Source organism: Adiantum capillus-veneris, chromosome 22 (assembly GCF_014529385.1).
Source record: "Adiantum capillus-veneris isolate H3 chromosome 22, ASM1452938v2, whole genome shotgun sequence".
Classification (NCBI taxonomy): Eukaryota; Viridiplantae; Streptophyta; class Polypodiopsida; order Polypodiales; family Pteridaceae; genus Adiantum; species Adiantum capillus-veneris.
In genome coordinates, this window is record NC_140952.1 from 71716848 (window position 1) to 71861026 (window position 144179).

Below are 144179 nucleotides of genomic sequence, written 5' to 3' on the forward strand. Positions count from 1 at the left end.
TTTGATTTTGCTCATGAGCAAGCTACTAATGATGCTTCAATGCTTGTTAACTATCTTGTTACTAGGCTTCAACAAGCCATGGGCAATCCATCTCTCCAAAGTGAAGTGCAACGGCAGCTCCGTGCTCACGGGATTCTCCAAGCGCATCACCATGACGAGAGAACACCTAGGAAGCCTCCTTGTGAGACTCCCAAAAGAGGTCTCTCTCCGATTTGGGAAGAAGAAGAGAATCCTTATGAAGGGCTCAAGAATTTACTTCTTGATGATGCATCTCCTTCCCAAAGGAGAACTCAAGAGCCTCCACCGAAGGAACGAGAAAGAAGCGAGTCTCCCGTCACCTCGGCGGAGATGGCTCCACGAAGATGGCGGGCTAAACGCTCTCCATCACCACCAAAGCGGAGAAGACCATCGTATTCTTCTCCTCACCACAATTCGAAGAGGGATGATAAAAAGCAAGAGAAGAAAAAGGCGAGAAAGAGGACACCCTCTTCTCCATCTTCTTCATCCTCTTCCTCTTATGAAAGCTATGGTGAAGACGACAAAGATCAGGACAAGAAAAAGGCGAGAAAGAGGTCACCCTCTTCTCCACCTTCTTCAAATTCTTCACCTTCTGAAGAAAGTGATGGTGCAAATTTTGAACCATCAAAAAGAAGAGGCCATAGGAAATCCTATACCGCATGGAAGAGGTCGTCCAAGCTGAAGAAATTCAAAGAGGGAGGGAAGAGCATCTCTTTCCTTACCTATGATGGTACCTTTGGTGCCACGGACAAAGTCTTGGCCTTTATCCAGCAATTCGATGCGACGTTTGGAGATGAGGGCTTCACGGAGTCCTCTAAGCTACGCCATGTAGCTATGCACTTTCAAAAGTCCGCTAGACAATGGTGGTCTAGCCTATGAGCCAATGGTGAAGCTCCACGAACATGGAAAGCTTTAAGAGCTTCCATTATGAAGCAGTTTTTGGCCAACGATGCCAAAGACAAAGTACTCACCGAATGGCGAAGCTTAAAGCTCTCTCCCAATGAATCTATCCACAAATATGTATACAAGTTTTGGGACCTACAACTCAAAGCCACTGTCTTCAAAAAGTTGGATTTTGGAGAGCAAAAGCAACAATTTTGTGCGGGCTTAACCGAAGAAATGGCGGAGTATGTCAACTCCCAAAGACCACGTACCATATCGGCGGTAATACACCACACTATGGTGGCCTCTCGAATCAATTTCCAAACGGGGGCAAAAAGAAATAATAAGCCCCCGGAAAACAAGGGTTCCAATGAGCCTAAGGGGAAGGACAATGTCCAAAAGTCTCCTAAGGGCAACTCCAACAAAGCTAAAGAGAAGGGAGTTTACAAAGGTAAGAATAAACTCTCTCCTGAAGAGCTTGAGCGTTATCGTAAGGATAACCGATGTTTCAAGTGCGGCGAACAAGGGCATGCGTACCGCGCTTGTCCCCAAAAGAACAACCGCCAAGATCCTCCTAGAGCTTCCTTGGTTAAAATCCAAGAGGAGGAAATTCACCAAACTCATCACAAAGGATCTCCTCTGTGCCATGCTTGGGGAAAGGTAAGAGAACACGATGCTTTTATTCTCTTTGACCCTGGTTCTACTCACAGTTTTATATCTATGGAGTTAGCCACCAAGCTAGGCATACAATCCTACGAGATGGGAGATGTCCTACCCGCAGACAGTGCCTTCAAGGGGCAAGAAGCTTCAGTCACTCCCTTAATCGGGAAATTGAGGCTTCATGTCCAAGGCTATGTGGACAAAGAGGACTTCTTTATCTCTCCTCTCAAGCATGAGGATGTAATCCTAGGGGCACCATGGTTTGACCGCCTGGCTGCCGATGTTAAATTTCCTGAAAGGAGAATCTCCTTTAAGTTCAGGGAAAAATACATGTATATAAATGCTAAGGAAATGGGTAGCACCATCCCCATTGTACATACACCAGCTTTCAACAAGTCAATAAAGAGCTCTATTTCCGTGTACATGATTTTTGTTAAAGATTCTCAAAATGAACCTAATGCTTTAACAAAAGAAAATAAAAGCAACCAAAAGGAATTAGAGTTATCCAATTTTCTCAAGGGTTTTCAAGATGTTTTTATTGACGACATCCCTTGTGAGCTACCTCCTAAACGAGGTAATGATGACCATGCAATTGAACTTCTTCCAGGAAGTTCACCGCCTAATAAACCTCCTTATAGAGTTTCTCAAGCTCAACAAGAGGAGATTATGCGGCAAGTGCATGAGTTAGTTGAGAAGGGTATGGTTAGGCCAAGCTCATCTCCATTTTGCTCACCTGTGCTATTAGTGCAAAAGAAAGACGGCACATATCGTATGTGTGTCGACTATAGAGCACTAAATAGGATCACTATCAAGAATAGGTTTCCCGTTCCACGGGTAGAAGACCTATTTGATAAGCTACAAGGATCGACCTACTTCAATAGGATTGACCTAAAAAGTGGCTATCATCAAATAAGGATAGTTGATCAAGACATTGTAAAGACCACATTTTGTACTACATTTGGTCTTTACGAATACATTGTCATGCCTTTTGGCTTGACCAATGCACCAGCCACATTCAACCGCTTGATGGAGAAGCTGTTCAGGCCTCATCGAACCTTCACTGGAGTGTTCTTTGATGATATTATCATCTATTCTAATTCATTGGAGGAACACAAGCAACACCTCCAGGTAATATTTCAAGTTTTAAGAGAGAATAGACTTTATGTTAATCGAAAGAAAAGTGAATTTTTCTTGCAAGAGATTCAGTATTTAGGTCACATTATCTCTCAAGATGGCATCCAAATGGATCCATCCAAGTTAGAGGTAATAAAAGGATGGCCTAAACCAAGGAATCTTCATGAACTAAGAAGCTTTATACGTATGTGTGCATACTATAGACGCTTCATAGAAAAGTTCTCACAAATTGCGGGACCATTACATGACCTAACAAAGAAAAGCGTTAGGTATACATGGTCTGCTAAGGAGAACAATGCTTTCGAAAAGCTTAAAGAAAAGCTTATCTCTCAACCTATGCTTATACTACTGGATCTCTCAAAACCGTTTGAGGTCCAATGTGATGCTTGTGGTGATTGCCTTGGAGCTGTTTTGCTCCAAGAAGGGCACGCCATAGGCTATGAGTGTCGAAGGCTCGACCCTGTTGAGCAAGCTCTAGGCATATACGAAAAGGAACTCCTTGCATTTCTACATGCCTTAGACTCATGGAAGCATTATTTATTGGGGACTCCTTTCATTTTGCGAACGGATCACCAAAGTCTTAAGTACTTCATGACGCAGACCAAGCTCTCCGACAAACAAATGAGGTGGGAAAATTTCCTTTCGCAATTTCATTTTCATATTGCTCACATTGCTGGCAAGCATAATCAAGTAGCTGATGCACTCTCAAGACGGCCGAGAGTGAATGCGGTTTCCATAGCAACTCACAATGATCTATCTTCAATGATAGATGAGTATGCTATTGATCCCGATTTTAGAGATATGATTTCAGCCCTTGCATTAGGGAAGAAAGAAGAACCATTTACTTTACAAGATGGTTATCTTCTCTATGGTAATAGACTATGCGTCACTAATTCACTATGTGAGAAACTAATGTATGAATCTCATGCTCCACCTTATGCGGGGCATAGAGGGATTCAGTCTACCTTAAAGGGAATTAAAACATATTTCTATTGGCCTACCATGAAAGTAAACATACAAGAGTATGTTTCCAAATGTGTGGTATGACAAAAGACAAAATTTGATAGAGGGAAGCAACTTGGATTGCTTCAACCCTTGCCAATCCCTAATTCACCATGGGAGAGCATATCCATGGATTTTATCTTTGGATTGCCTAAGTCTATCCATGGGAATACGGGAATATGGACGATAGTAGACAGGTTTAGTAAACAAGCTCATTTTATACCTGTCAAAAAGACTATCAAAGCCCATTAAATGGCAACCCTCTTTATTTCAAAAATTTTCAAGTATCATGGCTTGCCCATGTCCATAGTGTCGGATAGAGATCCTAGAATGACCAGTAATTTCTGGAAGGGTCTCTTTGAGAATTTAGGAACAAGGCTAAACTTCTCTTCGGCCTATCATCCACAAACTGATGGCCAAAGTGAAATAGATAACCTAACCATTCTCGATCTACTAAAAGCCTATGTAACGGAAGTAGATCAAAGATCCCAATGGGAGAAGTACTTACCCTTAGTGGAGTATGCTTACAATAACACTGTACGTACTTCCACGGGAAAAGCACCTTTCGAGGTAATTGAGGGAAGATCAAAAAGTCCCTTGCTACTTAAGGTACATGGGAAGATCTTCGCTGCAGATGAGTATAGCCGAGACCTACAAGAATCTTTTCAAAAGATTAAGGATGCTATCTCTATCTCACAGCAAAGGCAAAAAGTTGCTACTGACAAGCACAGAAGAGCCCAAGCCTTTAAAGAAAATGATTGGGTCTTGTTAAAGTTTCTCAAGGCTCGATTAAGGCACACAACGTGCAAGAATCCTACGGGTCACCAAAAGTACTATGCTAAACTAGCAAAAAGATACTATGGTCCCTTTCAGATTCTTAGGCCAATCAATGAGATGGCCTATCAACTCAAGTTGCCCAATCATTGGCTCATACACAATGCTTTTCATGTGAGACTATTAAAGCCTTACAAAGGAGAGCCACCTCAAGAACCAACTATTGAAGACCCACCGGAGATCGAGGACCAAGAAGAGGTGCTGCAGCCCGAGTCCATTCTCCGACATGAAGACAAGATACTAAGAGGCGGTAAGACTATCCGACGATATCTTATTAAGTTTAAGAATTATCCTTTTGAAGATGCTAGATGGATGCAAGGCATACAATTAAAGGATAAACTAAACCTTGTCAATGTTTACAATGCTTCCAAGAGTAAGCAAATGTACAAAATGTTAAAAATGAACAAAGTTTTTGTCTTATAAGACTCTCTTTTTCTTTATTTGTGCACAAAAATGAAGTAGTATGCATGCTTAGATCAAGTTTGCGGAGACGACGTGTCCCAAACACCAAGTAGAGCTTGTCACTCTACTATGGAAGACTGATAGGACTAATGTGTAGACATGCTTGCGGCAGCCTCAGGCTCTCAAGCGCCAAATGGATTAGTCATCCATTGTGGAATGATGTCGTAGGGTAACATAGGGATCCTCTACCCGCTAAGAAAAGGACTCATGAATATACTTTATCTTCTCTACACCATAGTCGAGGACGACTATGATTTCAAGAGAGAGGTAATGTCATAATAATCAATATCTAATTCTCCTAAATGATTTTCTCATATTAAACTGATCATTTAATGTGGGGAAGGCCAGGGGAGAAAAAGCTAGAATATTGGTTAAGCTAGCAGACCGGCCACAGTAGGGATCCAAAGGAGGGAAAATAGGGATCCAAAGGGGGGGGCCATCTGCAAAAGATCCATGTGTACAATGGGCTAAAAAGACCCTAAGGTTCAGCCCATTAAGACTTCCAAAATGCTAAGGTTCCAAAATTCAAAGGTTGTGTCCAAAGGTCAACCCTAGGGAAAATTGGATGCTTTGTGTGTGCCCTAAAAGTCTTTGCACATCCCTACATGGGAGGGGGCGAGCCCTAAAGGTAGGGGATGAGAGAGAAATCCACACACACACACACAGGCTCCCTTTACACAAAGGGAATGAGGGACACATGTCAGCTCCCTAGGCTAGATGCCCACAAGGTGTGCCCAATTTCTATTGGATGACCCTTGAAGTGGACCAATGAGAATTAAGCTAGAGTAAATCTAGTTTAATTAATTTAAAAACATTTAATAAAAGAAACCAATGAGAATTAAGTCTCCTAGAAGACTATTGGGCAGTCTCCCAAGGGGTCCAATGAGCATTCAGGAGCCCCATGGCTTGCCTGATTCCTATTGGCCAGGAGGCAAAGGGGTCCAATGAGAGTTTAGTTTAATTATTTAATTACCTAAAGCTCTCACAAAAGGGGAAAGGGGGACACATGTCAGAAGGCTATCACTTATGCTGCTTAATTGTAATTGGCTTGACTTGGGGAGGGCCAATGAGGCTTCAACAACAAGAATTAGCAAGAGGGCTCGCCCTAGAGAGAGAGGGGGCTCATTTTTGCAAGGCATTATCACACACACACTCACACAAGCTCATGTGTGAAGAAAGAGAAGATTAAATCTTCCCAAGCTTTAATGGAGAATTCATCACCTACTCCAAGCTTGTGAGATAAAAGCCTACATCAACACTCTCTTGGCATGTGGATGCAAATCCAACCAAGAGCCAAGCTTCAATGCATGCTCATCTCCTATACCAAGCTAATTACTAAGCTAAGCTATGCTACATATGAGTGATTATGTGAGGAGATGTACATCTTTCTCGTAAGATACTCCTTCTTCCTCTCAATCTACTCTCATACCCTGCTAGCTCTCACCATCTTCGAAGGTGTGTGAGGTCTTGGGTCTGAGAACGGGGATAATTCAAGTTGTGTTTGTTAAGTGTTTTGCTTAGTGCATGAAGTTTCCATCTTCATTGCACTAGCTAGTCTTAAAGGAACCCAAAGAATTGTATTGTACCATGTCTCTCTTGATGGGAGAAACCATAATACAAAGCCTTTTGGAGGGGGGACCGGCTCCATGCAAATCCGGTCCTCAAATGTTGTCAATAGCTTAATTTCTCTCTCTTTTGAAAGTATTGTCGATGCTATCTAACTAGGTGTTATGCTTTTTGTTGCTCTCTCCACCCAAGCACTCTTGTAATTCTCATTAGGAATCTATTCTAATGAAATGCCCACTATGTTCATGCTAATTTCCGCTACACATAAGTTATTAGGCCATTAAATGTTACAAGATATCATTTTAAAGTTCTCCTAAAACAAAGCAAGGGTCAACCATCTGGGACCTGGCTCCTTGCTTTGTCTCTCTTGATTAGGGCCCTAACCTAATCAGATTATCCTAAACTAATGCAGCCTGCACCTATAAAAGAACACTGAGAGGTCACTATTATGACAACACTTGGGGAGTCAGCACTTGAGAAGGAAGCCATGCACACACACTGACTCTAAGGGTCACCACACACAAGAGTAGGATCTCCGTGCATATGAAATTTTTCCTAGAGAATGCACTATAGTCTCTCTCTCTCTCTCTCTCTCTCTATCACCACGGTCTTCATCTCAATGAAACTATGTCTTTTATAGATACCATTTGAATCAATTTTGCCCTGACATCTCGAGGGGTTTTCATCATCTACGTCTACGTCTCTGTCTCTCTCTCTCTCTACGGTGTGCTATATTAGTGTTATTTTAAATATTGTTGTCTGCATCCTAGCCGCTCAGAGCTAGGTGGTGTCCCATGTCTACTCCTTGTGATGAGTTAGCATTCGAGGTCCTGGCGTAGAGGCCGCTGGGGTTCGTTTTGCCTTTGCGCCTATCATTTGGTGCCCCCACTGAGGAGGGCTTCTCAAAAACCTTTAGTTTACAACGCCAAAAATGATGCGCGTCGTCGACCATGGATGAATGGCTACGGGAATACTCTAATTGGAGAACGGAGGAGGAAGAAATTGAAGAAGCACTAACCGCCTTCATCGAAGTACTACTGCTAGGTTGTAGTGTCGTTGATATCTAAGAGGTAAGCTCCCCATCTCGCATTGCTCGTGCTGATTGCAAATCAAGAGCATCAAGAGGGAGGGCTAGAAATGTCATTACACTGTTGTCAACCAAAGCATTCTGTCAATGAGTGCCAATAGAGGAGATGAAGGCTTATGGTTTTGGGACTTTCCAATTGTTAAGAGGGGGGGATACCTTAATCGGAAGGAAATTCCCACTTCTAAGGAAAACTCCTTTGATTAAGATAAGGCTACCCTTCAAAACTTAACTCTCCTTGAGAGAATTAGTATTAACTTTATTGGTATCACTAAATTAATCTTACACACATGCTCTTTTTCTCTTTGAAAGAAGAAAAATCCTATTTCTTAAATTTGAAGAAAAACTTGTGAATATTTCATAAGAGCATTCTTTTTAGAGTAAATTATAATGCCATTTTGAATAGAATGGTTAATTCCAAAAAATTTAAATACTTATTTGCTTGTAATTATGTGGAAATTATCTCATGCATCTTAAAAATAGAAAATTATTTTTGGTGGAGTTTAAGGATACGTATAGATATTAATTATCATCCAACATGCATGCTATTTTTGTATGATCTTTAGTCAACTATGGTTAAAGAGAGTACTTTCTACTCTCTCCATTCCATATTAGTCTGGTAATCTAGAGAGTGGAACTTGAAATATAAGTCTGATCTCCAGTCACCTATGGTTAAAGAGAGTGCTTTCTACTCTCTCTAGGCCATATTAGTCTGGTAATCTAGAGAACTTGAAATAACATCGGGTTAGTTGTTAGCAACATGGTTAGTTAAGATTAGTAATGAATCATAATTAGAGGGAAACAACAAGATTAAGTAGTTATTTCTTCTTCCCAAGTAGAAGGCTTACTTATGGAAAAATGAGAGCTTAAGCATAAATTTATGTAAGCATGAAAGTAAATCACTTTCAAGCAAGTGCAAGAGCATAAAAAGAACAAGAAAACGTTACCTTAGTGTGTGTGTGTGTGTGTGTGTGTGTGTGTGTGTGTGTGGTCTAGTCTTCTCCTTGCTTTGGATGTAGTCGGCTCTTCACTTTGCTTGAAGACCCCCAATTTGTCTACTTGGAATGAGAGATTGGTAAGAGGCACAGGGGATTCAAGCTATGGAAATCTTGAGAATTAGGATAGGGGAGAGGGAGAGGGTAGTGTGAAGAAGAAGATCAAGTTTTTGACAAACTTGATTAGGATTTTGGCCATAGCTTCTCTTGGGGATGTGTGTGTGTGTGTGTGGAAGGTGTGTATGTGAAAGAGGTTTGGCTATGGCTTTCTCAAGCCTCCTCTCAAGTTTGCACCTTGAGAAAATGAAGGAGAGAAGTGAAAAATGAGAAGAGAAGCCCTCTTTTTATGCACTTCTATTATAAGTGTTTTCACTTATTTTGATAGCTTATCTTCCTTATCTTGATAACTTATCTTTCTTTGATAACTTATCTTACTTATCAAAACTTTCTCAACAAGTTACTAACCTTATCCTTATCTTCTCTTTCCTTCTTTATCTTTTTCTTTTTCCTTTTTCCTTATCTTATCTTTTCCTTTATGCTAATTTTCTCAAAATGAAAAGCTAATTGTCTTTGCATTGGTTATGTCCATGTTCCCATGGCATAAGCCGGAAGTGTCTCGTGAGTATACTTTAGTGCTTAAATTGAGCCCAAATTTTTCTCAAACATTTTTTTTCTTTCTGTTGTTTTCTTTTTCTTTTTCATATTTTAAGTCGGTGGCTTAGATGTGTTGGCCTTGCGTAAGGGCTAGGAGAAGGCCCTTACATCATGTAGCCAAGAAGGAGAAAAAGTTTATCTACAACAAATCTTTATGTTATGCATGGAAAGCAAGAGTGCTAGATTTTAAAGTGGAAGTTGGTAAGAAACTGTAAAAGAGATTTTAGTTCAACATGTTTTCACTCACTCTGATGTGATTGCTCAAGGTAGTAACAGGGTAGAATGTCTCAAAGGTACAACATCCACACAATGCAATTGTAAGTGTATTCTATTGCAATGGCTTCTTTCATATATAGCTCTTACATTTACAAATGTCTATCCCTCGATTGTTCTCTTAAATTTAGCTCCTATATTTAAAGATGTTTATCTGTTTTGTACAAGGAATGGGAGTCCATGGAGTGCATTATAGGCCGTTTCTTTGTAACCCATACTCACATTGGTTTCTTACCATATGCTACAAACTTGGGGGGTGCACCTTTAAGAAACTATTCATATAACGTGTGTTCAAAGGGTATTAAAAAACCCCTTTATTTACATGCTTAAGATAATAAAATGACCCCTTTTTCTTTAAAAACTTATGAGTTTATTTTATAAAATCAATTCAAAAACCCCATCTGTTAATATAATCCTGTTAAAATTTTTTTTTGGAATTAAAAAAACCCATTCATTTGAACTCACGTAGTAAGTTACATATCTAAGAGGTGAACACTTGCGGCAACAAAGAACTAACAAAAATACTTGTAGATGAAGCCATATTCTTCTACAACCATTTCTATCAGCTCAACCAAAGGAATTAAAAAGTAACATTGATAAAGATTTCTCTATCAATCAAATGGAGCTCCATGGAATAGTTAGTTCCTAAGACAACATTGAGTGAGGCCTTGTAGAGTAAGCTCTATAGAGATGTACAAAGGTCTCTCCAAAACTTTGTTCCCATTAGATTGGTCAAGCTTGCAAATTTTTATCCTATTGGTATATGTAAGCTCGTAGGTTGCCAAGTTTCACTCTATCTTATTGTAGAGATAGCAAGAACCACGTACATGGAGTTAATACGACTAGTGCATGGAGGCTACAAGAGGTTTTCAATATGTTGGAAAACACAGTTAATCCCTATCTACTCAATGCAACACTTAATTATATGTCAAATTGTAAAAGCCAATTGTCACATTGGCAAGAAGATTCACCAAGTTATTGAACTCCAAACGTCCCCAAACTTATAGATTAGGTAGATAGAGTCTAAACACCGAAGCCTAGGGTATCAAATCCACTTTTTGATCACTTGAAAAAAAAACTATTTTCTACAAGGCAGATTTGATGTAGTTCATTTTTGTTCAAGGTGCACTCAATAGAGTAGCAACATTGTCCTTATACATATCTTAAAATGTAGTTTTGATGCTCAAATCTTAAGTTATGAACCAATTGGGAAGAGGGTTAGCAACAAAAAAATCATGGAATCATTGCAAGAAATCACAATGTCACATAGAGCTTTTACCGATGAGCACATTGAAGCAGACGACACTCTAAATAGACAATCCACGAGGGAGATATGAGAATGGAGAAGGAAGAGATAGAGTACACACCACTAAGGGACAAACCAGATGATTAATTATCAAAACCTTCATAAGGGTTTTTACAAAAATTGGATTTCATACCTTAGCCAAGGTTTTTAACATCTCAAACTGGCTCAAATGTGTGGTAGACAGGAACTAGAGATCTCATTTGGGTAATGTTTAATTACAATATGGGAGACCATAGCCCTGACTGTCAACTTTACAATTTTGTAAAAATAACTAAAAGAACAAACTTTGGACATGAAGGTTTTATATAAAAAATGAATGGAGTTGCAATTTACGAGCTCAAACTAAAGTCTCTTTGTTAGGCTGCTGCTAACATTCCCCCTCCTAATCTGGGTCGTCCATGACACAACTATTGTATAGTGAGGTAGTGCTTTGACTTTTGTGCTTTATGCTGCTTTTGAAGTGCTTTGAGAGCTTCATATTACTTGATTTGTAGCTTCTTGTCTCCTTCAGACTATGAGACCGGTAACTAGCAGGTTGATAGTGATAGCTACCGGTCTACTAGGAATTCCATGGAAAATTGGTAGCAACCACTGTCAAACTAGTAGCTACCTTCACCAAGGACACCATGGAAGTTATCAATGTTTGACAATGGTAATTATAAGGATCATAGTGGTAGCTACCAAACTAGTACCAATCCCTAAGAGAGGGAGCATATAGAGTTAGCTACATATCTGATAGTGGTAGTTACCAGGTTTGAAGCAGTGTGCAGTAATAAGCTGGCTGTTATTTAGCTACCAGATTCAACTAAAGGACAATCAAAGTGGTGCCATAACAATGAAAATAATATTTTTTATTGCCCCAAAAGTCAAAACTAACCTAATTTTGCTCAAAAAGATGAACTAGGTGTTTCTCCAATACTTTTGCATGCAATTTGATTTCGATAGACATCCTTTTTATTGGATGATACATGTGTTTGGTGAGTCCAAAAGATCACCACTATGGCCTTCATTTCCTCTATAATTACAGTATCTATGTATGGTTGTCGCTCACAAAAATGCAATGGAAGTTGTGATTATGTTTCAATCTAGATCTAGTTGCAATTGACGTTTCTTTGATGGATACCAAGAAGCCTCGATACAACTGCTATATTTGGTTTCATGCTTGTGGAAATCATAAGCATCATGATACTTGACCATTTAATAAAAAAACTCTTTCAAATTTTTTGGTCTCCTCGTTGCCTTGAGAGTGTTGTGCATTCCACTTACCAAAACCTTCTGCTCATCATAGTGGTATCTACCTTTCCCAAGATGTCGTCAGGCAGATACACTGCTCACAGTTGCTAGCAAGGTGAGAGCTAGGCCAACAAACAAGATGTCAACCAAGGACGGAGCTTGACCCGTGAGCTCATGGAAACAAATAGATGGGTGTCAATCATCTACTCAACCTTCTAGAGACAATCACTATCAAGGGCAATCAACTCAAACCAGACTATGTATGCACAACCGTTACCTTACCTACAATGGCTACGCTCTCCGAAACATAACCTAATGTTTTTGAATTGTCGCAAAACTCAAGGAGTACCCTCTACACACCTAGAGGACACTACCCTAAAGTCTCTAACCCCTTGGTGCAAAAAACACGTCCGAAGATAGACCTAAAATTACAAGTCACCGATTCTCACGTGTTTAGGCCTAATGTGTAGTTCAACTTGCCGTGAACGCAATGACATATAGAAATCATAAAACGGATACACAATTAGAGAGAAAACTCACTTTGAAGCTCGTGGGACAGCTCTTTGCAAAGAGACCGGAATTGTGTAAGCTTGGTGTTGAAGCATAGTTCTTACCGTTGCTAACATGATGGTATAGTTGCCTTCACATTGTAGCTTCCATAGTGTGCATAGAGAGTAGAAGAAGACCTCACTCACTCTCTCATACAAAACACACAGTCACAACACGCTTAGTTGAGCTCAAAAGATGATTATTTCAAAACTTCTTCTTAGGGTTATAAAAATTGGCTTTTATACCTCAGTCTTGGAGGTTCTAACTTATCAAAATTACCTCCTACTGTCTACTGTGGGTTTGGCTGATCTGCATCTTTACTAAGTTACAATCTAGAAACTTGATTGAGTCTCAAAAAATAATTACATTGAGTTTGGCAAATTAAATGATACAAAAAACGGGCTTTCTCATGTTTTGATGTCAACAACTCCCCCCCTCCGTGTCCATGTCGGCCCTGACATGATGGGTCTTTGTCTTTGTTGTGCCTTCATGTAGATCCCTTGCTCAATGGAAGCCTGGTGGCTTCAATAGCTTTAGATATGACTCATATATTATGTTGTCAATGCTCACCGTTGGGCCAAACATCCTGCTATCATAAGTGAAGAATCCAGTGTAAAATGCTTCTTCAAAAGCATGCATGTGGTAGCTTGGCAAGAACATCAGTCTTTGATTGAATAGATGTAACACCTCCTGGGATGGCTGCTTTGACAGATCATAAGTCATTTTGGTGACCGTGTCGCCCGTTGAGAGTAGACTTGAGCTTGTGGCTTTGGACGGTGCAAACACTTTGAGGCAAGTTAGGAGGGTTTTGCATATTTTTTTATCATCACACACGTCAGGTCAAGAGAGCCAATGAAAATCATAATGGTGCCCTTTAGGGTTTTCACCATATAAGAGACACTTATTTTCTCTCCCTCCTTAGGTGGTGGCATTGATAGGTTATTTAGCCAGGTGGGATGCCGCTTCAAAAGCCTGGCGTGGTTTGCCCATGAGCGTACTCGAGGTACTTGACAAAACATGAAAGTGGCATCCCTTATGTTTTTGGGGGCTTCCACCAGGTATTTCAGAACTTTGGAGTACTTGAGGAGCCACCCTTTTCTCCACATTGGCTGGGAGTCCACAATCTTCTTTGTAGCTTCTGGCTCTTTGACATCCCCTTCGTACACTAGCTACATTCCTTCATCTTCAATTCTTTTCTTTATTGTAAAGACTTCATACTTTAAGACAGGGTAGGAGAGTGATGATTGCATCCACTCTTCCCTAAGTACACCTGTGGCCAGCCCTTGGACTCCGACTGAGTGGATCATCCGCTTTTCCCACTCCAAGGCTGCTTTACAGTCTTCTGTTGTGGGCTGTTCAATCAAAGTTTGGAGGCGTGCCTCCTCCTCCATCGTTAAGGTTTGTTCCTTCTCTTCTTGCGTGTGTACATGTTCCTCCACGTGTTGTGGATCTTCTGCACCTTCATGGATTTCCATGGGCTCATTTTGTGCGTTGATGCCCAAGTCACTATGCCCTATTTCTTGTCGGAGCTTCAATAGTTGTTGTTGTACTAGCTCATCTCTTCTTGTAGCCTCTTCTACTTCATTGACTAGTAGCTCTTGCATCATCTCTAGTTGCTTCTTTAGCTTGTCATTCTCATTATGGAGCTCTTGCTATTGTTTTATTAATCTTTCTTTTGCTGGCAAAGATCCCTCTACCATGTGCACTCTTTGTCATTGATCTAATTTTAGCTCTTTTTGAAGTGCTATAATTTGGTCTTCCAAGGCCTGCACAGCCTGGCTATCCGCTTGAGCATTTGCTCTTGCAGCCCTTGGGGTTTCTTTGAGGCTTTGGATGGTGAGTTCTTAGAGCGCTAATTTTCCCTTTAGCTCCACTACCTCATCCTTGGCCACTTCTAGCTTGTCTTCTATCTTGTCTCTCTCATCATATCGGCTCTTTATCTTGCTTGAGACCTCTGCCACCTGCAGTGTAAGGGTGTCTCTTTCACTCTCAGCATCCCTTAGTGTTTTAGTGAGAGCCTCAAGCTCTTACTCCGCCACCTTAGCTCTTTGACTTGTTACCTGGAGAGTTCTTGTGAGAGATTGTGCTCTGATTGTGTCCAATATCTGATGAGCATCTCTCACATCCTCTTCACTATCAGCCATTATGTTTCTTGTTGATGGTATGGGGAGTGGTCCTGATAGTGGAATGTGATGCCCTAGACTTAGCAACACACCTAATAGAGGAGGTCTCCAAGGGCTGGCCAAAGGTCTCCGTTGTGGTACAAGTGGAATCTGTACCAACCTTGGTAGTCCAAGTTGTGGTGACTGCATTTTTGGTGGTTTTCTTTGTGTATCTTGGTCCCTAAGCTTTCCTTCAGCCTTCCCTTTGTCCTTTGTAGCCCATGATGAGATAGAGGTGACATCTATAGCCTCAAACGCATCACCAAATGAATATCCACGAGCTTTGAGGAGGTCTTAATAGGTGTATCTTTTTGCCTTTTATTTCTCTTATGGCGTCAATTCAGCCTTGGATGTCTTCTTAGGTAAATCCTTTTGTTGAGATGCCAGGGGTTTAGGGCTTGGAAATTGAGAGATAGACCCCGAGGAAGGTTCAAGTGGTGGGGTATTTCTATAAGATCCCCAATTTTTGGATCTCTTCTAAAAATAAGAAAAATAGCTTTCAATATTTTTTCTTGTCAAATTTTGACTTAAGATGCTTGATTGATAGTATTGGAAGGTTCTGAAGTAAAAACCAAGGTCGTTTCCATGTTTGTAAGTTAGATGGACGTTTGGTTCAATTTTGGAAAAATCCGTTATTTTTAGTTTTTTCATGTTTTTTTATGCTTTTAGGTGCTTTTTTGCAAAAAGCAAAGTCGGATCCTTAATCTACGTGTTCCGGGAAGCTATGGTTCAATTTTATAAAAATTTGCCTTTTGAGTGCTTTTAATGCTATTTATAGCTTTTTATGATTTTTAGTGCTTTTTAGTGAAAAGTGAATCCGCTTTCTTATTCAGTGGATTAGGAGAACCCGTGGTTCAATTTTTTTAAAAATTGATTTTTTTTTGCTTTTCGTGCTTTTCGGCATTTTTTAAAAGCAATGTACTTTTTATGATGACATAAACATAAAAATATTAATTTTAGTCTCTATCGGATTTAAAAATGATCACTCGAAGCAAAAACGGGACTAGACGGGATTTTTATGGGAAATAGTTTTATAAAAAGCAGTACCGTAAATACACCGGGGCAGTACGGGAAAGTCATAATTATGTCGGGACATTACGGTGTGGCAAAATCTAGCTACGATTTCCATTAGTTGGCCAGATACTGCTCTTTGGTCAATTTTGCTGTAAAAATTGAACGGTAAGTGGGAGAGTTGACCACCAAAAGCAAAGGCTTGTTTTTAGGAAAAACTGAAGCTTTTTTCCAAAAGCTAGAGGCTATTCCAGGCTGAAAACTAGCGCTACCTATCTGCTTAGGACATACTCCAGCCTGCTACACTTGCCTATAACTTGCCGGTTAGTGTTCAGTTTTCAGTGCCGTTTGTTGCGTCTACTACCGCAAGGCTATACATATCTATTGTACGGAGCGGTGCAAGCTCTTCATCAACATCTCCATAAGCTCTTCTCTCTCTCGAGAAGAAGAAGAAGAATAAGGACACACACTCTCTCTCTCTCTCTCTCTCTCTCTACTTGCTTATTATCTTCTCTCTCGTTTCACGATGTACGCGCACTCTAGAAGCTCTCGTGGCGTATACTTCTACCTAGCTCTCATCACCGCTCTCTTGCGGAAAGCAAGAAGCCTTTCGACAGTCCTTAATCGATTCTAAAGCACGGTGAGAAGCTCTAAACTCCATAGCCATCATCTCTCTCTCTCTCTCTCTCTCTCTCTCTCTCTCTCTCTCTCTCTCTCTCTTTGTGTCGTTTTTCTGAGTAGTCACCCTCTCGGTGATTGTTTTTTTGCATACAAGTGCATGTATGGATCAACCGAGTACATACGAAGTTACCCCATTATTATTTCATCATGTTTAACGCGTTGATTTATACACATGATGCATTTATGGTCACGTGCATGCATAAAAAACGCTTTTTGTTTCACGTCATAGAGACGATAGGAACACTTTTTTGGTCATAAATCACAAACCGTTATGAATCAGTCCAAACCCTACATACCAGAGATAAAACACATCATTTAGAACATTTTCTCTCTTTGGTGTTATGTGAAAAACACGCACGAGATAAGAGATATGGCCAAAAAACAGCTTGCTGCCCACTGCACAAATCAAAACTTGACTCCAGGCTCCTTAGAGAACCACTACATAGATTCATCGAATGGGCAAACCCACTTAACCAATTGAAAAACTTGATGATAAATGAATTTAGGTCTCCGTTATCACTTCGGGAATGCGAGTTATTAATCGCTCTATAACCGGTTTTACCTACACGCGTAGGGGTGCTACCAAGGGGGGGATACCATATGACGTCGTGAGTCAACCGAGCTGTTTTTAAATGTTCTATGGTTTGTTTTGGTGAGTTGATTTTAATTATTAGATGGCCATAAACTTATGTAGGAGTATATGATTAAACATCTCAAACCGCATAGTAAAAAATGAATTAATTGGCTTTCTGTTGGGGTTACCGTTTGTCGCGTGAGTACTATATAGGTGAAGTGATATGATAGAGTGATAGTATATATTATGGAGCTGAGCTTGATGCATTGGTTTGAGGCCAAATTCTTTCAACTGCATGTTTTTCATACTCCCAAAAATGCCAAAATTTTGTTTTTTGCATATGTGTGAAATTATGGTTTATGGTTGACCTAGAGATCGGAGCTATTTTGCATCATGTTTATGGTGATGGAATGTTATCATATGATGTATGGGAACTCATGGATTGATGTGGATGCCTCATATGCATGGTTGTGATTGCTTTCCACCTTCATAGGTTAAAACTAGCTCTATGTGATAGGGAGGTGAAGTGCAGATGTGAAGTGCTAGGGAGGTGAAGTGCAGATGTGATGCATCAACTTTGCATGATTGGATGTGATCAAAATTGGATTTTTATATTATGATTAGTTGCTGGTCAGACTCTTTTTATGCATGAAAGAATCACTTCTTAAGGGTAACATGTGTGTAGACTCCGAATGATTGTAGGGGATGTGTCAAACTCCAAGTTTTGGAGTTGGTTCAGTGTGATTATGATTCATGGTCAAGGGCTGAGATTCCCTTATGGATTGTGGTTGATATTCTATGGTGTAAGCCGGTGTGACTCATGGTTTTTTCTGAATTTGGTTATGCTGCCAAAACTTTTGCTGCCATGTTATGTTCTAAAGTGATTATGTAGAATTGGTCGTACCTCACCCAAGCTGGGTGGAGTGCTCGCCCGTGTCATGTGATTGGATTATGGGTTATGGTTTTGGAATTGGATCATCAAGTGATTTGGATGGTTTATGGAAAATGTGTAAGGGTAGAGACCCTGTACATTCTAACTGCTTGGAAAAGATTGTTTGTGCATCTGGGAAGTGTTATTGTGATTGGACTCATGTGTTATGTTTCTCATGGAAGCGTCGCTACAAGACTAGGATCACCTACATCAATTAGCCTTAGACTAAAGGGTCGCTGACCTGGGGCTTTGCTGGATCGGGGGTGTTGCATAGTTCTTCTTCTTTTTGTTAGGCTCATCTACACGGTTAGTGCGTCGAGGGTTGAATGACCTACAAGGCTAACGTGTCGGGGATTTTTCCTTGGCTTTGCCTAAACACCCAGTGCTGGGCATCGAAGAGGCATGGTGCCTAAACTAGTATGGTTGGTGTTGATACCCTATCACCTACTGGTACTTGGGATCCTTTCAGAGCTTGGGTTCATGGAGGGAGGTGAAGCAGCCTCAGCCTATGTCTGGCTCGGGTAGGTTGGAGGTGTTCTGGCTCGCTCCTGGCAAAGTGAAATTCTATCTATCTATAGTAGAGAAAAAGTGGATGGGTGGACCGATCGATCCCTACACAGGGTCCGGTGTTCTACTAGTTGTTTTGTCATAAACTTTTTGATGTTATGGTATACCCAGATTTTATCATTGCATTAATACATGGTTGTCTGTTCCATTTAGATGTGCATTTAAAGATTCTCTGTTGTCATCTTCTCATGTCTTTTTGCACTCTATTTCACCCTCCACTATATTCTCTCTCTCTCTCTCTCTCTCTCTCTCTCTCTCTCTCTCTCTCTCTCTCTCTCTCTCTCTCTTTTCCCGCAACGCGGTGTACACATATATTCACCTTCCACAGTGTTATATTTTTCTTGAGTACGCTTTCATTCATAACACCCATTCAGGGGTAGCACTAGTCGCTAGGTACCTCTGGATGCAGCCCGGATCATGGCCTAAACTCCATGCTTGGTCGGGTGCTGAGAACTCCTCCCCTATGCAAATGCGTCCGCAACTCTGATGTATATTGAAAATTGTATAAAAGTGTAAATTGTGTATTTTGTGCATAGACCCCAGGGAGGGGTATCTCTCACCTAGTATCAACGCCAATGCTTAAGGTTATGGGGATAGCCTAAATCCTGATACTAGTATGGTTAGTTATGCATCATGCACGAATTCATGCATACTATTTGAGAAAAGATATTATATTCATAATGCATCTATAAGTGACATTGGTTGGTGGTACTTGTTTGACGCGTCTTCTTGAGTGAAAGTGTTTGGTTTGAGTAATGGTTGAAGTGTTCAAACAACATCTTTGTAAAATCTTTGAATGTTTGTTTTTGTAGTAATAAATGGCTCCCAGAGTGACGTCTGAATGCTTTAGCCAGTGGAATGAGGTTTTGGCCATAATGTTCAACAATATGGCGACACGATTAAGGATGAACGTGAACTCTTTTACTTAGAAATTGGAACCAAAGTCTTTGGCATATGAGGAAGCACAACTTGTTGGAAGAGTGTTGACCGTAGTTACCTTACCCATCACCAAGAACCTTTCCGTCAATTCTTCATCTACATTGACAACAGTTCAAGAGATTGGTTTGCCAACCTCGGACTACTTCAACTCAGAATATGGCTAGGCCTAGAAGACATGTTCTACTACTTGGCGATGCTTTCCAAATGTTAGGAATTGCTGAAGTTGCTAAGAAGTTTGAAGCTCTTGCAGCAGCTATCATAGGAAAAGAAAAGTTGGAAGATAACTACAGACCATGTTGTCGCGTGGGAGGTCTGAGAGAATACCTTGTTATGAGAGTTAAAAGAATATCTAGAGAATTAGCTCCAAGACACCCATAATATTGTAATGAAACCATAAAAACCAAATTTTGATGAATAAAGGAAGTGTAGACTCAGCTTTGGTTCACATGTGTACTAAGTTTTCTCTCTCTCATTATCTTGTTTTAGATGGATCTTCTTAATTGTCTAGATGAACTCCTGAGTGACTTTGCACAAAGAGTCTTTTTCAATTATGCGGTTGGATTCAGTCTCCATTGGGGATTTGAAGTGATTCGAGTTTCAAAGGGGACTAGAGACTACCTTGTACCCAACACTTACATAGCATGTGAGCTCTATGTTGAAGCTCAACCTGAGCATCGAACACAAGTGCCTGATAGGTTTATGACCAACCCACAACTTGGGTGAAGGAAAAGATCCAAGAATGCGATATTAAAGTGCAAGGATATGTTCTTTACCTTAACTTATGCTCTCTTTTGGAAATACCAAATCGTGAACTTTTACTTAGTAAGAAGGCCCTTATGTTAAACCAAAGATACAATTTTTGTGAGAAGGTCATAATCAGAGTGTGGAAGAAGTCAAATGGCAGCAACCAATTCTATTATGTACCCCAAGATTGGTTCAATAGAATCTATGGACCTATCCTCAAATACAACCCTCACAATGTTACCATTACCCTTGATGACTACGAGAAACCAAGGTGCATTGGTGACTTTGCCCGAGCACAACCAATAGCAGTAAACTCGAGTAGGTACGTCTACAGAAATGATGTAAACAAACGACATGCTCATGTAAACTGCTTTACTGGATTATCACCTAAGGATGTATCACGGGGGGAAGAATGGTACAAAAAGAAAGACGTGACTTTTAGTGCACAAGTTGAAGTGCTAAACTTTGACACCCAAGATGTGAACAAATATAGGGATAGAACCTCAGTTGTAGGAACCAAAAATTGTTTCATTGGACCTTTCGTATTTATGTGTCTCCCTAGAAACACTATGTATCGTTTTGGTCTTCTGTGATTATAAAAATTTGATTTTGATATAATACATATTGTTTTGAAGATATAATAATTGAATTTGAATCTTGATTTTATCATTCTAACTAACTTGAGTGATGGGGTGTGTGTGTAGATGATTGACATCTTACCTCGAGGGATATGGGCGGATATACTCTCGCCTTATGGTGGAGGAGCAAATTTGTGGAAATAAATATGACAGTTGTGGACAAAGATTCACCGAAATACAAAATTAACCAGTTGAACCAAAGTAAATTTTGTAGACAAGCATCTAAGAATGTTGCTTTGGTAGTGTGCTCCTTTTGGTAGAATACATTTTTGTTTTCAAAATGAGGAATGTTGCAGTCAGTTACTTGTGTATTTCTCATCCTTCATCGTTATCCAACCTCATAGACATCTTAACTTTAAAGATCAAGGATAGTTTCTTAGCAAGGGATCATAAAACAAACATTCGTTTTCAAGAATGGCTTCACTCATTGCATATAACATAATGCTGCACCTCCCACCATAACCACATTAATGTAGCATGACTAGCAATAGTAATCTTGATGTCACTACATATTGTATAAATTTAAGATAACCATTGGCAACTTGTGCTATTCGACAACATGTGCTATTCATTTGTTGCAAGATTCTTTCGAATCTTATGTTAGGTCTTTGGAACTGAGTTCCACTCTCATGAGGCTGTTGTAAACCACAAGCCCATGCGCACTCATATGGTGCAACGCTTGCACATTAACTTTATGAAAAAATAAATTCACCTCTCCCTTTGCCGCCTACGACTTCTATAGCCCCTGAAACCGCCACCACACCTTTGGCGCCCCTCTTTCGCCTCCCATTTGCGCGATCCCCCTCCCCCTCCCCCTCCCTCCCCTTCTCCCCTCGGATCCTTTGCACGTCTCATATCAAATATGCCCTCCTAAATTTTTTTTGTGAATTTCCCTCAGCTGGTACCCCCTACTCTTTGGTTATCAACATCTTCCATATTATGGATCTCAAGTGTGCAACTTTTCTTTAGAGATGCTTTTCCATTACAAGATCACCAAATACTTTTGACACATTACTTATAGATCACTCAAGAACTTCCACGATTGAAACTTTGTACTCTAAAATCATATTTTAGGCACTTACAACTTGAATCATTATATAATACTCCTATCTACTTATGATAAAGATGTTAGCCCTAAATACCTACCACTGTCTACAGTCCATTCTTCACACAAAAATCCCAAAATGCAGGATGTGTAACTCATGGACCACATCCTGTTAACATCTTTAACATGAACTAATTACACTTTCATGCATGATTATTTCACATAATAGTTTTTAATTAAAGGGCATCTATAAATATTAGTAAACCTGAATTGGGTGCTAGACCATTTCTACTCTTAATGGCATGAAAAAAACGCCGTCGTACTCATATAACATGAGCAGAAGAAGGAAAGCATTTTAATTTTTGACAATCTGCGACATGGAGGAGCTCAGTCTTCATGAGTTGTACGACATTGAAGAAACCGCCTTATATATCTTGCGCAACAGTTACACCCGTGTTGCTTTGCAGGTTTTTCCTCTTTCTCCATCGAGAGTCAGAGTATGTGCGTAATTGCGTACGCTCTGAATATTTTTTCTCTGTTGATTTTGTCACACCAAGAATTTGGATTACTGTAGTTTGAAAGCTAAGTTAGTCGCAAACTTGGGCAAAATTTGTCTTTCTAGTCCTAATTATGTTGCTTACGCACTCGCATAACCAGGTCCTCGCCACTTCAAATCACCTAACAATTTTTCTATTTACTTACACAGTTCCCAGACCAGCTTTTGGAGGCGTCTGTTGTTGTGTCGTCAGCTTTGAGGAATGAATTGAGAAAGAAAATCCAGTCAAATGAGTTGGTACAACTGTATGTGCTAGCTGATACCACATATGGGAGTTGTTGTGCGGATGAAATAGCAGCTGCTCATGTGCAAGCCGAGTGCATCATTCACTATGGGCATACTTGCTTTAGTCCGTGAGTACATTCAAACTAAAAGTGTGTATGGATGCATTGGCTCTCATCTCTTTTTAGTCCGTGAGTACATTCAAACTAAAAGTGTGTATGCATGCATTGGCTCTCATCTCTTTCGTAAGTGGGGTAAATATGTAATTTACTTCTGTCTCTGTCATATGAATAGATAGATGACATATATATATGTGTGTGTGTGTGTTTGTTTGTTTGAGAGAGAGAGAGAGAGAGAGAGAGAGAGAGAGAGAGTTTCGCTTCCGGATGCACTGCCCCCAAAGATTGGCGCCCTTTTCAATATTTCTTTCTTTATTGACGATTCACAAAGTACAATAGATGGGAAGCACCTCCTCTACAATCTGTGTGCTGTAGACTACCAGTGAGGGTCCCAAGGCTCATATTTAAAGGCCCAAGGCCAAAAAGCATCAGGTATGAAAAGCTGGCTCCCACAAGGCAAATTCCTAAAAATATGGGATTCCCTAAAAAGCTGCCGTGAATCCCCATACGTTTGTACAACATGCTACATTATCAATTTTTATGAGAAAATTGGTTTTGATATATTTTGGCCACTTTTGGGCGCTTAAACAGCTCCTTCTAAGTTGAAATGCCTTATCATCATATTTGTGATGTACCCCCCTCTTGAAAGAAAAGTAATCGCCCTCGATTACACCCACAAATAGTCAAAAGAATAGAAGCTAGCTTTGTAGAGACACCGACTCTATGCGCACACATGCATCGGACTGCACACATCTAGCACTTGCACAAAGTCACTAGTCATTGAACAATCACATCACATTCACATCATTATCTCCATTGAGATTTCAGATACGAATCTTGATCATTGTAACTTATTTAGCAATCACATCCAGATCTTGTTGATTTTTTCACGAATGTCTTGAGCTACTAAATCTTGTTACTATCATATTCACATTATGCCAATAACCATCCCCACAAGACAGTACATTTCAAAGCATGCATCCACGCAAATCCCAATCCTCAAAGGATTTCGGATCAACATTCACATAGTTTACATGGAACACTCAGACGCAAACAGTTAACACTCAATCTAATCATCTCCTCTAATCCAGAGCTGTTGATGCACATAGGTGACTATCCAGCCATCTCATCCTTGGAACTTTTGATGCACTAAGGTCAGTATTCAATTATCTCATCAAGATAGAACTCTTGATGCACTAGGATCACATTCATGAATTATTTAGCCATCACATCCAAATCTCATCAATCTCTAGCCAATGTCTAGATGCACTGAATTCATTATATCAATCGTCAGACAAAATGTTGCATACATTTCATCTTTTCGACACATACTCACACATAAAAGAGCAGATGTAACAAGTGACTTCATTCCATCTAAGCAATCTGTGACAAAGGAGTGCAGTGGCTCCCCTCTCGTATAGCACCATGCACCCCCAGATTCAACCCACTAATTCTATGTGCACTTTAGGAATAGAATGTGCTAAACCAAAAGCCTCAAGGTAGAGCTCTAGTAACCAAAAATAATCTGCTAGGTTCTCCTCCTCTATCCACTTTGCATCAAGAGTTGGATAGTTCTTTTTTTTTTCCGAGAAAAGGATTCTTCTATTAGTTAATGAAACTGTCCATAGGGCTACAACCACCTCTACTAGAGAGGGCTACAACAATCATAAGGGGAGACTGTTAGGTGCAGCGGAATGAATGTTGTATTTTCTCAAGATTAGTGATCTTTATCACTCAAGGTTCCTTTTAGTTCTTAGGGAAGGAGAGAGCCTTCCGTCTTGTAGAGTGCTATGATCACAACACAAAGTGAGTGGACACTGTGCGTGCAAGTGAATGAGACTGAGAGAAGGAGAGAGAAGAGATACGACACCCGAGAGGTTGTAAAACCCTCCTCCGAAGGCCCCACTCTCGTCGGCGAGAGTGGTCTATTCTTTGATTGCACAAAGGTGTACAATGCGTATGCAATGGACTATGCAACTTGGTCTATGCCGATGACGACGGTGACGACGACGACGACGATGGCTGAAATCTGAGATGATCTAATCGCTGAATTTCGGGACTGTTTCGGTGGCTGAAAATGATAGTTTTGGTTGCGTTTTCTTGGCTGAAAAATGAGGTTTCTTAGGGCTGAAAACTGATGGTCTTTACGGGCTGAATCTGCTACACTTTAGGTGAATAATGCCGGTCTTAATTTGCTGCTGAAATCCAAAAACGCCAGGGGCTGAAATTGGTCCTTCTGTCGCCGGGGTTTTGCAAATGCAAAAACGCTAGGCTGATCTGCTGTGTCGTGATGACGCCGGGGCTGATCTGCTGTGCACAAATCGCCAAGGCTGATCTGATGCAAAAACGCTAGGTCTTCTGTGGAGAAAACGCCAGAGTAGTCGCGGGGGTTGGTCTTGTTGAGAAGTTGCCTGTTGAGCAAGGTGCTCCTGTTGCCTCTTCTGCCAGAAAGTGCTAACTTGGGTTTGCTTATATATCAACTTAGCAAAATTTCCCTACCTACTTTTGTTGGAAAGTCGCTTAAAAATAATAAGTGAAAATCCCAATAGATAGGAAAATAGGCTAAATGCACTGGAAAATTCCCCTAACTGATGCTAATGGATTCTGATGGGAATTCCGATGATCATGCTGTGTGCAACCGGAGGATATGCATCTATGCTAAGTGATTGGGCATGCACGGTCTACGAATAGACTCACAAAAGTGTCAGATCACTGCTAATCTAGACTTGACTGAACTGACTGAACCCTGTTGTGGTATAGCTTGTCCACGGACACATAGGGTTGGGATGTGTCCATTGTCATCTAAATCATTATGCAAATCATTGGCATCCAAATCATCATGCTTATCATTGTGCTTCAAATCATCATGCAAGTCATTGTCAATCAAATCATCATCATGCTTTGCACAATCATGCCAATCTTGTGTGTCATGCTTTGGAGAAGAAGAGACTGAGAGAGTCTCCTTTCCCCAAATCTCTTGCATCTGTGCCTGAACTTGAGAATAGAGTCGCCAAAACTCTTTGTTTTGTCGGTCGCTTTGTTCTTGTATTGCTTTTCTTTCTGCTTTGTCTTTTGCGTGCCTGCGATCCATTTCTGCTTTTCTTTCTGCGTGTCTGCGTTCCATTTCTGCTTTTCTTTCTTTGCATTCACGATCAAATTTTGCCATTCTTTCTGCATCTCTTGCTTCGCGTTCTAACTTCCTTTCCAGAAACAACTGCTTCAACTCCTCCATAGGAGTTGGTGCAATCTTTGTCGTAGATGCTCCTGGTGGGGAAAATTCTTCTTCGCCTCTCTCATGCTCATCGCCTCCAAGCGAAGTATCCATTCCGCTTCGAGTGATGACCATTCTGAAGTCGTGGGTTCTTGTGGGTTCTTGTGGTCTGGGTTCTTAAGTTCTCGAGGAACTTGGGTTCTTGGGGGGTCTTGGGTTCTTAAGTTCACGAGGAACTTGGGTTCTTCAGGTTCTTGAGGTCCTTGATTTGTGAGAATCTAGAGTTCTTGAGGTTCTTGAGTTCTTGGGGTCCTTGATTCGTGAGAATCTAGGGTTCTTCGGGTTCTTGAGTTCTTGGGGGTCTTACCCCTTGGCGGCCTTGCGCTCACACCAAGGTTGCTTTTTCCCACCTCACGTCGATTGGCCGGCCGCTAAGTGCACGGTCCGCTCTAAATGAGTGAAAAGAGACACAAGGGGAGGCTGGACAAGCCCTTCTTTCTTGGGATTCCTGTCACTCTTCAACAAAACACGATTAGGAATCGCCAAGCCCAAGTAAACTTGGGTTCGTGCGATCGCAACAAGCAAAAAAAAAATTCTTGTGGTTCTTTCCTTAAGTAATGCAGAACACTTTCAAAGCTCTGATACCAATGTTAGGTGCAGCGGAATGAATGTTGTATTTTCTCAAGATTAGTGATCTTTATCGCTCAAGGTTCCTTTTAGTTCTTAGGGAAGGAGAGAGCCTTCCGTCTTGTAGAGTGCTATGATCACAACACAAAGTGAGTGGACACTGTGCGTGCAAGTGAATGAGACTGAGAGAAGGAGAGAGAAGAGATACGACACCCGAGAGGTTGTAAAACCCTCCTCCGAAGGCCCCACTCTCGTCAGCGAGAGTGGTCTATTCTTTGATTGCACAAAGGTGTACAATGCGTATGCAATGGACTATGCAACTTGGTCTATGCCGATGATGACGACGGTGACGGCGACGACGACGACGACGATGGCTGAAATCTGAGATGATCTAATCGCTGAATTTCGGGACTGTTTCGGTGGCTGAAAATGACTGTTTTGGCTGCGTTTTCTTGGCTGAAAAATGAGGTTTCTTAGGGCTGAAAACTGATGGTCTTTACGGGCTGAATCTGCTACACTTTTGGTGAATAATGCCGGTCTTAATTTGCTGCTGAAATCCAAAAACGCCAGGGGCTGAAATTGGTCCTTCTGTCGCCGGGGTTTTGCAAATGCAAAAACGCTAGGCTGATCTGCTGTGTCGTGATGACGCCGGGGCTGATCTGCTGTGCACAAATCGCCAAGGCTGATCTGATGCAAAAACGCTAGGTCTTCTGTGGAGAAAACGCCAGAGTAGTCGCAGGGGTTGGTCTTGCTGAGAAGTTACCTGTTGAGCAAGGTGCTCCTGCTGCCTGTTCTGCCAGAAAGTGCTAACTTGGGTTTGCTTATATATTAACTTAGCAAAATTGCCCTACCTACTTTTGTTGGAAAGTCGCTTAAAAATAATAAGTGAAAATCCCAATAAATAGGAAAATAGGCTAAATGCACTGAAAAATTCCCCTAACTGATGCTAATGGATTCTGATGGGAATTCCGATGATCATGCTGTGTGCAACCGGAGGATATGCATCTATGCTAAGTGACTGGGCATGCACGGTCTACGAATAGACTCACAAAAGTGTCAGATCACTGCTAATCTAGACTTGACTGAACTGATTGAACCCTGCTGTGGTATAGCTTGTCCACGGACACATAGGGTTGGGATGTGTCACGTGACAGAGACTCTCCCAATGAAAAAACAACATATGTACAATGAGGCTAAATCAGGAGATGGGAGGAGGGAAAAGCCACGTAGGTGGATGGTAGTGCCATCTGAGCACACAGTGGACCATGGTAAAGAAAGGCCCAGGGCGCCAAAGTCGAAGGAAAGCCTCTCTACGCTCCTGCATGCGGTAGGAGCTGCCCTGGAGTCTCTCAAACTGTCCCCTGAGAGTATGGATCAACTCTAGCCAAAAATCTCGAACTGTCTTTGCTGGTGGTACAGGGCGAGCCTCAATGATGCTGAAGCAGCAGGCCCGCCAGATGAACCAGAGTGTCAGCAGGCCGCATACGAGCTCCCAGCACCTCTCTCTCACTGCATGTTAGGTGCAGTGGAATGAATGTTTGAACTTTGCTCAAGATGAGTGCTCCGAACTGTGCTCAAGGTTCCTTTTACTTGCGGAAGGGAGAGCCTTCCGTTCCTTTAGTGAGAGAGTGCAATGGACACAAACAAAGTGAATGGACACAGTGAATGGAAGTGCATGAGACTGAGAGATAGAGAGAGAAGAGAAATACGAAACTAGAGACGTAAAAACCTTCTCCAAAGGCCCCACTCTCGTCGGCGAGAGTGGTCTACTATTGATTGCACAAACTGGTACAATGATGATACATGTGACTGATGCAAGTCTAGGCTATGTCGGTGACGACGACGGAGATGACGAGGCCGACACTAGGGCTGAAAACTGAAGGTCTTTATCTGCTGTCCAAAAACGCTCAAGGCTGAAATCTGTTGTTGCTTCATTGCTGAAAAACGCTAGGCATGGGGATCTGTTGGCGATGGCAACTGTTGCAAAAACGCTAGGCTGTGGGAGCTCCTGGCGATGAGGACCTTGTTGCTGAAAATGCTAGGGACTGCAAATCTGTTGGCGATGATGCTTGATGGAAAACGCTAGGGGAGAGAGGGTCTTTGCTTGGAGGAAGGGTCTTGCTGAGAAGTTGCCTGTTGAGCTTGGGCTCCTGCTGCGTCTTCTGCCGTTTAGTGCTAGTTTAGGTTTGCTTATATACAAACTTACTCAATTTGCCCTATCTACTTTCCAACAAATGTCACTTAAAAATAATAAGTGAAAAATGTCAAAAATAGGTAAAATAGGCTAAATGCATTGGAAAATTCCCCTGAAGGATTCTAATGGATTTTGATGGGAATGCTTATGATCTTGCTGTGTGCAACAAGAGGATATGCATCTAATATAAGTGTCTGAACATACACGGTCTGCGAACAGACTCACAAAAGTGCTAGATCACTTCCTATTCTAGACTGACTTGACTGAACTGAACCCTGATCATGCTGTAGCTTGTCCACGCACACATAGGGTTGGATGTGTCACGTGACATCCCCTCCTTTTCAAAGTGAGGTACTGGTACCGAACTGTATGGCTGTGAGGGAGATCGCCAATAGCATCCGGATTCCTGGAAGGGACCCTTCGCCGGCCCACTCTGATGTGTGGGTTGTGCTGTACTTGAACTTCATAAAGGTCTGCAACGCTTGCTTCTTTGGGCCGCGCCGAAAGCGACACAAAGTCTTCTGTGGCTCCTTCGATGCTTCAACTTCGTCTAGAGTCATGCTTCTTTCTTCTTCAAGAATCTCCATGGCTGAAAATTCCTGAAACCACTTCCAACACAAAAACATGAACATACCTATTCCATGTAGAGTGAGTGGAAAAAATCTTGTCTTCCTCAAAGACTGTGCATGCATGTAGATGAACAAAGAAAAGAAGTGCCAAACCGTTCACCACACACACGCAAACAATGAGATCGAATCTTTCTCTTATGATCTAGAGCAATCAACTGTGGCAATTCACAACGGAAATGCCCATGCTTGGTGCTCATACTTTCATGTGCTCTTTCTACAACTGTGTCATGCCAAGGAAGAGACATGAAATGGGACTTCCTTGAATGCATACTTTTCAGCTTTTCATGAACAATCCGCATACATCCGTGCTCATTCATGAATGAAATGTGGTCAACGTACAATATGTCATGCCTAGGAAAAGGGATCACATAAAGATGCCGAGTAAAATACAGGAAATGATCATGAATGAAACACTCGTACAATGCGTGCGTATGAATCATGCGAACACATAATACTTCCTGTGAGGGTTCTTTGGACCTAGGCTCGAGAGCCAAGATCGGTTCTTCCTGAGGGGGTTCTTTGGATCTAGGCTCGAGAGCCAAGATCGATCCTTCGTGATTGATCGAATCTGCAACGACGTTAGCTTCGCTAGAAAAAGCATCAACTAACTCATCAACCTTGTGAACAATCACATCATCTTCATGCAAATCATCATGCTTGTGAGAAATCACATCTTGATCATGCAAATCATCATGCTTGTCATTGTCATCCAAATCATCATGCAAATCATTGGCATTCAAATCATCATGCTTATCATTGTCATTCTAATCCTGTGTGTCATGCTTTGGAGAAGAAGAGACTGAGAGAGTCTCCTTTCCCCAAATCTCTTGCATCTGTGCCTGAACTTGAGAAAAGAGTCGCCAGAACTCTGTGTCGGTCGCTCTGTTCTTGTCTTGCTTTGGCTGCCTTTCTTTCTGCGTCTCTTTCTGCTTTTCTTTCTGCGTGTCTGCGTTCCATTTCTGCCATTCTTTCTACATTTCTTTCTGCGTGTCTGCGTTCCATTTCTGCCATTCTTTCTACATTTCTTGCTTCGCGTTCTAACTTCCTTTTCATAAACATCTGGTCCAAGGCCTCCATAGGAGTTAGTGCAATCCTTGACGTAGATGTGGAAGGGGGAGGGTCGGAAAAACCCTCCTGGTGGGGAAAATTCTTCTTCGCCTCTCTCATGCTGATCACCTCCAAGGGAAGTATCCATTCCGCTTTGAGTGAGACCATTCTGAAGTCGTGGATTCTTGTGGGTTCTTGTGGTCTTGGGTTCTGAAGTTCACGAGGAACTTGGGGGTTCTTGGGGTCTTGGTTCTTGGGGTTCTTGAGTTCTTGAGGTTTTCTTTCGCTTGCAATCTGTGTTTGAGAAGGATCTTCTCTTCACCCGTGTTTTTGTAACTGACGTGTCAAAGCCTAAAGAATGGAAACCCTAATTTCTACCAGAAACCCTAACTGCTGAAACCCTAATTCTGAAAACCCTAACCCTAAAACCTGCAAACCCTAATTCTGAAAACCCTAACCCTAAAAACTGCAGAAACCCTAAACCTAACCCTAAGGGCAACGTGACAGTTTTCCGAAAATTGCGTTGGCATGATGACGTGGCAGGCTGTACGGATTTTCGTGATTTGCGCTGACAGCTTTTTGGCTTTGCTTTTGGACCAGAAGCTTTTAAGTTTGAAGGCTTTTTACTGTAAACTGCTTTTTAGGCCAAGGGCCTTTAAATATGAGGTTAGGGCTCATTCTCTGGCATGCTTCAGTACGGAGGTGCAGAGTCTCGAGTACCGGCTTGTACTATGTTGTTGCAATATAAAGAAATACCGAAAGGGGCGCCAAGGTTTGGGGCCAATACTCTCTGGGGTGGAATTCTGCCACTCCGTGTCGCGTGTGGTCTCTCTCTCTCTCTCTCTCTCTCTCTCTCAGTTCAGTTGTTATTGAAGCGCTAAAAGTTTGTTCAGTCTGTTCTTTTCTATTGGCACGTGGTGCCCGTCTTGTGACAGTGGTATCAGAGCATCAGGCGTGTGCTTTTCTGAAAGCATACCGGTCCTACAAAAGAGCAGACTCAGCTATTGGAATTTTATTTGAGGTATCTTCGCCCTCCAACCTGGACTTATTAGCCACTCCCACCCTTACTTCATCGCGCATCAGGCGCGCTCTCGTCTTCACCGTAGTGTCTTACAGGGCATATGCCAATTAAGAACCCAATACTTGGAATTCATGGATTTAGCAGAATATTTGCAGTTTCTGCTCAACGAGCTTCACGACATTCTTTCGCGGCATCCTCAGGAGAATCTTTCGATGCTGCAAAGTTTTCAATAATTTTTGAACTATATGTTACCCCCTCTGATGCCCCAGGTGGTACCTCCTCCTCTGGCACCAAAAAGTACGAGAGCGTCCAATCGGCAACCTTCTCAGCCGTTTGTTCTGATCGGGGGAGTCTTCAGGAATATGGTGCAACCATCTGACCCTGATCCAGTGCAACCACCTTTGCCACCACCATTGCCCCCACTTCCACCACCACCGCCACTAGGCTACAATGTTTGGAGCCCATATGGATACCCTTATTATCCATACCCGGGACATGCGCCTAACCAACCCAAAGATTTCAAAGATGGTGGGACGACAATCAAATTCTTCACTTTTTCCGGGGTGAAAGATCTCAAGAAAGCATTGCAGTTCCTACAGCAATTCGACAACATCTATGCTTTGGGGAACTATACAGAAGAATCCAAGATTTCTCGAGCAGCGGGATTTCTTAAAGATAATGCTATGCAATGGTGGAGTTCAATCGCGACACAACAGCATGCTCCAAGGACCTGGCAAGCTTTCAAGACAGTTTTTGCACGTAGTTACACGACTTCAATGTTTGAAGTCCGGATTTTGGCAGAGTCGGGCAACTTGAAAATGCTTGCCACCGAAACCATGGACGACTATAACCAAAGGTTTCTCGACGTGTCCCTTCCGGTGTCCTTAAAGTTCATTCCCTTGGAGGACCAGTGCGAGCGCTACACCATTGGACTACCATCACCCTTGCAGGAATATTGTCTCTCCAAGCAAGTCTCTACCATGCAAGAGCTTATGGACCATGCCGCGGTCGGCTACAAGCTCATGAAAGGAAAGTTGGAGTTTACCACAGAAGAATCTTCGGCCACTAACCAGAACTCCCGGCAACAACGAACAAATTCTCGAGAATCCCGTGAAAACCAACCTCAACGGCCTCGTTTGACACAACTTCAACGAGACGCCTTGTTACAAGAAGGCCGATGCTTCGAATGTTTCTAAACAGGGCATACGTTCAATACATGTTCTGAGCGAGCCTCGACGTCCTCAGTGCAACCTTATGCTCCCACGACAGACAGATCCCCGCGGCCACCTCCGGCCAAGAAGCCTAGACCTGCTATTAGACTAGTACCCGATATTTATGGTATACACCTCGAGAGTTTTAATGAATTATGCAGAGCTTATGGAAAAGTCAACTGCTTGAAAGCCCTTATTTTCTTTGACCCCGGAGCTATGGAGAACTTCATCCATCCAGAATTCTTGAAGCAGATGCACTTTGATTATGATGCAGAGGGTGGAGAAATTGAAGCTGAGCTAGCCACGGGGCAAACTCAGAAAGTGGTACCGCTCATTGGTGCACTTCCAGTGACTATACAAGATTATCATGGAAAAGCCGATTTCCACATTATGAAGTTGGGCAATTGCGACGCTCTCTTGGGCATGCCCTGGCACGACAAAAATGATGCAACTCTCCAGGTCCGGAACCGAACCATCACCGTGATGCAGAAGGGCAAGCCCGTTGTCCTCAAAGTTCGATTGTCCGAACAAAACCCCGAATGACCTCTCTAGTTGTTTTCTACTTGGATACTTTTGAACATTGTTTGAGAAAGTATTGTTTGAACTTTATTTGAAATGGATGCTATCTGTTTCAAACCTGTCTTGGTGCCGATTTGAAATGTTTGACTCTGGTTTCAATACTGGTTTCATTGATTGGTGATTTTTACTCCCGAGTGGAGAAGTGAGAAATATTGTCTTGATATTGTTTGAACCTCCGAACGACGTAGGCCGATGCCTGGGGAGTGTTTCGTTGTATGCTAGAAAACCTCCGAACGACGCAGGCCGATGCCTGGGGAGCGTTTGGTTGTATGCTTGAACCTCCAAACGCTCCCTAGGCCGATGCCTGGGGAGCGTTTGGTTGTATGCTTGAACCTCCGAGCGACGCAGACTGCAGTCTGCGGTCTGGGGAGCGTTTGGTTGTACAGTCCTCTGAGCTCATGGCCCGGACCTTTTTAGGTTATTTGCGGGGGGAGTGACGAGGTAGTCGTTGAGTAGCTTCATATCGTAGACCGTTTGTCTCGGGGGAGTGCTCAGCAGCGTTGTTTGTTGTGTCTTGTAACATGCATATGTGAGCACTTGTGTTGCATTGCGATGTGTCAATTACTGAATATTCCTAATTGGATGAGATTGCCCGGGTATGTAATTTTAGTGCATCAAGACACCCGTGGAAGATCAGTATGGTCTGGGTGTGATGGCTAATTTTACTACGCCAGAATATCAAGAGTTCCGATCTGGACGAACGGAGAAGCTAACTCCTTGATCAAAACAGCCGAAAGGAGAAGCTAACTCCTTGATCAAAAGAGCAGAAAGGAGAAGCTAACTCCTTGATCAAAACAGCCGAAAGGAGAAGCTAACTCCTTAATAAAAAGAGCAAATTGATTGTCCCTCGGAATGACCCTTGGAAATTTTTGAGCTAACTTGAGTTGTTTTGCAGATATGCTGTAATCATGGACGATTACTCTCTTTCAAGAAGGGGAGATGTAACAAACTTCTGACGTGTCAAAGCCTAAAGAATGGAAACCCTAATTTCTACCCGAAACCCTAACTGCTGAAACCCTAATTCTAAAAACCTAACCCTAAAACTTGCAAACCCTAATTTTGGAAACCCTAACCCTAAAAATTGTAGAAACCCTAAACCTAACCCTAAGGGCAGCGTGGCAGTTTTTCGAAAATTGCGTTGGCATGATGACGTGGCAAGCTGTACGGATTTCCACGTTATGCGTTGGCTGATGACGTGGCAGGCTGTACAGATTTCCGCGTTTTGCGTTGGCTGATGACGTGGCAGGCTGTACGGATTTCCGTGATTTACGTTGACAACTTTTTGGCTTTGCTTTTGGACCATAAGCTTTTAAGTTTGAAGGCCTTTTACTGTAAACTGCTTTTTAGGCCAAGGGCCTTAAAATATGAGGTTAGGGCTCATTCTCTGGCATGCTTCAGTACGGAGGTGCAGAGTCTCGAGTACCGGCTTGTAGTGTGTTGTTGCAATATAAAGATATACCGAAAGGGGCGCCAAGGTTTGGGGCCAATACTCTCTGGGGTGGAATTCCGCCACTCCGTGTCGCGTGTGGTCTCTCTCTCTCTCTCTCTCTCTCAGTTCAGTTGTTATTGAAGCGCTAAAAGTTTGTTCAGTCTGTTCTTTTCTATTGGCACGTGGTGCCCTTCTTGTGACAGTTTTGCTCTTTTCCGCAGGCGCACCCCTTGGGCGGCCTTGCGCTTGCACCAAGGTTGCTTTTTCACACCTCACGTCGATTGGTCGGGCGCTAAGTGCACGGTCTGCTCTCAATGAGTGAAAAGAGGCACAAGGGGAGGCTGGACAAGCCCTTCTTTCCTAGGATTCCTGTCACTCTTCAAAAACACGATTAGGAATCGACACGCCCAAGCAATTTGGGTTCGTGCGATCGCAACAAGCAAAAAAATTCTTGTGATTCTTGTGGTTCTTTCCTTGAGTGATACAGAACATTGCCAAAGCTTTGATACCAATGTTAGGTGCAACGGAATGAATGTTTGAACTTTGCTCAAGATGTGTGCGCCGAACTGTGCTCAAGGTCCCTTTTACTTACGGAAGGGAGAGCCTTCTGTTCCTTTAGTGAGAGAGTGCAATGGACACAAAGTGAATGGACATACTGAATGGAAGTGCATGAGACTGAGAGATAGAGAGAAGAGAAATACGACATCAGAGACGACGTAAAACCCTCCTCCGAAGGCCCCACTCTCGTTGGCGAGAGTGGTCTACTATTGATTGCACAAACTGGTACAATGATGATACATGTGACTGATGCAAGTCTAGGCTATTTCGGTGACGACGACGGAGACGACGAGGCGACACTAGGGTTGAAAACTGAAGGTCGTTATCTGCTGTCCAAAAATGCTCTAGGCTGAAATCTGCTGTTGCTTCATTGCTGAAAAACGCTAGGCATGGGGATTTGCTGGCGATGGCAACTGCTGCAAAAACGCTAGGCTGTGGGAGCTCCTGGCGATGAGGACCTTGTTGCTGAAAACGCTAGGGACTGCAAATCTGCTGGCGATGATGCTTGATGGAAAACGCTAGGGGAGAGAGGGTCTTTGCTTGGAGGAAGGGTCTTGCTGAGAAGTTGCCTGTTGAGCTTGGGCTCCTGCTGCGTCTTCTGCCGTTTAGTGCTAGTCTAGGTTTGCTTATATACAAACTTACTCAATTTTCCCTACCTACTTTCCAAAAAAAGTCACTTAAAAATTAATAAGTGAAAAATGTCAAAAATAGGTAATATAGGCTAAATGCATTGGAAAATCCCCCTGAAGGATTCTGATGGGAATGCTTATGATCATGCTGTGTGCAACAAGAGGATATGCATCTAATCTAAGTGTTTGGTTTGGACATGCACAGTCTGCGAACAGACTCACAGAAGTGCCAGCTCACTTCCTATTCTAGACTGACTTGACTGAACTGAACCCTGATCATACTGTAGCTTGTCCACGGACACATAGGGTTGGATGTGTCACGTGACACTGCACCACTCTTGTGGAGTAAGCTTTGTAGCAGGTTGGAGTGTAGGTCGACCCCTGTATCACTATCATCCTGCTGGTGGAGGATAGCTCAAACTGTAGTGCCAGGCCTGTGAGAGTGGACCAAGCAGCTGCTTTGTAAGGTGCAGCGGAATGAATGTTGTATTTTCTCAAGATTAGTGATCTTTATTTGCTCAAGGTTCCTTTTAGTTCTTAGGGAAGGAGAGAGCCTTCCGTCTTATGGAGAGTGCTATGATCACGAACAAGTGAGTGGATATTGTGCGTGCAAGTGAATGAGACTGAGAGGAGGAGAGAAAAGAGATACGACACCCGAGAGGTTGTAAAACCCTCCTCCGAAGGCCCCACTCTCGTCGGCGAGAGTGGTCTAACTTTGATTGCACAAAGGTGTACAATGATGATGCATGGACTGATGCAAATGGGGGCTATGTCGATGACGACGATGATGACTTTAGGGTTGTTTTTGGTCTTCTTCTATCTGCTGTCCACAAGGGCTTAATGGCTGAAAATCGGGGTGATCTTGGGCTGATTCTTAGGGCTGAAATTCTCTGTTTTTGTTGAGGTTTCTAGGCTGAATAGAAGTGCTGAAGTGATGCACCTTTTGGTTGCGTTTTTCTACTGTGATCGTCTGCTGAAAACGCTGATGGACTGCAAGTTAAGGCTGCGTTTTATGGGCTGAAAACCTGCTGTAAAAACGCTACCATAGGCTGCGTTTTTCAAGGCCTGAAGGCTGATGTAAACGCTGGGTTCTGCTGCTGGTTTGCGATCCCAAAAAGCTGGGCTTTGGGGCTGCCTGTAGGGGAAACAAACGCCAGAAAAGGGGGGACTTTGATGGCGATGGCTGATGCTGAGAAAACGCCAAGGGAGGATGGGAGATGCAAAAACGCTAGAGGGTATGAGGGGGTACTGTTGAGAAGTTGCCTGTTGAGCGGGAAGCTCCTGCTGCCTCTTCTCCAAATAGTGCTAGCTCTAGTTTGATTATATACAAACTTAGCAAAATTGCCCTACCTACTTTTGTTGGAAAGTCACTTAAAAATAATAAGTGAAAATAACCAAAAATAGGTAAAATAGGTTAAATGCACTGGAAAATTCCCCTGATTGAATCTGATGGATTGTGAAGGGAATTCTCATGATCATGCTGTGTGCAATCGGAGGATATGCATCTGTGCTAAGTGACTGGGCATGCACCGTCTACGAGTAGACTCACAAAAGTGCCAGATCACTGCTAATCTAGACTTGATTGGACTGACTGAACCCTGCTGTGGTGTAGCTTGTCCACGGACACATAGGGTTGGGATGTGTCACGTGACATCCCCTCCTTTTCAAAGTGAGGTACTGGTACCGAACTGGATGGCGTCGAGGGAGATCGCCAACAGCATCTGGAATCTTGGAAGGGACTCTTCGCCGGCCCACTCTGAGATGTGGGTCGTGCGGTACTTGAACGTCATAAAGGTCTGCAACGCTTGCTTCTTTGGGCCACGCCGAAAGAGACACAAAGTCTTCTGTGGCTCCTTCGATGCTTCAACTTCTTCTAGAATCCTGCTTCTATCGTCTTCAAGAATCTCCATGGCTGAAAATTCCTGAAACCATCTCCAACACAAAACCATGAACATACCCATTCCATGTAAAGTGAAGGAAAAAAATCTTGTCTTCTCTAAAGACTGTGTATGCAATGTAGATGAACATAGAGACGGAGTGACAACCCGTTCATCAAACACATGCAAACAATGCGCTCGAATCTTTCTCGTATGATCTAGAGCAATCAACTGTGGCAATTCACAACGGAAATGCCCATGCTTGGTGCTCACACTTTCATGTGCTCTTTCGGGTACCGTGTCATGCCAAGGAAGAGACATGGAATGTGACTTCCTTACATACATACCTTTCAGCTTTTCATGAACAATCCGCATACATTCGTGCTCATCCATGAGAGAAACATGCTCAACATACAATATGTCATGCCTAGGAAAAGGGATCACATAACGATGTTGACTAAAATACAGGAAACCTTCACGAATGAAACACTCGAACAATGCGTGCGTATCGATCATGCGAACACATAATACTTCCTGTGAGGGTTCTTTGGACCAAGGCGTGAGAGCCAAGATCGATCCTTTGTGATTGATCGAATCTGCAACGAGGTTAGCTTCGCTAGAAAAAGCATTCACTAATACCTCATCCTTGTGAACAATCACATCATCTTCATGCAACTCATCATGCTTGTGAGATCACATCTTGATCATGCAAATCATCATGCTTGTCATTGTCATCCAAATCATCATGCAAATCCTTATCATTCAATTCATCATGCTTCTCATAATCATACAAATTCTGTGTGTCATGCTGTGGAGAAAAAGAGATTGAGAGAATCTCCTTATCTTGTATCCTTTCAATCTTGTCCTGCAGATTAGCAAAGAGATGGAGAATGAGAAATGTCCTCTCCATGAAAGACAGTAGGAGAATCACTTTTGGCATTGAGAGTTAAATGTTAGCCTCAAAATCAATGAGAGCGTTAGTCTCACGAAACCATCGAATGCCCAAAATCATATCACATCCTGAGAGAGGAGAAACAACAAATCTTCTAGTGAAGGCAATCTGTTGAATTGCAAACAACACATCAAGGCACTCCTCCGTGATGAGAGCGTCCATACCGGGACGAAAGCCAGAGACCTCGATAGGAGATCTTGGACTAACTTCGAGGCGGGCTTTCTCAACAAGAGAGGAACTGATCACATCATGCATACTACCTGGGTCAAACAATATGACAAAACGGTGCCCCGACGTACAACCATAACATTTAATGAGAGATTCATCAATGGGAGGGTCCTGAGAAACTTGGGGCACACTCGTGTTATCATTCATTGCATTGACAGAGGAAGTGGGTGCTGTGGGTTCTTTAGATTCATTCTATTCAAGCTTAGGACGTGTTCTTTTTATGTCCCTTAATGTGACAATGAAAACAACGACCTTCCTTAGAATAAGTGCTTTGTTCTTCCGAAGTGATGTAACCTCCTACAATTCCTTGTGCTACCTTTTCATCTGGAGTAAGCTTAGGTTTAGCAATTGTGTTAGCCTTACCCTTAGATTCATTGGAAGAATTCTTTGATGAGAGACTGTTGGAAGATTGGTTAGAAGAGTTATCATTCTTACCGTTCTTACCGTTCGGAGGGTTCTGAGAAGTCTGCGAGGCACTTGTGGAAGTCTTGTTCTCCTTAGGCTTTCCCTTGTTGTGCTTCATCTCTTGGGCGAGAGCGATTGCTACCGCCTTGTTGAGATCGATTGGATCGAGTACCTTGACATCGTACTTGATATACTCGTCCAATCCAAAGAGAAAAGCCTCTTTACGCTCATCATCTGATTTTCGTAATTGAGTGCCTAGCTGCAAAACACGATTAGAAAAAGACATAACCGGCATACCATTTTGCTTGAGAGCGCGCCAATCGTCCTTCAATCGTGCGAGGTATTGAGGTGGCATAAACCGCACCTTGAGCTTGTTTTGGAAATCAGCCCAATTGAAGGAAAGGGGCGTAAATCCGTCGGTTGCCTCTAGGTGCGCGGTTAGCTGTGCCTCTTGCCATGCGTGGTACGAATTGATGGCATCACCGGCAAGGTACATAGCTGCCGTCAGAACTTTGCTATTTCCTGTCTTCTTAGTTGTCGCAAAATAAGCATTAAATTGATGCAACCAAGAATGAATAACTGCAGCATCCATCTTACCGTCATACTTACTGAAAGTTAACTTCTCTGTGACTGGATGGTTGGAATCCGCATCGTGGCTTGCGCCACTTGATGAACTTCCACGATCTTTGGGTGGTTCGGTCTTCGAGGCTAGCACGTGGGAAATAAATTCTTGAGTGCGTAGCTCCCTTTGAGCTTCACGCTCGGCGTCCCTTTCTGCTTTTCGTTCATTTCATTCATCGCGCTCGCGTTCGAAAGCAAGGCGATTGGTTTCTTGTTGTGCCAACGCAACGTGATTCGCTTCCAAAGTGACACGGGTCGCTTCTTGTTGTGCCAACATCATGTCCATCATTGACTTGACCATCATTTCCATTGGAGTTAGAACAACTCGTGGCGTAGATGGCGAAGGGGGAGGGTCGGAAAAATCTCTTGGTGGGGAGAATCCTTCGTCGCCTCTCTCATGCTCATCACCTGTATGCGAAGTATCCATTCCGCTTCGGGTGACGACCATGTACTAGAATCTTTGGTTCTTAAGTTCACGAGGAACTTGGTTCTTGGGTTCTTGAGGATCTTGAGGTTCTCGAGGCGTTCTTTCGCTTGCAAATCGTGTTGGAGAAGGATCTTCTCTTCATCCGAGTTCTACTCCTTTCTGCGGCGCACCCCTTGGTGGCCTTGCGCTCACACCAAGGTTGCTTTTTCCCACCTCACGTCGATTGGCCGGCCGCTAAGTGCACGGTCCGCTCTCAATGAGTGAAAAGAGATACAAGGGGAGGCTGGACAAGCCCTTCTTTCTTGGGATTCCTGTCACTCTTCAACAAAACACGATTAGGAATCGACACGCCCAAGTAAACTTGGGTTCGTGCGACCGCAACAAGCAAAAAATTTCTTGTGGTTCTTTCCTTGAGTAATGTAGAACACTTTCAAAGCTCTGATACCAATGTAAGGTGCAGCGGAATGAATGTTGTATTTTCTCAAGATTAGTGATCTTTATTTGCTCAAGGTTCCTTTTAGTTCTTAGGGAAGGAGAGAGCCTTCCGTCTTATGCAGAGTGCTATGATCACGCACAAGTGAGTGGATATTGTGCGTGCAAGTGAATGAGACTGAGAGGAGGAGAGAAAAGAGATACGACACCCGAGAGGTTGTAAAACCCTCCTCCGAAGGCCCCACTCTCGTCGGCGAGAGTGGTCTAACTTTGATTGCACAAAGGTGTACAATGATGATGCATGGATTGATGCAAATGGGGGCTATGTCGATGACGACGATGATGACTTTAGGGCTGTTTTTGGTCTTCTTCTATCTGCTGTCCACAAGGGCTTAATGGCTGAAAATCGGGGTGATCTTGGGCTGATTCTTAGGGCTGAAATTCTCTGTTTTTGTCGAGGTTTCTAGGCTGAATAGAAGTGCTGAAGTGATGCACCTTTTGGTTGCGTTTTTCTACTGTGATCGTCTGCTGAAAACGCTGATGGACTGCAAGTTAAGGCTGCGTTTTATGGGCTGAAAACATGCTGTAAAAACGCTACCATAGGCTGCGTTTTTCAAGGCCTGAAGGCTGATGTAAACGTTGGGTTCTGTTGCTGGTTTGCGATCCCAAAACGCTGGGTTTTGGGGCTGCCTGTAGGGGAAACAAACGCCAGAAAAGGGGGGACTTTGATGGCGATGGTTGATGCTGAGAAAACGCCAAGGGAGGATGGGAGATGCAAAAACGCTAGAGGGTATGAGGGGGTACTGTTGAGAAGTTGCCTGTTGAGCGGGAAGCTCCTGCTGCCTCTTCTTCAAATAGTGCTAGCTCTAGTTTGCTTATATACAAACTTAGCAAAATTGCCCTACCTACTTTTGTTGGAAAGTCACTTAAAAATAATAAGTGAAAATAACCAAAAATAGGAAAAATAGGCTAAATGCACTGGAAAATTCCCCTGATTGAATCTGATGGATTCTAAAGGGAATTCTGATGATCATGCCGTGTGCAACCGGAGGATATGCATCTGTGCTAAGTGACTGGGCATGCACGGTCTACGAGTAGACTCACAAAAGTGCCAGATCACTGCTAATCTAGACTTGACTGGACTGACCGAACCTTGCTGTGGTGTAGCTTGTCCACGGACACATAGGGTTGGGATGTGTCACGTGACATGCCCCCCAAGTGTACTTATGCGCTGTGGAAAGAGCTGGCATCAGCCGAAGGACACGAAGCCAAACCTGCTGTGCCATAGGACAGTCCCAAAGACAATGACGTTGACTCTCCACAGGATGGTCACAAGCTGCGCATGTTGCCGAGAGACCACTATGTACAAGCCAGCTTCCCACTGCTGTAGCTCTATGTGCAACGAGGCACTAGAACAAAGTGACTCGCCGCGTTTGTCTGGCGTCCCATAAGAGTTGGATAGTTCTTATTCTGGACCAAATTATCGGTGGACCATCTTACCTTTCTATTTCTTTAACTTCTGCCCTAGGACCTGGTGGTTGCTGATCTGGCACCTTGTCCACCGGCACATCACTCTTCAGTCTTTGAAAACCTTTTGATTTATCATCAATTGTTTCTTTCTTGAGACACGTGGCGAAGATGTGCCCTTGTTCACCACAGGCATAACACTTGCCCTCTTTGACGTACTCTGCATGTTGTTCTATTGTCAATTTAGGCCTTGTGGATTTCTTTTGTTGCTTCTTGCCCTTCTTCTTCTCCTTGGAAGACTCCTTCCTCGTTGACTTGGACACTGGCTTGTCCATTGCGTGAGTCAAGGAGCGTGAGTGCATGGAGGAACCGTCAGATTTGCTTGGACAGAGAGTGGTCCTCCAAGGTTATGTCTAAGAATTTTTGATTGTAATCTTCCATGGTTTCAATGGCCAACATTTTCAAGTTACACCATTTTGCCAGAAGTTGTAGTTAAAATAAGGAGGCCAGGTAACTTTGAGCAAAAATATTCTTGAAAGATTGCTAAATCCTTGGAGTGTGAAGCTTTGTGGCTAAAGAACTCCACCGCTGCATAGCATTGTCTTTAAGGAAAGAGGCTATTCGAGAAATTTTGGACTCTTTTGTGTACTTCTTGAGTGAATAGATACTGTCGAGGTGCTCAAGGAACTGCAATGCTTTCTTTCAATCTCTCACTCTTGAAAAAAAGTGAAAAATTTTACCGCAGATCCCCCATATTTGAAGTCTTTAGGTTGCAGTTACTAGAGGTTGATAAGAAGGATAGGCATATGGGTTCCAATTGTGAAACACAGGAGGCGGTTGGGGAGGTGGCGGCAAAGGTGATGCAAAATCACGTGTTGCAACCATCTGTCTTCAAGTGGAATAGAAGCTTCTGTGGACTGTCGAGAAGAAGCTCTTGCATTGTCTAGTGCGGGAGGATGGAAACCGAGGCATCAATGGCGGTAGCATGTAATTCAAGAATTGTTGGAAGCTTTACAGAATAGGCAAATTCTGTTGACGATGTTTCGAAAGGATGTCTGAAAGTCATCGAGGAGGAATTGTAAGTACACATTAGAATCTAGAAATCCCATCTTTGTCTGGTCCGATAGGATTGGTTTGCTTATCAACACAGCAAACGACTGAAGCTCTGATACCACTTTAATTGACTTGCAACTCGTGCCAAGTGAAAAGAATGAAAGTGGAACAAAATTTAGCACTTTAAGACACACACACACACACACACACAGAGAGAGAGAGAGAGAGAGAGAGAGAGAGAGAGAGAGAGAGAGAGAGAGAGAGAGAGAGAGAGAGAGAGAGAGAGAGAGAGAGAGAGAGAGATGAAATGACATGATATATTAACGTCTTCAAAAGGCCAAAATGACCTATGAGACCAAGCTGTTACAACATAGTGAATCTGATACCATGTCCGGAACAAAATTTAGCACTTCAAGACACACACACACACACACACACACACACACACACACACACACACATATATATATATATATATATATATATATATATATATATATATATATATAGAGAGAGAGAGAGAGAGAGAGAGAGAGAGAGAGAGAGAGAGAGAGAAATGACATGATATATTAACGTCTTCAAAAGGCCAAAATGACCTATGAGACCAAGCTGTTACAACATAGTGAATCTGATACCATGTCCGGAACAAAATTTAGCACTTCAAGACACACACACACACACACACACACACACACACACACACACACACACATATATATATATATATATATATATATATATATATATATAGAGAGAGAGAGAGAGAGAGAGAGAGAGAGAGAGAGAGAGAGAGAGAGAGAGAGAGAGAGAGAGAGATGAAATGACATGATATATTAACGTCTTCAAAAGGCCAAAATGACCTATGAGACCAAGCTGTTACAACATAGTGAATCTGATACCATGTTCGGAATAAAAAAGAACTGAAACAAAAATACAACTACAACAAACTGGGACTGTACGGATATGCCAATTAATACAAAAGGTACCTAGTACAATGTGTAGTACAATGAGAGAAGGGGGCGGGGGGCGGGGGGGGGGGGGAAGATATGGTAGAGATCCATCCTCATCTGCACTCTGGACATCGAGAAAGTATGGCTCGAATCCTCTGCTGAAGTCTACGTCGATACTGTGTAGCTCCTCTCCTCAATCACGGTCGTCTAGATCTCCCTAGCTCCAATGCTCAGTCTGTGAGAATGTGAGTAGTGGTAGTATGAGTGCGGGCAGAGCTTTGCAATGGTGGCTGCTCGTCTGGGTGTCCAATATCTAGTGTAAAGAAATCTGTAATCTGTCTCTGGGACTGTCTCTCTTAGCTCTCCTCAGTAAAGTGTCTCTATGCCTGTGCAACTCAAGTAGATACAGTCCAAGACATCTCTGATCCTCATATCTCATGACCCTAGATAGAGGCCCAAAACCTTCTCTGAATAGACAATGAAAACGGCCTCGTATCTCATAGTACACTGTGCAATGGCATATGTAATGTAACTCTGCTTTAGATGACATAAGCGGCATATCTTGCTATCTGTTGGTATCCCTCTGAATCTGCCAGTCTCACTCTCGAGCTGATGTGAGGATGTGCGTATCTGACCAATGGCACAACGCAAACCATGAGAAAGATGTGTGTCCATATAGCTAGGTCGAATCACAAACCCATCCCCTGTAGGTGGAGAAGATGCTCTCTATAGAAAGCCATCTGCGTGCCCACTCTTGTACCGGTTCTATCCATGTCCTCCTCGTGTCCAGCTGAATCAAATTGAAACCGGCCCATAGGGCGGTAGGCGTTGGCTTTCACCCGAAATTCTTTACTTTAAACACACACACAGAGCACTTTGCAAAGGAGACCTGTAACGAGAATTAACACTTCATCACACACACGGCTCGGAAGCTAGAATGCTCCGAGCAGACGCCGACAACCTGTAGGCCCCAAAATTGGCGCCCCTTTCGGTATTTCTTTATTCTTTAGAGGGTAAATTACAAGGTAAGGTCCTGGGAATCCTTCACGTGTATCCACCTAGATACCATTTGATTTGGCCAAATTTCGGCAGCATAACAGCCCCAAAACTTGCGCGAAACCCATTCCCCTGCTGGAACTCGCTTGCACTGTCGTATACCCTCTGATTCCTGTCCAAAAACAGTAAATTCAGCACGCTGTATTTACTGGTTTTTGCCCTGTTTTCAGCCCCAAACAGTCCCCTAACTGTCCTTTGCCAGTGGGGCACGATTCCCAATGATCCTGGCGTCCGTATGGCTGAAAAACAGTCAAATTACAGCGCATACACAGCGCTGATTTTGCACCTGTACGGTGAGGTTATGACCCTCACCAGTGCCTGCTTTGGAGCAGCAGTTAGCTACCCCTGTTCCTGCTCAAGGAGGCTCTTGCCTCAGCACAAAAGCATGAACCCACACAACTGTACATCAGTCAAATGAGCAGCCCTCTTGTGGGGCATCACATAACTGCACGTAGGGGAGAAAGAGAGCAGTATGTAGCGTGCGGGGCATCACTCCCGTCACCATACTGTGCATAGAGGGAAAGAAAGCACTCCATAGCTCTTAACCTGTGACAATCCGCCTGTGGCTGAAAATGGCGCCCCCTTTGATGATATGCAGCTCGTTTTTGCCTCCCAGAGTGGCAGAATCGCTCACAAGCTGACACGTCGCCCAGTTTCCGAGTTTGGGCTTTCCCTGCTAAAAATATCTCAACTGGTGCGTCAGTTGACTTCGCGGCAGAGTTGTAAAGTGTTCCCCTAGTCATACCGAAGGTAATGACGCGAACACATTTCACGGCCCAAAATAGCAGTTCCCTAAATTTTAGGAGATGCTTCCGTTGGGCTCCCACTGGTCTTCTGACCATCTATCCTCATTGGGACCGCATGCAAAAATGCAATGTGGCCTAACTGTCGGATACTTTTTGTTGGTAGTCCCACCTTGACTTTACGCCTTAATTGAGTTCACTTCCTAGTATCCACCAACTTGCTAAGTGCGACGGGGGGACCTATATGATCTTGCTCTGAGCCTAGACATCCTCTTACCATACGAATTCCAGTGCTGACCACTTCCCGTCTGCGGGTGAATCTACCGTTCACATTGGCCATACAATGTCCGACCGTTTGCTACTTCAAGAAGAGGGTCTTAAACAAATAAAATAAACCCCATTGGAAAGAAACCAACAACCAAGGTTAGCAGTTGCCACATCTCTGTGACATGGTTAATAACTGCCACGTCCTCGTGACATACCCCCCTCTTGAAATCGCAAACGTCCTCGATTGCATACCATAAATACACGCCACTGATGATCTTGTGCTATTAACACTCTTTTATCATCGCATGTATCCGCAAGAAAGGTCGTAACATACATAGATACAAATGACTTAATGAGGCCTTCATACTTTTGCCATTTCCATCTATGGCACTGAATTCATATGTACATTTGATGTACTAGCTCTATCATTACCCCTCCCTTGCACACATTGGGTTGGGCATAAGTAGGCTGTAACCCAAAGGCTTCAAGGTAAAGCTGCAATACATTTGGTGACTCTGACAGTTCATGCTCTTCCATCCACTTTGCATCCATAGGCGGATAGTTCTTGAACTTCACCAAATAGCGTCTTGCAACTTGTCCTTTAACTTTTCTGTCCTTATGTGCCAAAACTTGCTCAGGTACCAGGATCTCATAAAGTTCCTCAACTTCTGGCTGATCCTCAACTGACATATCTTCTGGCACATCACCCACGAAGGGTCTTAGAAGACTCACGTGAAACGCATTATGAATCTTCCACGCATCAGGCAATTTCAGCCTGTAAGCCACATCGCTGATCTTGTCAAGCACTTGAAAAGGCCCATAGTAACGCATGCTGAGATTAGGAAACAGCCGTTCCTTGCCCTTCATCTTCTTTAACCTTGCCTTTTCGAACCTTAAGAGAACCCAATCACCAGGTGATAGTAGCAATTCACGACGGTGACGATCAGCAGCCTTTTTCTGTTTTGCCTGAGTCTTCTCCAAGGCAACTTTAATCTTCTTATACATCTCATCCATGTTCTCAACATATCGATCTGCCTCAAAGATCTTGTCCTTTGTATGCAAAATGGGAGGAACCTTTTTGCCGCCTTCAACAATTTCAAAAGGTGCTTTGCCAGTAGACGAATGCACCGTATTATTGTACGCATACTCAAGCATAGGCAAATACTGTTCCCACTTGCCCTTATTATCTGACACATAGCATTTCAGCAGATCTAAGACAGTAGAATTGGCCTCTTCTGACTGTCCATCAGTTTGTGGATGAAACGAAGACGAGAACTTGAGCGTAGTACCCATGTTCTCAAACAATCCTCTCCAGAACAAACTGGTCATGCGAGGATCACGATCACTGATAATCGATTGTGGCATACCATGGTACTTAAACACATTGTACATTAACAAGCGTGCCATCTGATCAGATTTTATCTTCTTCCTGACAGGGATAAAATGGGCTTGCTTGCTGAACCTGCAGATAATGGTCCATATACCATCATTCCCTGTTGGCGTTCTTGGAAGATCAAAGATAAAGTCCATAGCAATGCTTTCCCATGGCTTATCCGGAATCGGCAGTGGTTGTAACAACCCTGGTGCCTTTTGCCTGTCAAACTTGACCTTTTGGCAAACTATGCATGCTCGCACAAAGGCATCCACATCTCTCCTCAAGGTAGGCCAATAGAAGAACGTCTCTACCGCTTTAACTGTTGCATCAATGCCACGATGCCCTGCATACGGTGGGACATGACTCTCTTCCATGACCTTATGTCGCAGTGGCCTAGTGACACAAAGTCTGCCATGCATCATCATAAAACCGTCTCTGAGGAGGTAGTGCTCGTGATGTTGCCCCTCTTGTAACTGTTCAAAGATCCTTGCAAAATCTTCATCAACAGTATACTGTTCCTTCATGTCATCTAACTCATGATGATAAGGAATTGACACAGCTGAAATTTGTGGCTTTCTTGATAACGCATCAGCCACAACATTCTTCTTGCCTTCCACATGCATAATCTGGAAGTGGAACATGGAAAGAATGTTTGCCCATCGCATATGCTTTTCGGATAACTTTGACTGTGTCAAGAAGTATCGCAAGGTCTGATGATCTGTTTGGACAACAAAATCAGCACCTAAGAGGTAGTGCTTCCAGCTAGAAAGCGCATGAATCACGGCCAAGAGCTCTTTCTCATAGACTTGCATAGTCCTCTCTGGCCCTTGCAAAATTCGGCTTTCATAGGCTACTACCCGTCCATCTTGCATTAGCACTGCTCCGATGCTACTGCCACACGCGTCACACTGGACCACAAATGACTTCCTGAGATCTGGCAAAACAATAACTGGATCTGAAGTCAACTTTTCCTTTAAGAGACTAAAAGCTGAAATCTCTTTTTGGGTCCATCTGAAAGTGACCTCTTTCTTTTGCAATGCGTGAAGAGGCGATGCTATCTCTGCAAAATTTCTGATAAACCTTCTATAGTAGGAACACAATCCCAAGAAGCTTCTGACATCGTGCACAGTCTTCAAGTCTGGCCATGTCTTGATAGCTTCGACCTTTGCGGGATCCATTCTAACACCATCCTTTGAGACTATATGGCCCAGAAAGTGGATCTCTTCAAGGAAGAATTCACTTTTCTTAGGATTGACAAGTAACCTGTGACTGCGCAGCTCTTCGAACACAATGGTCAAGTGACGCCTATGCTCCTCTTCATTCTTCGAATACACAATCATGTCATCGAAGAATGTTCCAACAAACTGTTGATGCGAGTGGAAAATCCGGTCCATCATTCTGTTGAACGTGGCAGGAGCATTTGTTAGCCCAAACGGCATCACTAGAAACTCATAAAGACCAAATGTAGTTCTAAACGCAGTCTTGTGCACATCCTCTGGGCTTATACGAATCTGATGGTACCCACTCTTCAGGTCTATCCTGCTGAAAATTGCAGCACCCTCTATACGATCGAGAATATCATCAATGCGAGGAATAGGAAACCTATTCTTGATGGTATTCTTATTCAACGCACGGTAATCAATACACATGCGCCATGAGCCATCCTTCTTCTGCACTAGGAGCACTGGGGAGCAAAAGGGTGAAGAACTAGGCTGAATCAGCCCCTTCTCTAATAACTCCTCAACCTGGCCCATAATCTCTTTCTGCTGCGCCGCACTAACCCTGTAGGGAGGTCTATTTGGTGGGCTACACCCTGGCACCAAATCTATCCGATGGTCCTCAGGTCTCTCTGGCGGCAATTGCGACGGTAATGAATCAGAAAAACAGTCATTAAACTTTTGCAAAAATGCTGACCTTTCTTTATCTAACATAGATAAATTTGACTGATCCTTATCTGAGACATCACGTGCAAAAATCAAGTACACAGAAAGATGATTCTTTATTACAGAAGGGATAGCAGAAGCAGATACAATAGGGACTGACTCTCCTTTAAGCTTTACATCCAAGATGTGAGTTTTGCCCCTATGCTGTACAGTGATCTTTTTGTTGTAGGCATCTAAGACTCCATGCACTCGGAACATCCACGGGATCCCCAACAAGGCGTCACAACCTTCCAGCGGCATGATGTAAAACTCTTCAGTGTCCACATACGACTGAATATGCAGACGCGGTTTTCCAATGATGGGAGTAACACACTCGGAGTGGCCAGGACATGCCAACCCTGCCTCTGCTGTGTACCCCATCTCTTCAGCTTTGATGCCGAGCTTCATAGCTAACTCTGGTGAGATAAAGTTGGCTTTGGCACCTGGATCAAAGAAGATGAGTGCCGTCTGATCTCTAACTTTACCCCATGCCGTGCATAACTCACTGGCATCTGTGCTGGGCCTGTCACCCACCATGTCTGGCACTAAACCTACCGTGGGTTTTGGCTTCTTGCCTTTCTGGTCTTCTTTATCCTCTGAGTCAGCTGGCCTTTTCCTTTGTGGACAATTTATAGAAATATGACCAGGCTGCTCGCATATAAAGCATTTGTTTTCAGCCATTAGGACCTTCTTTTCCTCGAGCGACTTGCGCACAAAAGGCTTCCTTTTCTGTTTCTTTGCCTGCGCTCCAGAAGTCCCAGCTGAATCCTTATCTTTGGTGGCCTGTTCTGACCCCTGTGACGCATCAGGAGCCGTTTTCACAAAGGGCTTCTTCGCTGAATTTTTCTTTTGCTGCCCTCCTTTATCACTGCTCGGAAATCCACTGTCCTCTCCTTTCAACAGGGCAAGACCAGTGTTCGCAACTTCCATAAGCTGAGTAAGGGTAGCCACTCTGTTCTTTGTACAGTAGTCACGAAGCCCTTTAGGCAGCCCACAACAATACTTCTCTATCTGCTCTGTCAATGGCACAAATCTGTAGGAGGTCACTGAGAGTAATGCTTTACAAAACCTCCTATTGTACTCCAGCAAGCTCTTGCACGAAGCTGAAGTAAGCTGGTGCCAATCTGTCAGGACATCGGCTTCAAATTCATTTGATAGCCAAGCAGATGCAAACATTTGCTTGAAGTAAACCCAAGTGGCGGGTGCCTGTCCTTGCATTAACAATGTCGTCCACCATGTAAGCGCATTGTCCTTTAAGAAAGTGGCAGCTTTCCTGACCTTCAAGGCCTCTGTAAAATTCCCTCCCGCATAAGCTGTATCAAACTGCTGGAGGAAAGTGAGTGCCTTTGTCTTGTCCTCGAAACCACTGAAGGTACTGAACTTTATTGCTGCACCACCTTCTTTGTAAGCCTTCGGCTTCTCTAGTGCCCCCAAGTTGTCATACGGAATGGTCTGCAACATGGGCACTGTACTAGGCATGATCGGCACGCCTTGGCCATTCACATTTTGCGTAAGAGGTGCGATATCTGGCTGCTGTCCAGAAAAACCAGCCATGCCAAAATGACCCTGTGGCACCCCAAACTGGCCTTGGTTGCCGTGGAAACCTTGCTGCATTCCGATAGTATCATGCATGGGGTTTGGCATGATGCCTTGCATACCCCCGAAAACTGTTCCTGGCATGTACGGCTGACTTCCAGATGCATAACCAGCCATACTTTGGAACACTGATCCACCCCCGAAATACCCAGGATGTACCGTGGGTGGTGGAAAAACTGAGTGCATAGCCTGGTATCCAGCTCCCTTTCCATTCAAGACAGCATGCTGGCTCTGAAAGGTGGCGGGCTGAACTGGCATAACCTGTGGAATAGGCGTTCTAGCCACCCGTTCAAGCACGGGAGGAACCTGCTTTGGAGCCCCCGACTTCGCAACATGCGAGTGTTCCCTTTCCTCCTGCGCCTCATGAAGTACCTGGGCTTGAGCTTCAACAAGCTCCGTACGCGGCGTAGGTTGTCTATTTTGCTGTTGCACTGGTGGCGCTTGTAAGAATTCCATAAACCTCGGATTCTGCACCAGCTGCGAAAAGACATTCACCGCGGCAACTAACTGAGTCTTAAACGCATCATCCTCAAGTTGCCCTGTCATAAAGCCCTGTACTACTGGAGGGACATTCACGTTGACAGGAGGTACAGACTGACGTGGCCGTGAGCTCTCGCCAATCTCAAAAACCATAGGAATCTCCTGCCTGTCCTTTGGAGAGGAACCCTCTTCCATAATTCCCTTCCCCTTGTCGGCCATAATGTAATCCCCGCGTTCTTGCACTGTGTGTCTTTACCCTGAACAATCCAGGCTCACTCTTTGAGGAAAAAGTGATTGATGTCCCGGCAATGGAACCATGAAACCGGCCCATAGGGCGGTAGGCGTTGGCTTTCACCCGAAATTCTTTACTGTAAACACACACACAGAGCACTTTGCAAAGGAGACCTGTAACGAGAATTAACACTTCATCACACACACGGCTCGGAAGCTAGAATGCTCCGAGCAGACGCCGACAACCTGTAGGCCCCAAAATTGGCGCCCCTTTCGGTATTTCTTTATTCTTTAGGAGGGTAAATTACAAGGTAAGGTCCTGGGAATCCTTCACGTGTATCCACCTAGATACCATTTGATTTGGCCAAATTTCGGCAGCATAACAGCCCCAAAACTTGCGCGAAACCCATTCCCCTGCTGGAACTCGCTTGCACTGTCGTATACCCTCTGATTCCTGTCCAAAAACAGTAAATTCAGCACGCTGTATTTACTGGTTTTTGCCCTGTTTTCAGCCCCAAACAGTCCCCTAACTGTCCTTTGCCAGTGGGGCACGATTCCCAATGATCCTGGCGTCCGTATGGCTGAAAAACAGTCAAATTACAGCGCATACACAGCGCTGATTTTGCACCTGTACGGTGAGGTTATGACCCTCACCAGTGCCTGCTTTGGAGCAGCAGTTAGCTACCCCTGTTCCTGCTCAAGGAGGCTCTTGCCTCAGCACAAAAGCATGAACCCACACAACTGTACATCAGTCAAATGAGTAGCCCTCTTGTGGGGCATCACATAACTGCACGTAGGGGAGAAAGAGAGCAGTATGTAGTGTGCGGGGCATCACTCCCGTCACCATACTGTGCATAGAGGGAAAGAAAGCACTCCATAGCTCTTAACCTGTGACAATCCGCCTGTGGCTGAAAATGGCGCCCCCTTTGATGATATGCAGCTCGTTTTTGCCTCCCAGAGTGGCAGAATCGCTCACAAGCTGACACGTCGCCCAGTTTGTGAGTTTGGGCTTTCCTTGCTAAAAATATCTCAACTGGTGCGTCAGTTGACTTCGCGGCAGAGTTGTAAAGTGTTCCCCTAGTCATACCGAAGGTAATGACGCGAACACATTTCACGGCCCAAAATAGCAGTTCCCTAAATTTTAGGAGATGCTTCCGTTGGGCTCCCACTGGTCTTCTGACCATCTATCCTCATTGGGACCGCATCCAAAAATGCAATGTGGCCCAACTGTCGGATACTTTTTGTTGGTAGTCCCACCTTGACTTTACGCCTTAATTGAGTTCACTTCCTAGTATCCACCAACTTGCTAAGTGCGACGGGGGGACCTATATGATCTTGCTCTGAGCCTAGACATCCTCTTACCATACGAATTCCAGTGCCGACCACTTCCCGTCTGCGGGTGAATCTACCGTTCACATTGGCCATACAATGTCCGACCGTTTGCTACTTCAAGAAGAGGGTCTTAAACAAATAAAATAAACCCCATTGGAAAGAAACCAACAACCAAGGTTAGCAGTTGCCACATCTCTATGACATGGTTAATAACTGCCACGTCCTCGTGACACAAATCCTGATGAATGAGTCTAGTAATCTCCAGCCGTGTCACAGACATCAAGGGTGCCTAGAGAGAGTACTGAAAAGGAGGCAGCTTGTCCATGGTGAAGCCATGTGTTTGAAACCATGACGTCATCTGTGCATACCTGCATGATGTATCCCCTTGTAGAGCTAACTGTCTGGAGGACTGTAGGGCCAACCTGGCATATCTACCTCTGGTAGTATCCCATAAGCTGTGTCAAAGGAGACTGATCTGGTAAGCACCTCAATCTCCATAGGGGGGGCAGCTAACTCCACTCGAATGATATCATGCGGTACGGAGGCCTTGGCTCTAATCAACCTAGAGATCATAGATACCAAGGGCCTCTCCATACGTCTCCAGCCAACCTGGACTACAGAAGGTCCCCAAACCTGCACCCCATATAGCATAGTAGAGGCAACCAAAGTATCAAAGAGTCATAACTTTGTCCTAGGCTCTTGGAACTGAACGTGCAAACAATCCTCTCCAATCCTCCCAAAGCCGCATAAGCTCTAGTCAGTCTAGTCTCTGCTGCTCTTCTCAAAGAAAATCTCGGCCCAGTAAAGACTACCCCCAAGTAAGTGTATGCATCTGTATACTCCACAATCTCCTGATCATATGTGAAAGTAGGTGCTGATCTCCTGATCCACTGTGGTGTGGTGTTAAACACCATAACCTTGGTTTTACCAAGGTTTACATACAATCCACTATCCTCTGCAAAACTGTGTAGTGCATCCAAATGTCGTTGCATACCCTCTCGTGAATCAGATATCAACACAATATCATCAGCATATAACAACAATGGGATCCACGTCCCTGCCAGCTAGGCATCTTTGTCACCCTCTCTGTCAATGTAATTAGACACCTCATCAACATACATACCAAACAGGGTAGGAAACAATGGGCAACCCTGTTTCACCCCAATAGTAGAGTGAATTAAATCAGATACCCCCTCCGGAGTGCGTACAGGTCCCATCATTGATTTGTACAAAGCCATAATCCCCCAAATCAACTCTATGGGCACCCCCATCTCCTGTTGTCTGCGCATCAATCGAGCTCTTGGTACCATGTCAAATGCTTTGCGGAAATCCACAAAGCTACAATAAATCCGTCTCCCATGTGACCTGCCCTCCTCAATGATGGCTCTGAGTGTCAGAATATCATCAAGAGTGGAGAAATCCCTCTTGAACCTGGCTTGACCCTTTGTCACAAGACGGGCACCACGTGCCAATAGAGAAGAACAGACTGAACAGACTTTTAGCACTTCAATAAAAACAAAACTGAGAGAGAGAGACGACACGCGGCACGGAGTGGCGGAATTCCACCCCAGAGAGTATTGGCCCCAAACCTTGGCGCCCCTTTTGGTATTTCTTTATATTGCATCAACACAGTACAAGCCGATACTCCAGACTCTGCACCTTCTCCAGGAAGCATGCCAGAGAACGAGCCCTAACCTCATATTTAAAGGCCCTTGGCCTGAAAAGCACTTATAGTGAAAAGCCTTCAAAACTCAAAAGCTTCTGGTCCAAAAAGCAAAGCCAAAAGCTGCCAGCGTAATTTACGGAAATCCGTACAGCCTACCACGTCATCAGCCAGCGCAAAACGCAGAAATCCGTACAACCTGTCAACGCAATTTTCGGAAATCTGCCACGTCATCAGCAGCTACGCAGTTTTCAAAAATATGTTGCTGCTTCTGCTTCTAGGGTTTAGGCCCCTCGGCCGATAGCTCCGTTCTTCAGTAGGTCGACATGTCAGTAGTTTGTTACACCCTTTGCTCGTACACCCTCACCCTCTGCCCAATTACTCAAGTGCTGCTCAAGAATGGATGCATACAACCGTGCCAATGTGTGTCCAACCATAATAGTGCGGTAGTTCCGAGGCTTTGTAGGATCACCTGCCTTGAAGATAGGCACAATTGTAGACAACCTCCAAGTCTCAGGTAACCCCTCACACATGGCACGATTGAACAACACTGCAAGGACCTCCATGAACATATCAATAGCATGTATATAGTGCTCCGCTACTAGACCGTCATGATCATATGCCCTCCCGGTCCTCATCCTATCAATGGCCCTCTGCACCATCATAGTGGTAAAGAAGGTGCTCATAGCTGGGCATGGCTTTGTAGGGTCTGGAAGGTGTTCCTGTCCAGGAACTGTATATAACGATGTAGCATATTGGTTACACACGTCAGGTGAAGTAATCACTCGGGGAGGGAAGTGCTCATGAAAGAGTCGCCATGCCTCTCCTGAGTCCCTACTCAAGAACATCTGATATGATTCTCGCTCCATCTGAGCCAGGTAAGATCGCTTCTTTCGATGCACAAGGTGCCAGGAAGCAATCCCAGACTGTCTGTAAGTGATGATTCCTAAAAGAAGATCCCTCTGAAGCTGGGCTCTCATCTCTCTGCACTCCTCATCATACCAACTATTCTGGGGCATGCTCCCAAAATGTCATCTCCTGCCCGATTGAGTGTGTGGGTATGTCACTGATGCAGCACCATGCAGTGTCTCAGTCAGTAGAGTGGTGCATTCCTCCACTAAGAGGCTTGTCCCAGCTGTGCCTTCCCATAGACGGTCCCAGATCTCCTCTATATAAACGGAATCAGTCTCTGGTATAAGTGTATAACGGGTGTGTGACTTGCCTCTTGATGTCTGGGCTGTACTATATTGAAATGAAATGGACAGTGTCAAGAGAGCATGATCCACTGCTACGCCCATTGGCCTGGCTCCCACTTTGAAATTCCGAATGCAAGGGACAAAGCTCGGCTGTGTCATAACATGGTCCACTGTACTGGCCCCATGTCTGTGTGCAAAGCACGTGAAACCGGCTGCTCCAGGAAATTGCTGTAAGCCATTAAGTATGGCTAATCCATGAGGTATCTCCCGTACTCTGTCTGCTCTCTGTCATGTGAGCGTCTGTCAAGCCCCAACTCACCCACATCCAGCTCTCTAAGCATCTCATCTGAAGTGTCGTAGAAGACTGTCTGAGAGTTATCCGTTCGGGCATTGAAGTCCCCTAGGAGAATGATATCACTTGTAACAAACTGTTGACGTTGTTAGCGTGTGGACAAGAAGGAAAATGAGAACCCCTATAGCATTGCACACACCACACCGTCGGAAAGAAACACCACAAAGCTGCGGAAAACACCTATGTCGAACACCTGTAGAGTCGGGTGGAAAACAACCCTAATCCGAACCATGATTAAAATTGATGAAAACCAAGACCATAAAGATGAAGCTTGTGTCGTGTAGACCTCCGCAGAGTATCCATATGCTTGATTCCGACATCAGACGAGAGAGTTACAAGCTTTCGAAGTTGGGGTATCTCTCAAAAGCTCCAAAAAAGCTAGTCTCTGTAAGGAAAAAGGGTGTGCAGGGAATTGCAGCTATTAAAAGGGGATTTTTTTTGGCTCTTATCCCAAGGGATTTTCTCTTTCTTCTTAGCCGACATGGTTCTCTCCTTGGGCACCTTTTAATTGGTCCAATTTCGGCCTTTTTTGGGTCAAAAATGAGCTGTCGGCCACTTTTTGACCAAGGCAAGTGGGGAAAGGGGATGTCCAGTGGCAAAAAAGGTGGCCAGGCGCCTGGGCAGCTGGTGTGGACTCAAAATGGCGCCCCCTCTCTCCCCCAACACCCACGAGCCCTCACAAGCAAGGCAAGGAAGCTCCATTAGCTATTTTGATACACCCTTAGGGGGTACCCACTCCCCCCCTTATACCCTCCGATTTCCACTTGCTCCCCCCCATGTGGGATTACTCCATTGCCACTTGGCACCATCCTCCCACCTCCCCACTTAAGCCAATGAATTTTCTGTTTTGCCCCCCACATCGAGCAATCTTGGCGGAGGCGTGGCGGGTGACTCCGAGCACCGAATGCGATGCTGTAAAGCCCGGCTTGGAGCTTATCACTTTGGCTATTTCCAGAAATCCTCGGCCACACCTTTTCTAATTAAATCCATCAAATCAGCTCCCTTGCCTTTCTCCGCATGCATCCGCACCCACTTTCTAAGTAAGGAACTGTCACCAGCATGTGACAACTATCTATCCTTTTTGTTGATTTCTTTCTTATTATTTATTTATTTTCACTTTTTGGAAACACCCCTCTAGAAATCTAACTGCCCTGCATTGCATAGCTAGTGTGGAACTGTTCAGAGGGAGTCCGGGCCTGAGGTCAAGAGAGCACTAAGGTTGGACAAGGACTATGGTTAGCCAAAGTGGGGTCATTGACTAGCCAAAGTGGAATCCTTTGCTACATAGGCTACATTTCAGTTCTTGGTGTGGTTGTAGTGTACAAAGAGGGTCAGATGACCTAGAAAGATACAATGGCAGCATCTCCTAAAATTTAGGGAACTGCTATTTTGGACCTGAAAATGTGTTCGCGTCATTAGCTCTGGAATGACGAGAGGAACATTTTATTGCTCTGCTGCAAAGTCAACTGATGCACTAGTTGAGGTATTTTTAGTCGGAAAGTATGCCATGTGGCACTCCGTGAGCATTCTGCTACTCCTGGCCAGAAAGGGGGCGCCCAAAATGAGAGAGGAGACTCATTTGCAGCTTTGTCACAGGTTAAGAGCTATGGAGTGCTTCCTTTCCCTCCTATGTACAGTGCGGTGCCAAGAGTGATGCCCTGCACGCTACGCACTGCTCTCTCTCCCCCCTATGAGCAGTATGTTATGCCCCTCTAGTGGGCTTTTCATTTGACCAATGTACAGTTATGTGGGTTCATGCGCGATTGCCGAGGCAAGAGCCTCTTGCACAGGTACTGGATTAGCTAGCGGCTAATCCCCCGCAGGTACAGGTGAATTCGGAGAGGTTTCACGTGCGAAATCCCGTCCAATTCAAAGGGCAAGTAGCCCTACAGGTGCGGGAGCTCAAGGACTTGCTACGGATGTGACCGGCAAAAGTGAAACGGAGCCCGAAACAGTGAATTACAGCCTGCTGTGTATTTTTGCAGGTTTAGGGTTTCGGCCCTAAACGGACCCTAATACCCCCAGGAGGTTCGGGGACGCGAGGGGACCGCTGTACAGGTGATCTGGCGCATTTTCGGGGCAGAAAACAGAGAATTCAGTGTGCTGCAGATTCTCGCCAGGTTTTGCAAAGTGTCCGTATGTGTCGGGAAAGTCATCCAATGCATGGGGATACTGACTGTGAAGGGTCCTAGTATAGTTATGTTGCCGAAATCGGGCCAGAACAGATGAAATTCAGCCCAGATTGTGCGGGGCAGCTTGTAGGGAACCACAACTTTTATTCCCTCTTTTAAAGAATAAAGAAATACCGAAAGGGGCGCCTATTTAGGGGCCAATCTGGTGTCGGTCTTCTCATACAGGTGCAATCTAGCAACCTGTATCTCTTTCCCCTTTGTTGTGTCTTGAAAGTACAGGTAAAGTGGGCGACAAATTAAATGGGTGAAAGCAAATAAAGTTTAAGTCTAAGGTTTACCGCCCTTTTTGGATTTAACAGGCCGGTTTCAGGAACCGCCCACTTTCAATGCATGTAACTTATGATGTATGAGTTCATTTCATCGACTATCAAGCATGATTGAGAGTACTCATTGAAAACCACCTTTTAAGAGTTCGACCAACCCAAAACTCTTGCAAATGACTAAGCAAAACCAAGCCTTTTTACATAATTTTTACAAGAGCACTTTGAAAACTCAAAGCATTATGTACATCTATGTACTCGAGGCTAGTGAGCAAGCTTTTTGGCATGACTTAGTGACTTCATGCTTATCCAAAAAATGCCTGATATAGCTTGCCAACCCCCCCTTGTCTGCTTAGTCATTCATGACAAGCAGAGGTCCCTAGGGTGAATAACTGTTGCATTTCATCCCCAGAAACCTCATCCACATTTTTAGATGTCTCCACCTTGTCTCCTTCTACTGATAGCAATTTCTTCAGTCACAATTGTCATCAAACGTGCCGGATACTTCTTCAATCTATAACCATTAACACGATACTTATGCTGTGCACCATTTAAGTCTTCCAACTGATATGTGCCATTTTCAAACTTGTTTACAACAGTAAAAGGACCTCCCCATTTGATTTGAAACTTCTTCTGAAAGGTATTGTCCAATTTGCTATTGTATCGCAACACCAAATCACCCTTCTCAATTCTTTTATCCTCCACGCATTCATTGGCTTTTAGCTGAGCCTTCCTTGACACTTCCTCATAGTAGCTCAAAGCTACAACTCTATCCAATTGCAAGCATTGTAAATCTAATAACCTTTTTTGCCATGCATTTGTTTGCTCCTCATTTTCCAATGACAACAACTTGAGAGCAGGAAATTCCACTTCAATTGGTAGTAAAGCTTCCTTGCCATAAACCAAGTGGTAAGGGGAAAATCCTGTGCTTGTTTTGATAGCAGTTCTGTAGACCCATAATGCACAAGGCAACTCTGAATCCCAAGTCTTCCCATGTGTCTGAGCCATCTTTGCCAAGATCTTTACCAACTCTCCATTGAACCTTTCATTAAGACCATTGCATTGTGGATAATAGGGAGAACTGTACCTATGCTGTATATTGAGCTTTTCGCATAAGAAATCAAACAGCTCTCCTCTAAATCCTGGTCCTCTATCAGAAAGTAGCTCTAGTGGCACACCAAATTTGCAACATATGTACACATAAACAAATTTTCCAATCTCTTTACTGGTAATCTGTTTGACAGCCTTGGCTTCTGCCCATCGTGACAAATAATCCACTGCGGTCAAGATGTAAACATTTCTTTTGATAGTCATAGGTAAGGGTCCAATAACATCGAGACCCCATTTCTCAAACACATCAAAAGCTAGCATTATCTTTCGCAATTCGGGCTTTAAAATTCTCTTTCCCATTCTTTGGCAAGACAAACACGACTTGCACCAATGATTAACATCCCGTTGAATACTCTGCCATATGTAACCTTCTTGCAAGATCTTATGCAACATGATCTTCATAGCAAAATGGCCTCCACAAGACCCCTCATGATTTTCTTTCAAAATTTTGTAAATTTCTTCTTTCCAAGGTACACGACGCAAAACCAAATCACCTCCTTTCATGTAAAGCACATTATCAAGCATTTTATATTTCCTGGCTTTTCTTATGAATGCATACTTTTTAGAAGACGATAAACCTTCAGGTAGAACACCTGTCAATAGAAAATCCACTTTCTTTTATAATATTTCCCTCCCATGATATAAAGGGGCATCTGCCTTTACCACAAACACACAAGTGATCATTTCTTGGGCAGCATCATGGGCTTCTTCATTTTGAGACCTCTCAACATGCTGCAAACTCTATGCTTTGAGCTTTTTGAGCAACACTTTCACTTTGAAGCATAAATTCTTCAGTTTAGGGTTCTTATTCTTCCATACTCCCAACACTTGCTTCACAACCAACAAAGCATCTCCTTTAATTTGCAAGCGTTTAATTCCCAATTGTAAGCAAATATGCAAACCACCTTCAAGAGCCATGTATTCTGCTTCATTGTTACTTTTAGCATCAAGTTTCAGCCCTTGCTTTCTCATAAGCTTCCCTTGTGCATCATAAATGACAATGCCTCTTGAAGCAGCATCATGACTTCTTCGATAAGAACCATCAAAGTACAACAATGGAACATTAGAAATGGCAGGAGTCTCGACTTTCTTTTTCTGCACCATCTCTTCTTTGACCAAAATTGGAGTATCCTTATAAGTGAGAAGATCTGCCAGGATAGCCCGAGTACTTTCTTTCACCAAAAAGGTAAATTGAAACTCGTGAAGCTCAATAATCCAATTCATCACTGTTTTTGATATATTTGAATTATTGAACAATTGGAGAAGCAATGAATAATTGGTGAGAAAAGTGAATGACTTTTGCAGCAAGTAGTGTCTAAATCATCTGCAAGCATAAACCATACTGGTCATCAGTTATTCAATTTCAGAAAAATCTCTTTCATGAGGAGTCTTCACTCTGCTAGCATAATGACAAGCTTCATATAAAGAGATTCCTTCCCCCTTTGCAATAACATAGCTCCAATAGCATCATCTCCCACTGATGGGTTGACATAAATCTCCTTTTCCCAGTCAGGAGCTTGCATAATAGGTAACGTACTCAAAACCTCTTTAACTTTGTCAAAAACATCGTCACAGTCATGAGACCACTCCAAGGGATCATTCTTAATTGTTTGTTGCAATGGATACAATAACTGTGATGCCAAAGGTATGAAGCGAGACAGATATTTAACTTTTTGTATGAAAGTGACCAATTGTTTGGTATCTTTTGGAGGTGACAGTAACAACAAAGCCTCCACTTTCTCTGGATCTGCTTCAATCCCATTTTCTAAAATTATATGCCCCAGAAGCTTCACCCGTGGCTATGCCAAATGAAGTTTTTTAGGATTGAGCTGACCCCCGCATTCATCATACCTGGCAAAAGTCATTTCAAGGTTTTGAACATGCTTTTTCCTTGAACTGTATACATAGAAATCATCTATGAATCCTTTGACAAACTTCCCAAGAAACGGGGTAAGGACCCAATCTACTTTTCTTTCAAAGGCTCCTGGCCCATTTGTCAACCCAAAAGGAAGGCAACAAAAGTAGAAACAATCCCATGGCGTGATAAAAGTAGTCTTTTTCCTGTCTTCAGGAGCAAGGATAAGCTGAAAGTATCCTGAATACCCATCACAGACACTGTATCTAATAATTGATCAATAAAAGGCAAAGGGTAAGGATCTTTCTTGGTCACCGCATTTAGTGGCTTGTAATCAACACAAACTCTCCAACGCCCATCTTTTTTTGGAGTGACCACTACAAGGCTCACCCATTCAACATTATCGACTGGCACAATGAACCTTGCATCCAATAGCTTATCCACTTCTTTCTTTAAGGCATTCATTTGCTCCTTGCCCATCCTCCTTAATTTCTGCCGTATTGGCTTTGCCCCTTCAACTAGCTCGATCTTCCCAGGATCCCCAACAAAACCCCTTATTTCCTGATATGAGGTAATGAAAAGATTTGGAAACCTGTCCAACATTGCTAAGTACTCCCTTCCTTCTCCTTGTGTCAAATCAGTACTCAACATATTTTGAATCAACTCTTTCTTCACTGGCAGTTCCTGTTTAGGTTGCATTAACTCTTCAAGTTGCTCTAAACGGCTTGAAGCATTTATATTCCTTGATAATTGCAGCACTTTACTAACTTCTCTCTGTTCCTCGTCCAACAACAAGAATGACACTTCAGTCTCATCACTGGAACTCGAACTAGTGCTACTTTCTGAGTCTTCAGAACTATCATCACTAGTAGTTTCGGACTCATCATTCTCACTCACATCTTCAAGTGCCATAGGTTGTTTGGTAGTCATATCAAACACCCTCTTTTCGCCCTTCTTGCCATGCACACCGATTGTGCCCTTGCCGCAATCTTGCACGGCACCAACAACTCTCAACCAAGGTCGTCCCAAAATGAGAGGAAAGGCTCCTAGACCAGCTGGCATAACATGAAAGTTACATGAAAGTTCACCATAACTTTCACGTTAAAGACTTTAACTTCCAAATTCTTGATCATCCCCAAACATTTCACCTTGGCATGGTTTGCTAGTCGAATTCGGAACCCAGAGCTTCCCGCATGTAATGAGACCCAGTCTCTCGACACATGACTGTGTGATCATACAAACTTGAGCACCTTTGTCAATGTAGGCATCTCCCATGCCCACACCTTTGTGCCAAGCATTCACCACAGGACAAATGTCGGGTAACTCTCCCACGGATAACACTCTAACTTGTCCATGCTTCGGCTCTTTTTCTGGATTCACTAATGACTTCCACTGCCTTTTCAGTTTGGACACCATATTCATCAACTGTCCAAAAGTACAATCTACTTTCCTCCCAATTAGGTCTTCCTTTAAACTGTAAGCTGTTTGGCCTTCTCCCAAAGGCAAATCTGCCACTTCAAATCGTCTACGAGGCTTTCTCTTTCTCTTGACTTTTGCATCTTCGCTCTCCTTCTCCTTCCCATTCTTGTTGCTAGGCCCTGGTGCTGCATAGCCTTCCCTCTCTCTTTTGCCTACTAGCAACACATCTGCGTCTTTCTTTTCTACCCGCACAATACCCACATGACCACCAGAGGTTGAGGCTTGATTTTCCTGTCCAGTTCCTTGATCTCCCCGTATATCCAATGCATAATCATTACCTCTGTTAGGAATCTACTGAGGAAGTGGAAACATATCCCCTCCCATTCTTGTTGGCTTTGGACAATAAGTGCTGATGTGACCAAGCTCACCACAATTATAACAAGTAGGAATGAACCTCCTCTGCGGCTCAAAACCACCTTGTCCACGACCCACATTAGCATTAGGATGAGCCTCACATGCTTGAGCCATGCACGACCACGACCACGACCACCGACAAGAACACTAAGTCGTAATTCCTGCATCATGGTCATCATGTCTTGCATATTCCGTTGCAACTGTTCGGTGTTAGCAGCCCTTTGAACAGGTTGGCCTCCAGCTTCTGCCTGATTCTCCTCCTTTTGGCTACCATTATTTTGCTCAGGGACCGCTTTCCCGTATTCATTAAGCCTTTGAGCTTTCCATTCTTTCTCTCTGGCAATGGCGACTGCCTCCTCGAAGGTGGCGGGCCTTTCCAGCTCAACTTTGAACTTCAGACTCTCTTTTAGGTTTGCCACAAAACGGTCCTTCTTTAACATGGATGGAGGGATCTCGTTTCCCAAAGCCTGGGCCCATTTATCCCATAAACGGGTGAACTGCATGACAAAATCATCAACCCTCAGAGTGTATCCCAGAATTTCATGCCAAACATCCTCTGGTACTTCGATGGATCGGTATTGTGCTAGGAAGGCTTGCTTCACACAATTGTAGTCCAAAACCACCCCTGGGTTTCGTGCCTGCATCAACTTCTCAAAATTGTGTAACCAAACTTTTGTCTCATCCTGTAAACTATATTGCAGCAGCCGCAACAATAGCTTGGTCTAGTATATTACGTAGTAAGCAATTGACTTCCAACTTTTTAATAAACGTCTGTGCATTTTTATTAGGCAATCCATGAAATTGTGGGAAGTCGTTTGCCATGTTTGATTGCCACAAACAACACTTACACGTGACGTCGAAAGCTCAAGGGATGTCGATGGATCGCTCCAGTACTTAATCCACCTCACACTGGGTAACCCGGTCCCCAGTGCTTGGCTTCACAAAACCTCACGACCCTCCAAAGGCTGCAATCCAATTATGTGACAGCTTCAACTGCTGCCCACAATTTGCACATACATAGGCGGTTGTCCATAAGGACCCACATTCCTTTTACATTCACTGCCTGTAGAATAGACATATTTCACAGGAATTGGAGCATAGGAGCACTTGTTCCTCCGTGGGGGCACCAAAACGATGTTAGCGTGCGGACAAGAAGGAAAATGAGAACCCCTATAGGTTGCACACACCACACCGTCGGAAAGAAACACCACAAAGCTGCGGAAAACACCTATGTCGAACACCTGTAGAGTCGGGTGGAAAACAGCCCTAACCTGAACCATGATTAAAATTTATGAAAACCAAGACCATAAAGATGAAGCTTGTGTCATGTAGACCTCCGTAGAGTATCCATATGCTTGATTCCGACATCAGACGAGAGAGTTACAAGCTTTCGAAGTTGGGGTATCTCTCAAAAGCTCCAAAAAAGCTAGTCTTTGTAAGGAAAAAGGGTGTGCAGGGAATTGCAGCTATTAAAAGGGGATTTTTTTTGACTCTTATCCCAAGGGATTTTCTCTCTCTTCTTAGCCGACATGGTTCTCTCCTTGGGCACCTTTTAATTGGTCCAATTTTGGCCTTTTTTGGGTCAAAAATGAGTTGTCGGCCACTTTTTGACCAAGGCAAGTGGGGAAAGGGGATGTCCAATGGACAAAAAAGATGGCCAGACGCCTGGGCAGTTGGTGTGGACTCAAAATGGCGCCCCCTCTCTCCCCCAACACCCATGAGCCCTCACAAGCAAGGCAAGGAAGCTCCATTAGCTCCTTTGATACACCCTTAGGGGGTACCCACTTTCCCCCTTATACCCTCCAATTTCCACTTGCTCCCCTCCATGTGGGATTACTCCAGGGGTACCCACTCCCCCCCTTATACCCTTCAATTTCCACTTGCTCCCCCCATGTGGGATTACTCCATTGCCACTTGGCACTATCTTGCCACGCCTCCGCCAAGATTGCTCGATGTGGGGGGCAAAATAGAATCTTCATTGGCTTAAGTGGGGAGGTGGGAGGATGGTGCCAAGTGGCAATGGAGTAATCCCACATGGGAGGCAGCAAGTGGAAATTGGAGGATATAAGGGGGGGAGTGGGTATCCCCTAAGGATGTATCAAAGGAGCTAATGGAGCTTCCTTGCCTTGTTTGTGAGAGCTCGTGGGTGTTGGGGGAGAGAGGGGGCGCCATTTTGAGTCCACACCAGCTGCCCAGGCGCCTGGCCACCTTTTTCGTCCACTGGACATCCCCTTTCCCCACTTGCCTTGGTCAAAAAGTGGTCGACAGCTCATTTTTGACCCAAAAAAGGCCAAAATTGAACCAATTAAAAGGTGCCCAAGGAGAGAACCATGTCGGCTAAGAAGAGAGAGAAAATCCCTTGGGATAAGAGCAAAAAAAAATCCCCTTTTAATAGCTGCAATTCCTTGCACACCCTTTTTCCTTATAGAGACTAGCTCTTTGGAGCTTTTGAGAGATACCCCAACTTCGAAAGCTTGTAACTCTCTTGTCTGATGTCGGAATCAAGCACATGGATACTCTACGGAGGTCTACACGATACAAGCTTCATCTTTATGGTCTTGGTTTTCATCAATTTTAATCATGGTTCGGGTTAGGGTTGTTTTCCACCCGACTCTACAGGTGTTCGACATAGGTGTTTTCCGCAGCTTTGTGGTGTTTCTTTCCGACGGTGTGGTGTGCGCAATGCTATAGGGGTTCTCATTTTCCTTCTTGTCCACACGCTAACAACGTGTCAAAGCCTAAAGAATAGAGCCAACTTGCAGATGTGGGCCGAGGGGCCTAAACCCTAAGAAGAACAAGTAACAGAAGAAGCCCTCCTAACTTATGGGACCCTGTCCGATGGGGCCCCAAGTGACAAAGGATTAAAATAAAGCAGGACCTCCACACACACACACACACAAACTGATGACGTGGCAGATTTCCAAAAATTGCATTGACATGATGATATGGCAGGCTGTACGGATTTCCGCGTTTTGCGCTAACTGATGACGTGGTAGGCTGTACGGATTTCCCTGATTTACGCTGATAACTTTTGGCTTTGCTTCTTGGACCAGAAGCTTTTGAGTTTTGAAGGTGAAGGAAGCAAAGCGAACCCCGAACCCCCGACGGCCTCTAAAACACCGGGGACCGAATGGCGCGCCTCGAGCCTGTCATGGTAAAGCAAACAGGGGGCACCACCTAGCTTCAGCGGCTAGGACGCAAACAACACACCACCATAACAAAGTTTTCATCCAAGAGAGATGGATGCTTGGGAGTAATGATGAAGAGGAAGGGAAATGAGATCAATTGAGAGAGAGAGAGAGAGAGAGAGTGAGGGAGGGGGTATAGCGGCTTAGTACTTAGGCACCACAGAAGGATGGCGAATCCGCACACCCTTCACACATACACAAGCTCACTCCAAACACAAGACTAGGTGGCGATTCCGCACACCTCACATGGGCAAAACATTGCAGGAAAACATACTCACAAAACCTCAAGCTTTATTTAGAGAATAAGGCGATGAAATGGGGAGCATAGGGTAGGGGAATGAGAAGGGAGAGAGTGGTAGAGCACATGGCGGATAGGTGGGAGTTGATGGCGAAAACTCGCACGAGGGTTATGGCCATCATCCTTCATTTAGTTGCCCTTCATCTTCCATAGCCCAAGGGTGTAGAGGTCATGCTCAAGACGAGCATGGTGATTGCGGTGATGGTGATGGTGTGGGTGTGTGTGTGTGCACTAGGCACACACAATGCATAGTGTACTCTTTGGTGATGTTGTGTGTGTGTTTAGTGTGATGGTGACCCCTCTTTATATAGAGGAGGAGGGGGGAGAAATTCTAGAATTTAGAAATGAAGAAATCATTATCTTCATAGGCCATGTGATTGTGGGTCCCACTTGTCTGGCTGTGTGTATATGTGCCAGAACAACAGTCTCATGAGAGAGAGACTAAGAGAGAGAGATGGGTTGATGAAAAAAAAGTGAGAGGTGACATGGAGAATAAAGTAATTACAAGAGGGGAGAGAGGGGAGTGTGTTCAGAGGTGAATCTGTGTGCAGATGTGTGTGAACACAAGAAAAATCAGGTAACTACCGGGTGGGGATGGGTCTGTGGGCACCTTTTTTCAGTGAAACTGAGTGTGTGTGAGTGTGGGGGAGGTTATTTAGCTACAAGACAAGAGACATGGCGCCCTTTAGAGAGAGAGGGGGGTATTTGGGTCATGGGATATGATAGGAGAGAAAGGGAGGGTGGGGTATTCTATTTTGGAAGATAGGATAAGTTGCATGTGAGTTAAGGTGCATTATTGGTGAGTTAGAATGCATTATTGGTGAGAGGTGGGGTAGCTTGAGGGGAGAGAGAAAGGAGAAAGGACAAGGGGAAGAGAGAGGGGGTTGACCTTTTGAGTGGAGGAGAGGAAAAAGGACACACGTCGGGGCAACAGTGAAGAAAAAGGAGGCAAGGTGGGGATGGGCTGCCCCGCAGACATGAGATGGTTTATTTTACCTTTCTCATATATTTACATAATCATACTTTAAGTTTTTTCTTAATTTTTCCAATGCCTTTTATCACTCCCTTCCTAAGAGGGGGTTTTCATGGGGTGGGGATGAGAGAAGAGGGGTATGGGAGCTTGGCTTGTGAAAAGCCCCCATCATTAGCCCTCCCCTTTTGGCTAGAGGCATTCATGTCTCTAGCTCATCTGTTTGATCATTAGTGTCGGAGGTGGCGGCTGATGGTGTGTCCTCATCTAGAATGTCAATAGGTGGAGCCTGGTCAAATCGAAGAAAATAAGGTTTAAGTCGCCAACCATTTACCCTGGTTTTATGAAGTTTTCCATCAGCCTCCATAAGCTGGTAGCTTCCATTGGCATACTTTTTCCTGATGTTGAAAGGGCCTTCCCATCGGAGCAGGAGTTTCTTATCCTTGCGCGTGTCGAAGCGATTGTCGTAGCGGAGCACCAACATTCCTTTCTTCAATTCTTTTTTCCGGAGATGCTCGTTAAAGCTAAGCCGTCTATGCTGTGCTTGTGCTGCATAATAATTTATTGCTTCTTCTCTGTCCAGCTGCAGTCTTTCCAAGTTGATGATGTGATCTCTTAAATGCATGTTGGGCTGTTGAAGTTGGCTTGCCATTACTCTGAGACTTTGTAGTTGCACTTCAATGGGCAAGATTGCTTCCTTACCAAATACTAGATGATACGGTGTGAATCCCAAGGATGTACGAAATGAAGTTCTGTAGGCCCATAAAGCTGGTAGTAGGTACTTATCCCAGTCTCCAGGATGATTGTTTACCCGCTTGGTAATAATTTTAGAAACCATTCCATTTACCTTTTCAACTAGGCCATTACATTGAGGGTAATATGGTGAAGAGTGCCTCCTTGTGATGCCCAATTTCTGCATTAATTCTCCTACCTAGTCTGCTCTGAAACCTGGCCCTCTATCAGAGATGATCTCTAAAGGTGTGCCAAACCTACAGCATATGTGCTCGTAGATAAATTTAGCTACCTCTACCGCTGTGATTCTAGTGGTGGCTGTAGCCTCTGCCCATCTAGTCATGTAGTCGACCTCCATGATAATGTAGAATTTTCCCGAGTTGGCCCTAGGTAATGGCCTAATGGCATCGATACCCCATTTTTCAAATGGGCCATATGAGAGAATAGGTGTCTGTGGTTCAGGCATAAGTGACCTAGTGCCGGCCTTTTGACACAACTTACACGTTTTGCACCAGTAATGTACATCACGGTTGAGGCTAGGCCATATGAAGCTTGCCTGTAAGATTTCCTACTTGTTATGTCTAGGGAAAAGTGACTACCACAAACCCCGTCGTGACAGCTAGCAATTACTCCCGTGATTTCCTGTGAGAGAGGGACCTTCCTGAGTATTTGGTCCTTACCCTTACAATACAAATCGTCATTGATGAGTCCATACCTTGTGGCCTTCCGCGTCAGCCATTGCTTATGTCCCTTTGTTAAATCTGATGGACATTCCCCTGTTTCCAAAAAATGCATGATGCCAGGCAAGGCGTCACTGCCTTGAAATAGAGGGAGCTTTAGTTTTATTGCTCCAACCACCACTTCCTGTAGTCTTTCACTTGCTAGGGCATCTGCTTCTTGGTTTTGAGCCCTTGGGATATGGTGTATTTGAACTTCTTCAAACTTACCCAACAAGGTTTTTACACCACTTAAGTGAGTCTTTAAACTAGGATTCTTGCATGTCCATGCTCCATTTATTTGCCTTACCAGAAGTAGAGCATCCCCAAATACATTAAGGCGTTGTACACCTTGTGAGACGCACCATTGTAGACCCTTGGTTAATGCTGCATACTCAGCTTCATTGTTAGAATGTGAATCTAACAATTGGCCCAACGAAAATACCTTTGTCCCTTTGTCATCAAGGACCATTATGCTTGCAGCTGCTTTGTTGGACGCTCGCTTGTAGGCTCCATCAAAGTAGAGAGAGTATGCTCCTTCTACCATCGGTGGTACTGGAGGTAATCGGACTTCTCCTTCCTTAAATTGCTTCTCCTTCCTTTCAAAGACTTGGTAGGTCATGAGTCCCCCCAAACTTGCCCTTGTCGTGCTTTCTACCTGTACCGTGTAGTCAAACTCTTGCAGACGAACTAGCCATTTAGTAATCCTAGCAGACACATCCATGTGTTGTACAACATAGGGAAATATTTCATCCGTGGTTAGAATCACAAATTGCTTAGGCAGCAAATATGACCTAAACTTTGTAGTTGCAAATCTAAGAGCTAGGACTAAGTGTTCCACATGGGTGAAACCTTTCTCTCCCGCTGTCATCATTCGACTAAAGAAGTAGATTGGCCTCATGAAAGATGTCGTCGTATCCTTTTGGAGTAGCACAGCCCCCAATGAGTCATCACCAACACTTGAGGTGACATAAAATTTTTCATCCCACTTAGGTGGTGAGATAGTTGGCAGAGTGGCTAAGACCTCCTTTACCTTGTTGTAGTGATGTTCGCTTTCCTCGTCCCAAGTGAAAGTTGATCTTTGAGTGAGTTGTTGCAGTGGTAAAACAAGTTGTGATAGTAGATGTATGAATCTACTTAAGTACCTCACCTTCTGTAGAAAAGAGACCAGTTGACGTGCGGTCGTTGGTGAAGGTAGGGCTATGAGTGCGGACACCTTACTTGGGTCGGCGTTGATACCTTTTGCTGAAATTTCATGGCCTAGTAGAATGACTTTACTCTCCTCAATGTGGCATTTATCCACATTTAATTGCCCACCGAGGCTTTGCAACCTGGCCAAACCTTCAGTTACCTTTTCTAAATGTGAAATACGGGAGCTATATATACAAAAATCATCAATGAACACTCTTATGGATGTTCCAAAGAATGGTTGAAAAACATATGTGACATATCTTTGGCATGTGGCAGGTGCATTTGTGAGACCAAATGGCATAATCCTGTATGCAAAACAACCCCATGGCGTGATAAAAGTGGTTTTTAGTTAATCTTCCAAAGCTATGCGTATTTGAAAGTATCCAGAATAACCATCACAGACGGTATAGCATTCAAAACCCGCTACTTCATTCAGAATTTCATCCAAGAAAGGGAGAGGAAAGTGGTCTCTCTTTGTAGCTGCATTTAGTGGTTTGTAGTCAACACAAACCCTCCACTTACCATTTTTTTTAGGCGTCACCACTACGGGTGACACCCATTCTGAGTTTTCTACAGGATAGATGAATCCTGTCTCCAACAGTTTCCTTACCTCGGCCAAGAGTGCCTTTTCTTGTATGACCCCCAATCGTCGTAGCTTTTGCACAACTGGTTTTACCCCTTCCTTCAGCTTAATATGATGTTCTACCACTGTAATGCCTGTGATTCTTTCATAGTTGTCAATGAACAAGTTAGGAAATCCCATCAACATTTGCAAAAAACTATCTTTCTCCTCAAGTGTTAATTCCGTAGACAACATGCCCTTCAACCTACTTCCTCCTAGGCCGGGTGATTTGCTCTTCTCTTCATTGGGTTGCCCTTTTGGTGATGGATCACCAGTTGTGCTTACCCTTTGTGCATCCTTCATAATGATACCCATCACATCAATGGAACTGTCACTTTCGTCGGTGGATGTTGTCTCCTCCTCAGAACTGGAAGATTCGCTAGTGGTTTCATCTGCCGATGTTTCCAGATTCATTTGCTTCTGCTTGCCAATCCTCATGTCGTAGTAGATTGTCTCCCCTTTCTTACCGGTCATGCGTAGAAGGCCAGTACCCCAGTCCTGTTTTGCCTTCATGGCCATCAACCATGGCCTTCCCAAGATTAGCGGATAGCCCTTTCCCTTAGTAGGCATTACAAAAACATCTACCTCTACCTCAGTGTTGAAAGCTTTTATTTTCACGGCACTTACCACACCCACACACTTTACTTTTGCGTTGTTTGCCATCTTTGCTTTGCATGGAGAAGGCCTGTCAACCTCGAGCCCTAATCGAAGCATCATAGCTTCGCTCATTACACGGATTTGTGCACCTCCATCAATGTAGGTGTTTCCAACCCTCTTTCCTTTTATGTTTACGTCAACAATTGGAAGGATGTCATCCATGTTGCATCCCGAAATTGCTCCGGCTACCTTTGTTTTGGAGCGTCTTGTACTTACCATTTTAGACCATTGTCGCCTTACTTTAGGTACAAGATGTAGCAGCTGTGGCCATGTAATCTTCGGTCCTTGCTCTGCCACATCCAATGTTAGATCATAGGGTTTAGAACTTTCCCCTAGCTGGAAGTCGGTGATGCCCAATTTCCGTCGTGGCCTGGATGGCCTCTTGCTAGTTTCTCCTCTCATGCTTCTCTCATCATCTGATTGTGTAGCTTTCTCCCTCCTAGCTCTTTTCACAGTCATGGCTTCAAGTGGTTCTAAAAAGGTTACCTTCTCCTTACCCTTGTCCCTCTCCTTTGCTCTGGGTGGATCCACTACTACGGCTTTTCCTTTCTCTTCTAGCCTTATGATGTTTACAGTGCGATCGGGTGGTGGGGCTCGTGGAAGAGGTGGAATGGATGCTTGTAGTGGTGTTTGGGGTGGACGTAGAATTTGTGTTGGTGGGGCTGGTGCTCGAGGTGGGGGTGTTCTTTCTCTAGGGGGTGACAATTGGTTCCTCCTACTTCCTCTATTATTGTTTTGTCGTGGTTTGGGACAGTAGTACATACCGTGACCGTCTTCTCCGCAGTTGTAGCAGTGATACTCCCTATTTTGTCGTCGTGCTCTTCCAGGGTCTTGATTTCTTTCTTGACTCCTTCCTTGCTGTATTAAGTGGACAGACAAATTCTGCAGTTGGTCAGTAATATGGGCCAACATATCTTGTTGGTCATCTCTTATCCCAAGAGCTGGTGGTGGTGGTGGAATGGTGGTTGTCGTAGTTGCTGGTCGACGTGATGTTCCTGTTTCTGTTGACTCGGTTTCTTTGGCTTTCATTCGCAGCTTCTTGTCCTTAAGGCGAGCAATCTCAACGGCTAACTCGTACGTAGCCGGGAATCTACCTTTCACCTTCTCCTTGAGAAGCGGCCATAAGCCATGCGTGAACCGATCTTTTTTTAGGAAATCAGGTGCAACTTCTCCCCTTGCCAGTGACTCAACCCACCGTTCCCACAAATCCACAAATTTGGACTCATAGGTGGCATATTCTAAAAGACCCTCCTGCTTCAAGTCTCTCAACTTATCCCACAACTTTTCTGAAGTGGTACCTCCCCCAAAGCGCCTCTTAAAAGCGGTTTTTAAGGGTTCCCAGTCATCCTTGGTTGCTTGTGGAAGTGCATTGTACCATGATCTAGCTTCTAGCTTCATGAGATGCTTAAAGATTCTAACCCGGGATTCATCCGTATCTTTGTTGCTCACTACACATGCTACTTCAAAGTCATCTAGGAAGTCTGTTACCAAATCCTCCCCCTTCTTTCCTTTAAATGTTGGAAATGCTATACTTGCCATGATTACTGAGAGAGAGCTAGAAAGACACACTTCTTAGCTTGCAAAAGTTTTTTTCTTCTTTACAAGGAGGCGTGTATACCCTCTTATACTAGGACATAGATTAAAACTTCAAACGGTACATTGCCTTGTACCAAAGGTAAGACAAATGGTTGATCTGATGCCAGAACTTCAAAAAACCGCTCCCCACCCAGCATGGTGTCAATGACGTGCTGGTAGTGAGCCTTCAAGTCCAGTATTACCTTGATTGAGCGTACACGTGTTGGTATGTGTGATCTGTCTTGAGGTAGGTTGTACTGATTCATGTGAAGCTTAGAGGTGCTTAGTCACTGTCCAAGCTTGTGGGAGAGGGTGGTGTTCTTTCCTGAAACAAACTCAGTAGATCCCTAGTTTCTCTAGTGAGAGTGTGAGCCAATGCTTCCGTTATCTGTGCTGCAGCATCAGGTGCGACTTGAAAACTGACTGTGATAATTACCTCGGTGACTTGAGTTACCCGATTCTCAAAGTAGAATAGTGTTGATTCTCTATTGTGCAGAGCTCCTTCCATTTTGTTGTTGTTGTGGGTTGGTTGTAGGTTGCGGACATGGTTTCGACCTTCTCCTTCTTCTTCTTGGCACTCGGCCTATGTATATCCACTGGGTTTGGCGTGTTGGTTGACTCTCCCACTGCAAATCGATTACCGTTACGCCTGGCACTCGAGCTTCGATGGAGATGCGGAGTTCGTCTAGTTGTGCTTGGAGCTCTTCTTCTTCTGTCGTCCAGTTAGCAAATCCTGCTAGCCATTCATCCATTCACAATAGTTTAGGGGTTTCAGTCTTGTAAACTGAAGGGTTTCATGAAAAGATATTTAGTGGGGAGCACCAAATGATGGGAGCAAAGCGAACCCCGAACCCCCAACAGCCTCTAAAACACCGGGGACCGAATGGCGCGCCTCGAGCCTGTCATGGTAAAGCAAACAGAGGGCACCACCTAGCTTCAGCGGCTAGGACGCAATCAACACACCACCATAACAAAGTTTTCATCCAAGAGAGATGGATGCTTGGGAGTAATGATGAAGAGGAAGGGAAATGAGATCAATTGAGAGAGAGAGAGAGAGAGAGAGAGTGAGGGAGGGGGTATAGCGGCTTAGTACTTAGGCACCACAGAAGGATGGCGAATCCGCACACCCTTCACACATACACAAGCTCACTCCAAACACAAAACTAGGTGGCGATTCCGCACACCTCACATGGGCAAAACATTGCAGGAAAACATACTCACAAAACCTCAAGCATTATTTAGAGAATAAGGCGATGAAATGGGGAGCATAGGGTAGGGGAATGAGAAGGGAGAGAGTGGTAGAGCACATGGCGGATAGGTGGGAGTTGATGGCGAAGACTCGCATGAGGGTTATGACCATCATCCTTCATTTAGTTGCCCTTCATCTTCCATAGCCCAAGGGTGTAGAGGTCATGCTCAAGACGAGCATGGTGATTGCGGTGATGGTGATGGTGTGGGTGTGTGTGTGTGCACTAGGCACACACAATGCATAGTGTACTCTTTGGTGATGTTGTGTGTGTGTTTAGTGTGATGGTGACCCCTCTTTATATAGAGGAGGAGGGGGGAGAAATTCTAGAATTTAGAAATGAAGAAATCATTATCTTCATAGGCCATGTGATTGTGGGTCCCACTTGTCTGGCTGTGTGTATATGTGCCAGAACAACAGTCTCATGAGAGAGAGACTAAGAGAGAGAGATGGGTTGATGAAAAAAAAGTGAGAGGTGACATGGAGAATAAAGTAATTACAAGAGGGGAGAGAGGGGAGTGTGTTCAGAGGTGAATCTGTGTGAACACAAGAAAAATCAGGTAACTACCGGGTGGGGATGGGTCTGTGGGTACCTTTTTTTAGTGAAACTGAGTGTGTGTGAGTGTGGGGGAGGTTATTTAGTTACAAGACAAGAGACATGGCGCCCTTTAGAGAGAGAGGAGGGTATTTGGGTCATGGGATATGATAGGAGAGAAAGGGAGGGTGGGGTATTCTATTTTGGAAGATAGGATAAGTTGCATGTGAGTTAAGGTGCATTATTGGTGAGAGGTGGGGTAGCTTGAGGGGAGAGAGAAAGGAGAAAGGACAAGGGGAAGAGAGAGGGGGTTGACCTTTTGAGTGGAGGAGAGGAAAAGGGACACACTGCGGGGCAACAGTGAAGAAAAAGGAGGCAAGGTGGGGATGGGCTACCCCGCAGGCATGAGGTGGCCTATTTTACCTTTCTCATATATTTACATAATCATACGTTAATTTTTTTTCTTACTTTTTCCAATGTCTTTTATCACTCCCTCCCTAAGAGGGGGTTTTCATGGGGTGGGGACGAGAGAAGAGGGGTATGGGAGCTTGGCTTGTGAAAAGCCCCCATCAAAGGCTTTTCACTGTAATTGCTTTTTAGGCCAAGGGACTTTAAATATGAGGTTAGGGCTCATTCTTTGACATGCTTCCTGGAGAAGGTGCAGAGTCTGGAGTTCCGGCTTGTACTGTGTTGATGCAATATAAAGAAATACCGAAAGGGGCGCCAAGGTTTAGGGCCAGTACTCTCTGGGGTGGAATTCCGCCACTTCGTGTCGCGTGTCGTCTCACTCTTTCAATTCAAATGTTATTGAAGTGCTAAAAGTCTGTTCAGTCTGTTCTTTTCTATTGGCACGTGGTGCCCGTCTTGTGACAGTGGTATCAGAGCATCAGGCGTGTGCTTTTTTGAAAGCATACCGGTCCTACAAAAGAGCAGACAGAGCTATTGGAATTTTTATTTGAGATATCTAATTGTTATTTGAGGTATCTTCGCGCTCGAACCGGGACTTATTAGTCACTTCCACCCTTACTTCATCGCGCATCGGACGCGCCCCCGTCTTCACCGCTCATGTCTTACAGGGCATAAGCCAATTAAGATCACTTGCAAGAGAAGGATCCATATTTGTTTCAAGTCACTGTTTTTCTCAGAAGCAGTGTCATGCAGATGTTGATGTCTACAGCTACCAAGCAGCATACTCCAAGTGCTTGGCAAGCTTTCAAATTTTTTTTTTGCTCGAAGTTATATGGTTTCTGACATCTTGCTTCGGAGTGCAACTTCTGGCAGAGTGAGGTATCCTGAAATGCTTGCCATGGAAAATTGAAACCCTAGCAGATTATAACTTGAAATTTCTTGACATCTCTTAGTAGATGTCTCTTCACGAGCAGATGACCTTGGAGGTTCAGTGCGATTGCTATCTTGGGACTACCATCGCCGTCAAAGAAACATTGTTTGTCCAAGAGCTAATGGACCATGCTGTGCTCGGCTACGACCTTACGGAACGAACCTAACCCTAATTTTTGGTGCAGGTTCCAGGATGGAAAGTCAGTCGATTTTTTGAGCTCGACTGATGTCGAGATTGCTTTTTAAGTTCGAAATCTGTTTGAGAACTTGTTTAGTGATCCTGTTTGGAATTTGTTTGAAATGGATGGTATCTGTTTTGAACCTGTCTTGGTGCTGATTTGAAATGTTTGACTCTGGTTTTAATAATGGTTTCATTGATTGGTGATTTTGACTCCCGAGTGGAGAAGTGAGAAATACTGTTTTGGTACTGTTTGAACCTCGGAACGACGCAGGCCGATGCCTGGGGAGCGTTTCGTTGTATGTTAGAAAACCTCCGAACGACGTAGGTCGATGCTTGGGGAGCGTTTGGTTGTATGCTTGAATCTCCAAGCGACGCAGACTGCGGTCTGGGGAGCGTTTGGTTGTACAATCCTCTGAGCTCATGGCCCAGACCTTTTTAGGTTATTTGCGGGGGGAGTGACGAGGTAGTCGTTGAGTAGCTTCATACCGCAGACCATTTGTCTCGGGGGAGAGCTCAGTGGCGCTGTTTGTTGTGTCTTGTAACATGCATATGTGAGCATTTGTGTTGCATTGTGATGTGCCAACTACTGCATATTCCTAATTGGATGAGATTGCTTGGGTATGTAATTTTAGTGCATCAAGACACCTGTGGAAGATCAGTATGGTCTGGGTGTGATGGCTAATTTTACTATGCCAGATTATCAAGAGTTCCGATCTGGACGGCTAATTCCTTGATCAAAAGAGCCGAAAGGAGAAGCTAACTCCTTGATCAAAAGAGCAGAAAGGAGAAGCTAACTCCTTAATAAAAGGAGCAAACTGATTGTCCCTTGGAAATTTTTGAGCTAACTTGAGTTGTTTTGCAGATATGCTGTAATCGCGAACGATTACTCTTATTCAAGAAGGGGAGATGTAACAAACTGCTGACGTGCCAAAGCCTAAAGAATGGAGCCAACTTGCAGATGTGGGCCGAGGGGCCGAAACCCTAAGAAGAACAAGTAACATAAGAAGTCCTCCCAACTTATGGGGACCCCGTCCGATGGGGCCCCAAGGGACAAAGGATTAAAATAAAGCAGGACCTGCACACACACACAAACCGATGACGTGGCAGATTTCCGAAAATTGCGCTGACATGATGATGTGGAAGGTTGTATGGATTTTCGCGTTTTGCGTTGGCTGATGACGTGGCAGGCTCTACAGATTTCCGTGATTTACGCTGGCGGCTTTTGGCTTTGCTTTTTGGACCAGAAGCTTTTGAGTTTTGAAGGCTTTTCATTGTAATTGCTTTTCAGGCCAAGGGCCTTTAAATATGAGGTTAGGGCTCATTCTCTGGCATGCTTCTTGGAGAAGGTGCAGAGTCTGGAGTTCCGGCTTGTAATGTGTTGATGCAATATAAAGAAATACCGAAAGGGGCGCCAAGGTTTGGGGCCAATACTCTCTGGGGTGGGATTCCCCCACTCCGTGTCGCGTGTCGTCTCTCTCTTTCAGTTCAGATGTTATTGAAGTGCTAAAAGTCTGTTTAGTCTGCTCTTTTCTATTGGCACGTGGTGCCCGTCTTGTGACATCACCATCCCTAGAAAACTCCCATATGTCATCGTCTAGTATAGACAAAGGTGACTTCCCCTTGGATGCATCATATACTGATGTACTGGGAGGAAAGTAACATATGGCAATGTATAGAAATCGACCCGTGTCAGCTGTTAGTCTCACCCACATGTATCTAGCATGCTCATCTCTCCGTACAATATGTAGTAGTGGCTGTAGCTCCTGTCTAAATAGCACTGCTACTCCTCGTGAACCCCTACTCCCATGCTCAGATCTCGTAGCTGTCCTGTGGGCTGTCTCCCATCTATATCCCACCACATGTGGCATCAGCGTCCAGGGGCCTCGTGAGTCTCTGAGAAGAATACACAGTCCCTGTCTCCGAAACTGTCCTCAATGCACCAACGTCCAACCTCATAGACCCATCACAATTCCAAGTAGCAATCTCTAGTGTGGTCCCATGGGTCTCGCACTGTCATGCAACGCGCCGCTCTACAATCACCGCCCAACCATCTTTGTAGAAGGCTATCTTTCCCTTCTCCCTTGCCGTTGTAATCTCTGGCATTTTACCACTCTCATATGTGCGAGCTGCGAGAGAGTAAGGTCATTGCCGAGGAAAATACCTGTCTTCTTGAGAGTAGGCCCCTTCCTCAAGAATTCCTTCTTCTCTTCCGAGGAGGGGAAGCGTAGTATGAGAGCTCTCTCCTTTGAAGACTATCCCGGCCCATCACTTTTCTTGCCTACTCTCCATGCCTTTGTGTGCAAAGGCTTCTCCACCCCCATCATGGATGTGAGGCTTGTGACCTCTTTCTCCACATTGTCTATGTCCTTGAGGCCGGTCACTCTCACATGTAGAGCCCGCATCCGCCTTCTTTGTTCCTCTTCGAGGGTCATGTTGATAAGCGTCGGTGTGCAAGGAGCTTCCTTACCTTTCCCTTTCTTGGCGACCTCAATCCATTTTTAGGCCTCGTCCGCCTTCTTTTGTGTCTTTGTTATCATATCCGCCCATGAAGACGTCTTCGCCACATTCAGTTTCTCTTCCTCTTTGATCATCCTTACCTGTTCCTTGATTGCCTTGATTTCCTCTATCACAGAGGGCTGAAATTCACCTTCCTTTAATCCGCTGCTTGCTTTGTCAACAAGCTCCCGTTCGAGGGCTGAGACTTCTTCTTTGAGTGTCTGTGAGTCTGCCTTAAGTGATTGTATCTCTGTGATTAGGTTCTCTTTCTCTTTCTTCCATTGTGCGCCTTCGTTGAAGACCATCTGAAGGAGGTTGGCCTTCTCCTTCCACCATCCTTCCATCTCTGTTTTCCATTACTTCATTTCCCTTTCCATTTGCGTCATCCGCTTGTTCGTGAGCATGAAGGTGGCCTTTGCTCACGGCTTGCAAGTAGGTGAAACATTCATGGCTTCCGTGTCTTGTGAAGGAGGAGCAGGGGAGATGGTTTCCATGTTCTGTGAGGGTGAAGCAATACCCAACAAAACCATGGACACGTAGGCAAAGGGCAGCCCGTTGGTCCTTGCGAGAGAACACTATGTATATAGGTCATTATGCATACATGTTTTTGCGCATCCCAGATCAGGCACACATGGTTATTCCACACCTAGATATAGTCCCTGCAATTCTGAATTTTTTTGGATATTCTTTGCACTGTCTCTGAAATGCTTCTTGCTATTCTCAAATGCTCCCTGCAATTTTGTCTGTGAAAATGTGTGTGTGTGTGTGTGTGTGTGTTTGGGGGGGGGGGGCGGTTTTCTGACGCAATAGGGCGGGTGGTGGTGTGGAGGTGTAATAGAAGCAGCGCAGCACTGCAGAGTAGGGCAGTGCGGCAGCAGCAGGTGCAGCAGCAACAGCAAGACGACCAGGGAGCTTCACCAGAGAGAGAGAGAGAGAGAGAGAGAGAGAGAGAGAGAGAGAGAGAGAGAGACCTTGCACTTTCCTTTGAGGGTGAATTTGGGCTTATCCTGGATTCATCTAGGTATATATATGCTTGTGGGGATAGTGTTTAGTCCATGCTATGGGTGACAAATTTTCCGATTGTAGTTTCTAGTGGATGACTACCCACGAGTTTCATTTAGGTATATATGTTTATGTATGTAATTTGATAATACAATGAAGTTTCTGAATTTTAAGAGCAAAGCATATGGAGCTTACTAGGAGGTCCGAGATCTACCAGTTACAAACGCAGTATCGGAGTAATATGAAATGCATCCCTGTCCAACCTTATTAGTTTTTGTTCAGAATTTTCACATGCAGAATGGGACCCTTACTTTTATATTCCTGGAGTTGACACTGTTTTGTGCTTGACTCTATTACATGTGTTGGGAGCTTCCATTGCATGCCCCCCCCCTCGCGCGCCCCCCCAACCCAACCCTTTTCTTCTTCTTTCTGATGAGCTTGCTAAGCATCAATGGTATGTAAAGATCGTAAGGTTGGGAAACTTCGAATGCTATGTACAAATTTAGTCTTGTTGCTTGTAGAAGACAACTAACACTGTTCAAAGAACAGTGCCATGCTACTTTCTTTTTGCATATTTGTGTGCTAAATTTGTGGAGAGTAAATGAATTTTGTCTAAAGCTTAGATGTTAGTGCTGAAGTTTTACCTGTATGTGTAGGATGTCAAAGTTGCCAGTTTGGTATGTCTTTGGAAAAGCGATGATTGACATAAAAGACTTTGTGCATCAGCTTGTAGATTATGCCCACGGACACAAAAAGAGGGTTTTGGTACATTTCTGATTCTTTGTGGTATTTGATGAAACTTTATGAATGGAATTGTGCACTATTTTATTTGTTATGATCGTACACAAAATTTGACAATAATCAAAGAGACTTGCCTGACATGCTACGCTAGGTGATTGGTTGAGAGAGAACATTTTACACACTGGTTTTTCTCACAGCATTGCATTTCCTCTTGAGTATGATCTTTCTCTGACGAATGCCAAAAGGCACTTGTAGGCTGCCATATGGAGTTTTAGAAAATAACTTTTGGTCTCAGGGGTTTGTTCAGATGGGTATACATACATTTAGCATTTGTGCTTGAATTTTTTGGACTGTCTGTGATGCAATCATATATCTCTTTTGTTCTCCTGTGAGTAAGCTTTATTGTTGGCTACATTTCTCTCATCAGGTGGTGTTCGACTTGAAGTATGTGCATGCAATACAACATATTGTGAAGAAAATTGTGGAAAGTCAGCTTCAGTGTGGTAGAGATGGTGCAAAAATAGTATTTGCGGATGTTCCTGAAAGAGAGACATATCCAGTTGCACTTACCAGTGGTCCCACTGTTGGTGCTGGAAAGGTAGACAGCAAAAAACAGGAATCAGATGCAGACAACCAAAAATCGAGAAGTCCTAGTACAAGTACGATACAGTCATGCACAAGGTTCAGTTTGGGTGGGCTAAGTTGGACGCTGCCCGAAGGCTCCAAGATGGAAGATATTGAGCTTGTTTGGATAGGGCAAGAATGTCCGGCTTTGACAAATGTGATGCTCACATTCAATGCCTCGACTGTAGGTATTCTCCTCTTTTGACCTTTACATTCTGTTGTGACCTTCCAATTGCGCATTTTGAATGGCAACATAATTTACTTTATGTGCTCCACTTGTCACTTGTTTGCTCTTGGTGTGTTTATGCACACTTCACCCACGGATGTAGTTCTTGGGGTGTGGAGGGGCAGAATGCAGGGAAATACTGCAGTAGTCCTAGCCATGCACATAGTGCATTTCTAGTTTCCCTTAAACATGTCACACATGAGAAATCAAGGCATGATGCAATTTGGGATTACAACAAAAGGAGTGTATGCTTACCTTTCATTGATGCACACATAGCACGTGCTCTGCCAGTTGCATGTATTTAGGCCAAGCAAAACCTTTAAAGCATGCACATAGGAACGTACTTAGATACACGGTATTTAGTTTCTCAGATAAAGGAAGTTTGTTGGCTAGCTTACAACTTTATTTGGGAATATTTATTGTGCAGGTTTCCCTTTATGATCCTGAGAGAAAATTGTTAGCCACTGATGCTGCAAAACAAAGCAAGTTTTTAATGCGGAGGTAAGCAACAGGCAGTGAATTTTTGACAAAGACAGATTAATTTGTAAAATTCGTTAAAGTTTACACAATCTCATGCTAGGTTTACAACATTTGTGCAGGTACTATCTAGTAGAACGAGCCAAGGATGCAAATATAGTTGGCATTGTTGTAGGAACTCTAGGAGTAGGTGAGACGAATTTTCAAATTTTTTTTCTACTGGTCAGGTACTTAGGCTTTATTAACACAATCCTGTTGCTTTAGCTGGATATCAGGAAATGGTTCGAAGTTTAAAGAGGCTTGTAAAAGAATCAGGGAAAAAATCATATATTTTAGCAATGGGCAGACCAAATCCAGCAAAACTAGCCAACTTTCCTGAGGTTGGGCACCTTTTTGTCATTATAGTTGCCACTCATCAGAATCATGTGTACTGAGAAGTTTGGTATGTTGCAGTGTGATATTTTCGTTCTTGTTGCGTGTGCTCAAACAGCACTGCTGGACAGTAAAGAGTATATGGTGCCAGTTATTACACCGTTTGAGGCAATGATTGCGTGGAAGAGGTATACTAAGCAATATCTCATCTTTTCTGTCTATTTTTTCAGCACTTCTGTCCTTTGAGAAAATCTTTTGTCTATTTGTGGACTTCAAGAAAGCTTTTGATAAGGTTCTTCGGGAGAATCTTTGGAAACGTATGGAAGAACTCCAAGTGCTAAGTGGATATATGCTTGCCATTTCTTGTACATATGAGAAGGTGATGTGTTGAGCGCGTATGGTAGAGGGAATTCAAAAATTTTCACAAGTACTATTGGTGTCAAGCATGGATGCCCGCTTTCACTCACTTTCTTTGGGCTACTCATTGATGCATTGGAACGCATACTCGAGTTAATGCAGCAAGAATACATTGAAGAGATTATGATTGGGAGTGTAGTTATCATGCTTTTGTTGGATGTTGATGAGTAGTTCTTTTGGCCCACACTTCAGAAGGTGCACAAAAGCTTATCATTGTCTTGGAGGACTTTTGCTTGCATAGTGGGTTGATTGTGAATGGCTCCAAAACAAAGGTGTGAAAACTCTCAACAAGGAGAAGCTATGCATTGTGTACAATAAAGAGTCCTTTGAAGTGGTAGAGAGATTCAAGTACCTTGGCCTTGAGGTTCCGGCCAATCAGAAATGGAATGATTGCACTACACGATGCTTGGAAGCCGGAAAGATCGCCTACTATGCATTTGAGAACATGTGCACTCTGGGAGAGATTAAATGTGGGGTTCTCAAGAAGTATTCCTTTGACACCTTGATGACACCGATGCTTCTTTATGGAGTTGAGGTAGGGGGTGGTAGCATTTTTGAGTCTACTTGGAAAGAGTTTGAGGACGTTCAAAGAATTTTCGTACAAACTTTCTCCAAGTCAAGACACAAACACTATACATGCTCTTACCTCTTGAGTCTAGATCACTTCCCATTGAGATTATGGGTATGGAGAGAGTCGTGGAGTTCGTTGTTAAGATGCGGTGAAACCCTTTACATCGTTGAACGTGGGAACCGCACCTACTCTTACATGCTCGAGCCTATCCCCTTGAGTGCGATCTGCACTATCTAGCTCAGCTCTTATTCTCTATGATATGTTGGAGCATCGGCGAGGAGTCTCAACGACTATACGCTCTATGCTCCCATAAAGTGCGCAAGTTTGAGCATCACCTTCTTTTGGAGTGCTCAATTTTTGGTCACACTAGAGGTCGCTTTGCCCACATTTTCAGCCATGAGCTCTCCCTACACACATTCCTCTACCAACCACGATGTGGATTCCCTCACTCATTTCCATAATTCTTGAGCATCGAGAGTCACTTATCAACTCCACACACCCCAGATGATATGTGTCTTTTGGTCCGGTAGGTCATACTTGACCTTTGGAGGATGATAATGAAATCTCTCTCTCTCTCTCTCTCTCTCTCTCTCTCTCTCTCTCTCTCTCTTTACCTATAACCGTATGGATCACTTTCACCCCTTGTGAAATGAGCTTTTATGAGTCATAAAAGCCATTAAAGCTAGTTTCTTCTAAAGTTATTGTTTTTTTAAAAACCTTTTTTCACCTAAAGTGGAATTTACTGAAAATAAACGATGTACTTGATTTGTCTCATAGGTCAAGTTCGGCCTCCCATGGGTGTTAATATAACTTTCTTTCTGATGGAGATGGGGCCTTACATGGATTGGCTATACTTAATGGCCTACAACAATTTTCCGTAGTAGCTGGGTTTACTTGCTTTTCACATAGACATGGAGCTAGCATAGTAGACTATGTCATTGCTCAATCAAGCTTTAACCCATATATAGGATTTCACTGTTGGACCCAGGTCCATTGGCATAGCAGTGGATCATGCTCTCTTGACATGGAGCATTTCCTTTCAGTTCACTACTACGAGGTGCAGCACCTACTCGATACATTTTTATCTCAGAGACTTATTTTGTTTACATTGAAGGGATGTATAGACGCTTATGCACTGAGGAGCCGGTCCGCCCTCTAGATGAGCTATGCAGCACGAGGCATACCCATACACTCAGCCTCGGTAGATACTGCCTTGTGGCAATATGCTCCAGAATAGCTGGTACGATGAGGAGTGCAGAGACATGAGAGCACAAACTCCGGAGAGAGGTACTCTTGGGAGTGATCACCTATCGACAATCACGGATTGCCTTCTGGCGCCTCGTGTGATGGAAGAAGCAGGTTTTCTTGGCTCAGTTAGAGCAGGATCTTTACTAGATGTTCTTGAGCCAGGACTTGGGGAAGGCATGGAGACTCTTCCATGAGCACTCACATCCTCCCAGCATTACTGTTGGCTGTCGGTGTAGCTTCAACCATCTTGGCATTTCTCTTCTTTGCAACCTCAATCCACTCTTCAGCTTCAACAACCTTCTTTTGCGTTTTTGTGAGGACGTCCACCCATGAAGTGGTTGTTCTTGACTTCTGCTCTTCCTCTTCCTGGAGAGTTTTCACCTGTTCTCTGATCTTCTCGAGTTCCTTAATCACTGAGGGCCGAGTTTCTCCCTCCTTACTTCGGATATTTTTACTCTTACAAGCTGCCAGTTCTCCCTTAAGCTCTTTAATCAATGTATCTTTTGTACGTAAGCATTGTTCCATATCTGATTTCTAGGACTCACTAGCAGCAAAAGACTCATCTAGTGTAAGGTGCAGCGGAATGAATGTTGTATTTTCTCAAGATTAGTGATCTTTATTGCTCAAGGTTCCTTTTAGTTCTTAGGGAAAGAGAGAGCTTTCCGTCTTATGGAGAGTGCTATGATCACGAACAAAGTGAGTGGATATTGTGCGTGCAAGTGAATGAGACTAAGAGAAGGAGAGAGAAGAGATACGACACTCGAGAGGTTGTAAAACCCTCCTCCGAAGGCCCCACTCTCGTCGGCGAGAGTGGTCTACTTTGATTGCACAAAGGTGTACAATGTGAATGCAATGGACTGATGCAATGGGACTATGCCGATGACGACGACGGTGACGACGACGACGACTCGATGGCTGAAATCTGTAGGCTTCTAATCGCTGAATTCGGGGACTGTTTCGGTGGCTGAAAATGACTGTTTTGGCTGCGTTTTTCGAGGCTAAACTTGGGGGGACTTTTGCCACTGAATGGGGGCTGATCTGCTACCGTTCCTCTGCTAAGAATCTGCGTTTGTAAAGGGCTGAAATCTGCGTTTTTCAATGGCTGAAATCTGCGTTTTTGTTCATGCTGAAAAACGCTGGAGTCTGCAATTGGGGCTGGCGTTTTTGCATGAAAACGCTGGCTGGTGCTGTATCTGTTGAGGTTGGAAACGCTGGGATTGCTGATGTTGCCTGGCGCTAGGGAATGCTGAAAACGCTAATGGTTGAGGGTGGTTGGTAGCGGGAAAAACGCCAAGGATGGCCTAGGGTGCTGAGAGGGGGTATAGCTGAGAAGTTGCCTGTTGAGCGGGAAGCTCGCTGCCTCTTCTTCCAGAAAGTGCTAACTTGGGTTTGCTTATATATTAACTTAGCAAAATTGCCCTACCTACTTTTGTTGGAAAGTCACTTAAAAATAATAAGTGAAAATACCCATAAATAGGAAAATAGGCTAAATGCACTGGAAAATTCCCCTAACTGATGCTAATGGATTTGGGAATTCCGATGATCATGCTGTGTGCAACCGGAGGATATGCATCTATGCTAAGTGACTAGGCATGCACGGTCTACGGATAGACTCACAAAAGTGCCAGATCACTGCTAATCTAGACTTGACTGAACTGACTGAACCCTGCTGTGGTGTAGCTTGTCTACGAACACATAGGGTTGGGATGTGTCATGTGACATCTCCTCCTTTTCAAAGTGAGGTACTGGTACCGAACTGTATGGCGTCAAGGGAGATTGCCAACAGCATCCGGAATCCTGGAAGGGACTCTTCGCCGGTCCACTCTGATTTGTGGGTCGTGCGGTACTTGAACTTCATAAAGGTCTGCAACGCTTGCTTCTTTGGGCCGCGCCGAAAGCGACAAAATCTTCTGAATCTCCTTTCTTGCGTCAACTTCGTCTAGAGAACTGTTTGTTTCGTCTTCAAGAATCTCCATGGGTGAAACTTCCTGAAACAATCTCCAACACAAAAACATGAACATACCTATTCCATGTAAAGCGAAGGAAAAAAAATCTTTTCTTCTCTAAAGACTGTGCATGCAATGTAGATGAACAAATAGACGGAGTGACAACCCATTCATCAAACACATGCAAACAATGAGGTCGAATCTTTTCTGTTTGATCGAAATCAATCAACTGTGGCAAATCATAATGAAAATGCCCATGTTTGGTGCTGATACTATCATGTGCTCGTTCGGAAACTTTGTCATGCCAAGGAAGAGACATGGAATGCGACTTCCTTACATACAAACTTTTCAGCTTTTCATGAACAATCCGCATACATTCGTGCTCATCCATGAGAGAAACGTGCTCAACATACAATATGTCATGCCTAGTAAAAGGGATCACATAACGATGCTGACTAAAATACAGGAAGCCTTTACGAATGAAACACTCGAACAATGCGTGCGTATCAATCATGCGAACACATAATATTTCCTATGAGGGCTCTTTGGACCAAGGCTCGAGAGCCAAGAGCGCTTCTTCGGGATATATCGAATCGTCTTGTGGTGGTTCTTTGGACCTCGACGCGAAAGCCAAGATCGGTTCTGTGTGATTGATCGACTCTACAACGAGGTTAGCTTCACTAGGAAAAGCATCCACTAACACTTCATCCTTGTGAACAATCACATCATCTTCATGCAATTCATCATGCTTGTCTTTTTCATCCAAATCATCATGCAAATCATAAGCATTCAAATCATCATGCTTCTCATAATCATGCAAGTGCTGTGTCATGCTGTGGAGAAAAAGAGATTGAGAGAATCTCCTTATCCCGAATCCTTTCAACCTTGTCTTGCATAGTAGCAATGAGAGATGGAGAAGGAGCAATGTCCTCTCCATGAAAGACAATAGGAGAATCACTGTCGGCATTGATAGTTACAGTGTTAGCCTTAAATTTCATGAGAGCGTCATTATCACGAAACCATCGAATACCCAAAATCATATCACATCCTGAGAGAGGAGAAACAACAAATCTTCTAGTGAAGGCAGTCTGTTGAATTGCAAACAACACATCAAGGCATTCCTCGGTGATGAGAGCGTCCATACCAGGACGAAAGCCAGACCTCGATAGGAGATCTTGGACTAACTTCGAGGTGGGCTCTCTCAACAAGAGAGGAACTGATCACATCATGCATACTATCTGGATCAAACAATATGACAAAACGGTGCCCCGACGTACGACCATAACATTTAATGAGAGAATCATCAATGGGAGGGTCCTGAGAAACTGTGGGCACAATCGTGTTATCATTCATTGCATTGACAGATGTAGTGGGTGTTGTGGGTTCTTTAAATTCATTCGATTCAAGCTTAGGAAATGTTCTTTTTATGTGACCCTTAATGTGACAATGAAAACAACGACCTTCCTTAGAATAAGTGCTTTGTTCTTCCGAAGTGATGTAACCTCCTACAATTCCTTGTGCTACCTTTTCATAGGGAGTAAGCTTAGGTTTAGCAATTGTGTTAGCCTTACCCTTAGATTCATTGAAAGAATTCTTTGATAAGAGACTGTTGGAAGATTGGTTAGAAGAGTTATCATTCTTACCGTTCTTACCGTTCTGCGGGTTCTGAGAAGTCTGTGAGGTACTTGTGGAAGTCTTGTTCTCCTTAGGATTTCCCTTGTTGTGCTTATCTCTTGTGCGAGAGCAATCGCTACCGCCTGATCGATTGGATCGAATACCTCGACATCGTACTTGATATACTCGTCCAATCCAAAGAGAAAAGCCTCTTTGCGCTCATCATCCGACATGCGTAGTTGGGTATCTAGCTGCAAAACACGATTAGAAAAAGACATAACCGGCATACCATTTTGCTTGAGAGCGCGCCAATGGTCCGTCAATCGTTCCAAGTACTGAGGTGGCATAAACCGCGCCTTGAGCTTGTCTTGGAAATCAGCCCAACTAAAAGAGAGGGGCCTAAAATCGTCGGCTGCCTCTAGGTGCGCGGCTAACTGTGCCTCTTGCCATGCGTGGTACCAATTAATGGCATCACCGACAAGGTACATAGCTGCCGTCAAAACTTTGCTATTGGTCGTCTTCTTAGTTGTCGCAAAATAAGCATTAAATTGATGCAACCAAGAATGAATAACAATAGCATCCATCTTACCGTGATACTTACTGAAAGTAAACTTTTCTGTGACTGGATGGTTGGAATCTGCGTCGTGGCTTGTGCCACTTTACGAACTCCCACGATCTTTGGGTGGTGCAGTCTTCGAGGCTAGGACTTGGGCAATCAATTCTTGAGTGCGTAGCTCTCGTCGAGCTTCACGCTCGGCCTCCAAAGCCAATCTATGAGCGGCACGATCGGCCTCCAATGCTGCGTTTCGTGCTGCCGCTTCTTCCTTAGTTCTTTTCTTTCTTTTCTTGCGTCGTGCTCGCGTTCTAAAGCAAGGCGCTTGTCTTCCTGTTTATCCATCATGGCTATCATCTGCTTCATCATTGCCTCCATAGGGTCTGGCGTAGATGGCGAAGGGGGAGGGTTGAAGAAATCATCTCCGGGTGGGGACGAGTCTCCGTCGCCTCTCTCATGCTCATCACCTGTAGGCGAAGTATCCATTCCGCTTCAGGTGACGACCATGCAATATGATGTTTGGGTCTTAAGCTCGCGAGGAACTTGGGTTCTTGAGGTTCTTGAGGTCCTTGATTCGTGAGAATCTTGGGTTCTTGAGGTTCTTGAGGGTCTTGGGGTTCTTGAGGTTTTCTTTCGCTTGCAAATCGCGTTGAGAAGGATCTTCTCTTTATCGGAGTTCTACTCTTTTTTGCGGACGCACCCCTTGGCGGCTTTGCGCTCACACCAAGGTTGCTTTTTCCCACCTCATGTCGATTGGCCGGCCGCTAAGTGCACGGTCCGCTCTCAATGAGTGAAAAGAGACACAAGGGGCAGAACGAAGATGTGATCAATGGTGGAGAAAGCTCGTCTGAAACCTGCCTGGCCTGGAGCTCCTAAACCCTCGATCTCTGCGTAGCAGCTGAGCTGTGCCTCAAGTACTGCTCCATATAGCTTGGCCATCGTGTGGCCAATCATGATAGTCCTATAGTTCCCTGGGTCCAGGGTGTCGCCAGATTTGTGGATAGGCACTATGGTGTGCTGTGTCCACTCCTCTGGGAAGCCCTCCCCTATAGCCCGGTTGAAGACATGTGCAATCAACGGGGCTATAGTGGAGGCCGCATAAATGATGTGCTCACTCTGTAATCCAGTATGGTCAGCTGATCGTCTGTGCTGCATGCGGAGACCATGCAGCACAGACGAGAGAGAGAGAGAGAGAGAGAGAGAGAGAGAGAGAGAGAGAGAGAGAGAGAGAGAGAGAGAGAGAGAGAGAGAGAGAGAGAGAGAGAGAGAGAGAGAGAGAATAAATGAAATTAAGTGTTACATTAATGTATTCAACAGGCCAAAGTGACCTATGAGACCAAAAGTTACAACCATACCAGCTATGATACATAAAAGAAAACATCCTAGATCCTAGAACAATCCTAGCAGGAAAGGTAATGAACCTGCTAGGTAAGTAGGATACGAACTCATGTTAAAAATTGTAGAACGGGGGGTATGGCACTGAGGGAACACTAAATGGGGTGGCAAAAACAACGAGTCATCCCATGAACTGTCATATAGGCCTTTGTAGCATAGCATCAATCTCCTCCATGGTGAAAAGTGGGAGAGGTCTCACATGGTCTCAAGCGATGATATCCTTTATCCTCATGTATGCACACTGCCTATGCATAGATCTCCAAGGCCTCAGGCTACTCGAACGACCAAGCTGGACTACTCGATCAAGCAATATACCCTGTCAATACCGCTCAGTACCATCCCGAGTGGTGTTGGTGAAGAAATCCCTAAGCTCTTTCTAAGGCTGGCGCTTTGTGTGTCGACTTTCTGCTCCTCAAGAGTCTCTCTGAACCGGCGGATCTCATTGAGAGAGAGAGAGAGAGAGAGAGAGAGAGAGAGAGAGAGAGTCAATCTTTTGTGTTTGACCACACCTTATTGAGCTGCAACCCTCTATGGATCCTCATTTTAGCTTTAAGAATCTCTCCTCCTTTTCTTTCAGGGGAAGCGATTGGACAGGGGAGTATTCTTTGGATTTCAGTTTGTTGAAAAATTTTCGTGAGTCCGAAGAAAAAGCTGGAAGGTCTATTCAGTTGCAGGATAATGATGAAGCTCGGTTTTCATTTATTAAAGGCTCTTATGTTGAGGAGAGGATGACATTATCAGGTACTGGGTTGTGTTAGTGTTTGGCTTGATGGGAGGCATGGGCCTATTGACACAGCTGATCTCATGAGATTTATGTGTTGATATAATATTACTGAATGACAAATTTGTTTGTGGTCAAGTAAAGAGAGGTTTTCTTGTTAAAGGGCAAGAGCTCTTGTCAATCACCACTTCTCTCTCCAGTAAAAGTATCTCCTAATGCTTCAATATCTTTAGGGCACAGACCCCAAGAAAAATGTACGTAACATTCACCAAGAATACTTCTTGGTTGTGACCCCCTTTCGGTCTTCTTACTGCACAATTCTATCAGATTTATATACTTCAAGAGGTGCAAAAGTTTCCTCTTAATATTCTGCCAGATTTTGAGATATTGAGAAACAGAAAATCTTCCTCATACTGTGTCATCTATAGAGCTAGAGGAATCTCATCTCTGTCATTACTAAAAGAAAGAATACATTGAGCTGTAAATCCATGAGGCTTGGAGGTTGTGCTGCTGCACAAGTAGAGGGGATTTCTGGTGTTAACTCCCAGGAGTGGAATCCCTGCGTCTGTACACCTGTACCATCCGTGTCTACCACGATCGTCTGTCCCTCACCCTCACCCAAGACAACTCAAGACGTCTCCAGATCTCTGGGAAATGTGGCACACTATAGAATTTCAGACAATCTCAGTATTACTGTAAGACCAAGAGAAGCTATTGCCTTGTCTTCATGTATGTAATAGCAAAATGCTATGCTTGGGGAATTTGTATCAGCCTCTCTTTTAAGGGGTCTTCTTGGCAGTTATTTCTCTACACCATGGACACTCATGGTATGGCCGTCGACATCAGATTTTTAGCAGATACATTTTGCTCTTAGATTCACAATTGGGTGACCAGCCTTGAGGCTTGCTACTTAATGTGCAAGGGTCCCAAAAATTAAATAAAAATCTAGGGAAGGAAAACAATAAATAAAGTTAGTGTTTTGTCACGATCTCGTGACATAACCCCCCTCTTGAAATTGCAAATGTCCTCGATTGCATGCATGCTATACATACCATAGATGATTCACTGTGATTGGCACCCTATCAAACATGAGTATAAATGACTTGATGAAACCTCACACTTTTGTCATTTCTGCCTATCATAGAAGTGAGCATTGTACCTTTTAACATTTGTCAAGCAATGTACACTTCTATTGCACTGAATTCGTGTGTACGTGAGAAGTGCTAGCTCCAGTATCACCCCCCTTTTGAGCATTTGTGAAGACCTTTGACCTTTCCTCTACTGAAGTGATTTGAGTTCGAGAATACGTGGGTTGTAAACCAAAGGCTTCAAGGTAAAGCTACAATACATTTGGTGACTCTACCAGTCCACTTCCACTTTACATCCATATGTGGATAGTTCTTGAACTTCACCAAATAACGTCTTGCAATTTTTCCCTTAACTTTCCTCTCTTTATGTGCCGAAATCTGCTCAGGTACCAAGATCTCATCAAGTTCCTCAACTTCAGGTGGATCTTCGACTGGCATATCCTCTGACACATCTCCCACAAAAGGTCTTAGAAGACTCACATGAAACACATTATGAATCTTCTAATTGTTTGGCAATTTCAGCCTATATGGAACATCATTGATCTTGTCAATTACTTGAAAAGGCCCATAGTAGCGCATACTAAGCTTTGAAAACGACCTTTCCTCGCTCTTTATCTTCTTTAATCGTTTCTTTCAAATCGCACAGAACCCAATCACCAAGTGAAAACAAGAGTTTACGTCGATGACAATCAGCAAAGCAAAAAGAGTCTTCTTCAACACAGGCGTAATTTTCTACATAGCGAGAGTTCAGTGACTATTTCTCTCATTCATTACCGTCTCAGTTACCACTAGAGAGGCACGAGGATCATGCGATAGATTTGGTGCCAGATAACACTAACAATTACAGACTCTACACTAACAGTTTATGTGCAGAAATGAATAAAACCTATGTAATGGGCCAACACAAACTCATACAAGTCAATTTGATCAAGAAATGATGGTTATATAACTAACAATGAGATTACGTCAAGTATAGGAGGCAATAGTGACGTAGGCTAACCGATGGGAGAATGGACGCTATCCCTACATTTTGCCAAAGATCACCCACCCACTAGCCTTCCCACAGCCCACCTCCACATTGCACATGTAATAGACTTGGACATTCCAAGTCAAGAATCAATCACGACAGCACTAAATAACCACTTCAAACAATTCACAGATCACAATAGATTTGCATTGGCCCGGCGGAGTTCCGTGCCTGGAGATATTGGCCCCAAAGACTGGCGCCCCTCTCGGTATTTCTTTTTGTAGTAATCAATCATCAAAGTACAAGAGAGCGGTTAGGGTTTCACTCTCAGACTCTGCGTCCAAATGCTCTGAGAAGTGAGGCCCTAACCACTAATTTAAAGATTACAAGGGATGCCCAAAAGCAGAGCCCCAAAAGCTTGAAAGCAAAAGCAGATTCTCTCTCTCTCTCAATGAGAGTCAGTAAAAAGCAAGTTCTCTTTTTTCTCTCTCTTTCTCCCAAATCATAGCAAAAAGCTGAGATTTGCGTCACTCTTTTTTTTTTTTCACCGCCACGATTTTCGGAAATTATGGTTTTTGGCAGAAATTAGGGTTTCTGCTGTCCATAGCCACTTCATCACTTTGTGACATACCCCCCTCTTGAAAGCATTGTAATCGACCGCGATTACGCCTGCAAAACCGACAAAAGCCATAAACCGTCTTAGCAGACACTGACTGTTAGTACCTACGTACTAGGAACACACTTCTAGCACATGTACAAAATCGACAGTCACATCACACGACATCACAGGACATCACATGACATTTAACATTGATTCAGATCTTAGACCATGATTTATCGGCAATGTAGCTAGCAATCACATCTAGGTCCAATCGAGACCTCATCGATGTCCGATTGACTAACCCCTATTGCAACCATGTCTATTCGAGATCAATCAGACCAAAATGCTGCAGTCATTTCGTCTATCAGTTCCTGCACTCAAAAGAAGTCAAGAACAAATCAGTATCATTATCAGGAATTCCATTTCATAAAGTCATCCAGTAGAATACTGTCAGCTATCAGTATCCCTGAAGCTCAAAGAGACATCAGTGACTTTAGTATCAAAATCGAGGCATCTGTTGACAAGGGAGTAGAGTGACTCCCCTCTTGTGCATCCCACTGCACCAGATCTCCGGCCAAGCTGAATTTTGGGTTCCGTTTGGAGTAGACTATGCTAAACCAAAACATCGAGGTAAAGTTTCACAATCCGAAGAGTATCTTCTAGGTCCTCCTCCATCCACTTCGCATCAAATGCAGGAAAGTTCTTGAACTTAACCAAGAACTCGGACTTTACCTTTCTTCGTATCGTTATGTGCCAAAATCTGTTCAGGAACAAGGATCTCCTCGTTTTCTTCCACTTCGGGTTGCTCATCAGGCTCCCCATCATCAGGCACATCACCTTTAACAGGTTTCAAGAGACTCACATGCAATGCACTGTGAATCCTCCAAGTATCTGGCAGTTTCAATTAGAAGGAGACATCATGTATCTTGTCAGTGATCTGGAAAGGTCCGTAGTATCGCATACTGAGCTTTGGAAAAAGGCTCTCCTTTCCCCTTTTCTTTCGTAGGCGTGCCTTCTCAAAACGTTAGAGCATCCAATCATCCTCCTTGAGTTTCAAGTCGCGATGATGGCGATCCGCTGCCTTTTTCTGTCGTTCTTGAGACTTCTGCAAAACCTTGGCAAAAGCCGTATCCAAATCTCGTGAATGTTCAATTGCTTCAAGTATCTAATCTTTCGTGCTCAGGAAGGATGGAACCTTCGCAGCACTTTCAACAATCTCAAATGGCGTCTTTCCCGTCGAAGAGTGTATCTTGTTATTGTAGGCAAATTCCACCAAAGGTAAGTTGTTTTCTCATTGAGTCTTCTGATCCGAGATACAAGACTTCAATAAATCTAAAACCACTGAATTGGCAATCTTAGATTGCGCGTCAGTCTGCAAGTGGAACAATGACGAGAACTGCAACCGCGTGCCAATGTTCTCCCAAATTGCCTTCCAAAACAAACTCATAAATCTGGGGTCTGTGTCGGAGACAATCGTTTCAGACGTGCCATGTAATCGGAAAATCATCGTGATCTTTCTGTGTTCTCGGGAGATCAAAAATGAAATCCATTTCAATACTTTTCCAGGGGCAGGTGGGTATGGGTAAAGGCTTTAACAATCCCTGTGCCTTATGCCTGTCAAAATTGACCTTCTGGCATACTAAGCAACTGCGCACAAACTCTTCCACGTCCTTTTTGAGTCTCGGCCCAAAGAAGTACCGCTCTACCCCCTTCATGGTGGTAGCAATGCCGCGGTGACTCGTAAACGGTGGACAGTGGTGTTCAATCATAACCTTTTCCCTCAACGGTTGTGTAACGCACAACATAGTCTTTTTCATCAAGTAGCCTTCCCGAAGGGAGTATCCAGCTACTGTCTCCCCATCCCGTATCCGTGTGAAAATATCTGCAAAATCTGTATCTGTGGCATACTGATCGACCATATCCCCGAAGCTCCTATGATGTATCGCGGAAATAGCCGGAACCAATGGCTTCTAAGACGAAGCATCTGCCACCACATTCTTCTGTTCCTGCACATGGACAATCTGGAAGTGAAACTGTGACAAGATGTTCGCCCACTGCATCTGCTTTTCCGAAAGCTGCTTCTGTGACAAGAAGTAGCGCAAACTCTGATGGTCTATAAAGACAGTAAAATCGCTCCGAGTAGATAATGCCGCAACTGAGTAAGAGCATGGATAACCGCCAAAAGCTCTTTCTCATATATCTGTGCTGTCATCTCCGGCCTAGAGAACAATCGGCTCTCGTAAGCAATGACATGGCCTTCTTGCATCAAGACCACACCTAGACTACAACCATAAGCATCACAAAATACTTCAAATGACTTCTGCAAGTCCGGCAAAGTCAAATCTGGTCCTGTAGTCAATTTCTCTTTCAATGTCTGAAAGGCAGTCACCTCTGTGGATCCCCACGAGAAAGGGACTCCTTTCTATATCAAGATATGCAAAGGGGAAGCAACCTCTGCAAACTTTCGAATGAACCGTCTGTAGTACGGACACAGTCCCAAGAAGCTTTCAACTTCATGGACATTCTTCAGATCGGGCCAATCACGGATAGTGTCTATCTTGGCCGGATCCATTTGCACTCTTGTTGCTGAGACAAAGTGTCCCAAAAAGAATGTATCTCTGAAGCATATGATCTCTGTGTTCTGCTTCATTCTTGGAGAAACCAATGATATCATCAAAGAAAGTGCCAACAAATAGCCTGTACTCTCGAAAAATCCCGTCCATCATCCGGTTAAATGTCACAGGAGCATTGGTTAAGCCAAAAGGCATCACCAAAAAAACTCAAATAATCCAAAAGTAGTCCGGAAGGCCGTCTTTTAGACGTCTCCCGTCGCGATTCGGATCTGATGATATCCACTCTTCAAATCAATCCTACTAAAGCACGAGGATCCCTGTAACCTGTCGAGTATATCATCGATCCTAGGAATTGGAAAATTTGTTCGTGATGGTGATTTTGTTGAGAGCTCTATAATCAATGCACATTCTCCAAGATCCGTCTTTCTTCAAATCCAACAACAGTGGAGAGCAATATGGTGAAGTACTATGCTGGACAAGACCCTTTTCCAAGAGGTCTTTCACTGGGTTCATAATCTTTTCATTCTGTACTTGGCTCACACGGTAAGGTGGCCGGTTCGGTGGCGTGCTTCCAGGTATCAGATCAATGGTTTGATCTTCAGGCCCTCTGAAAAGCAATCGGCATGAGTGTGGAGAAAAGTCTTGGCGTTCTTTTGATCAGGTCAAAACATATTCAACCTTTATCCATCGTTCAGTTCTCTCCCAAAAGAACGAGTAAGAAACTGAAGTTCATCAAGTACAATCTCAAAGCCCTTCATTTATCAAAGTCGCTTTCTCGGCCCGGTAGTCAACCACGGCGTAGTTCTTGTGGTACCAAGGGATCCTGAGTAGAACGTCACTCGCGTGCCTTGAACACCCTTGTCATTGCAAACGAAGTTTGCCAATGCTCGGTGTAATGGCAACATCCCATCCGGGTGCCAGTCGAACTACCTCCGCCTGTGGCATCAGTCTGTTGGGTGTAATTTCCAAATCGAGCCGCCAATTCCAAGTGAAAAAAAGTTGGCCTTGGCTCCTTCAAAAGAGCTTCCTGATCCTTCACTTTGCCCCAAAAGCGGCAAAGTTTGTACTTTCATTCATTAGATTCGGTGCAGGTCCCACGCCATGTGGTACCAGTTCTGTTTTTCTATCTGCCTTTTTTGCCATGTTCCTCAGCTGCTCTTGAACTCTTAGGCCTGTCGTCGTCTTTATCATTCTGTTCTTTCTGTGCCTTTTTAGGGCACTTCGTGGAGATATGTCCATGTTCCCCGCATCCAAAGCACTTTCCCTCTCTGACGAAGCAAGCTCTCTCCTCAGGAGTAAGCTTGGGTCGTGCATCCTTTTTCTCTGGGTTGCTCTTTTTCTTTCTACTTTCATTCCCAGAAGTCTGTTCGGCTTGTTGTGTCATGGCCTCATCTGTGGGGTAGGTCAGACTGCCAGAGTGAATGGCAAAGCCCTGCTTCGCATGACTCATCAACTCCTGAATAGAAGCTGACTTCTGTTCCAAGCAGTGATCTCGGATCTCTGTAGGTAGACCCAAGATAAACCTCTCAATCTGTTCTCTGAACGAGATCTTCTTGAATGAAGAGGCGGGTAGAAAAGAGCTCCAGAATCTTTCACAATAAGCATTGATTGTATCTTTCTTGGTCATCCGAAGATGGTTCCAAGCAGCTCGTATATCTTGTTCATATTCTTGCGTCAACCAAGAAGAAATAAAAATCTTTTTAAATTTCAGCCATTTAACTCGCGCACTCTTGTTTAAAAGAAGCGTGGACCACCAAGTACGAGCATTCCCCTTAAGGTAGGAGGTAGCTCTCCGAATCTTTGAGTGCTCTGAATAGCGTCTTCCCACGAAAGCAATGTCAAACTGCTGTATAAAAGACAAAGCCTTCGAAGCATCTGAGTATCCTGAAAAAGTATCAAACTTGATCGAGTGGCCACCTTCCTTAAACTCTCGCGCTTTCTTGCTTTTATCCTCGAGAAAGTCATACTGGTTGGCTTTGTAAAAATTCTTCTTGTTCGCATAAAAGTTTCCATGATCAGAATCTGAGCTGTCTGTAGACGAGTCCTCGGTAGAACTGTCAGTCTCGGGGCGAGATTTAGCCTTCTTTGCCTTTTTCTTGCCCTTTCCGAAGCTTTGTTTCTTGCTTCGCTCTTTACCTTTTCTGTCTTTTTCGCTCGAATCTGAAGAGCTAGAAGAACTGTCAGAAGAAGGAGAAGAAGAAATGGGTACTCCTTCAAATCGAACATGCTTCTTCTGTTTCTTTGCCTTATCAAAAGTTGACTGACGACCCAAATATCCCGGGAAGTTAGTGCTTTTCTTCTGCTTTTTGCCGTGCTTTTTGGCTTTCTTTTGCGTGTCAAAAAGCTGAGCAATCCGTGCATCAACCACCTCTTGTAATTCCTTCTCTGTATATAGTTTGTGATCGGAAGGTTTCTTGAGAGCGGGTTTCAATGGTGGTGTAGTGGTTTTCTGCCACTGTGCATGCACTTCCTGAAAAGAAGTCTCGCTCATATATTTTGCCAATTTCGGATCCTTCGCAAAACTGAGCATCATCTTTGTTGCATCGTCGATCAATTGACGACGCTTCATCTCTCTTTTCTCCGCCTGAGTAGGCCGACGCGGGCCATACTGTCTGTCTGAATCTTCGTTGTGATCCCAGCCCGCATCTCCAGATGCAGAGGGAGTCGACTGATCCTTGCGTGAAGCCATAGGTGCCGCGGAAAAAAAAATTGGGGATCGGATTTCCCGTAGAAGAGAAATCGGCCGTGCACTGATACCACTGTAACAGACTTGGACACTCCAAGTCAAGAATCAATCACAATAGCACCAAATAACCACTTTAACAATTCACAGATCACAATAGATTTGCACTGGCCCGGCCGAGTTCCGTGCCTAGAGATATTGGCCCCAGAGATTGGCGCCCCTTTCGGTATTTCTTTTTGTATTAATCAATCATCAAAGTACAAGAGAGCGGTTAGGGTTTCACTCTCAGACTCTGCGTCGAGATGCTCTGAGAAGCGAGGCCCTCACCACTAGATTACAAGGGATGCCCAAAAGCAGAGCCCCAAAAGCTTGAAAGCAAAAGCAGATTCTCTCTCTCTCAATGAGAGTCAGTAAAAAGCAAGTTCTCTTTTTCTCTCTCTTTCTCCCAAATCATAGCAAAAAGCTGAGATTTGCGTCACTCTTTTTTTTTTCCACCTCCGCAATTTCCGGAAATTAGGGTTTTTGATAGAAATTAGGGTTTGCAAGAATTTTAGGGTTTCTGGCAGAAATTAGGGTTTCTGTTGTCCATAGCCACGTCATCACTTTGTGACAGCACATACTCATGGTCAAATTATGGAGGAGAGTTCCATTTTGGGGTTCAAATTTCTCCACCTCATCTGTTCTGTAGGCTTACTGGTTGTATTCATATGGCATAGGACAACCTTGGCCTTCAGGCAATTCACCAACACCGGATGAATGAGGTAGCCTTCCACGTCCTTGCCAGAGAACTTATAGCCAACAATGGTCGGGCATTGCATGGCCAATGTGAAACGGCAGTAGGCCCCCTTCTTTTTAACGATTTTCGTAAGTAAAATCGTTCCGTATGGCAGCTTCTGTCGTTGCCAAGGCAGACTTTATAACTTGGAGGAGGTTAGGAATTAAACTAAATGGGGCAAACGGAACACATGTCAGTAGGAGAGCAACCTGCAAGCCAACACACCATCCAAAAGGTCTCTTCCCAATTGAAGGCGCCAAAATATGAGAAGGGAGGCTGATTATCAGTTTTGTGAGTGGATTTTCGGGGTTTGCAGCTTTAATGGAAAGCTTGCCTTCTCCCTTGTCTCATGTACCACAATGATTTGCTCTCGTGCATCTCTCTCCCCCCTTTGCACATATGGTAATGCCCCACTAGTTGGACTACTCAAATGACCAACTACAGTTCTGTGGGTTTTATGCGTGTTTGCCAAGGCAAGAGCCTTCTAATCAAGAACCGGATTAGCTAATTGCTAATCCCCTAGAGGTACACAATTTCATCACAACAAATTGCAAAAATGGAGAGTTTTCTCGCTTGAAAACTGGTCCAAATCAAAGGGGAACTATCCCATTGCGTGCGGGAGGACACGCGTAGACATGTTTGCTCCGCTCAAAACGATCCAAAATAGAGAATTAAAGCCTGCTGTGGAAGCCTCGGGGAAGCCTTCGGGTGGTTATACAGGGATTTGGGCACCTGTCAGTGACCAAACAAAGAATTACAGCACACAGAAATTTAGTTATGTTTCACTACAAAGCTTCTAAAATGTAACGGAATCCGCCCTAGACGTGTACTTTTGATCTACAGGGGTTTTGGCGTCGTTATGTTGCTGAAATTGGGTCGAAAACCTGCAATTTCAGCCCTTGATAGGTTTGGATAGCTTGGTGTAAATGTTTGGGTCGTTTGTTTGCAATTGAATAAAGAAACACCGAAAGGGGCGCCAATCATTGGGGCCAACATGGTGTCATTGTCTACTTGGGAGCACTCTAGCTACCATGTCGTTTATTGTTTTGAGGTGGTGAATTTTAGTCGCAGGTTCATTTGTGAAGTTTCTTTGTGGCATAAAGTGCAGGGAAATTTAGACAGCATAGTTTCGGGTGAAAGCTAAAGTTTTACCACCCTTTAGTAAGGCTATTGGCCACTTTCAGTAATCTTATTGGCTACATTCAAATTGGTATGAACCAGTAACATACCGGTTACATTCCAGTAACTACAATCACTATTTCCTCTCTAATATTTAGATTTGGAGCATAGTGCTAGAGTGTGCCTTTAGAGGTGCTTCTACTATCTAGTCTATGTACACGACTTTTTAACATAGTATCAGGGCAATAGTCCTTAAAACCGGCCCGTGGTGGGGCGGTGGGCGTTGGATTTCACCCGAAATTCTTTACTTTAGACACACACACAGAGCACTTTGCAAAGGAAACCTGTGACGGGAATAAACACTTGAATACACACACGGCTCGGAAGCTAGAATGCCCCGAGCAGACGCCGACAACCTGTAGGCCCCAAAATTGGCGCCCCTTTCGGTATTTCTTTATACTTTGAGAGGGTAAATTTACAAAGTAGAGTCTTGGGAATCCTTTGTCTATATCCAACTAGATACCACTTGATTTGGCCAAATTTCGGCAACATAACAGCCCCAAAACTTGCGCGAAACCAATTTCCCTGGTGGAACTCACTTCCACTAACATAAACCCTCTGATTCCTGCCCAAAAACAGTAAATTCAGCACGCTGTATTTACTGGTTTTTGCCCTGTTTTCAGCCCTAAACAGTCCCCTAATTGTCCTCTGCCAGTGGGGCACTATTCCCAATGGTTCTGGCATCCATATGGCTGAAAAACAGTCAATTTACAGCGCATACACAACGCTGAAAATGCACCTGTACGGTGAGGTTATGACCCCCACGGGTGCTTGCTTTGGAGTAGCAGTTAGCTACCCCTGTTCCTGCTCAAGGAGGCTCTTGTCTCAACACAAAAGCATGAAACCACACAGCTGTACATCAGTCAAATGAAGAGCCCTCTTGTGGGGCATCACATAACTGCACGTAGGGGGAAGAGAGAGCAGTGTGTAGTGTGGAGGACATCACTCCTAGCACCACACTGTACATGAGAGGGAAAGAAAGCACTCCATAGCTCTTAACCTGTGAGTTCTCAATGAAGCATCCCCCCAACATAAATTGAGCGCCCCCTCTTCTGCGCTTGACCTGTAATGCAGCTGTGAACAAATAGATGCAAAAAGGGAAAGATTTCCATGGCTGCCAAAACCTGCGTATCGCTGAAAAGGCAGCAAAACAGCCTTGTAAACACGCATCTGATGCCTTCCAAAGCTGAAAATGAGCTCCTCGGTCCTAGGTGAAGTCATGGGAAGCTAAAAAATGGAGAGAAATGGCTGAAAATCACAGTTATCAGCCTCCAAAACTGCTCCAGAAAGTCAGTTACGAGTTTTGTTGTCCCAAACTTGGTAAATTGGCCAAAGAGTGCCACTTGGCACTCATGCATGCAATTTCCCCGCATTGGGTTTCCCGCTTAAAAATCTCTCAACTGGTGCATCAGTTGACTTTGCAGCAGAGTACTAAAATGTTCCCCTTGTCATACCGGAGGTAATGACGCGAACACATTTCACGGCCCAAAATAGCAGTTCCCTAAATTTTAGGAGATGCTTCCATTGGGCTCCCACAGGTCTTCTGACCATCTATCCTCATTGGGACCGCATCCAAAAGTGCAATGTGGCCCAACTGTCGGATACTTTTTGTTGGTAGTCCCACCTTGACTTTATGCCTTTATTGAGTTCACTTCCTAGTATCCACCAACTTGCTAAGTGCGACGGGGGAACCTACGTGATCTTGAACTGAGCCTAGACATCCTTTACTTTACGAGTTCCAGTGCCTACCAACTTCCCGTTTGCTGGTGAAACTACCGTTCACATTGACCATACAATGTCCGACCATTTGCAACTTCAAAAAGAGGGTCTCAAAAATTAAACAAAAATCATTGGAAAGAAACCAACTACTAAGGTTAGCAGTTGCCACGTCCTTGTGACAGTCCTAGCTATAGTACTTGGGTCAAGAGGCTAGAGGTATTGTCCTAGTTTTCAAGCTACCAAACTAATTGATCATGTGGACACTCTACTACAGCCTAGAGCCAAACAACCTAGAGCCAATCCCATAGACTAGAAAAGCCTAGAGGATTTTGAACTGGCACCTTTGTGACCCTACTCACAACACTTGCATGCTCGGAGAGATCCATTAGATCATTTAGGATCCCAATGGAACGCTCCTTGCATAACTGATTGTGCAAGGCACGCTAGTTAGCATTTTACATTTTTCATCAGCGCGTTTTCACGTACTGGCCAAAATTGCAGTATATGATGTGTACGACCATGGGCATGTGTCACTTGATGCGTTTTTGTGGGTATTATAGGTGAAGATCCTACTTAAAGTGACTTGGCACGTGTATGAGCTTCTAGGGAATTAATTTTATTATCCCTATGATAGACTCATGATGAAATTCCAATTGGCCAAGAGGTCATACGGTTTGCAGCCCAAGGGGCGTTGTCAATCAGCCTTGTGTGCAACTATTGCATTCACCTCGTAGCAGCGTTTTGTAGCCCCTGCATCAGCACTGATTTCAGCCATCAAAGGCCATCTCATTTGGTGCAGCTAGTCGCGAGAAGGCGTCCAAAAGCAGCATATTGCATATGCATTTTGCAGGTCAGTTTGTAGCTCTGATGATCTTTAAATTGATCCCACCTCAGATCCAAGCCAGAAGAGCCCCTAAGAAGTCCCAAGAACAGAACCACTCAGTTCTAGAGATCTCCATTTTCAGCCAAGTAGTACTTAGATCCGGCTTATCTAGCATAGCAATCATCCCAGGAGGTTCCTCATCCAAGGAGCTACTTGGAGCAGATAGAAGTCTTAGAGAGAGTGGAAGAGGTGCCAAGTCATCTACTGGTTTGTCTTAGTCAAAGATACCATCATCATTGCATGAGCATTTAGGGGTGGTTTCTTGTACACGTCACTTGACATACATAAGAAAATACCGCTCTGATAATGGAGTGGGGAGCCCTTGAGAGGGTTGGGGCAGCACCTTGTCACGCAATCTTCTCTCTCTCTCTCTCTCTCTCTCTCTCTCTCTCTCTCTCTCTCTCTCTCTCTCTCTAGGTACCCTCCACACATTGTACTAGAGTCACATATGGATGTAACCTTTTGGTTTTTGGTCTCTAGGTCATTTTGGCCTTTCGAAGACGTTAATATAACATCTCTCTCTCTCTCTCTCTCTCTCTCTCTCTCTCTCTCTCTCTCTCTCTCTCTCTGTGTGTGTGTGTGTGTTGCACCCCCCCCGCGTGTAACCTGCAACACCCTCGCGTAATCTACTGCAACCTCGCGTGAAGCCTGTTGCACCCCCCCCCCCCCCCCCCCCCCCCCCCCCCCCCCTTCGCGCATCCTCTCCCCCTCGCCTGCTGCTGCTGTGACAGCCCCCCCGCCCCCCAGCCCGCAGGTGCATAGATTTGGCAGACCTCAGAAATCCAGGAGGAAATTTCACAGTTTCGAATTTTTGAATTTTCGAAATCCTGCATTTTTCAGACCTGCAGGTACAACAATATGTTTTCAGGAATTTTCAGAATTTTCACGAGCAGGGAATTACAGAACAACATGAATTAGTAGAAAAGGAAAATGTATGATTGATATGAGGAAAACATACGTATGCATTATGCGGGACATGGATGTATCCGTAGTGCAGACTGTGGTTTTGTTTTTGATGGAGGCCATGAGCGCTTCGCCAGTGGAGGCCATGATCGCTTCACCAGTATGTAAGCCCCATACGAAGGCAACCTTTGTGCTTACAAACAAGCGGATAACACAAATGGAAAGGGAGATGAAAGAATGGAAAGCAGATATGGAGGGATGGTGAAAAGAGAAGGCCAACCTTCTTCAAATGTTTCTCAACGAAGGCGCGCAATGGAAGAAGGAGAAAGAGGACTTGCACGTAGAGCTACAAGCACTGAAGGCGGATTCACAAGCACTTAGAGAAGAGGTCACAGCCCTCAAGCAAGAGCTTGCGGATAGAGTAAGCGGTGGACTGGAGGAAGGGGAATTTTAGCCCTCGGTGATAGAGGAAATCAAGGTCATCAAGGAGCAGGTACGGATGATCAAAGAGGAGGAGAAACAGAAGGTGGTAAAGACGTCTTTGTGGATGGATGTGATCACGAAGACGCAGAAGAAGGCGGATGAGGCCGAGAAATGGATAGAAGTTGCTAAGAAAGGGAAAGGGAAAGAAACCATATCCGTCCCCACTCCTACAATCATCAACATGACTCTAGAGGAAGAGCGGCGAAGGAAAACTAGAGCCTCGCATATAAGAGTAACTGGTCTAAAAGACCGAGATGATGTGAAAGGGGAAGTCGAAGAACTTCTCCGCATGATGAGTAGTGAGGCTACTCATACAAAGGCATGGAGGGTAGAGAAGAAGACACAAGGCAATGGGGAGACTTCAAAAGGGAGATCTTTAATCATCCATTTCCCATCCATGGAGGCAAAGAAGGACTTCTTGAAGAAGCACCCTACACTAAAGAAAATGGGCATATTTCTTGGAGAAGACCTCACTCTCACACAGCTTGCGCATATGAGAGAGGTAATGCTAGAGATTCAAGTGGCAAGGGAGAAGGGAAAGACGGCCTTCTACAGAGATGGCCGGGTGGTGATTGTAGAGTGGCGCTCCACATGACGGTGCGAGACCTATGGGACCACACTCAAAGTTGCCACCTGGAATTGTAATGGATCTATGCGCCTTGATGTGGGTGCTTTTGAGGATAGTTAAACGGGAAGAGACATCATCTTCTACTCTGAGACACAGCAGACCCCTGGGCAATCTATACCTCACATTAGTGGATATAGATGGGAGACAGCCTGTAGACAGGAGACACGATCAGAGCACAGAGGGCGGGGCTCAGGAGGAGTGACAGTGTTATTCAGGGAGGAGTTGTAGCCATTGATACATATAGCCCGCAGGGATGAGCAAGCTAGGTACATGTGGGTGAGATTGAGAGTAGAGACAAACAGACATCTTTACATTGCTATTTGCTACTTTCCTCCGAGTACGTCAGTTTATGCACCACCGAGAGGACAGTCCCCCTTTTCTATTTTGGATGATGACATATGGGAGTTCTCTAGAGATGGTGACATCATCATTCTAGGGGATTTCAATGCTAGGACTGCCCATCATCAAACAGTATTTTATGATTTCCGAGGAGATGCTGAGAGAGCTGGATGTTGCAGAGATGGGCCTATCCAGGCTATCACAAGATGGAGAACACACTGAGTATGGACGACACTTGATAGACATGGGGACTGCACATGGATTGGCCATCTTGAATGGTCTAGAGAGATTTCCCGCTGCGGGGGGTTTTACATGCTTTCCACACAGACATGAGCCAGCACAGTGGATTATGTCATGGCACAACCGAGCCTCATCTCTAGTATCCAAGATCTCACGGTTGGACCCAGACTTGTTGGTGTGGCAGTGGATCATGCTCTTGTGTCGTTGACCATCTATTTTCAGTTTAGTGTAGCACACAGGCTATGGGCAGCAGCCCCTACTCTCTACACCTTCACGCGGGAGACTGACTTTGTATACTTAGATGGGATTTACAGACGCCTGTGCACAGAGGAGCCAGGGCGACCTCTGGAGGAGCTTACTACTATACTGACAGAGACACTACATGATGCAGTAGCAGAGGCATACCCACATACCCAGCCTGAGCAGAGACGCCGTTCGGGGAGCATGCCCCAGAACAGTTGGTATGATGAAGAATGCCGGGACACTAGAGCTAGACTTCAGAGGGAGGTGCTTTTGGGGGACATCACTCACAGACAGTCACAGATTGACTTTCGACGCCTAGTGCGGTGGAAGAAGAGGGCATTTTTGGCTCGCCTAGAGCAGGATCTATACCAGCTATTCTTGATTCAGGACTCATGTGAGGCAAGGCGGCTCTTTCATGAGCTCTCCCCTACCTCCCTGCCATCACTTCTACAGAGGCCTGGGGCGAGTACGCATCATCTCTGCACACAGTTCCTAAGCAGCCCCCCCTTCCCGACCCCCCCGATCCATGCCCACACACACATGCTTTTTTCACCGCTGAGATGGTGAGGAAGGCCATTTATAGGATGAGGACTAGGAGCATATGATCATGATGGCTAAGTGGCTGAGCATTTCATGCATGCCGGAGATTTACTAGCAAAGCTTCTAGCAGTTATGTTTAATCGTGCCATGTGGGAGGGGTCGCCTGATACTTGGAGCCTATCTACTATTGTACCTATGTTCAAGTCGGGAGACCCTATGGAGCTTGGGAATTATCGCACTATCATGATTGGACACACATTGGTACGGTTGTACGCATCTATTCTTGAGCAGCAGCTGAGTAGATGGGCAGAGAAGGAGGGGATACGCGCAGCCGGGTAGGCAGGTTTCAGGAGGGGTTTTTCTACTCTTGACCATATTTTGACACTCACAGCCATCATTGAGGAGGGCAGATCGCGTGGGAGACGGATGTAGCTTTGTGGATTTCCGCAAAGCATTTGACACAGTGCCCAGAGCTAGATTGATGCTTAGATTACAGCAGATGGGAGTACCCACAAAGCTCATTTGGGGGTTATGGCATTATACAGGTCAGTAGTGGGGCATGTACGCACCTCAGAGGGTCTATCCACACCGGTTCACTCCACTATTGGGGTGAAGCAGGCGCGCCCGCTCTCTCCTACTCTATTTGGTATGTATGTGGATGAGGTTTCTGACTACATTGAGAGAGATGGTGATACAGGTGCACAGCTGGCAGGGACATGGATTCCACTATTGTTATGTGTCGATGTTACTGTGTTGATCTCCGACTCTCCGGAGGGGATGCAACGTCACTTGGATGCTTTGCATAGGTTTGCCCAGGAAAGTGGTTTGTCCGTCAACCTTGGTAAAACCAAGGTCATGGTATTTAATACCACCCCACAGTGGATCAGGAGGTCAGCGCCCGCATTCACATACGGCCAGGAGACCGTGGAGTATACAGATGCTGACACTTACCTTGGAGTGGTTTTTAGTGGGCCAACATTTTCATTGAGGAGGGCAGCAGAGACTAGATTGACCAGAGCCCATGCAGCATTGGGTAGATTGGAAAGGATGTGTTCACAGGTTCAGTTTCAGGAGCCTCGGACGAAGCTTTGGCTCTTTGACACTTTGGTGGCTTCTGCATTGCTTTATGGAGCTGAGATTTGGGGACCTTCATTGGATCATCACGGGAGGACAGGCCACAGTGATGGATGGGGGGACATGGAGAAGCCTCTGGTCTCTATGATCTCGCGGCTCATTAGAGCCAAGGCTTCAGTACCATGTGCTATTGTACGAGCAGAGCTAGCTGCCCCCCCACTAGTGGTTGAGGCGCTCACCAGATCTGTCTCCTTCATACACCGCATGTCGGAACTTCTCAGAGACAGATATGCCCGCCCTGCACTTGAGTCCTCTTGACAGTTAGCCATGCAAGGAGATACAGCATGCTGGTATTGGGAGATGACATCATGGTTTCAGGCGCATGGGTTCAGCATAGACAGATTGCCTCCCTTCCAGTACTCACTGGATGCGCCCAGCCAACACAGGAGCTGGGCACGAAGATGGCTTTCTACAGAGAGCATCTCCTTCAGCTTACGGAGGATGGTTTTGTGACGAGGCCCAGATACATGGACACCCAATTGTCTCATGGGATACGATGTGCTATTGGCCAGATAGGCACATCTTCACACTAGCTGCGGATCGAGACTCGAAGATACAGCGGAGTACCAGCAAGGCCAAGACATGCCCCTTGTGTGACATTGAGCCTGAGACAGAGTTGCACTACACATGCCACTGCCCCGTCTACTACGAGATACGAGGCCGCTTCCATTGCTTGTTCAGAGAGGGCTTTGGACCATTCTCTAGAGTCATGCGGTACGAGGATCAGAGATGCCTGGGTTTGTTTTTGCTCGAGCTGTGCAGACATAGAGAGAGCCTGATGAGAGGAGAGGCTAGCCAGTCTCAGAGACAGATCACAGACTTCTTTAGAGCTGCCACTGAACACCCGGAGGAGTTACTACCACAGCAGAGCTCGTGGCCTCACACGAGAGGCACATTGATCGACCGAGCGACTGAGCTGGGGAGATCCAGACGCCCACGACTGCGGAGGACTACACAGCATCGACGGAGGCTACATGAGAGGATTCGGATCACTTTGGCTCAACATGCACGACGCCCGGTCAGACTACTGACCATGGAGGAGATTGATGAGATCCGCCAGTGACCGATGCTGGATCTCTTGTGATCTAGTTATCCCAGCTAGCTGCGTCATAGTTACCCGGAACGCGGAACGGGAACGGCAACGGGATCCCCGCGGAACGGGGGAACGGCTAGGGGTCCGGAACGGGAACGTCGCGGAACGAGAGGTATAAAAAACACCCAAATAGTGCAATTTTTAGCTCCTTGTGTTTAAATACAAGGAGTATTAGAGTGCTTTGACTCTAATACTCACAAAAAACTCGTTTTGAAGACCATTCAACCTTGCTATGACTAGATGAAGAGAGAGAGAGAGAGAGAGAGAGAGAGAGAGAGAGGGAGAGATTTGAGAGAGTGGGAGGGAGAGGAAGAGAGCTTGAAGGCTTGAAGCCTTGAGCCTTGAGAGAGTGAGTCTTGAGAGGGAGAGATCTTGAGAGTGAGAGGGAGAGAGCTTGAGCCTTGAGGATTAGCTTGTGAAGAGAAAGGGGAAGGGGGGTGCATTTTATGAGTCCTTGAGGCCTTGCACACTTTCAAAAGAAGCCCAAACATTTACTTCAATTTTTTCAATTTTTGCCAAATTTGTTTGTAGCCGTTGGCCGTTCCAAGGGCATTCCGGAACGGTCCGGGGGCGTTTCGGAACGTTCCGGAACGGCCGTTCCGGTTTGCATTGGCCACCCGGAATGTCAGACATTCCGGAACGTTCGGGAAGGGAACTGCCCCCCGGAACGTCGGAACGGGGGCTAGGGGGCGTTCCCCGGTAACTATGAGCTGCGTAGCTGCTTAGTTCACACCTAGCAGTTTAGGATTCCATAGTATTTTATTTTGTCATTCTGTCATCTTGTTACTTTGACTTTGTATCAAATCCACCACAGTGTTCTCTCTCTCTCTCTCTCTCTCTCTCTCTCTCTCTCTCTCTACGGGGTCTTGAGTTCAACTCTCCTCGTTGAATAGATCTTTAAGGTCTCTTGGGATGGCTTCCTACGACTTTAAAATTCTCTTCTTCTCGGGTGTGTGTGTGTGTGTGTGTGTGTTAAGAAGAAGAGGAAAATGGTATAACCTTTCTATCACCCAAGTGTGGTAGATTGGTTATGCCATTTCCCTCTTGAATAACAGGTCTTGAGTTCAACTCGAGTCCTCGTTGGATAGATCTTTAAGGTCTCTTGGGATGGTTTCCTATGATGTTAAAATTCTCTTCTTCTCGTGTGTGTGTGTGTGTGTGTGTTAATAAGAAGAGGAAAATGGTATAACCTTTCTATCACCCAAGTGTGGTAGATTGGTTATGCCATTTCCCTCTTGAATAATAGGTCTTGAGTTCAACTCGAGTCCTCGTCGAATAGATCTTTAAGGTCTCTTGGGATGGTTTCCTACGACGTAAAAATTCTCTTCTTCTTCTTCTTCTTCTCTCTCTCTCTCTATGGAATTGTAATGGATCTTTGCGCCTTTATGTAGGGCCTTTGAGGATAGTTTCACAGGGAGAGACATCATTTTCTACTCTGAGACGCATCAAGCCTCGGGGCAGTCCATGCCCCATGTGAGCGGATACAGATAGGAGACAACTTGCAGACAGGAGACTCGATTAGAGCGTAGAGGACGAGGTTCAGGAGGAGTGGTAGTCTTATTCAGGGAGGAGCTATAGTCTCTGATACATGTAGCTCGGAGGGATGAGCATGCGAGGTACATGTGGGTGAGACTGAAGGCAGAGACGGGCAGATATCTCTACATCGCTATTTGCTATTTTCCTCCTAGTATGTCAGTATATGCATCACCTAGAGGACAGTCCCCCTTCTCTATTTTAGATGATGAGATATGGGACTTTTCCAGAGACAGCGACATTATTATCTTGGGGGATTTTAATGCTAGGACTATCCACCACCAGACAGTATTCTATGATACCTCAGAGGAGTTGATGCGGGAGCTTGATATTATAGAAATGGGCCTGTCTAGATTATCACAGGATGAGCACACTGAGTATGGCAGATACTTGATTGATATGGGGATTGCACATGGATTGGCCATTTTGAATGGCCTACAGAGATTCCTTGTAGCTGGTGGTTTTACGTGCTTTCCACATCGGCATGGTGCTAGTACAGTGGATTATGTTATGGCTCCGCCAGGACTCATTCCTTTCTTTCAGGATTTCGTGGTGGGAACTAGACCAGTTGGGGTAGCAGTTAATCATGATATCTTGTCTTTCACTCTATCGTTCCAGTTCAACACAACTCCATTGGGAGAGGCCTCCACTCATACTCGGTATACCTTCACGAGGGAGACGGATCACGTGTACACTGATGAGATATACAGGTAGCTATGCACTCAAGAGCCAGGACGACCACTAGATGAGCTCACCCAGATTCTGATAGAGACGCTACATGATGCAGCATCCCCACAACCAGCCTACACGCAGACGATCCGGGAGCATGTCTCAGAACAGTTGGTATGATGAGGAGTGTAGAGAGACGAGGATCAGATTACAGAGAGAGGTGCTCATGGGTACTACTACACATTGACAGTCACGTATTATCTTCCGCCGCCTGGTGCAACGAAAGAAGAGGGCTTACCTATCTCAATTAGAGCATGATCTGTATCAGCTGTTTATGAGTCATGACGGCATGGAGGCTTTTCAATGAGCACTCTCCACCGCCGGCCATCACTTCCACAGAGACGGGGGAATATGCTACATCTCTCTATACAGCATCCGGGCAGCCACCTCTGCTTGACCCTCCAGAGGCATGCCCAGAAACATGTACTTTCTTTACTACTGAGAGGGTAAGGAAAGCCATTGACAAGATGAAGACAGGAAGAGCACAGGATCATGATGGTCTGGTAGCAGAGCACTTTATCCATGTCAGAGATATGCTTGCAGAGCCTCTTGCTATGATGTTTAATAGAGCCATGTATGAGGGTTTCCCTGAGACTTGGAGTATGTCCACTATTGTGCCTATCTTCAAGTCGGGAGGTCTATGCTTCACGGGAATTACCGAACCATCATGGTCGGTCACACTCTGACTAAGCTATATGCATCAATTCTTGAGCATGAGTTAAGTGGATGGGCAGAGAGAGAGGGATACGGGCAGCAGGATAGGCAGGGTTCAAAAGAGGTTTCTCCACTCTTGACAGATTTTGACACTCAGAGCCATTATTGAGGAGGGTAGACACCATGGCAGGAGGATATATTGTAGCTTTTTGGATTTCCGCAAAGCCTTTGATACAGTGCCACGAGCCAGACTCATACACAGATTGCAAGACATGGGGGTGCCCACAGAGTTGATCTGGGGGATCTTAGCTTGACACAGGACAGTGGTAGGACAGGTACGCTCTACTCAGGTCTTGTCCGACATGGTTCACTCCACCATTGGGGTGAAGCAGGGTTGTCCCCTATCTCCGACTCTCTTTGGGATATATGTAGATGAGTTTTCAGATTATGTACATACAGAGGGTGATAGAGGTGCTCAACTTGCAGGGACATGGATTCAGTTGCTATCATATGCTAATGATATTGTGCTGATCTCCGATTCTCCAGAAGGGATGCAGGGTCATTTGGATGCACTGCATGTATTTGCACGGGACAATGGATTGTCTGTGAACCTTGGTATGACCAAGGTAATGGTGTTTAACACCACGGCGCAGTGGGTAAGGAGGTCCGCCCCCACTTTTACATATGGTCGAGAGACTGTGGAGTATGCAGATACATACACTTATCTTGGGGCGGTTTTCAGTGGTCCAGTATTTTCCTTGAGGCGTGCAACAGATACGCGATTGACCAGAGCTTATGCAGCATTGGGGAGACTTGAGAGGATATGTTCGCAGGTTCAGTTCTAGGAACCTCGGACAAAGCTTTGGCTCTTTGACACTTTGGTCACTTCGGCCATGCTTTACGGAGTAGAGATATGGGCCCTCAGTTGATCATCATAGCAGAGCTGGCAGTACTGATGGATGGAGATGTATGGAGAAGACCTTGGTGTCTATGATTTCTCAGATGATTAGGGCCAAGGCATCAGTACCACATGACATTGTTAGGGTGGAGCTCGCTGCTCCTCCATTGGTAGTGGAGGCACTCACTCGATCAGTTTCATTTATGCATAGCACTTGGGCTCTCCCTAGAGACAGATAATGCTCGATTAGCACTAGAGTCTTCGTGACAACTAGCATTGCAGGGAGATTGATCATGTTGGTATGCAGAGATGGCATTTTGTTTACAGTTACATGGCTTTAGTATGGACCGGCTACCCCCATTTCAGTACTCTCTGGATGTACCCTCCATCCCCCTCACAAGGGCAGAGATTACCAGGCTCATCAGACAGGACTTGATTCAGTTGGATACAAAGAGGACATGGATACAACCTACAGATGAGCTAGGTACGAAGATGACTTTTTGTAGAGAGCATCTTCTCCAAATCACGGAGGATGGTTTTGTGATGAGACCAGGATACATGGATACTCATCTATCCCACGGGATACGATGTGCTATTGGTCAGATACGCACATCCTCACATCAGCTAGAGATTGAGACAGGCAGATTTAGAGGAGTACCTATTGAGTCCAGGATTTATCAGGTGTGCCTGATAGAGCCAGAGGCAGAGCTACATTACATATGTCACTGCCCAGTATACTATGAGATACGACACCGCTTTCACTGTCTATTCAGAGAGGGTTTTGGGCCACTTTCTAGAGTCATGAGATACGAGGATCAGAGATGCCTCGGATTATAATTACTGGAGATTCGCAAACACGGAGAGGACCTCTTGAAGAAGGGCACAATGAGAGAGATCCAGCGATAGCGGAAGATCACAGATTTCTTTCATTCATAGACAGAGGAGTTTGAGCAGCCCCCACAGCATAACAACACCAGAGGCACCAGAGGCATACTGCTTGATCGGGCGATAGAGTTGGGGTTGTCCCGTCGCCCACGGATGAGAGGGCCCTCTCGATATCGAGGCAGATTGCGACAGAGGATCCATACCATACTGGCGCGACATATGAGCCGTCCCGGATACTGATGTATATGTATATGATGCCTCGACTGTCAGAGAGCTCCATTGTATCAGCTCACCCTTTGTCTTCCCTTTGTATTAGTTTTCACCCCACCCCTACCCACTATTTTCTTTTCAGTGCTTTGTACTTTTTGTACCCAGACCTGGTATTAGATTCACCACATGTAACCTTTTGGTCTCATAGGTCATTTTGGCCTTTTGAAGATGTTAATATTACATTTCATTTCATTTCATCTCTCTCTCTCTCTCTCTCTCTCTCTCTCTCTCTCTCTCTCTCTCTCTCTCTGGGGTCGCTTCCACTCTCTATTCAGAGAGGGCTTTGGACCCTTCTCCAGAGTCATGAGCTATCAGTACCAAAGATGTCTTGGACCGTACGGCGTATCTACTTGAGTTACACAGACACAGAGATAGTTTACTGAGGAGATCTGGAGAGAAACAATCCCAGAGGCAGATTACAGATTTCTTCACACCAGACGTTGGACACATAGAGGAGCAGCCACCACTGCAAAGCTCAGCTCATACTCACACCCGTGGTACTCTCATTGACTTAGCATTGGACCTAGGGACATTGAGACGCCCACGATTGAGGAGAGGAGCTTCATAGCATCAACGGAGACTACAGCAGAGGATTCGAGCCTTACTATCTCGACATCCAGAGTACAAAGGAGGATGGATTCATCACCCATTGTTTCAATGGTCACACATACCCCACACAGTTCCAGCTAGTAGCACTTCTAGATTCATTTTCATATCTCTTTTTTGTACCCAGACATGGTATCAAATTCACCAGTTTGTAACGGAATGGTCTCATAGGTCATTTTGGCCTTTTGGATACGTTAATATATCATTTCATTTCTCTCTCAAGGTAAAGGAACATTCACTAAAAAAGGACCAAAGAACCAAGTAGTAAAACAACCAAGCAAGAAGTGGTGTTTGTGCAAGTATATTATTGGAATTTTTTTCATGTTTATCGTCTGCTGCGCCTGACGCCAACCTTGAGAACATTCTTTTAGACAGCTATGAACTGGCACAGTCTCTGAGCATTGTGGTCACCACCGTTTTAGATCTTCTTTTAAACTTGCATAGCACCAATGATCTCAACAAACACTCCTAACATTAAGTAATAGCTTTGTATGATTGTGGCTTATGAACCCAGTAGTACAAAAAGAGGATGTTGGGCATTTGTGAGTTGTCTGCTTTACAAGTTGGTAATGACTAATACCATGAAAACTGCAGCTGCTGTCTCCAGCAAAAATCAATCGATTTATGCAGCTATAGTATGTATTAAAACATTCTCAGCCATAGTTTGTCTGACAACACTCTTTCATGATTTTGTAGGTCACGAGTGCGATTCTTCCAAATCCATATGTCTGGCAAGAGAAGCGGAGCGAGCTCTTCAAATCCAAAATGGAAGCAATTCAGAGCTAAGCAAAAGACCTGAAGTTCAATCTGGGGCTGAGTATTTTGCTTTGCGTTCGTTTCAAGGATTGCAGCTGGATGATGCACAAAGGCCAGTCCAGCATTACGCTGTCGGACAAAAGGGAAGGGCTGCGGCATACTCCGGTGAACCAGCAAAACAACTGGGCTAACCTCAAGGTTCCTTCCAAGCCAGTTTTTCAAATCTTTGGCAGGTGTTCATTATAAACTGCAGGGTGTTGCATGCAAGTACCCCACCAAGTTTGGCTTTGCTCAAGTTCTTCCATGCACATCTTGTACCAACATGGTTATTGCTTGGTCATTTTCTGTACTAAAAATTCACAGAGAAGGCGCACCAGTGATGATGCACGCCTGTCCTCTTCTGACAGTGAACAGATGTGTACGAATGTACTGAGTGTAGCAACAACCATTCGTGGAACTACCTATCACGCATACAAGCATGGACATCTATCAGTTCCCAACTGATATGGTGATTGTATGATATTTTTCTGTTGACCTCGTTGTTTTTCACGGGACAGACATTTCTTAAAAGAGAATATATAGTCATCGTTGTTCAACCAACACTATTTTTTGGCACTTGTTTGCAGTCAGAATATGCTTTCTGTTGTTGCATGTTCATCATTGGACAGCTTCTTGTTACTTGGTCTCAGGACTATACAACTTCAATGAGGAATTTAATTAGAATATAGGACCATGAATAAAGGATTTCCACTTATGTTACCAGAGAATCACAGGAACATGGGACAATGACAGTTATAATCAGCCATGTATCGAACTATATGGATATATTGGAGAGCATGAGCTTAGTCATTAGGTGAAGAGAGATGGGTTCAAAGCATGGGGCAAGGCAGGTTCTGTCCCCTTGTGGAGTCAACCAAAAATTGTTCATGCTGTGTCATGGGCCAGACTTATGAGGAAATTCCAGAATGTTTGGTCTTGTAGGTGATTTAGCGAGGCATCTGAGACTGAATACTAAAAGGTTTGTTGGCTGTAGTGATTTTCGAGGTGGATGGAAGACATGCATGCTTGCATGGGCACATATAGGTTAAGATGTGAAAAACAGACTTTTTTGGGAAGTCTCTTCTACAGGTCGAGCAAAGGCATGCATTCCTTTATGCAAGTAAAGTCTGTTAAATTTGAAACAGTTAAATTCTATTTTCTTCAATTGTTGAAGATTTCCATTTCAAGGTAAACTTATGGGTGGGGGCTTAAATTGCTTTTAATCATTACCTCATACTTTCAAATAGTAGCCATCATTACCTTGCACTTCCAAATAGTAGCCATCAGTTTCCCTTTTGTCCGGCCACTTGTCACATACGACGACATCATCTCAACACACAGGATGTGACCAGACCAAGCAAAATTGTGAGGTGGAAAATATTAATTACTTTTGCTTGTTAATTTGGTTTCCCCTTTGATTGAAGGCCATGTTATTTACAAGATCTGAGCCATCGCGTGGTTGTGCTCTCTTCTACCATATGAGTTTTATCATTTGTATGTCCCATGACAAGCCATGAGGCAAAATATTATATGCCCATACTGACGCAAGTGCTTATGCCATAGGCTCAACCAAGAGAAGTCTATAGTGGCCTCACTTGAAACGGATCATTGCAAAAAAGAGAGTAAAAAATTTGTGAATTAACAAAGTGGCCCATGAGACTAGAAACTGGTGTATGTGTGGTTTGCGCATCATCGCGAAATACAGTGATAAACCTATAAGTGAAATACTGGTTCAAATGTGCCCAGCTCGTATATGTTTGATGTGCCTTTCTCAATTCGAATGTCTCCCACCAGACATTGCAAACACTCCATCATGTGTGAGACTCCAATGCAGATGAGACCATCTAAGCTTAAGATAAAAGCGAGATTTGGGATATTGCAGTGAGTGTAACTATCGCTTTTGTACCACGTCCATCCCGACAATCTCAATGTCACATTTTAGTTGCACAAATGTGGTGTCAGGGTTGGAAAGTAGAGGTGGCATACTGTTAGATAGTGGCTGGTGCTAGATCTCTTTGACATAGATAATGTTTCACTCAATGCGTAGTTTGGAACTTAGGATGACACAAGAAAGCAAAACCTTGGGAGATTAGTGATTGATATAGGATGGATGTGATGTGCATGAAAATGTAACAAACCTGTCTTCTTCACAGCTCTTATTGTACAAACATGATCCCTTCTATGTAGATACTTTGTTTTCAAGAGATCTTACGTATCCCTTTTGAGACGGATGCTATTTCAAACATGAATGCTCTCGCATTTCATGTTACCAAGTATGAAGTTTGACATCAGCATCCTTTCAAGCTTATAACTAGTGACTTATTGATGTCAAATATGATCACTTGAGGGCTTATCAATAATATAATTGATTTTACATCAATCGAAGCGAGAATAATAGTAATACAAGATGAAATTAGACAAGTTTTATGAGGTTTTTTAGCCCCAAAGGGGGCCACAACTGGTACTGGTATATTGGTACTGCTATATTGCAATACTCATATATGTATACTGGTACTAGTCTCATATTTTAGTGCTAGTACTGGTGCTGGTAGTAGTGATATTGATAGTACTGGTACTGGTATACTGCTATATTGGTACTAGTATATTGGTATTGATACACCAAAGAATCCTTTTAAATAACAAAGACACTAGAAACTATGTCAATGAATAGGTGATATAATTCCCATTCATAGTACAAAACAGTCTTTATACACAAGTATTAAAATCAAGAGCCAGAAGATATAAAAGTCCGCCATCGTGAAGGAACATTGAAAACTATAGTTGAGAAGGTAACCCTCACCTAAGGGTTAGAAGAAGTAGCCAACTATTCCCATAGCAGTCATACATCGACTTAGTATAGTCAAGAACATGCATGAGTCCTATACTGCAATATTGCTATACTGGTACTGGTATCCTAGTACTGCTATACTACTATACTAGTATATGTATACTGGTATACTGGGATTGGTCACAAATTTTCACTGCTAGTACTGGTATTGGTAGTACTGGTATACTAGTATTGGTATATTGGTACTGATACACCAAAGAATCCTTTCAAATTACAAAAGACACTAGAAATTACGTCAATGAAAAGGTGGTATAATTTTCATTCATCGTACAGAACAGTCTTTATACACAAGTACTAAAATCAAGAGCCTAAAGATATAAAAGTCTGCCATCTTCAAGCCAAGGAACATTGAAAACCATAGTTGAGAAGGTAACCCTCACCTAGGGGTCAAAAGAAGTAGGCAACTATTCCCATAACAGTCATACATCAACTTCGTATATTCAAGAACATGCATGAGTTCTACTACCATATCAATGGTAAATCACAACACAACCAAGCAGCTCGAAAAGTAGTCCATATTGGAGACAAAGTCACCTGAGATTGAGTCAAAGCAACTAGCTCCACAATAGCTTGCTTGTCTTTGCCTTTTGCAATAGAGCCAACAACACACACCCTTGCGAGTTAAATCCTCACACTCTCAAGGTATAGACAACCTTTCACTAGTACACACACACACACACACACACACACACACACTATAGACGCACACTTGTACCAATGCTAAGTGAGCATGGAAGCTCACCTTTTAAAGGCTTCGGTGCTAGTAGCCACATTCCATTCATAGCAACAAGGAGGGTCTGTCTTCAAGAGGGCAAGGCGGGTCCGTCTTTAAGAGGGGAAGAACCAACAGCGCCTCCTCGTACAGGAGAAGGAGAGAGAGAGAGAGAGAGAGAGAGAGAGAGAGAGAGAGAGATGCGTTGTAGAGCAGATGCCGCAGGACACATTTTACAGAGTCAAGCCAGCTCATCTAAAACTCATTATCTTTGTTAACTCACTAGGTGTAAGGTACAGTATATTACACAACCACCCACAAATTTCCTATTAAGAATTTCACCTCGTAAATACAAACCCCTTTTTTTTACAAGAGATTTTCTAGGTCAATATAAGATATTGAGGCTAATCTCCAGTTAATTACACTGAGGCCGTGGCAACAAGACACTCCTATATCTAGAAAGAGTTTAATCCTTGTATTAACAGCAGCATGTGTGTGTGTATGTGTGTAAAAATAACAGTTTTTAAGGCTAAAACATGATAAAATAGAGGAATCCGGCTAAAATTATTACAAATAATTGTACATAGTGGCTTATCATGTTGTCTTTGAATAACTTTGATTTATGGTATTCTTCAAAATTGATTTGCTATTTTTCTTTTATTTTTGTAATTTTTTGAAGAAAAAACAAAGATAAATAGAAAAGGCAGGTGATTTGGTGACGTAATGACAAAAAAAAAACAATGGTGATAAGAAAGTCAAGGGAAACATATGGTGAAGTCGGGGTACAATTATGAGAACGTTGCAGAAAGTCTAATCCGGCCAATTTTTGAGAAAAATGACAAATTTTTTGAAAGTTGGGCAACCAAAGTCCAAAGTAAGTAATTTTGAGCCTAGAGTGCATATTGCAATGAGATAGAAGCAAATGTCAAATTTCGTGGAAAGGGCCTTCCGAGACCCCCGATATAACAAATTTTGACCCCACTTACTAGGTCATTTCACTATTCACACTTAGAGAGAACTAGAGAGACCTAGAGCGCGTAGATCTTCTATGGCTTTGTACGGTGGCACAACATAGGTTGGTGCCAGATATGAGAGGTAGGCTCACTCTTCATGTTCAATGTTAACATCAACGCAAAAAACTAACAAAAGCGGCAATGTGGCATCGATGGGTAGAGAGAAAAATGGGACTGTAACTCAATGACCACTAACTCAATAGCTACAAGACTTGATAGGGGGTTGACCCTAGTCTAAATGAGCATGCCTATCCCCTTCCATACAACGTTATCTCATGAGAACTTGCAAAGCAAAAAGGGCTCCATTTGGTTTCCCTACAACCCCTTGTAAATGAAACATCTCTGAATATATGTTATGGTGTTTTACTATTTCTCTTTGAAAGCAATCTAGTTGGGTGACATCTATAACACGTGGGATACCCATGCATCACATGCATACGATGCCAATGCTAACAATTTCTTGTGTTGTTTCCATGGGTGCATGTGAGGGTTACCTTCTCAACTATGGTTTTCAAAGTTCCTTGGCTTGAAGATAACAAGCTTTTATATCTTCTGGCTCTTGATTTTAGTACTAGTGTATAAATACTATTATGTAATATGAATGGAAATTATGCCACCTTTTCATTGGCAAAGGATTCTTTGGTGTATATACTATATTGTTATTCGAACACCCCCCCCCCCCCCCCCCCCCCTAGAGACTAATTTTTGGCGTTTGTCCTCATATATCTATAGAATCAAGTTAAATAAGAGAATTATTACTCGGTTTCACGTAAAATTCCGCAATCAAACACAAAAAACCCAAAATCATAGAAAACAATGCCCTTTTTTGTACTCTTTTATGCTTGTTATGGGTTTGCATTGGCAATGCCTCCCCCCCTCCTAGTTGGAGTCCTCCTTGATGATCATGTATCACCCTAGGATATGTGTTGTGCATGGGTATCAACATTGTGCTAATGTTGGCCATGTAATGTAGACCTATAGGCATACTTAGTCAATGCATGGGAAAAAGTAATGTTGTGCAAGAGGAGAGTATAAGCAATATGCTTATTGGCATTCGATGCTGAGGTTTTTGATTTTGGCATAACCTATTTTAGAGTAGTAGAATAATAAGCATTCTAATTGTGCCGCTTGTTGTTTAATTGACATTGTATGCTCTTCTACTGTTGGTCCGTCTTGCGTCATGGGGTTGCATACTTGTTGGGATCCAGAAACCGAATATGTTGTATGCTTGGTTTTTTGTTGAGGAATCCACATCTGAGACTGAATCTTTTGAGCTTGCTACAAGCTCTTGGGTACCAAAATCTTCTTTGCATTTTGTGTAGTTGTCTGGACTTTGGTTCTAGTTGGATATTAGGTGTTTGTACTGAAGGGAGTTCCTTACCCCGTCTCTTTGGAATCCAAAGCTTGTCTTCATTGCTTTGAGCTACAATCAACCTTTTTGGCACCCATACATTTGTGATATACTGTGGGTTCGGTTTTTTGGGTGTGTATATGGAAATGGAGAGGTAGGTTTGAGCATTGTCATCCTTCTTTATCCTTCATCCTTCTTTATCCAGGTTTGCTTGGGTGTTGTTGCGGGCCGTGACAACTGCCTTTGCTTTGTGGGTTTCCCTGACATATTTAATGTCATTTTTCCTTTGTTGACCATAACTTCCTTGGGTGGAACAATTGCAGAAGTGATCTCTTTTGAAGTTCTCTTTGGTATCCATTACTGAACCGCTGTAAGGAAGGGTTGTTTGTCCTTATCTCCTAACGCCACTACTACTGATGGTTTATTAGCTTTGTGTGTAGAAAATGGAACCAACTGGCTTTCCTTTGCATGTTGAATATTGACTATATCAGAGTTATAATGAATTTGTACATTATACTTTCTTTGCCATGGCTACCTGAGTAGTAGAGGATGGTGCGTTGGCTTATCTTATACCACATAAAACTTATGCGGATAGACATATTGGTTAATTTTCACAAGTATGATTGTCCACCCCATTGCCTTGATTGAATGCTCCAAATAGCTTTGAATGTCTTGTTGTGTGGGTTGGAGCTTTTCCTCAAGTACAAGCGTCTTGTATAAGCTGTAGGAAATAAGATTTCCTTGAGCACATGAATCTAGAAGCACATTTGCTGCCACTTGATTATTTCCAACCTTGACTTTGATTGTGGGATCCATCATATCCTTTTCATCAATTTTTGTTACTTTGAGTACATTGATCGTAGTGGTGGTCCTTGTTGTTGCCTCTATTGTAGAAGCTTTCTCTTTGTCATTTGTTCCTTTGCTTTTGCTTGAGCTCCTTCAACTATTCACTATTTTTCTTGCATCTTTTCCTTCTCCTCATGGATTTTTTGAAGCATGTCCTGGGTTAGTGGAAAATGATACTTTTACAGCCTACATCCACTAATCAAATTGGGCATTTCTTCACCATCTAATTGTAGCAAGATTGACAACCCCGCTTTGGTGATAGATCTTTCATCACAGAGGGTCCCATCCCTCGCCTTTTAAGTTTCTTGGCATGTTTTTTTAATGTATAAACCAAGACATAATCGTTTGTTTTAAATTCTTTCAAATGTACATGCTTATCAAAAAACTCCTTTTGCCTTCTTTTCTGAGCGTAGATAGAGGCTACGATTTTCAAGCAAAGCTTATCTAGCTTTTCAAGGTCATCTATTCTCAAAGACAACTCATGGCCTGTCCATTATAGTTGTTTAGATACCCTTAGTGTTGGGATTAAAAACTCCATTGGCAAGATAGCGTTAAGACCAAACACCATGTTATATGGTGTCGTTCCAATAGATGTCTTATAAGCTATCGTGCAAGCCCACAATGTAGAGTGAAAATTTTGATCCCAATCAGTCCTTGAATCAAATACTATTTTAGTCAATACAATACACAAGGTTTTATTTGTAGCTTCGTCCTGTGGATGGTATAGAGTATACTTCTTGTGAATTACCATGACTTCATGTATAAGGTTTTCAATAACTTTATTAATGAAACGTGTACCACGATCACTGACAAGTTCTATTGGTAGACCAAACCTAACAAAGACATGTTCATAGAGAAATTGTGCAGTAGTCCTTGCATCCGTTTTTTGTGTGTCTTTTGCTTTAGCCCATTTAGTGAGATAGTCTATGGCAACAATGATAGATTGGGAGTGAGTTCTATAAGCGGACGGTGAAATTCAACCTACAAAGTCTATACCTCACTCAGTGAAAGCTCTGGCTCCCATCATAGGCCTTAATGGCATCTCATCCCTCTTTATTAGCACTTTGGTATGATGGCAAGCATCACATATTTTAACATATTCTTCAATGTCCATATATAATGCAAGACACCATATTCCCATGCTTTAGGACAATGTTTACTATCTTATCCCCTAAGAAATGGCCTCTACTTATTCCTCCATGCGCCTGCTCTAAGAATGGCAAGTACGTGCTTTCCATTGCACATATCTTGAGTTGATTATCCTTTCCTTTCTTATAGAGATGATTTTCAATCAATATGAAGTCTCTATCCTCTACTCTATAGCCTTTGATGTGCCCTAGAGGTATTTTCAAGAAATGTTCTTGTTGTCAGGCAGTCAATTATACATTGACTCCATTCTGGTGCAATTGTCACCTCAAATAGTGTTGCATGTTCTACTAGTGGTGTAGATTTGCATGTAGCACAATTAGTAACATATTCATGAACATCAACACACATATTGGTCAAATAAGCTCCTAATTGTTTCAAGCATTGATATGTTTTTTTTTACAAGCAATAGAATGCCAAGTCATGAACATGTGCTTCTAAAAAATAGGAATCATACTCTTTTGGACTTATGAATAATCATAAAGTGTTGTCTGAGCCTAAATGATACAAACGTCAGCCAATTAATTGAAAGTTTCTGGATTGCCAAACCGTCAGTTGTTTGAATTCTTACTCAACATTATCGAACTCTCCTCCATAGGATAGTAAACTGACTATCTTCTGAGACCACTCGGGTACCATTTCAACATTGAAAAAGGTATGCATTCGATGTCATTATCTACACTATGCCTTCTAAAGATTATTCATTTGGCAATTTGGAAAGATGATCTACTCAAAGATGTGTCTTACCCTTTTTGAAATACTACTATAAAATCAAACTCCAAGAATATGATAAACCATCGTACAATGCGTCGGGTATTGTATGGTTTGTTTACAAGGTATAAGAGGGCTTGATGATCAGTAAAAAACACAAACTGGTTTGCAAGGAGATAATGCTGAAATTTCTTAATAAGATACATCATCCCCAATCCTTCTCTCTCACTGATAGTGTAGTTCTTTTTAGAACATTTAAGTTGTTTGCTGGCATAACAAATTAGGAACTCCATATTTCCTTCTCATGACTGAGCCAAGATGCATCCTATAGCAAATGCCAAAGCATCAATATGAACATGAAAGATCTTTTCCCAATCTGGTGCTTTTGATACTAGAGCGGATATGAGTGCTTTCTTCAACTTTTGAAATGACTCCTCACACTCCTCTGTCCAGCCAAAGACTAATATAAGTCTATATAGGGGTTGAGCAATGGCTGCATACATGTGTATAAACCTCTTGTAATAACCATAGTGTCCCTTAAATCATTGTACATGCTTTGTGTTGTTTGGTCTAGGTATCTCTACAATCACTTTTATCTTATCCAAATCCGTAGATATGTCATTTTTTGAGACGATATGTCCTAGGATTATGCCTTGTCTAACCATGAATATTCACTTTTCTGGGTTAAGGCAGATCCTATACGTCTTGCACTTCTCAAGTACTTTTTTGAGGTGCTTCATATATTGACCTCTCAAGAGAGAGTGTACACATAGACCATCCATATAAATTTCCAAGAATATCCTCAGTATTCTTATAAAAGCATGTGTCATTAATCTTTGGAATGTTCCCAAGGCATTAGTCAATCCAAAGGGTATGGATCTTTACACATATATACCCCATTATGTGGAAAATGCAGTCTTATATTGATCTTCATCAGCAATTGCAAGCTGGTTGTAGCCAGAGAATCCATCTAAGAAGGAATATGCCCGCTTGCTTGCCACTCGTTTGAGAACATGGTCAGTGATAAGTAAGGGATAATTGTCCCTTATTGTGGTGTAATTAACCTTCTTGAGATTGACACACTCTCAACGTTTACCATTCTTCTTGGGCACTACCACAATTGGAGATAACCAGTCGGTGTGTTCTATCTCATAGATGAACTCAACTTCCTTAATTTTTTCAATCTCTTCTTTGATGCGCTTAGCAAACATATTATTATACATGTATGGTCTCTATCAGCTAGGCTCTGCATCAGGTTTAAATGGGATCATGTGCTAACATATTGTCAGATCTACTCCCTTTAGGTATTTATATAACCAAGCAAACACGTCCTTATACTCCTTGAGCAGACTTATGAGATTCTCTTCTTCTTCTTGATTTAGATCAGTTGCTATATAGACTGGCCTTGGCTCTTCTCCTAGCTCTACCAAGTCTATCTTCTTTGCATCCTATGGCCCATCATATGTAACCTTAACCTTTTGCTCTCGTATGGGATGTGTCATCACTATCTTTGTGTCTTGGATATTGAATTTTCTATAGTGGGAAGGTACACTCAATTTGTCGTCATTTTTCTCACCCTCTTCTTCACCACTTTCTATTTTTGTTGTCCATGCTTTCCTCATAGTTTTCTTGAGCTCTCTGTATTTCTTCTTTCTCTCAACCTTTGTCCATTTAGTTTATCCGAACTCATTTAGCCCTGCTTCTTTTGTTTTCTTGGGTTTTGTTTCATTTTCAAACTTTTGAGTTTGTTTTCTCAGGTTTCTTGTGTTGTCTCGTGTCTTTGGATCTTGAGATCTAGAGAATCTCCCTAAAACTTTGTCTTTAACACACTCTTCAGATTTTGCAAACATCAAACATTGTGTTTTGCCCCTTATTCTAGGCATCGGATTCTCTCTAGCCCTGCGATCAATTCTCTTTTCCTTATAGCGTTGTTAATGTCTAGATTTTGATTTGGAAAGTTGTAGAACCAGACATCCACTATTGTTTCCCCTGTTTCACTCGGGTTGTCAGAGCATTCATTATCTGCATCCTCATCTCACTCAAGATGCATTGGAGAGTTGTAAAACAAATCCTCTTTGTCTACTTCCATCGATTCATTTTTTGTGGGTTGTTCAGAGGATGGTTCCTCATCTTTCCTATTTACCACGCTAACCATATAGTATGGAACCACGTCATAGCCATCTTGGTCGCAAAACTTTGTCGTGGGACCATCCAAAATAGCACACACATCTAGGTTAGCTAGAATATGCATCCATTCTAAAGGCTCTACAGCTTCTTCAAGAAAGGGTTCAGGGACGTATTCCTTATCTTTAATATCCCTTTCTAGAATACAATCTTCTTGTTTTAAGCTTCCACAATGAGATGATCTACACATCCATAGCTCCTTTGGCTTAGCTAACCAAGCTAGGAGCTAAGATGCACCTAATGTAGCTGAATCAAAATCCTCAACTGGGGTTCAATACACATCCTTGTAACTATGATCTTTAAGGTTTATGCACGTTGTGGTTTCCATATGCCTGAGGTATATATGATCATATCCCTAGTCTTGTACCATCTTCAATTGTCGCATGATTGGTCATCCAAGTATTATGCCATAGTTGTTCTTCTTGCAAAAGTCTACTATAGCAAAGGTATGCTCATACTCAATGCTGCAAGAATTACAATTACCTTCTCTATTAGCCCCAAGGGTTTCTCCATATAACCAACTGCTAATTTCAATTTCATCCTAGTGGCTCTCAAGGCAGGTTTTCCCCATTTCTTCCATATCTGTTTGGTTGCAAAGGCCACACCTGCTCCACTGTCAAGAATTTCCATGGTTGTAATATCTTGAAACTCAACAAGAAGCATAGTATTTTGAGAGTATTTCCATCCTCACCTTCACAATACTCCTCTACCATGTTTAATGGTACTGGTCGCATGTTTAATTGAGGCTTCTCTAGTTCTCTGATCCCTTCTTGTATTGGTGAAGTCGGATCCTTTACATCAAACTAGCAAAATGGTGCAAGTCATAGGTGCAGACAATATGTCTATCAATACTTTAGAGTCCACCACCTGTTCTGAGGAGAGTCTTTGTGATTGTATTGCCTTCACATTAGAATTTGCTTCATACTCTCCCATATGAGAGGGTAAAGTTCTCAAGGATTAAGGTTGGATATTCAAAGATTTTACAGATCCTTTATACCTCCAATATGAGTGATATCCAGATCTGCTTGAGATCTTGCCTCAAATTCCTCAATAGGAGGAAGAAATACATTCCTCCCATTACTGATCTGGTTAACTCTCTGACTTAGCTCATTCGATTTGTTTGCTTCTCGTATTTATTTCCACGTTCATCTAAGCCATCTTCTTCTCTGTATATCTCAGGCATGATAGGATGGAAACCATAAGATGCCTGATCTATGGTATTCATCACTACCCTTGGCTTTTTGATTAACTCTACACATTCTAATTTAGCTGTGGGAATCTCGGCTCTCCTTTTAGGCTCGTGTCTTGGTGGGATCACTAGTGTTGGAGCTGGAACATGTTTTTTTGTCGGTGGCTCTAACAAAGCTTGGGCTATCTGGGTCATCTTCTGACACATTTGCAGCCTTTGATTTTCCAACTCAATGTATGGATAGGTCCTTGGGGGGTTCACCTCTTAGGCATGTAAGTTACCACGTGAGAGTTCAAATGAATGGGGATTTTTTAATTGCCAAAATATTAAAATATTAAAATTGATTTTAGAGGAAAACCCATAAGTTTTTGAAGAAAAAGGGGTCATTTTATAACCTTAAGCATGTAAGTAAAGGGGTTTTGTTAATCCTTTTGAACGCACGTTAAATTAATAGTTTCTTAACGGTGCCCCCCCCAAGGATAGGTCATCTATCTTTTTTCCTGGGTGTGGTTATTCTTAAGGCATGCCTCATAAGCTTTCAGAAGTGCATCTAGAGGTTCATTCACTTTTTCTACCAGTACAAATCCTTCGGAACTTGCACATTTTGGTTGCTCATTCTTCTCAAGCTGTGCCTCAGGTTTCTCCTTTTCCTTGTTGATTTCTCCTTCTACTTTTCTCAGTTTTTTCTCGGTTTATTTTAGCTCATTTGCTAAGGAAGTTTGCTCTTGTTCCTTCCTAGATTTCATGCGTGATTTCCTAGCCTTCCAAGTGTTTCATTGATTTTTTCATTCAAGACTTGGTGTCTCTGTTCTAGTTTCTCAATTATTTGGTTCTTCCAATGCTTTTTGAGCTCAGGGGGTGCACTATATAATCATGTTAATTTATAATGTGAGTTTAACAAGGGGTTTTTAATGCTCAAATTTTAGGTAAATTAACATAGATACATGAACATAAGGGGTTTTCACATTCCATTTGGAAAAAATTTCCTAAAATAAGGGGTCATTTTATTCATTTAGACGTGTTAAAAAAAAAACTCTCCAAACACACGTTATATAGGGGGTTTCTCAATAGTGCACCCCCAAGTTTTTGAGCTTGCTCTCTTGTGACAACCTATATAGGTATCACCGTTTCATTTTCAGATCCACTACTTGACGGGATTGCCTCTAACGCAATTAATGTTGTTTTTACCGTTTTATTCGGGTTTTTTGGGTAGTCACTAATCAAATGAGTTGAGCCACAATCTGCACAGTATATATTCACTCTGATGATCTTCATGTGAGGACAATCTTTCATAAGATGGTCACCACCACACTTGTAGCACGGTCCCAATGGTTGTCAAGGTGCTCCTAGAGCTGCTCTATATTGATAAACATGCCTTTGTCCTGTTAAGTTGCCATTGGCTATGAACAATAATGTTCTCTCATTTAAGCTGTATATGCCTTCTCCTGTAGCATGAGCTACTATTGGTGGTCTAGCATTTCCAATCATGCTCCAAGGTTTTGACGCTTTTGGCTCTTTGGGTGGATAGTATGTTGAACTAGCCATATATCCACTCGGCTCTTTGTAATATGCAAGCATATGCACTAAGAATTATTCCTCTGATTCTTCTCTTAAATAATTTTCTTATGTTATACTGATCATTTAATATGGGGACGTACCAAGGGAGAAAAAGCTAGAATATTGGTTAAGCTGGCAGACCGGCCACAATAGGGATCCAAAGGAGGGAAAATAGGGATCCAAAGGGGGGGCATCTGAAAAAGAGCAATGTGCAACAATGGGCTTTAAAGACCCTAAGGTTCAGCCCATTAAGACTTCCAAAATGCTAAGGTTCCAAAATTCAAAGGTTGTGTCCAAAGGTCAAACACTAGGGAAATTGGATGCTTTGTGTGTGTACCAAAAAGTCATCAAAATTCCTACAAAGGAGGGGACGAGCCTTGCAAGTATGGTATGAGAGAGAAACACACACACACACACACACACACACAATCAAAAGCTTCCTTTACACAAAGAGAATGAGGGACACATGTCAACTCCCTAGCCCAGATGCTCACACGGTGCACTCAAATCCTATTGGATGGCCATGGAGGTGGACCAATGAGAATTAGGCTAGAGTAAATCTAGTTTAATTAATATAAAAACACTTAATAAAAGAACCAACAAGAATTAAGCTCTCTAGAAGACTATTAGACAGTCTCCCAAGGGGTCCAATGAGCCTTCAATAGCCCAATGGCTTGCCTGATTCCTAATGGCGAGGAGAGAAAGGGGTCGAATGAGAGTTTAGTTGCATTAATTAATTACCTAAATCTCTTACAAAAGTGGAAAGGGGGACACATGTCAGAAGACTATCACTTATGCATCTCAAATCCTATTGGCGAAGCTTGGAGGGGTCCAATGGGAAGCCAACAAGAGGAAATAGCATGAGGGGTCGACCAAGAGAGAGAAAGGACTGAATTTCTCAAGGCATTATTACACACACACACACTCACACTAGCTCATGTGTGAAGCAAGAAGACTCTTTGTCTCTCTCTCTCTCTCTCTCTCTCTCTCTCTCTCTCTCTCTCTCTATCTCTCCTTCTCAAGCTTTAATGGAAAGCTTATCACCTACTCCAAGCTTGTGAGAAGGGAGGCCTACACCAACAACTCTTGGATTTGTGATGAAAACACAACCAAGAGACAAGCTTCAATGCACGTTCATCTCCTCTACCATGCTAATTACTAAGCTATGCTATGCTAATATGAGTGATTATGTGAAGAGATGTACATCTTTCTCGTAAGACTACTCCTTATTCCTCTCAATCTACTCTCATACCCCGCTAGCTCTCACCATCTTCGAAGGTGTGTGAGGTCTTGGATCTGAGATCGTGAGGGAATTGATGTTGTGCTTTATAAGTATTTTGCTTAGTGCTTGAAGCTTCCATCTTCATTGCACCATCTAGTTACTGAAGGAACACAAAGAATTGTATTGTAAAATATCTCTTTTGATGGGGGAAACCTATAATACAAAGCCTTTTGGAGGGAGGACCGGCTTCATGTAAATCCGGTCCTCAACTGTTGGCACACTTAATTTCTCTCTCTTTTCAAGTATTGTTCATGCCTATCTGACTAGGTGTTATGCTTTTTGTTGCTCTCTCCACCCAAGCACCCTTGTTATGCTCATTAGGAACCTATTCTAATGAAATGCTCACTATGTTCATGTTATTTTCCGCTACACACAAGTTACTAGGCTGTTAAATGTTACATTGGTATTAGTGTTAAGTATAGAGCCTGATTTACCCCTTGTAATTTTCTGTGGTAAAAATGAACATTTGTAAGGCCCCCATTATGAGGAGAAGCCATCATTCGTGAAGAAAAATAACTCGCCAGAAAATAAAATCACTCGCCGGAAACCTTGCTAGAATATTCCTTTTCGACGGAATATTATGGCTGGACGGCTGTCGAAAAGTGGCCGGTAGTCAATGGCCGATGGTTGGTGGTCGGAAGCCAATGGCCGGTGGCCGAATTCAATGGCCGGTGGACGAATTCAAAAGCGGACTTGTCTTCTTAAGGGCAGCCACACATGGGCGGATTGGAGAGTCTGATTTGGACTTATCTACACAAGGGCGGCTACACATGGTTGCCTCTCATGACAGAGGGCAACCCTTTTGGCCTATAAAAGGAGGCCATTTCTACACACATTTCATAGTGTGAAATTGATGCAACAAGGTGAGTGTGAGGTGGTGAGAGTGAAGCAAGGCGGGAGCTCTATTAAGGGTATAATCCCTTTGTAAACTACTTCTTGTTTTGAAGTACTAAAGACATTGAGTGGCTGCTTTCCCATGGACGTAGCCCACATTGGGTGAACCATGTATATCATGTGTACTCTCTCTCTCTCTCTCTCTCTCTACCCTATAATCTCTTGTGTGTGAAATCTATCTCTCTCCATTAAGTAATCTACTCAAATATCTATTTAGCTATGTCATATTTCCTAACAATTAGAGCACAAGGTTTCTCTTTTCTTGCTCAAGAAGAGAGGTCCTCAAGCTAGCTATAAATGGTTGTTATTATTAATTGCAATTGGGTAAGTAGAATAGGGATTTTCCAGCCTTGCAGTGTGCTTGCCTTTGTGCAGATAATGGGGCACCACCGTTGAGAGCTATGGTCTTAATAGTGGAGTCCTATGGTGCCTACGGCTTAACCACTATTGAGCTATTAGAAGCTTGACAGGAGCTGGTACTGTTTTGGTGTTGAAAGACCCTCTCTTCTATTCCTTGCAATTAATGGTATTCAAGCCACGGGTACAGTAGCTCGAGTGCTTTTCTAAAGGGGTAAAGAGGAGTAGTAACTAGAGGCGCCTCTTCGATTCGGGAAGAAGAAGAGGATCCATACGAAGGGCTCAAAAATTTGCTTCTTGATGACACATCTCATTCCCAAAGGAGAATTCAAGAGCCCCCACCAAAGGAACAAGAAAAAAACGAGTCTCCTGCCACCTCGGTGGAGATGGCTCCGCGAAGACGGTGGGCTAAACGCTCTCCATCACCTCCTAAATGGAGAAGACCATTGCACACTTCTCCACACCATAATTCAAAGAGGGATGACAAAAAGCAAGAGAAGAAAAAGGCAAGAAAGAGGTCACCCTCTTCTCCATCTTCTTCATCCTCTTCCTCTTATGAAGAAAGTGATTGTGCAAACAAAGAGAATCAAGGCAAGAAAAAGGCGAGAAAGAGGTCACCCTCTTCTCCATCTTCCTCAAATTATTCATCTTCTGAAGAAAGCGATGGTGCAACTTTTGAACCATAAAAAAGAAGTGGCCATAGGAATTCCTGTGCCACGTGGAAGAGGTCGTCCAAGCTCAAGGAGTTCAAAGAGGTAGGAAAGAGCATCTCTTTCCTTACCTACGATGGCACCTTTGGGGTATAAGCATGTTAACTTGTCATGCTTTTTGTGCTAGTTATCATGTGGCAACAAGCATATCTTGTAAGCATAATGAGAGTGTAACTTTTCAAACGTGTGGGAATCCATCGAATATTTCAAAATAGGGAGACCACCCTGAATCCACTTTCCTGACCATTTACGCAGTGTTACTCTGAGGGGAGTGGGGCAGTCAAAATGCGTGGAGAGAAGCGGAGTGGGGCAGTCAACATGCATGCAGAGAAGCGGGACGCAGGGGCCAGAGGTAAGAGGGACGCAGGGGCTAGAGGTAAGAGAGAACCAAAAACAAAGTCAACCCCTGAACTTTCTGCTGCTCTGATTCCCCAGCATCCCCAATGGCAAAGACCTTGCATACAAAGGGGAAGGATGACTCAGGTACTCTCTCTCTCTCTCTCTCTCTCTCTCTCTCTCTCTCTCTCTCTCTCTCTCTCTCTCTCTCTCTCTCTCTCTCTCTCTCTACCTCATTATGATTTGCGAGGATAGTAGCCGGTGCTGTCTTGGCTGGAGAGTTGTCCCTTGATGTCGGCTTTAGCAGTAGGACATCTTGTGAATAGTCACGTGAAATACAATCGCTCAAGTCGAAGTTAGGCTCAAGAAGCACAAACCAGTGTTTGATTTGAACCTTGAAATTGGAAGGAAGTGCTCAATACTGCACTTTCCTACTGCTAATCTTGTGACATTGGGGGTGTACATGCTGATGGAAAGCTCCAAAGTTTACAGTCCCAGTACAGAGCAAGTTCTGTATTACAGCAGAAGAGTTCAATGATGTTCATGGCCTCTCCCTGGCTGGTGCCAACCCCAAACTAGTGAGGTGGGATCACATCAGTGATGTGGAGTGGTTCAGTGTTTTCAGAGAGTCAAAGAATCGTAGTCACTATCGCATTAAATGAAGTTGTTTGCGTACTGATATGTTCGACCAGGTGATGCAACTGCATTACAAGGTGTACCAGAAGCCCCCAACAAACATGGAGATCAACTCTGCATTCGCCAAGGGGTTTGTAAAAGAATTCAGCCCGGCAGCAATTGCAAGTAGCTCAGCCATGCAATTCAATTGGGCTGAATTCGCTGTCCAGCATTTGCAGGACCTCCGAGAGAAAGGGTACTACGAGGCCCATGTCGAAAAGTGGAGGATGCGCAATGTGTGTCTAAACATCGAGGAGGCGCAAGCTGAAATGAAGGAGGATACCAAGGAGACACCCATCTCTCGCCACAACACTCACCAGCAGGCTGAAAGCCTGTCATTTTTTGGCGTTGAGAATTTGCAGCACATAAAGGCTGCCTCTGAAATTCTCAGCAAACAACTGCAAGATGCTAAAGAACATCTTCTAACTGCAAAATCAGACTTTGAAGCTGCGAGGGTTGTCCAAGCAAGCAATGCTAGGGTCACCCCAATTGTGCTTGCTATGAGACAAAAGCTTCACGACGCTGAAAATGAATTACAGAGGTTACTATAGAGCGACAGCGTGGATGCAAAGAGGGAAATAGAGTGTAAAGTAAAAATAGAGACATTTAAAGAGACATTGGAAGGTTTGGCATTTCCTGATAGTGAGGACACTCTTGCTGCTGACTCAACTTGTGAGCGTGTAAGTGCATGACTTTTATGCTTCTACCGTATGATTGGAATATGTGCACAACAAACTTATGTACTTACCATGCTCCTCTTTTTTTTGGTGTGCAGATTAATGTGGAGGTTATGGAAGCAAAAGTGAATGAATGTGAAGGTCAATTGCAGCTCCTAATGCACATGAGAAAGATGCTACAAGGCTCCTCCATTCCCACTGCCCTGTGTAATATGGCTATGGGCACTTTTATCGAAAGTATAGAAGGGGTATGCGATGGGACGATGATCAACCCGTGCAGTGGCTGCAGTTTGCCACTTGAAGTAAAGGGAATCTCCGCCACGGTCAAGATGCCTTGTGGGCATAGCTACCACTTTCTTTGATTTGCAGCTGCATGCTCCTTATCGACAAAATGTAGAGCTGTGACCTGCCAGCAAAGGATACCACAAGAATGGTGTTGGAAACCCACAGGGCAAAGACATCCAATCACACCAACATCTGGTAAGATTGTACATGGTGTGCTAATTAGCATACCCAGTGTGTTAATTAGAATATTTAGTGTGTTAACTGGATATGCTAATTAGCATATCTTGTATGCTAATTAGCATACTGGGTATGTTGATTAGCATACTGGGTATGCTAATTAGCATACCTAGTGAGAATATTGAGTGTGCTAACTGGATATGCTAATTAGCAGACCTTGTATGCTAATTAGCATACCCTGTGCTCAATGAACAGATTAGAGTAAGTTTGGCATATTAGCATATCTAGTAAGTTAACTACCATATCCAAATGCTAACTAGCAAACTGTATATGCTGATTAGCATACTGGGTATGCTGATTAGCGTACTGGGTATGCTGATTAGCATAATGGATATGCTTATTAGCATATTGGATATGCTAATTAGCATACTGGGTATGCTAATTAGCATACCCAGTGAGAATATTGAGTGTGCTAACTGGATATGCTAATTAGCAGACCTTGTATGCTAATTAGCATACCCTGTGCTCAGTGAACAGATTAGAGTAAGTTTGGCATATTAGCATATCTAGTAAGTTAACTACCATATCCAAATGCTAGCTAGCAAACTGTATATGCTGATTAGCATACTGGGTATGCTGATTAGCGTACTGGGTATGCTGATTAGCATACTGGATATGCTAAATAGCATACTGGGTATGCTAATTAGCATAGTGGGAATGCTCATTAGCATACTGGGTATGCTGATTCACGTACTGAGTATGCTGATTAGCATAATGGATATGCTTATTAGCATATTGTATATGCTAAATAGCATACTGGGTATGCTAATTAGCATACTGGGAATACTAAATAGCATACTGGGTATGCTAATTAGCATACTGAAGACAGTCCTTGTATGCTAGCTACCAGCAGTCCCAGTATGCTTATTAGCATATCCAGTATGCTAATTAGCATACCCAGTATGCTTATTAGTATACCCAGTATGCTAATTAACATACCCAATATGCTCATTAGTATACCCAGTATGCTAATTAGCATATCTTTTATGCTAATTAGCATACTTGTGCTCAATGTACAGACTAGAGTAAGTTTGTCATAATGGAAAATCTAGTAACTAAGCTACCATCTCCAGATGCAAACTAGCATATTGGATATGCTAGTTAGCATACTCAGAAATTTGAATTAGCATACTGGGCTTGTCAGCATAATGGATTCCAATGTATGCCAGGCCGCACACATAGTCACACCATATCAAACATTTTCTAGCATACATGACATGCTTATATGAGTCTTAATCCACGTTTTTTGTTGTAGGCTTGGGGCAGTCCCTCCGTGATGTGGGCAGTGTGCATGACACGAAGGGCAAGGGAAAGGCTGTAATGGAGGACCTTTCGATCGAGGAGAGTGATGAGGTGGATATAGGTGAGAACCCTTCGACGGAGAAGGGTGTTGATCTGGATGCAAGGAGTGAAGGGGTGGATGAGGGCTCCCAGTAGATGCCAACTGAAAGCATGAAAACAACAGAGGAAGGCGGTGATGCGAGCAGGAACTCAGAGGATGAAAAAGAAGATGATTTTTTTGTCATGGCTCCTCGTGTGCCCTGTGTGCCAGCGATGCCTGCTGCAACTGACAAAGCAGAAGCTTCTCAGCAAACAGTGTCTAGTGGCTCAGGGGAAACTTTGAAGAATGACAACATAGAAGATGAGCAAGAAGTTGGTGACAACAGCCCTCTCGAGGGTTTTTTGCGTAAAGCTCAGCTGAAAAGAAAAGTTGGCCTTGAAGAGGTACCCGAAGGCATTGCAAGCATAGCCTCTGGTTCAGACAAGGCTAAAAGCTCCAAAGGTGAAAAGAAAGCCACCCGCTCAAGAGCTTGCAAAAAATTGTGTTAAGACTTATTGCTCCCTACCCGGTTGTGCCCTTCACTGTATATGCTAGACCATTTTGAAACCCAAATGCGTATTGTAACTGACATGCATTTTGTTTTCCAATGAAAATGTATTTTTGTGAAATATAAATCTGAGCAACAGTTCATTGTAATTTTTGCGGTTTTTCTTTTTTAAACTTGTTCATTTCGTACCGCGGTTTCCCTATAGAGGAAGAGAAACATGCATTAATCGTCATGCCTGATGCAATTGCGGCCATGCAATGGTAGAAATTACGGAGATGGCGAGTCCACAAAGCCAAGCAGTTAAGGAGACAGAAAATGGAGATTGAAAAACGCCTTGAACGATATTCACAGCTTGCCCGTAGTATTATTGAGCGCCTAAATTATGTGCACCCAAGTGGGCCTGTTATTTTTGCTGAATGGTATCCTCTACCAGACCTAATATGGGTGCCTAAGCGTTTATGTGATGAAAAAAGGGCTCTGGTGCTGGACCTGAACGGTCTTTTGGTGGCAGTGGTAGAGCCTCGTTTTGGTGAAAAGCCCCCGACATATGCGATGAAATGCTGAAATACGATGTACTTGATAAGCAGGTGTTCTGTCGCAAGGACAACCATTTTTTTTTGGACTGGTGCCTGCAGTTCTTTAGAGCAGGTGCCAAAGATTACTGGGTTTTTTGCTCTTTGGCACCTGCTCTTTAAAAACAGTACGGCAAATACTCACTACTTTACTATTGAGGCTTGTGCTCCATATAAACACATTAAAGAACTGCAGGCACCAGTCCAAAAAAAAATGGTTGTCCTTGCGACAGAACACCTGCTTATCAAGTACATCGTATTTCAGCATTTCATCTGCATATGTCGGGGGCTTTTCACCAAAACGAGGCTCTACCACTGCCACCAAAAGACCCAGAGAAAACCTGTGTTTATGAAAGACTTATCCTTGTTCTGGAAACACACTCCGGGGTACAATGCCCAAAACACACTTATAATCGATAATAGCTTCTACAAAGTGTTTCAGAACCCACCACAAACTTGGCTTGTTACTCCCAGTCTAGAGCACCAGAGTGCTGAGCAGAGGGAAAAGTTCCTTATAGAAACTTTGAAGTCCTGGCTTTTTCTTTGTCTGCTAACGGATGATCGAAAAGCATATGTTGCTGATAATGTGTTTGAGACAGGCTCAGATGAGTTTTCTCATGCAGTCGTCAAACGTTTGCTTGACATTCAAAAGAGGGATATAGAGGCTAAAAGACTGGAAGAAATTCATCGCAAACAGCGGGAAGCTGACCTAGAAGCAGAAATAGATAAAGAAAAGCTGGAGAGGGAAAGAAGAGAAAGTGAGCAGCATAGTGCCAACCTAGAAGCAGAGAGAAAAGAAAAGAGGCAGTAGGAAGAAGACAAACAGCGAGGACAGCCCGGTCACTACAAGCGCCCTCCGAGGAGGCCTTAAGGGTTTTTGGGGCAGTGACTGTCATTGTAAAATTGAACCCTATGTAAATAATTTGATGCTGGAAATTAATGTAAACAGTTTGATAGTTAGCATGCTGACACAAGATGTAAACAATTTGATAGTTAGCACACTGACAATTAATGTAAATAGTTTGATAGTTAGCATGCTGACTACCTTTATAATAAAACTTCATACCCTTACAGCAAAGTGGTATATAGAAAATCCAGTGGATACAACTTAAAAGCTGAAGGGCATGCTATTACAGATTGCTTCATAGTTTTCTGGAGTGATTGTGTACACCTGCCTTCTCCTTGGGACGTGCTCCATGGGTATTTTGATACATCGCACCAGATGTGAAAGTAGGTGGACGATAGGTTGCTTGTGGTCTAGCTTGAAGGTGTATGCATCCAATTGCTTGTAATACAGTCCTTGCACAACATATGAGCCTCTGTCAAGTACATTGCTCCATTCATCAATGTACCCCTTCTCCACCTTGTCATAAAATCTAATATCTAACCAACCCAAATGATTTTCTCATATTAAATTGATCACTTAATGTGGGAGAATAAACGGGAACAAGTGTTAAGATATAGATATGTGCTTATAGATCTATCTCAACACGGGGCCAATGGTAAAGGGGCCCAAAAGGGAGATGGTCTATCAAAGAGCAAGGCTAACCAATGGAGCATAAGACCTTAGGGTTAGCTTCATTGAAGACCTCCAATAAATGTGTGTAAAAGTCCTTTGACCTTAGGTAAGCTAGGGCTGAGCTTGAGGTGGGAACCCAGCCCAAGCTCGAGGTGCTTGTCCTGCTTGAGGTGCTTGTCGTGCTTGAGGTGTTTTTCATGCTTGAGGTGCTTGATTAAGATGCTTGAGGTGCTTGACTGGCTCCATGCTTGAGGTGCTTGAGGTGCCTTGAGAAGCTTGCCTGAGATGCTTGTGGGAACACCCCCTAGTTCAAGTGCTTTGTCATGCTTGGTGAGTAAGGTGCTTGATCACCTAAAGTCAAAAGCATTCCTACAAGAGGGGGGGCGAGCCCTTTTCCTAGGGGCTAGAGAGAGAACACCCACTCACACACACAAGGGAAGCCCCAACTTGAAGAGGCAGCAAGGACACATGTCAGGCCCCTACCCATGTTACCTTCATGTGTTGCTTGAAGCCTATTGGCTAAGCTTCAAAGGGGTCCAATGATAAATTACATGAATTATCTAATTTTTTAGCATTTATCTAGCCCTCTCTCTCAAAAAGGAAAGGGGGACACTTGTCTCAAGGCTACCCCTACTGCTTGTAATGCCTCCTGCTCATGATTGGCTAGGCCTGGGAGGGTCCAATGAGCTTCAAGCATGAGCTACAAGGGGGGGTCGACCCAAGCTAGCTAGGGGCTTGCTTGAGGGGTATACTCACCCACACACACTCACAATCACTCTCATTGTGTGCTATGCAAAGTGCAAGAGCTCCCTCTCCAAGAAAGTAGAGGTTGAGAGCCTACACCAACACTCTTGGCTATGGAGTGCAAATCCAACCAAGAGCCATGCTTCAATGCTTGAGCTTGTCATCTCCTTCTTCTTCATTACTATGCTATTATGTATGCTAGCAACAAGAGTATGATAAGTGAGGAACTAGTTCTTTCTCCTATGAAATGTTTCTTCTTCCTCTTCCCTACCCTCATTCCCTGCTAGCTCTCTCCACCTTCGAAGGTGTTTGAGGTCTTGGGACTGAGGCTTAAGAAAATTAAAACTTTCTTCAAGTTCATGTTATGCTATGATTGGGATGCATGAAGCTTTCCATCTTCATTGCATCACCTAGGTCACAAGGAACACAAAGAATGTATTGTAACAAGTCTCTCTTAATGGGAGAAATCATAATACAAATGCCTATTGGAGGGGGGACCGGCTCCACATAAATCCGGTCCTCAACTGTTGTCATGTTCTCTAAATTCTCTCTCTTGCAAAAGTATTGCTCATGCCAAGTTAACTAATTGCTATGATTATGTTGCTATCTTCAATTATGTCTACCCGCTATTCTCACAAAGTTATTTCTCGAAAGCATTCTCATTAATTTCCGCTATTCTCAAGTTGAATAGGCTAATTGCATTACATTGGTATCAGAGCATTTGGTTTCTCTTTTCTTGCTTAAGAAGAGAGGTCCTTAAGTAGCCTATAAATGGTTGATGTTGTTAATTATAATAGGGTAAGTGGAACTGGGATCTAATATCGGTTTTGTTAAGCCCACTATGTGGGGGATGGTGCACACCTCGGGAGCTTTGGACTTAATAATGGAGTCTTTTTAGACTTGCCTACGGCTTTACCATTATTGAGCCATAAGAAGTCCAAAAGGAGCTAGCCCTTGGCAACTCTGCTATGTTAGACCTACTCCTATACTCTCTATAATTAACCACTTTGAGCCGTGGGTGTAGATACTTAAGAGCCAATTTTTAAATACTAAGAGGAGTGGCAACTAAGGTTTTGAATTGCCAAAGCATACACTAAGTACATACATAAAATTTTGTTAACATGGCTGACAATAATCAAGAGAGTAGAATGAACATCGATAGCTTTGATTTTGCACATGAAGGTGCTAATGATGATGCTCCCATGTTTGTGAATTATCTTGTGACTAGGTTGCAACAAGCTATGGGCAACCCTACCTTGCAAGCCGAAGTTACTCAACAACTTCGTGCCTATGGAATTTCCCTTCCTCTCCAAGAGGAGAGAGAGCTTAGGAGGCCTCTTGAAGAGACCCCCAAAAGAAGACTCTCTCCCATTCGAGAAGAGGAATCCAAAGAGAAAGAAAGCAATGAAAGTCTAAGTTCTTTTGAAGATGTGGCTCCACGAAGAAGGCGGTCTAGACGATCGCCTACTCCTCCCAAGAGGAAAAGAGCAACCCATAGTCCTTCTCCTCATCACTCTGAAAGGCAAGAGAGGAAACAAAGGAAGAAAAGGGCTAGGAAGAGGTCACCCTCTTCTCCTTCTTCTTCACCTTCCTCCTCTTCCGATGAAAGTTATGGCTATTCTCCTAGAGAATACAAGAGGGGAGGACATCGCAAATCATTTCTTGCATGGCGAAGGTCACAAAAGCTAAAGAAGTTCAAGGAGGGAGGAAAGAGTATCTCTTTTCTCACCTACGATGGCACCTTTGGTGCTACCGACAAAGTCTTGGCCTTCATCCAGCAATTTGACGGGGCCTTTGGGGACGAGGGCTTCACAGAGTCCTCCAAGCTACGTCATGTAGCTATGCACTTCCAAAAATCAGCTCGTCAATGGTGGGCTAGCCTTCGTGGCAATGGAGAAGCCCCAAAGACATGGAAAACTCTACGAGTTTCCATCATGAAGCAATTTCTGCCAAGCGATACTAAAGATAAAGTTCTTACCGAATGGCGCGGCTTGAAGCTTCTCTCTCATGAGTCTATCAACAAGTATGTAGACAAGTTTTGGGATTTACATCTCAAAGCTACTGTCTTTCAAAAGATAGACTTTGCCGAGCAAAGACAACAATTCTGTGTGGGATTACCTGAAGAGATGGCCGAATACATCAACTCTCAACGGCCCGGTACTATTACCGAAGTAATCCACCACACCATGGTTGCTTCACGCATCAATTTCCATCAAGGGGCTAGACGTAATGTCAAGCCCATGGAAAACAAAGATAAAAATGATGCAAAGGGGAAATCCAATGCTCAAAATAATTCCCAAGGCACTTCCAACAACAACAACAACAACAACAATCGGTCCAAGGAGAAGGGAGTTTACAAAGGTAAAAAAAAAACTCTCTCCTGAAGAGCTTGAAGCTTTTCGCAAGGACCATAAGTGTTTCAAGTGTGGAGAGCAAGGACATGGCTATCGTTCTTGCCCCAAGAAGAATACTCGCAATGAGACTCCTAGAGCTTCCACCATTGAAACTCCAAAAGAGGATGCTCATTGCAAAGGATCATCACTCTCCTATGCTTGGGGAAAGGTAAGAGAGCATGATGCCTTCATCTTGTTTGACCCTGGCTCTACTCTTAACTTCATATCAATAGAGTTGGCCACCAAGTTGGGCATTCAAGCTTTTGAGATGGGAGATATAGTAGTCGCTGATGCAACTTTCAAGGGACAACAAGCCTCCGTTACTCCCTTGATTGGGAAGTTGAGGCTTCATGTCCAAAGCTATGTCGACAAAGAAGACTTCTTCATCTCTCCTCTCCAACATCAGGGTGTTATCCTAGGGGCACCATGGTTTGATCGCATGGCTGCCAACATGAAGTTCCCTGAAAGGAGAATTTACTTCACTTACAAGGGAAAGAACATGTATATAGATGCTAGTGAGCGTGGTCGCACTATTCCACTTGTAAATCCTCTTTCTTTTGATAAGTCAATGAAGAGCTCAGTTTCTGCGTACATGATTTTTGTCAAAGAGTCTCCAAAAGATACTAATGTTTCATCAAATGTAAATGATAGGAATCAAGAAGAGTTAGACTTGTCTAATTTTCTAAAAGGATTCCAAGATGTGTTCATCGATGGTATCCCTATGGAATTACCTCCAAAACGAGGGGATGATGACCATCGTATTGAGCTCCTTCCTGGAAGCTCACCACCTAACAAGCCTCCTTATCGAGTCTCACAAGCTCAACAAGAGGAGATCATGAGGCAAGTACAAGAGCTGGTAGACAAAGGGATGGTGAGGCCTAGTTCCTCTCCCTTTTGTTCTCCAGTCCTTTTAGTGCAAAAGAAAGATGGTACATACCGTATGTGTGTGGACTATCGAGCACTAAACCATATCACTATCAAAAACAGATTTCCCGTACCTCGGGTAGAAGATCTGTTTGATAAGCTACAAGGATCTACCTACTTCAGTAGGATTGACCTTAAGAGTGGCTATCATCAAATAAGGATAGTGGATGAAGATATCTTAAAGACCGCGTGTCGCACAATGTTTGGTCTTTATGAATATCTAGTCATGCCTTTTGGCTTGACTAATGCACCAGCTACGTTCAATCGTTTGATGGAGAAAATTTTTAGACCATATCAAAAATTCACTGGAGTGTTCTTTGATGATATCATCATCTACTCCAAGTCTTTGGAGGAACATAAGCAGCATCTCCAAGTGATTTTTCAAGCATTGAGGGAGAACAAGCTTTATCTCAACCAAAAGAAAAGCGAATTCTTCCTTCAAGAGATTCAATACTTAGGTCATATTATCTCTAAAGATGGTATCCAAATGGATCCATCAAAGTTAGAGGTAATAAAAGCATGGCCTAACCCAAGAAATCTACATGAGCTAAGAAGCTTTATTGGTATGTGTGCATACTATAGACGCTTCATAGCAAAATTCTCTCAAGTAGCAGGACCACTACACGACTTAACTAAGAAGAATGTTAAGTTTGTATGGACTGCTAAGGAGCAAAATGCTTTTGAAAAACTCAAAGAGAAGCTTACTTCCCAACCAGTCCTCGTGCTTCTGGATCTCTCAAAGCCATTTGAGGTCCAATGTGATGCTTGTGGTGATTGCCTTGGAGCGGTTTTGCTTCAAGAAGGGCATGCCATAGCATATGAGAGCCGAAGGCTCAATGGTGATGAACGAGTCTTGGGCATTTATGAGAAAGAGCTTTTAGCTGTTCTACATGCCCTAGACACATGGAAGCACTACCTATTGGGGACTCCATTTATCCTATGAACCGACCACCAAAGTCTCAAGTATTTCATGACGCAAACCAAGCTTTCCGACAAACAAATGAGGTGGGCACATTTTCTTTCGCAATTTAATTTCCATATTGCTCACATAGCTAGTAAGCACAATCAAGTTGCCGATGCACTTTCACGACGACCAAAACTTAATATGGTGTCTATAGCTACTCACAATGATCTATCCTCTATGATAGATGAGTATGCTACTGACCCTGACTATAGCTACTCACAATGATCTATCCTCTATGATAGATGAGTATGCTACTGACCCTGACTTTAGAGACATAATG

General features: G+C 43.7%; 1 protein-coding gene across 2 annotated transcripts; it reads left to right on the forward strand.

Annotated features, from left to right (window-relative positions):
- The first annotated feature begins 22205 nt into the window (after positions 1–22205).
- On the forward strand, positions 22206–116507 carry LOC147429571 (diphthamide synthesis DPH2 family protein). 2 transcript variants are annotated; one of them, XM_086495834.1, is made up of 10 exons: positions 22219–22411; positions 22651–22853; positions 81255–81363; positions 81767–82147; positions 82617–82690; positions 82789–82856; positions 82931–83046; positions 83120–83226; positions 91360–91523; positions 115846–116507. In XM_086495834.1, the coding sequence occupies exons 1-10, from the start codon at positions 22322–22324 to the stop codon at positions 116094–116096; spliced, it is 1563 nt and encodes a 520-aa protein (XP_086351960.1). In that variant the 5' UTR covers positions 22219–22321; the 3' UTR covers positions 116097–116507. The 2 variants fall into 2 exon arrangements, with proteins under 2 accessions (XP_086351961.1, XP_086351960.1); XM_086495835.1 differs by lacking the exon at positions 91360–91523 and having other exon boundaries at positions 22206–22411; positions 115846–116093.
- The last annotated feature ends 27672 nt before the right edge of the window (positions 116508–144179 follow it).

Bases quoted from the DNA above. Each gene is read 5' to 3' on its own strand.
- LOC147429571 (XM_086495834.1), top strand. From the start codon at position 22,322: ATGGAGGAGCTCAGTCTTCATGAGTTGTACGACATTGAAGAAACCGCC. The intron at 82,148-82,616 runs GTAGGTATTCTC...TTTATTGTGCAG, and splicing joins TCACATTCAATGCCTCGACT to GTTTCCCTTTATGATCCTGA. The intron at 82,857-82,930 runs GTGAGACGAATT...CTGTTGCTTTAG, and splicing joins TGTAGGAACTCTAGGAGTAG to CTGGATATCAGGAAATGGTT.